This window comes from Tripterygium wilfordii, chromosome 2 (assembly GCF_013401445.1).
Source record: "Tripterygium wilfordii isolate XIE 37 chromosome 2, ASM1340144v1, whole genome shotgun sequence".
Classification (NCBI taxonomy): domain Eukaryota; kingdom Viridiplantae; phylum Streptophyta; class Magnoliopsida; order Celastrales; family Celastraceae; genus Tripterygium; species Tripterygium wilfordii.
The window spans coordinates 1,736,566-1,880,744 of record NC_052233.1 but is presented as its reverse complement, the minus strand read 5'-3'; the positions used below and the strand labels follow the sequence as shown (position 1 = coordinate 1,880,744).

The 144,179-nt window shown below is 36.8% G+C and overlaps 10 protein-coding genes across 13 annotated transcripts; 3 read left to right on the top strand and 7 right to left on the bottom strand.

Annotated features, from left to right (window-relative positions):
- Positions 1–5,556: 5,556 nt before the first annotated feature.
- On the bottom strand, positions 5,557–6,747 carry LOC120008946 (ethylene-responsive transcription factor ERF109-like). The gene has a single exon (XM_038859346.1). It carries the CDS (start codon positions 6,646–6,648, stop codon positions 5,932–5,934), a length of 717 nt encoding a protein of 238 aa, XP_038715274.1. The 5' UTR covers positions 6,649–6,747; the 3' UTR covers positions 5,557–5,931.
- A 3,378-nt stretch (positions 6,748–10,125) lies between these two features.
- Positions 10,126–17,957, bottom strand: LOC120005779 (LAG1 longevity assurance homolog 2-like). 2 transcript variants are annotated; one of them, XM_038855601.1, is made up of 6 exons: positions 17,577–17,957; positions 15,301–15,506; positions 14,196–14,351; positions 13,130–13,315; positions 12,854–13,032; positions 10,126–10,738 (listed from the first exon to the last, which is right to left on the bottom strand). In XM_038855601.1, exons 1-6 carry the CDS (start codon positions 17,691–17,693, stop codon positions 10,719–10,721), a joined length of 864 nt encoding a protein of 287 aa, XP_038711529.1. In that variant the 5' UTR covers positions 17,694–17,957; the 3' UTR covers positions 10,126–10,718. The 2 variants fall into 2 exon arrangements, with proteins under 2 accessions (XP_038711529.1, XP_038711535.1); XM_038855607.1 differs by having other exon boundaries at positions 17,572–17,709.
- A 926-nt stretch (positions 17,958–18,883) lies between these two features.
- On the bottom strand, positions 18,884–21,818 carry LOC120005772 (abscisic acid 8'-hydroxylase 4-like). The gene is made up of 9 exons (XM_038855589.1): positions 21,562–21,818; positions 21,141–21,465; positions 20,735–20,884; positions 20,380–20,631; positions 20,198–20,287; positions 20,020–20,098; positions 19,812–19,918; positions 19,368–19,486; positions 18,884–19,269 (listed from the first exon to the last, which is right to left on the bottom strand). Exons 1-9 carry the CDS (start codon positions 21,762–21,764, stop codon positions 19,146–19,148), a joined length of 1,449 nt encoding a protein of 482 aa, XP_038711517.1. The 5' UTR covers positions 21,765–21,818; the 3' UTR covers positions 18,884–19,145.
- Positions 21,819–38,927: 17,109 nt separating this feature from the next.
- LOC120014583 (ferredoxin--nitrite reductase, chloroplastic) lies at positions 38,928–42,667 on the bottom strand. Its single transcript, XM_038866574.1, has 4 exons — positions 42,174–42,667; positions 41,238–41,592; positions 40,394–40,682; positions 38,928–40,034 (listed from the first exon to the last, which is right to left on the bottom strand). The coding sequence occupies exons 1-4, from the start codon at positions 42,544–42,546 to the stop codon at positions 39,294–39,296; spliced, it is 1,758 nt and encodes a 585-aa protein (XP_038722502.1). The 5' UTR covers positions 42,547–42,667; the 3' UTR covers positions 38,928–39,293.
- Positions 42,668–44,032: 1,365 nt separating this feature from the next.
- LOC119982721 (glycoprotein 3-alpha-L-fucosyltransferase A) lies at positions 44,033–49,126 on the bottom strand. Its single transcript, XM_038826242.1, has 7 exons — positions 48,385–49,126; positions 47,334–47,494; positions 46,479–46,720; positions 45,572–45,676; positions 45,100–45,256; positions 44,727–44,954; positions 44,033–44,515 (listed from the first exon to the last, which is right to left on the bottom strand). Exons 1-7 carry the CDS (start codon positions 48,775–48,777, stop codon positions 44,260–44,262), a joined length of 1,542 nt encoding a protein of 513 aa, XP_038682170.1. The 5' UTR covers positions 48,778–49,126; the 3' UTR covers positions 44,033–44,259.
- A 13,251-nt stretch (positions 49,127–62,377) lies between these two features.
- Positions 62,378–63,977, bottom strand: LOC120011503 (protein DJ-1 homolog C-like). The gene is made up of 2 exons (XM_038862631.1): positions 62,757–63,977; positions 62,378–62,661 (listed from the first exon to the last, which is right to left on the bottom strand). Exons 1-2 carry the CDS (start codon positions 62,925–62,927, stop codon positions 62,539–62,541), a joined length of 294 nt encoding a protein of 97 aa, XP_038718559.1. The 5' UTR covers positions 62,928–63,977; the 3' UTR covers positions 62,378–62,538.
- A 26,476-nt stretch (positions 63,978–90,453) lies between these two features.
- Positions 90,454–98,694, top strand: LOC120017260 (putative protease Do-like 14). 3 transcript variants are annotated; one of them, XM_038870446.1, is made up of 11 exons: positions 90,454–90,930; positions 91,477–91,554; positions 91,710–91,822; positions 91,906–92,033; positions 92,123–92,421; positions 92,644–92,704; positions 93,159–93,289; positions 93,845–94,007; positions 95,953–96,045; positions 97,295–97,419; positions 98,322–98,694. In XM_038870446.1, the coding sequence occupies exons 2-11, from the start codon at positions 91,517–91,519 to the stop codon at positions 98,335–98,337; spliced, it is 1,167 nt and encodes a 388-aa protein (XP_038726374.1). In that variant the 5' UTR covers positions 90,454–90,930; positions 91,477–91,516; the 3' UTR covers positions 98,338–98,694. The 3 variants fall into 3 exon arrangements, with proteins under 3 accessions (XP_038726374.1, XP_038726364.1, XP_038726357.1); XM_038870436.1 differs by having other exon boundaries at positions 91,676–91,822; positions 93,887–94,007; XM_038870429.1 differs by having other exon boundaries at positions 91,676–91,822.
- A 13,475-nt stretch (positions 98,695–112,169) lies between these two features.
- Positions 112,170–113,637, top strand: LOC120007433. Its single transcript, XM_038857662.1, has 2 exons — positions 112,170–113,252; positions 113,343–113,637. Exons 1-2 carry the CDS (start codon positions 112,965–112,967, stop codon positions 113,466–113,468), a joined length of 414 nt encoding a protein of 137 aa, XP_038713590.1. The 5' UTR covers positions 112,170–112,964; the 3' UTR covers positions 113,469–113,637.
- A 2-nt stretch (positions 113,638–113,639) lies between these two features.
- LOC120007443 (uncharacterized protein At2g29880-like) lies at positions 113,640–115,828 on the top strand. Its single transcript, XM_038857673.1, has 2 exons — positions 113,640–114,608; positions 115,053–115,828. The coding sequence occupies exons 1-2, from the start codon at positions 114,432–114,434 to the stop codon at positions 115,230–115,232; spliced, it is 357 nt and encodes a 118-aa protein (XP_038713601.1). The 5' UTR covers positions 113,640–114,431; the 3' UTR covers positions 115,233–115,828.
- Positions 115,829–128,934: 13,106 nt separating this feature from the next.
- On the bottom strand, positions 128,935–129,844 carry LOC120016928. Its single transcript, XM_038869920.1, has 2 exons — positions 129,364–129,844; positions 128,935–129,276 (listed from the first exon to the last, which is right to left on the bottom strand). Exons 1-2 carry the CDS (start codon positions 129,710–129,712, stop codon positions 129,185–129,187), a joined length of 441 nt encoding a protein of 146 aa, XP_038725848.1. The 5' UTR covers positions 129,713–129,844; the 3' UTR covers positions 128,935–129,184.
- Between the last annotated feature and the right edge of the window lie 14,335 nt (positions 129,845–144,179).

Sequence of the window (144,179 nt, the reverse complement as noted above, 5' to 3'; positions counted from 1 at the left end):
TTACAACTTGATCAATTGTTTCCCAATTGATCGAAAATGGATCTCGATCGATCAAGAAAGTCTCTGAAAGGACAAATGTCCATTTTTGGATCCCTTCTTTCCGATTCGTGCCTTCATACCTGAAATGTGCAAATCTCGAATACTTAGACATTATCAATCCTCAATTTACTCAAAGAGGCAAGAAAACGCAAGTAAAAGAGTGCTCATTTTTATGTGTATAATGAGCACAACAATAAGCATTACATAGAAAATCAAATTGTCCAAAAGAGGTGCGTTGAGGCAACAACATATTGTCCAAAATAAAGCATAATACTAGCAAAGTACAATAACATTCATCCAAGCAATTTGGATGCATCAAAATAGAGGAAAATACTTCATATGCAACAAAACAAGGCAAGTTGCATTCAACATTCTAGTGTACCCAAAGCTAGATGTTGCTCCCTACATTGTTGAAATTGTGTTTGGCATCCTGATGGCACTAGATTTGGTCCTTCTACCAGGGGTTACACTTGTTCCAACTTTCACGTCTAATGGAATACCACTTCTAGCAACATATGGATGTGAGGTAGACGATGTAACTCCTCTGAGAGTGGCTCCTGATCCATAGAAAGCCACTCCATGCGGACCATTCCCACTTCAAAACTGTCTTCAATTACATTCCCACCACCCTTGAGGCATAGTGAGTCTTTTGATAGGCATCTTGCTTGCACCACCTCTACCTGCAACACTTGTCCCAACAAATCTTGTATCAGTAGCATAAACCCCTCTCCTAGCACCCCCTCTACCAACAATCCCTATCTTAGCAACACCTCTTTTAACCCGTGTCCTAGCACCATCTCTTCCAACAACCCCTCTCCCACCACCTGTTATTGAGGTTTCACCATGCTCATTAACAATATCACCAATATCGTTGGGTTGCTCCATTTACAAAATAGACAAATTAGATCGAAATTATGATAGTTTTATAGTTAATAATAAAACAACGAGTTTTGGATATTGGTGGATTCTTGCAACTTCTTTTATTGTGCCATTTTCCTCCACATTTGATTTGTTTGACCTTGAGATACCTTATTCTCAATCTACTACTGGTTTTAGGCTTATCATGTTATCTTATTCTCTTCTCCATTAGTAGGCTCCACATTGTGCTAGTATATTCGCAGGTAAGTTCTCTTATATAAGCTTCATGCACGAAATTTGTTGAATGCTTATGAAGCTAATCAATTGTAGTCACAACATGTGTGCAAGGTATCCTTGATAGGTCTCATACTCTACAAGTACATAAGGCTTCATCATACTGTTAGCTTCATACAATAACATGTTTTCGTTATCGGATTCATAAATCAATTTGAACTTTGTATCAACATCAACGTCCCCATAAGCACCCTCCCTAGTAACATCATTTCCTTCTCCCTCTCCATCATCAATGTCGCCAGTAGCACCCTCCATCTCCCCCATCACTATTGTCACATCCAGCACCCTACCAGCCATTAGCATCTTGCCTACAACACCATGTCCATCAATTTTTTCAACAACCTCTCCACTATTTTTTTCACCACTCTATCCACCATTTTGCTCCAAACTTCTCATGTATGAATACAAAACCTAATCATCAATACTCATTACACCACAATAACCATTATTGTGAACTGGTTTCTATAGTTTATACGTGTCCAAGTGAATGGTCTTCTTGGTGTAGGCTTCATTGTTTCTAGATTACTAAAAGTAAACAAGACTTCAAATATACGAACATCGTAAACCTTTAAGACAAAATACAAGGATAAGGCACTCAAGTACAATCAAACCTATATTAAAGAAGTGAAATTAAAAGGACCAACATGATAGGACAATGGAACAATATAGGAACCACAATAGAAAAAAATTAGGGTTTGACGAAGACATGTTAAAACAACTACAGTCATAAAGGACCGAAGAATTGAAACAATCACAAACATTAAATCAACGAATCGAAGATTTGAATTAATCATCAACAATAAATTAAAGAGAATCAAAATGAATAGAACTAAGATTTTTAAGTCATCTATAATGGACATTCAACAAAAGATTCGAAAAAATGAAACATTCACAAGCAAAAAATCAAACAATTGAAGAATCCAATAATCAAATAGAAATTGAATCAAATAAAAATGAAACAAACTTCGCAAAAAAACGAAACTTAACAAATTGGTCGCGAAGAGTCAACAATCACGATCGTGAAACTGATGAATAACGTGGGGTTTGTGAACTAGTGATGGATGAATCCAGTAGTTGGGTTAACGATCTAGGGTATGAGATGAGAACTAAAGTGATGGGGAAACATGAAAGAATTTGGTGTTTCAAAGAAATGAAAGGGATTTTTGGGGATACTTGGAACATGTATACACGTGAGTTATGCCATGTCGACACCGCTTGCCACTTCATCAATGCTGCTTGCCTCGTTGTCAAATTGGGATAGCTTCTTAACAGTCAATATGCCACATGAGTGACTGAAATTGAGAAAATATCTCTAAATTATCAAAATGAAATAATTTTTAACTTCAAGTTACTGAACTGGAAATTTTGAACATTTGATGATGAAAATGAAACCGGAAGCACTACACATCCATCAAATAAGCATCCATAAACTTATATAAACATGTGACATGCCTATGTGGCTTCTTTAATAAACTTTGTTTGTTTTTTTAATCTGTGTGACATGTCTATTTGGCTTGAAACCTAAATTATGTAAGTTTATTGATAAAAAAATTATGGACATATATCATTTTGGAAATGAAACATGATCTATCTTTTCTTTGATGACATGTTATATTAACCTTGATATATTTTAACTAAAATTTTTCGTGCCTCATTTAAAGAACTTGGGTATGCAACTATGCTTATGCTTTGACCTTTGTCCATCCAGAGATATATTGATTAATGGGGTAATACAATTTTTGGCCACCGAAATATGTGTCAAATTCCAACTCAGTAACCCAATTTGCAAACATTTCAACTTAGACATCCAAAAATTAAAATTGTTTCAATCTAGTCACACGGTCACATTTTCAAATTTTTGATCAATCAAATTGATGATGTGACATTAACAAATCAAACAATTATTTTTATGTTACATGACAATGACGTGGAATTTTATAAAAAAAAATTAAATATACTTAAAGAATCATCTTTTTGAAAGAAAGTTAAACATAAATTCCTAATCCCTTCTTCCCCACCTCTCTTCTCCTCTCCACCTCCGCCTCCGTCTGTAACCCCTCTCCCAATCTCAGGGTGGAGTACTAAAGAAGCCTTTAGTGGATTGCTGCCACAAGATCAATGGGCCATTCGCCCATTTGTGTTGCTTACCATACTTCATGCTTAACTTAGTGGTGGAACACTCGGAGATGGTTTCCTCCGTTCGCGATTACAGTTGGAAATATGGGGGTTTTCTCTCGCCAAGATATACAAACCATATCCGCATCTCCCGATGAAATCCCTCACCAGGTACCCCAAAAATTTCTGTTGTGAGGCTGCTTGCGACGAAAGCGGGTGATTCAATTGTGTTTTTGAGAGTTGAAAATGGTGATCTTTGTGTTGGAATTAGAAGGGCTAAAAGGGATATTGGCGGGTTCGTTTGGGTGGAAGAGGAACTCTGTTGTATTGACAACAACCCTTTAGCTGTCTGTTTGACAGGGCGGCTCCGCATTACCAAATAGGTCAAAAAGGGCCAACGGATCCGCTGGCCGGAAAGAAGCAGAGCTTCTTTCACAGCCGAAGTTGCCTCCTTATTTTTTTTTTCATTTTTTTATGTGGGACCCACGGTGATCATTGTGTTTTTGATTTTTTACATAAATTAATGTGGGTCCCATAACTTTAATAATATATATATTTAATAAGTTATTTAGTTTTATAAATATTTTGCCAATAAATTTAATATTTATAATTAATATTATAAAAATTAATATAATATTTATAAAATAAGGAAAATACACATTAATAAGCTTCATATAAAAATTATTATTTTATTTATTTGACTAATTAAAATTTTCAGTTTTGATATAAAAAAATTCTAATATACTTAAATTAATTTTAATAATAAATTATATTTATTAAATTAACTTTAATAACAACATGAAAAAAATGATTAAAAATTTATTATTAAATTCAAGATAATACTTTTAGTCAACAGTTTTTCCGCTAGCGTCAGCTTTTAATTCATCAAACACCTCACAGCATATTTCGCAGCTTCAAGCTTAGCTTTTTTTCTACAGCATTTCTGTTGGCATTGAAAATCAAACTTTCCCCTCTACTAAACGGATCCCTAGGTTTTTATTCTTTTGGTGGGCGGCGGTACAAGGAAGATTTAGGGTTTGGATTTGGATTTCTTAGGTTTTGTTTTTTTTTTGGGTTTATTTTTATATGTTTTTTAAAATATAAAAATATATCCAAATCACCACTTGTCAGGCTACATCTCTTAAAAAAATAAATATATTAATTTCAATGCACATCAGTTGCCCCAACAGTAAGAGATTTACCCATATGACTAGACTGAAACAATTTTAATTTTTGGATATTTACATTGAAACGTTTGCAAATTCAGTGATTGAGTTGGAATTTCTCACAAATTTTAGTGACTAAAAATTGCATTACCCCATTGACTAATTGATATATTTTTCAGAACATTGCACATCCATAAAATAAATATCCATAAATTTACATAAACATGTGGCATGCCTACAACCCTGTTACTCATCCCAGCAACTGAGATTCCAATTGCTGGGACAAATAGCTTTTTTGGACATGTCTATGTGACTTCTTTAATAAAGTTTTTTTTTTGTGTAATCTATGTGGCATGTTTATTTGGTTTGCTACCTAGATTATGTAAGTTTATGAATGAAAAAATTATGGACATATAATCTTTTGGTATATTTTTTAGGTTGCCGTATTTGGTGGGCCATGAGCTAATTCCTAATTATTAGCAATGACTATTTGATTGACAAAGCAAAGTACACACACTTGGTTAACTATGATTTCCAGTGGCGTACCCGAGTTTACAGGGGTCCCGGGAGAACTCTAGAAAAGGGTCCCTTGTTTTCTTTTTTATTTATTTTAAAATCAAAAAATATTCTTTTATTGGTTTTTTAGTTGAAATATGTGGAAAATTGTTAGTTTTTAATTATTTTTTATGTTTAGATTAATATAAAATCAATATTTTTTCAAAAATTTGGGGTCCTAGGAATTTAGAGGCCCGGGGGACTGCCCATGTCGCCCCACCCCATAGCCGCCACTGATGATTTCCTTCCTTCTCTCTAAATATTAAAGGCAAACAAACAAATCATAACGTAATAACTGTAGTTGTCATTGGAGATGCGCACTCCAGATATCACGTGATCAACACCTTATTATACCAATATTCAAGTTGCACTAATTAATTATTCTTCAACAGCCTGATCACGTGTTAACCGAGTAAATTAAGCACCCAATAAGCTATCCCAAAACCAAAAGGGGGACCCCACCCAGCACTCCTTTTAAAACACACAAAACACGCTCCATCCACACCTCACCAGATGATTATAATATATATGCGCACATGTTAAATATGATTCAACAAACTAATCACGCACATGCTGTTTTATAGCACAACTTGACTTCAGGCTATTTTGAATGGGTCAAACACGGTCCTACAGAAATTGATGGGAAGGGCCCCACTGAGTTCTTTTTTTTGTCCATTAGTGGGTCCCATGCTTTCCCCGTACTTTCTTGGCAACCCAAAAACAGAGTCCTGCGTACAAATCCAACAACGGTGACAGAGACACGGAGAAGAGATTAAGAGAAGCTGCTACTGCTGCTGCTATTGCTTTTGATGTCACAATTTACATATATCTTGTGTAATTGAGAAATGCAGAGTTGCACAAACAACTTGAAATTTTTTAAAAATTTGATGAATTTTATACAAATTCATTGACTGTAGTAATCAGCAACTGTAGTGGCAGAATCTGATGAGTCTCCACCAAAATCCATCATTGTCATCCACTCTTGAATTTCATCTTCTCCAATTTTCTCCCAGAATTCCATTTCTGGTCCAATATCTCCATTTGTGGCATTTTCTTCTACTCTCTGTTGTTGACTCTGTTCCACGCTATCAGGGAATGGAAAATTGAGCTTAGCTCTTGGGCCTCGGAATTCAATGGCGGCTCTATCGTAAGCCCGAGCCGCCTCCTCCGCAGTATTGAATGTCCCGAGCCACACCCGCTGGGCCTTTCTTGGGTCCCTTATTTCTGCCGCCCATTTCCCCCACGGCCTCTGCCTTACTCCTCTGTAGTTCTTCTTCACACGTTTTCGCGAACTCGATTTCTTGTTTTCTTCCTTATTTGGCGCGAAAAAGTTGCAGCCCAGGCAGCCGTCGATTCTACATACTTGACACGTGTCGAGAGCAGAGGGGGGAAGTACCGGCCCTGTATTTGCTTTGGTCGTGGGGTATTGTAACTGGGATTGAGGAAAGAAACCGGAATTGAGGGAGCCGTTGGAGTTGGCGCCGGAGATTACGTTAGTGAGAGTTGCGACCATGACGGCGAGCTCTTGCTCGTTAGTGAGACGCGGAAGTTTTGTTGACTGGTGGCTGGCCGGAGAAGAAGGGCCGGTGAGTTTGGGTCGCTTATTACTTGACTTCTGCATGCTGCTTAATTTCGAGGTTTGATGTTCGTCAGAGTGAACTGGGAGAGCGAGAGACGAGTTTCGAATATATATACGGTTTGAATGGCTGACGTGGCGGGCCAGCCGTTACGCCATTCACACACGTAGTTTGAATAAAAAATGTTGGCACGTGAGGTATTCTGGAAATTTATTATATTATGCGGACAGGGTGATGACATGGCGTATATATATGCACATCAGAATTAAACACACGCGGCTAGTGCAGTGGTGGGACCCTTGTTTGATAACTACTACGTAGCTCTAGCATTAAATGAGAGAGTGGACTCCACTCTGCCCTTTCGATCGGATTCAGGGCCAAGAAAGAACTTTCGCAGAAAATTTTAATTTTATGACAAATAAGATTTCATAACGGTGCTTAAGAAAATGGAAATATTAATGATTGTCTTAGAGCATCTACAGTGGTGTTGATAATATCCAGTACCTCAAAAATTTTCTCTCTTCTCCTCTCTTTTATGTGACACAATTTAATTGGGTGAATGAGTCCCACAATAAATATTATTCATCAACACTCCATATATTTAAACACTCTATACTCATTGTCTCTCTATTCCTTTTCATCACAACTCTCTTCTTTTTCATCATCTCTTTCTTCACTATTAATCAACTATATATATACTCCAACTCTCAAGTATCATTTTTCTACAAAGATGTAGGGATTTGTTAACATATATAGATGATTTCAGTTCCTAATCATCAACAACTCGTTTTTCTGGATGATAACATCTCCTAATAACTCCGTAGTTAAGCATGCTTTGCTAGAGCACTATTAGGATGTGTGACCTTCTAGGAATGCAAAACCTTACGGGCCCAATATATCCACTAGAACTGGACTATCCAAAGCAGATAATATTGTTGATGTGTATAGGATTGGAAATTCTAATATATTTATTCTTTCTAAGGACAAGCTCACTCATTTACAATCACTTAAGTCTTTTCATATGCTTAAGTGACTTGGGTCAAGGCTCAGTTGCTAGGCCCATGAGGAACAAACCCGTGAGAGTAATTTGATGTATCCACGGGAATCAAAACGCCAAAGCGGATAATATAGTTGACATGCATGGGGTGTAGACTTGAGTCAAGGCTTAATTGCTGGGCCCATGAGGGTAGTTCGATATATTTACGGGAATCAGAATCTCAAAACGGACAATATAATTGAGATATAGGGTGTGAATTTCTGATATAAGAAAATTATAATTTCTGATAGATAAAAAATGTTGCTGTCGGATAAGGTTTTAATGTTTCAGTTGGTCGGAGGGACTTTTGAAAGAGTCCAATTGACTGTAAGGAAGAATACAGCTAGCTTCCTACGTCACTGAATTCATGTGCTATGTCATGGACTTGAAAGTGGGTTACATCGATACGGCAGGAAGAAAAGGGCCAAGAAACAAAGGCCCCCACCAAGAATGGGTTTGAATAGTAGATGCATCATGCATGATAAGACTAAAATGGACGGTGGAGCTAGAATGGGCTTAACGGTGATGAGTCTAAGGTGGGCAAATCCGGCCCAATAGAGGAGCAAACCATAATACCAATGGTTATAATAAAACAAAACAAAAGTGGGGACCGTAAATTTTCTATGGGACCCATCACATCTATGGTTGAAAAGTAGGTTCACAAAGTTGGTTCACATAGAAGAATTATTCTATATATATATATGAGATATTCTTAAATGTGGACGTCGCAACTTAATAACTTATGCACTTCACTTTTTAAAGTGTTTTTAAAAGTGAAATGATAAGTGAGACACATTGCTTTGGTCCCATATATTTCAAATCAATGATAGGATTAAGTTGCTTAATTTAATATAACTTGAGGGTATCCGCATATGAGAATTTTGGATTTCGAGGGCTTAAAGTTAGTGTGCATGTGAGAATTTTTATATAAATATGTATGAGTTGATCATGTTTTGTGTATGCACAGGGACGGAACCAGGAAATGACATTGGAGTGGGCTGTTGCATTTTGATACGTCGAAAAATTTTGGTGGGGGTTCGAAGGTAGCGCCCCTGAAATTTTTTTTAAGACTAGACAACTTGTTTAAATGATATTATATTTATCAACATAAACAAATTTAAAAATACATATTATACACATGTATATATATACTGCAAGGCCATAGAGATAAAGTGTGAGTTACGAAAAATTTTTGGATAATAATAAATGGACAAAGAAAAGGTGAAAAGTCGAGAGGATAAGAAAACCAAAAAAAAAAAAAAAAACAAAAGAAAAGAAAAGCAAAATTATGATATGTCACCAATCACTACTTTTATTTTCACTGGGACGCGTGGCAATATTAAATGTCATCAACACCTCTGCTTGACTGCTTGAATTGTAATGGAGTTTTTTAATGTTAAACTGGATTTAGTTTCTTAATGTCTGCAATGAATTTGGTTTATTGTTTATGTGAATTGCTGTTTTTATGAATTGAATTGCAAAGGTAACGTGTTTATTTCATATAATTTCAGGGATTAAAAAGTATCAAACTTAAAAATTTTAGGGATATATTGTTCAAATTATAGATAATTTATCACGTTTGTAAACTTCGACATGTCACATAGGTGTCACATTACACATCAGATTTTTCCGACCTCAATCTCACTTGAAAAACAAAAAGGGTACATTCCAATAGTTGAGACACGAAAATGGAAAGAAAAGAAAAGAAGAATAGGGACGAAAATGAAACCACGCGTCCATAATTGAGGGATGAAAAATACATTTTTGTCATTTTTAAAATAAATTTAGGGAAAATACTAAGTATATATGTATTTTTTAAAAAAAGTTAGTGTAGCTCGCCCCCCTTGGGTACGCCCGTGTAGGCACAAGCTGCCTGTGACAAAAACATTGTTCTTCCACGCGATTGTTGTGCGATACTTACATGAGTAACTTGATTCAAGGTCATGTCATCAAGTCACTTGAATGAAACGTCGGAATTTGACAAACTAATGGCTTCAATAATGATTTTGGCATTACAAGCTAATGCCTGATTCTGCTACCCTACTCTTCCTCATGAGTACGAGCCATCATATTCAATCTATAACACTCGATACCCGACTCGAATAGAAGAGACCATGAGCCTCTACAGTGTCAAACTTTGTGGTGCTGGGTGAGTTACTGAGTGATGATGAAATTAGTCTCTTGTCCCTCATTGCTCAGGGAAAGATGCGAAGTACAAAATATAATAGATTAAATTTCCAAACTAATAACAAACACATTTTCTAGACTCAAATTAGTATGGACAAGTGCTAAACCTAAGAAAATGTTGTACGAGCCAGTATGAATGGACCAAAAAACGAACAAAGTGTTAGTAATATAGATGGATAGGTTGTTACACAATCACTATTGTGGGTAGCAATGGACTGAACTTGCTCAAAACCTACTCATTTTTTCTTTTCTATAGGAATCGTGGTGGGTCGTGGGTCCAAAAGTGGGAAATATATAGTTCAAAATATTTTCAAGTCATTTTGTGACAAATCAATGAAATGACAGGAAGATGGATGTAAAAATATTACAAATAAAACATAAAACTAAAGTGGGGTTTTCTAGTGCTTTTCGACCAATAAAACAACAGAGGTGACCGAATTGAGACGTGATTGCTTCCCCTCTCTCCATCTTTTCTCAAAACATTTGCTCTTAAACAATGAAATCAAGCCCCCTTCCTCTCAAAGTAGGAAAGAATATACCTAGCGCCACCACATAAGTGAAGCTATACTTTCCCTTCTTGGTTTCCTCACATAAAAATTATTATCCAATTGAGGGTACACCCAATGGGAAAATATATACAGGAATTGTGTACTATTTATACATGATTCGTTTTGTCAACAGCAAAAAAAAATTATGCTTAGAGGTTGTACCTCTGCATATCTGGCTCTCTGCTCCCATGAAATACTGATCAAAATTGAATTGGAAGAATAAATTAGCAGCACAGGCAGTAACCAAATTAACTGCAGCAACAAATCTTCAAAGAAAGCCAAGCTGGCCATCCAGGGCTAAAATGCCTGTGGGAGAACAAACAAGTCGAACAAAATTATCTGCCTAGTCATCATCCTCTGAATCTGCAATCCAACAAAATGGTTAATTATCTCTCTTTTGATCTATAAGATACTAAGAAAGAAGCACAATGATCGGAGAAAAGAAGAACTACAAATAGCGACTGTATACTGCTAAGTATGCCATTTTCCTTAACTGTAACATTCACTCCAAAAAAAGACACTAGCTAACAAAACTCGCCTAATTCATAAAATGTCAAATAAGTTTATCAAAATGGAAAATAACCAATGCTACATGCTGAACACAAATGAGCCAGGAGATTCAACTTCTCCCCATAATCTAAGGTTGAGTTTGGCATTGTTTTCCTTAACCTACTTCTACTTATTTTCCTTAGACAAATATGCAGCAATGAAGAAAAAATAACCTGAACTAGAAGCAAACCAACATAATGCCAAACTCAACCAAAATCTCTGCTCTTTGCGCGGAAAACCACCACATGAGCAGCAAGTATTGCACAACTAGGAGCATGGATTGTACCTAAGGAAGCTACTCATAGTGATGATCCTGATGGACTCATAATTCAGTCCCTCACAACTCATAGTATTTATGATTTATGATGATTGCATAACACGACGAGGGCAGAAAAACTGGAAGCAATTTTCACTATCAGCTTTATATTGCTGAATTTATCTGCGAAAATTGTGGAACGGATGTTCAAGTCTTAAGAAATTTCAATAAATCCGACAGCCTTAATGAATGAAATTTACAAAACATATGCTTTTTAACTGACGAATAAACACTCTGTGATTTAGAATCAATTCCACATAAACTCACAAATACACCAGTGATGAAGTGCGGTAGTATTTTGGGTGTTTCATGTCTTGTAATTTTTCACTTTATTGCACTAAATACTGCAATGAGTACATTGCAGCATAACTCTTACATTATCATTCGTGCTACTGTAGCAGTGAACATTAAGTGACATTTTCTTTGTCTTTTGTTTTCTTGAATCCTTAGTCCTTACAAGTTTTCATTGAAACACATTTTCTAGCGTTTCTCTAGTTTCTCTTCATTTCCTTGTTTATTTTATACCTACTTTTCTCACTAGTGCATTCTTTTATTTGTAAGTAAGTTCAATTTTGTGCAACTTGAATAAAACATGAAATCCTCATAACAGAAAAGAATCCTTACCCTATTTCTATTTTCTTCACGGGTAATCCTCCTTAAGTTAACCTAATTCCTTCTACACCAAAGCCCACGCATAGAGCCAGATATGCAGCGGAAATCAAGGCTTTTAGGGGATGATCGGCATCAGTTTCGCACATAATTCAACCGACCCAATGGTCCCAACCAAAATCCTTAATTTGTCGAAACTTCTATTAACGTCCATATCCTAAAAGCTTAATGGTCTTGCACAGGACCAAAACAAATTGAACCCAGCTTTGAATGAAAGGAGATTACAAAGATCTACATTGAGGATCTTCTTACTAAGAAATTCACTCAATCCATATCAGTCCTACTTTTTTATAACAGTGGCTTTATGATATATTTAGATAGGTCTTCAACCTTTAACATACAAAAGTGGCTTTATGATATCTTACACCTCGGTTGTCTACAATCACTAACTGCATTTCAAAGTCAAAATCTTCACACAGAACCAGCTTGTAACTTGAAAAAGTTTTGAAAGATGAAAATTGAAAGGGCACAAGTATTTGTTTCACTCAAGTCGGATGCAAAGAGAAATTATACCAAAGAGATCATCGATTCTAGAAATTGTATCACCACCATGTGAATACTGAGAAGAAGCTTGCTTTCAAGGTGAAATCTCATCCGCATAAGGAAGTAACTTGGTTGAACAGCAGCAGTCTCAAAATTCAGGATGGAACCCCATTCTTTAATCCCAGCGTATTTTAACCTTTCTTTGCAAGAAATAACAATTTCCAAAGATGCAATCGGCACTATTATTGATTAAGCGACCCCCCCCCCTCCCAACCAACTTTTATCACAATTTCCCCTTCAAGTAATCCCTCTGTATCAAACCTAAACCTCATTTCAAAAATCTAGAACTCAGGTTTTCTGAGGAATGTCCAGTAGAGAGTGTTTTTCAAATGTTGCATAAATAATTGACGATAGTAAATGAATTCACTGCATTGAAAAACAAGTCTAAAGTAAAGGCATACCAGATCTTATGTCTTCACCCACTTTTCCTCTATTCTTTAGCTGCCTCATTATCATTGAACATATAAGAACCCACCAATACATGTGGAACACAAGCAACATCAGCAGCATTGTATTAAAGACATAATACAATGACATGCCATACACTTGTGATATATCCACATACTCATGAAGATTGCAACTGAGGAATGCCAAGTTGCCAACCATAAGAACAGGTTAGAAAAGAGCAGTAGGCAGCTAGCCAAAAAAAAATCAATTAATCTACCATGAAGACAAACCTCGTAGTTTTGATGACCCAGAGGGGGAAGCATATAAGCCTTAGTATGAGCCATGAAAGAGCAAAGAACCCAAAGCACAAGCTTGCTCCGAGCTCCTTCTCCGAGTATTTAAAAACTTTAGCAGCTTCAAGAAAGACATCACTTGAATCATGCAAAGCAAGGATAATTGAGCCAACGCAAAAGAACCTGTGTATGGACAGTAAAGATCCTCTGATCAATGTGCCAGTAAAAAATCAACAAAAGTTATCGTCAAGAGAATAAAACTGTTAAGAATCCCATTCTTTCCATGTACGGCTTCTCTTACACTTTGCACTTGCTAATTGTAAGTATCTAAAATGACCACAACCACAGAGTTTTCTGGATGATACAGTTATCTAATTGCAGGAAATTACAAAATTAGGATGCATAGTTTAGCTGAGATAATATATCTTGCCATGATGCACTAAAATTTTGGTTGGGTCATTTCATTATCGGTGGCCTGATCATGTTGTCTACTGAAAAAAGTTTCTGAAATCTCCTTGCATGAAAAGAGCAACCAACCCAACTCAAAGGACTGGTAGGCTTATACATAACCCAAGGAGAGGGTAACAAAATTGGTTTTTATTAGTCTAGTCCAAACCTTACAAAAGTAAATAGTAATATGATCGCAAAACATGAATCAAGAAGATAGTTTTGATGATGAACAATATCGAATCCAGAGTGAAACTCTGATAATTTCATAAAACATCGATGATGTCTGCTTAGGGATGATATCACATAACAGGAGAAATATATATTGATTCAATGTCTGCTTAGCACCACCATGATGCTCTTACAATAAAATCTAAATTTTCCAGTTAAAAAAGTTGCAGTCAACATAGCTAACATTCAGAGCCACAACAAGACTTTTATCATATTGAAGAGATGAATTCAGTTGCATACCAGTAAATGACGACATTCCGAAAAGACTACCAAATTTAATTTGAAATAAGTATCAATGATGAAAACAATAATGTTTGATTCTACAGTATGTACAAGTTGTACCGGGTCACAGTTCACTGTACTTGCACAAAAACTGATGTATTACCTTGATATATATGAGTATCCAATTAGGATAACGGTAATTATATGATGAGACATCATCACAGCAAAGTCTTTTCTTCTAGTCTCCCATAAAAGGAGGGCAGCAATGCTGTAGGTATAAAATCCACATTGACACATGTAGAAAAGCTTGAGGGGTAGCCTGCAATGAAAGGATGAAATAAGGCATTGCAGAAGTCATCAAAAAGGTTTTGAGTACAAAAGATAACCTCAGGAACCACCAACAAGAGAATTTCCATCGATTCACGTCACTAGATGCATATGTGTTATTGTGTTGTCTACCTCTAGCCTACTCCTTAGGACTTAAACCAGGGCAAGGTATGAGTCATATCTCACACTAATAATAATATTAAGCATGACTTATCCAAAAAAAAAAAAAAAAAAAAAACCAATACAAGGAAGATAAGATTCCCAAAAGAATACTACACAATTGTCTTTTTTCTTCTTCTTTTTATGGAAACAGCTTAACATAGTATTTCCACACATATCCAACATTATATCATCAAGACGATAAAAAAAAAGGGAGTTAGTTTTGAAATAAATGACCTTTTAAGAGAAATAGAGCGTATAAGCATATGTTAAGTATGAAAAGTGATATGCAGACATACATCTATAAGAGCTAGCATATAAATGCATATATACCAATTTCAGAAACAAGAATTTAAATTCCTTAAACCTTCCAACACATACAAAAAATATGCAAGGAAAATGCAAAAAGGGAATTACTATAGCCAATATTCCTCAGCATCTATGATTTAAAAAAAATATATTAAACAAATAACTATTCTCATCCACTTAAGAAAAGTTAGTTTTGTCAAACTTCTTCCCCATCTAAAAAGCTGTAACCATGTCATTACATACTATTTATCAGAAAGTACTATTTCAATGATGTCGCCACTCCTGTCAGACTAACAAATTTGACAGACAGAAGCTGCTAATGCAAGATTCAAATAGAGAATAGCAAAACTGCATTTATTGTAGGTCACCATGCACAACTATATAAGCAACTACATAAATTAAATGCAGATTTGCCACACATCGGAAGTAAATTTCCAGCAGTTCGTTAAGAAGTGCAAACATATATTACTCACTTCAACTCTTGATTTGGCCAGCCCTTGAAGTACTCCTTTGTGTCTCTAAACCATGGTTCATGGTAGGCAATTTTGAGAATGCATGCTTCAACACTGGCATAATAAGTGAGCTTCCACATCGACTCAGAGCGTTTTGCAATTTTTGCATACATACTCTCGTTAATCTTCATCAGAGCAGCTCCATTAGTCAGCCGCAAGGCCAGCCTCTGAGAAATGTGAAGAATTCATCAGAAGTATACTACAAATGAGATGTTTACGTATCTTCTCTATGTATAAGAAGAAACAAACATGAGGAATTGGTAGATCAGTGTTCTGCTTTATAGTATAAAGATAAACAACACACATGTACAAGGCTCCCGAAGTGGGCGTGGTCGGTGATAAGCAAGTGTTCTGCTTTATGAAACATCAAAAATAAATAACCAGAAGCTAAATGCAGCATTTTCATCAGTTCAACTGAGATCCAAATGTCACACAACATTCTGGGCAGAATTACTGAAAAACCTTTTTTTAGTTAAAGACAAGTATCGACATCGTCAAAATTAGGGATACTGCTAAACCTCACGTCCAATTTCCCAAAAAAGTTTCGCTCTAGATGCGTCTCCACTGGCTCCATTACAGTGGAACACCTCAAGAAAAGATGATGCATACATGATCCATTTGAAATTACCCAAGGGACAAAAGGTTCACTGATCTAGCTGAAGAAGTAATCAAAATAATGACAAAAAGAAATATAAAGAAAGGAAAAATATGTAATACAATACTGGAGGGAGGTCAAAACGGATAACAGTCCATTAAAAGTCCTCTGAGAAGTCAGATTCAGTCCCTATCTAAAGGCATTTAAATAAATCCTTCTGCACAGGAAACTATATCTCTGGATGCCCTTTCAACATCACCTCCTAGAAAATATATCCATCCATGCTATTAAAAGCTCCATGGATCCTTCCAACATAGAATCAAGGTTTTTGATGTTTGAAAAGAAATGGAGAACTCAATAAACAGTCTTTCAGCCCATGCTAAAAGGCTAGTTGCATTGTTTGCAGTATTTAATCTAGAGTTTCAGCTACTGCCAGTTGGTCCATGTCAACGTCAAAGAGTTTCTTATTAGTTTGCAATCTTGATTTAGGAGCTAGAATTCACGTGATAATTTAACAGTTGATATTTTTTCTTCATGTTTGATTATAATTTTTAATTAATGTAGCATATTGACACCCTTTTTTTATGAACAAAACTTCAACACTTACTCCCATATGCATGTGTGTATTCTTTTCTTAGATAGTTATTAATTTGTTTCAGGCGTAAAAGATTGAATATTCTCCACAGGAGCTTCTCATTTGCCTATGAAATTCAATAGAATTTTCTTTTGTGCCCGACCACGGTATAAATTCTCTATAAGGTCAACTACAAAACTTATGTCACCATTTACTTTTCTCTGAATACAAAGTCAGCGTGTTATGACTCTAAGCCTCACTCCTTGCATTAGATGATTAGATGTTACTATTACGACCTTACTCCTTGCATTAGATGGTGAATTGGTATATAAATATTCATGAACGTCAGGTTCTTCCATTTTCCCATTGTTTCTTTTCTTCATGAACGTCTGGTTCTTCCATTTTCCCTTTGTTTCTTTTCTTCATGAACATCTGGTTCTTCCATTTTCCCTTTGTTTCTTTTCTCTGTGTAACTCAATACAGAACTTTCATTCAAATCACTCAGTATATGACTTACAACACCAATGAACAAGCTGGCTCACTACTGCTAACAAAAAAGGTTCTGTCGTGCCAAAAAAAATCACTGATAATTGAATCCTTAAGGCTAAGCCATTTAACATGCAGCTATATCATCATGTTCTGAAAATTCAGCCACAAATTACCCAAAACACTCTTATTAGAATTTGAATTAAGCAGATAAACAAGAATCATTGAACCAGGCAGCTCAACTTGATATAACTTTAAATCTATTATACTTCCCAAACCGATATTCAAATTTTTTGAGGTCATATGCCTAGCAAGATGCCACTAAAATGACAAGCTACTCTTGGAAAAAGTACTAATTCTGGCATTTAACTAAGCATAAGAACATTATATGAATATTCAGCATCTCACACGAACGTCGTGAATCAATTTGAAGTTTACTTTCCATTGATTTTCCAGTGAAAAGGAAAACTTCAATTCGATGTAGGTGTTCCATCTACACACAAATTCATAACGAAGATTCAATGGAAAACACGAATATACGCGAGAATGCCTCGAGTATTAAAAAACAGCAATAAACCTTACGCGAAAGACGAATCTGTCGAGGAAGAACCTGACAACCACGAAGCCAACTGCGAAAAACAACGCAAGGACAAAATGCCAGGCGTCTGGTTCGCCATTGCTACTCCAGACAGAGTCCATAAATGAGATTTCGGACCTCGATTCCACAAAGCAGCATCAATCAACAAAAGATCGTCGAGTATTCAGCATTCGAATTCTCGGAATCGATGTCAACCATGATAAACCGAAATACAAAACACGCAATGCGCTTCCATGGAAAGATACAAGGCACATAGAGATCTGGCGTGTGCCCTACTTCCTGGTGAGGAAAACTGAAAAAAAAAAAAATGCGTCTGACGCTGAAATTTGGAGACACAGAAGCCCTCGCAAATGGTCCAGACTCCAGAGCTTTATTTAGCACAAACTTTAAGGAAGTGCTGTCGTTGTCGAGTACAGCAACAGCTGTAATACCATCTTTGGGTGACAAATTTTTTTTAAAATTTTAATTATTAATCCTAACAAACCCAAAGATCTATTTTTGACCATGAAAACATTAAATATTATCCTATAATTGTCATTGTCTTTTTTTTTATATTGAATAAGATTTTTGTTTCGAATAAAAAATAATCGTGGAATAAGATCACAACAGGCAGGCATTCGTCGTTGGTTGTTGTCCAAGTGTAGTGTAGTGGTTTGGTTTTCCATTTAAGGATTGGTGAAGGAGCAATCCACTTTTTCCAACCAATACACCAAAAAATTTACAAAATCTTTGAAAAAAATAATATGTAGTATTTTATATAACAAATTTAATTATATTTTTTGTTTGTAATAAAAAATTAAATTTAACACAAAAGGCATGACAATTATAGTCCGATAAACTCAAACATTACATGTTTCAATTGTGAGTAATTTAATTTTTGTTTTGAACAAAATTCAAGGGATCGAGAGAGTGGCAGTGCATTATGCAAACTAGACATGTCATATAGAAATACGTGAAAACTCTATCTATTAGCTCTTTAAGAATTAAACTCATAACCTTCATTGAGCAATGCTATTTTCTAACCAAAAAGTTGATTCTGTATTTAATACGGTTTGTTAATTGGAGATATGTGATATATACATGAATCATGCAAAGATTTATTGGATCAATTTCACAATAACTATTATAAATTAGAAAAATAAATAAGCTTATAGAAAAGTATTAGAAAGTCGTCATGATCGTGGGCGTGGGCTTGAATTTGGTTGTGCGCGAGTTTATCTTTAATCTAGTCAAAGTAAAGCCCAAACTAAACCAGTCACTCTGGCTCGGTAAATCAAACCCATTCTAGAGATCAAGCCCGGCCCATACATGTAGAGCCCAAAAAAGAAGTCACATGTATATATAAATATATACCTAATAGTTACAATTATAGGCCTCCAACTAAGGAATAACAAAGAGGGGGGGGGGGATTGTAGATACATCAATGGTGGAATGAATCAACACACCCCATGAACAAAAACAGCAGGGTACGTGTTCTTGACTTCTTGGGTTAGAGGGAGTAGTAGTTGGGTATTTTATAATACTAACAACCACTACAATGGTGACATGACATATTAATAAATCTTATTTGTGACTTCTTGTAGTGTTAATTCTTTCCAAAATCTGGCTGGAAGTCCTTGCTGGGGTACTGGAAATGGGGCATATTGAATCCCATCTTTTGATCCCACCACTTCCCACCTAAAGGAAAAAACAAAAAAAAACCCCACTGTATTAGAAAAAGAAAAATTAATATATATATATATATATATATATATATAGATATGTATATAGGGTACCTGAATTTGGTGACTAAATGGTGGATGAAGATGAGGATCTCAAGCTTGGCAAGTTCATTACCAGGACACGCATGCACACCATTGCCAAAAGGCATGAAAGTATTGGGTTTTGGGCTGACCTGCCCATTACAATCAGAGCACAATCTCAATAAAGTGTGTAATGAAATGCTTATTCTCTTTTTCTTATAGACACACACGTGTCTCTAGGAATTAAAAAAGTGGTGTAAGCAACAAAATGTTGTATGTACTATATGATTGCGCTTCACAACATCATAGCGTTTTTTTGTTCTAGTCATCTCAAATGTTAAGATGGATGCACATGATTTCATATAGATTATGTGGAGTTCATGATTTGACGTAAATCATGTGTGTCCATCTCGATATTTAGAATAGTTGAGTAAAAGAAAAATACTGAGACTCTTAATATTTTTCGTCTTAACATACCTCAAATCTAGATGGATCAAAAGTTTGGGGATCAGTGAAGAATTCTGGATTGTGGTGAATATTTCTAAACAATGGCATCACCTTCCACCCTTTTGGAATAAGGTACCCTGTAAAGATATGAAGAATGTTCCAAATACTCATTTAGAAAATTAAAACAATAATAATAACCTCTTAAAATTATATATATACTAGTCATATTATTTTATACCCTTGTACTCTATATCAGTCACTGCTTCTCTGAATGTGAAAGAAATTACGCTTGCCATTCTCAAGCTCTCTAGTATAACCTGAAGATTTAATTACATCAACCATAATATTAATGATCCTAATTATTTATTATTAAGAGCATGAGAAATTCAAATAATTAATGTCATTATTTTGCCTACCCTATTGGTAAGTGTCATCTTCCTTGTCTGTGCCCATGTCAAGCACTTCTTTCCTCCATCATTTGATTCATAAATTGCCATTTGTTCCTCCTACAACAACAACAATATATATCATTGTAAAAAATAAAAAATAAAAAAAGAAGTGGGTTATTTTCATAATTAATTTAATTAATTATTATTACCTTAACAGCTTCAAAGAGCTTCTGTTCATCATGGAGATACTTGAGAATCCATGTTAGAACACTAGCTGTAGTGTCCTGTGCCGCGAAAAGGACTCCTATAATGTTATCAACAATTTGATCTTCACTGAAAGTTTCTCCCTTTCCACCATTAGAGTTCAAGAAATGACTCAATAGATCCTTCCCTAGTAGTAGTTTCTTCTCTTTCTTCTCACTAATTATCTCACTCAACATTTCTCCAAGCCTTCTCCTTGCCTTATTCCACACAATTCAATCAAAACAAAAAATCATTTAAGCAAAAAAAAAAAAGTACTTTTTTTTTTGTCAATTGACAAGATGGGATTGTGATAGACTTTACCAAGAGTGCTTTGTGATATGCAGTTCCAGGAATACTTGAAGGGAAAGAATTGTAACCCTTATCAACTATTTGGTATTTCTCCTTCAACTTCCCTCTGTAATTTCTGTCCAACTGACCAAATATTGCAAGAACTCCCACATCAAAAGCAAACTGTGGGTATATATGGTCAAGAAAATACACAAATGTATTACAAAAATGTAGATGAACCATTAAAAAAGAGAATTTTCCAAATCCTACCCAAAAAAGCCCCCCTTTTCTCAATGATATGTGTTAAAATCAACGATTGTGAAGGAGGTGGGACGGGATTGGGGTGGGACTTGGAATGGTCCCAATAAACAAGGACCATAAACCCATAATTAGAAAGAACAAAAATAAGGCTAACATTCAATCAAAATAAGTTAATGACCTTCTTCATCTCATCAAAGGTGTTGACAACTTGTCCACAACAAGCCCAAGACTCCAAGGCAGAAATGGCTTCAGCCTCAATATTGGGAATAAGTGTACGGAAGGAATCAAGTGACAAAGAAGTTTGAACCAACTTTCTTAAGTGGGTGTGGTATTGTCCTTGGTGAAAGAACAAAGCAAAAGGCCCAATTAACTTCTCTTTGCTTTTAGGGTATGTGGGCTTGAACAAGTGTGAATGAGTCACAAGCACAAACTTTGCATCTTCAGGACAAGCCAGCATCACACAAGGATGGCCTAGTATGTGTGTCTTGAATATGTCCCCATACCTAAAACAAACAAAAGAAGTAAAATTAGCTATAAATATACATTAACATGCTAATTAAGGAAGTGATTAGCTAGGGATATTTCATTAAAGAATGAACCTTTTTTGCTTGGAAGAAAAGAAGAGATTTGGGTCTTGAGAGTAGAGTTGGAGGGTTTCACCAATATAAGGCCAACCCATTGAACCAGGAGGAAGGTTAGGTCTTTGTTTTGGTTCTTTTTTTGGCTTATTTTTTGTAAAAGGGTATGAGAGAAGACTAGAGAGGAAGAGGAGTATGTGTTTTAAAAGAGAGAAAATATCCATGCAAATGTACTATTATTGTTGGTGTGTGGATGGTGTGGTAGGAAGTGAAGAAGATCAAAATTAATGAGATTGGTGAGGTGGGGTGGGGTGGGGGGTTTATATAGAGAAATGAGAAGTGGATAAAGACAAGTCTTATTATTGTGACATGGGGTTTTGAAAAAAAAATGTATAAAAGTAAGGATTGTGGACTATGAGAGATTCAAATATATCCTATGTTACAACCTCACAAATGATGACTATTGCACTTTAACATCATCTGGGATACGTGGAACCGACAAATTCACTTGAATTATGTGTGTTCAACTCATCCGTTGAGATAACTGGGATACCAAACTGTAGGAATCTTTGTCATTTTTGAAAAAAATAACCCACCGATTTACTATAGTAAATCAAGCATTCAAGATACTTTTTAATATCAATTAGAGTCACAAATATAACCATGTGTTTAAGTCGTCTAACTAGAGATACCAAATTGGATTTTTCGAAGCTAACACCCGATTTTGGTAGGAACAAATGAGTGTTTTACTCATGTTTTAAGTAGATTGGACGCTCTACAATTTCTCAATAATTCTGGAGTTTAAAATTTTACATCTAATCAAATTAAATGCCACATCACTTATCTTTAATTTATATCAAAATAATGTTACGTCTTGCTCTCTCGTCATATATGTTTATGCCTTTATTAAAAAAAGTGAGATGATTTAGGATCATATCTATGACTATGAACAATCAAATGAGAATTACATATTATAATATTCAAGGGGAATAGTAGAGCCTCCAATTTTTTTTTAAGCCAAAAAGTCTTCCCAAGGAATATTATTTTTTATGCACACGTTGTATCTTAGAGTGTGTTTGGATTGAGGGATTTGGGGGAAGGGAAGGGAAGAGAAGAGAAAGGAAAGGGAATGAAGAGAAGGGAAGAGATAATATATTTCCCTCTCTCATGTTTGGATAGATAAAAAAACAAAAAATAAAAGTGGTTTAATTTATTAATTTATCCTTATTTTTTTTGTTCAAATATTATGAACAAATGTAAAAATAAGTTTTTAACTTATAAATAACTTAATTAGTTATCTCTTCCCTCCAAATGACTCCATTTTGAGAGGAAGAATTTTGACAAAATTTTTTAATGAAATCTTCCTCCCAAATCCACTCAAATTTCTCCCCTTAATTTTTTTATGAACTATCCAAACAAGATAATTGGAAGGAAAGTCCCTTTCCATTCTCTTCTCTTCCCCCCAAATCTTTCAATCCAAACATATTAAGGGCTTGGTTGGATTGATATCTTGGAGAGTTAAGTGACGAGGGTTAAGGAGGGAGGGATAACTTCACCTTACTTGGATTGTAGGAGGGAGTGTTAAGTGGGGTGGGTGAAGGAGACGAGAAGTTCCCCATCACTTAACTCTCCAACTCAACATTTTGTTACCCCTCAATTTGGGGGTTTGTGAGGCTAGAGAAAAATTTGTTTAGTATTTCCTAAATCATTCCATGAACTCACATCTCTTACCTCTCATTAACTCTATCCTCTATCCAAGTAAGGGTGAGTAAAAGTAGTCCCCCTCCCACAACTCCCCCTCACATAATTCTCACTCCATTAACTCTACTTTACCCTTTATTTTTTAATCGAAACAAGCCCTTAGTGTTTAGGAGGAGGGAAAGAAATTACTTGAATTTTTTGGTGATAAGATTAACATATTCAAATTTGTAACGACAAACAATATGATAAATTAACTTGCCTAGGTCAAATAGCTTTTGTTACATTTTTTGAAATTATTTGTTAATCAAAATAATTAGGTGTTTTTCGTTTTGTTTAACCCTTTGGATATCATATTAGAGTTTTCAGTTCAATACACATCAACAATATTGTCCACTTTGGGTTGTCCAGTTTCCGTGGATACATCAGTCCCGTACGGCTTTGCCTTCCCACGAGGTCACCCATCCCAATAGTGCTCTTGCAGAAGCACGCTTAATTGCGGAGTTACTAACGAAATGTTTTTCTCCAGGAAAATGTGTTGTAGATGGTTAAAACTGAAATTATCTGTTGTCTATATATGTTAACAAACATCTTAATAACTCGTAGATAATTAATGCATAGAGTCAAGTTTGAGTAGCCAAAATGAAATGACTCATTTCCAATCAATTCATCCACTCTGGATGGTGTACGTACCAAGATTTCAACGGGGAAAAATTTGTAGGAATTTATTTAACTTTAGTTTTGGAAGGATTGAATTCTATTTGTTTACCATCGAATGAAGGTGCTTTATTTTTCCTATATGCTTACTTTTGCCAGAATAAGAACAATTTTTTTACAATTGGGGACGATATTGTACAAATTTTATCCTTTGAACATTTTATATGAGCTTAAACTCAGACTATCAGCCTAATGTGCACATAAGTTTCTTAGCTGATGATAATATAATTTAGACCAAAATCCAACGGATGCTCACGAGGATATTTCTCCCAGTGTGAACCTAACTCATCACCGTCCGACTATCCTTAGAAAGTTTCAACAACTAGATTATCACTTGAGTGGTTTCCAACCAAAGTTTTGAACAAAATACAAAAAAAGAGCATTTTATAAGGAATTATACAACAAAATATTTATTTAAAAACACAATATTATTTAAAACCAGTAAAAGAAGAAATTAAAGAATGTACACTATATTAAGCTTAGAAGTGGAAGCCAAGAGAAATCATGGGAGTTGGATTCTCTCATTTCGCTATCTTTAAACCATTTAAAGGAGAATCTGATTGGTGCTCTTCATGTGCCGGAGTGGGACCTTCTGGATTCACTGCTGTGGCGGTGCATTACGGCTCACACATTCAAGCCGTTCTCATCCTATGTTACCTGCGAGATCGGACGGTCTACAGAGCCAAGTCCCATCAGATGTGGGACAGCGTCGGTGGAACATTAGAGAGTGCGGGGACCCAACAAAGGGAAAAATGAAAAATCTGAAACATCAAAGTATCGTCGCAAGTCCGCAACTGACACGTGTTGAAGTACTGGTGGCGTGATGGAGAGACTTCGAGAAACGAGACCAAATTAAGCGGTGTACAGCAAGCCGTTTGATGTGTCACTTTCATTGTATGAATATAAATCTCTTAACGGGTATGTTATTTGACCTAAATATTAGGTATTAGTTCATATTTAGTGAATAGGAGAGAGTCTTCCCACTGGAGATAATATCTTTAATGTCTACGAGAGTCCGTAAAAGTATTTTTCATGTGTTTATTTGGCCTGCGTGGTTTACGAATTATTGTGTGGACACATGTGTTTATCTGGTCTTATGAAGATGTTGGCAAATAACATATTGGTGTCCACCTCATTAAAGTTGAACACATAATGAAAAAAATATTTTACCACATAAGTACCTTTTTTCCTTATAACTACAAGTTTATTTATTTAGTAATTTCATAATCCCTTTTTTTCCCTTCTTCTTAAGTATTTCTTGATTTATGTGAATTTCTATTTTGTGAAGAACTTTAACCATATTTGATTTGTGATTTGATTATGTGATTGATTTCATTCTTTTGTAACAAAATCATCTCTTCGTATGATCATCTATCAATTCGATTTACCTGGCATAATTGAATTAGAGTGATCGATTTCGTTTTCTTATTCTTATTCTTCTTATTCTTATTCTTATTCTTATCATTCTTCATATTCATCTTGTTAGATCTGATATGTAATATGAGTTCTTAGATCGTAATCTGAGTTCTGAGATATAATCTTAGTTCAGATTCGAGATCTTACAGATCTGAGATCGTACAGTTGTATGTTATTGTTACAATGCTACTGTCTGAAACAGTAACATCATCATGTTACTATCTTGCAAAAAACTAATATCAGACCAATATTTACCTACATTATAATGTTAATGTATTGACATTGCGTTTTTTAAGGTCATTTACTTCAGTATTGTGTTTTTTTAAGGTCATTTGCTTCAGTAAGAAATATGACAAGAATTTTGTTTATTATGTTATTGTTCCTTATGTCAGTGTTTGAAACAGTGACATGAACATGTCTGAATGATTTGGCAGATTGTTTTAGATCCAACACTCGTAAACTCATGAAAATCCTGAATGAAAATCATGTACCCAACATCTACACCCAGATGAAAGCAATGAAGAATAGAAACAACATATCTAAAATTTTTTAAACTTCAAATTGTGAAAAAATATCTTGAGAGAGAGGAGAAGAAATCACTTGTGCATAGATTTTTTAGATCTAACAGAGACAAAGAAGAAAGGAGGAGGAAGAAGAAGAAATTGAGAAAGAGACGAAGAAGAAAGGAAGAGACAAAGAAGGAAGGAGGAGGAAGAAAGAAAGAGATGAAAGATATTGGATGAATAAGAAAGAGGAGAGAGATTTGCGGGAGAAAAAATGATAGAGTGTAGAAAGTAATTGGACATTCAATGAGTACTTTTATATATGTTCTTGTGTTTTTTTGTTGGATCTAGAGGTCCAAAAATATTAGAGTGAGTATCGATTTGACATTTGTGGTACTCCTAAATTCAAGCACTAAACCAAAGAAGAAGAAAAAAAATTTATATTAATTAGCATACACAATATCCAAAGTACTCGAAAACCAGGATTCTATAGACAAACTCTCTTGACAGATTCAAGAGTTAGCCTAGCTGCTCTAGTCAGCCCAAAATGATCTATTCCTATGAAGGGTATAAGGTATAAGATGATCAAAGAAGAGGTGGGGTTATGGGTTTTTTGTTTTTTGTTTATTGTGGACCCCATAGCCTATTTGATATAATCTAATATAGGCTCTGTCGAAACGCACTACTACCATATACTTGGTTTGATTTTGCTATGTAAAGCAGATTGCAGTGCAATATGATTTTTCCAATTTGTTTGGCTGCTTCAGGAAACCTTATCGTCCCTCTTGTTTTAACATATATACAATCATTTGACCCCGAATGAGATTCATGAGTTAGCCCCATCATGAGACCAACTCTTGCATGGTAAATCCGGCACGTGAAACTCCAAGGGGTTGATTTGGTAGTAAGTTGTCCGAATAAACCTTTGTCAAAGATAAGGTTCGTGAATTCAACTTTCGTGTCAAACGAATTTTCTTGAAACCGCCCTCATGTGTCAAATATTCTATAATTATATGGCATTTGTAGAACGGGAGAATTCACATACACAAAGTTTATCATTTAAGACGTGATTAAATATGACCATGTCTTGGATGAGTTACTCGTTAAATCTGTGCCACATCAGTTTGTGTCGAGACGTCGTGATTCGACCACCACACATGCAAGTAAAATCCATGGACTCTATACCTAGTGGGTTACTATCTAATTATTAGCCATGTATGTGCCCTCAAAAGAGGTAAGACTGAATCTTTTATACAGATTTCCAATCGAGCATGGTTAGATAAAGGCCATATAGCTGTACGGCATTAACATATCCCATGATATTCTTTTTGATTTTTGGCTCCATGCACTTTTCCACGCACTTACACAGAGTGTGAGACCTACCATGCACTAGCCAAATACAGTGAGAGTGAATATAGTGTGCGTTTGATGATAACTTATCCACATTATACAGCTAATACATGCTTATCAATTATAAATCAGAAACCACTTCGTCCTAGCTTAACTGGTTATTTTTTTGGATTTTTAGGATGTAAAAATGTCGTCCGAGAACGAGATTGAGATCGAGATTCTAGCCAGGCACGAGTTTAAGTTTAGTGGGCTATTCAAAAGGAAAAATCTGATAAGTTATTCTCGGTTGCCAAATATACATATGGATCTTAATTATTGCGAACCTTACGAACAATAATTATTGCATGCCCCACTGATTTTTACGTGAGAAATAATGCAGATTTCTATTATTACGTGCTCCAAGAGTGAATAATTGCATATATATATATAAAGATCGATCATTGTCTAGGAATGTAGATTTTGCACGCCTCTTACATTCCTACAAAGAATTTGCTTCTTTTATAGGGACACTGACACAGACACATGGAGTTTTATTACTGGTTATGCAAGTAAAAGGTGCCTTACATTTTACTGGGGCATCCAATCCTCTTATCATGCTAAGGATACGTATATTCCTTCTTCTTCTTCTTTGTCACACACCACACCACACCACACCATTCGTTTGTTGTTTTTTACACGTAGTGTCCCATTTATGGTTCCATCTAGTCGTGGGCTCTTAACAAGCCAGACTGTGTTGTACTAATTAATAATGATCTTACGGTTATGATAGGAATCGTAATAGCTGGTACATCGATCAGTTATCTCAACTGTTAAATTGTACGCATAAAATGTCATGTATTCAATGTAGAACGTGTAGAGCTCACAAATTCACTTAAATCATGTGCATCCAACTTAACAACTGATCGAGATAACTAGGATATCGATTGCTACCATGTGTTCAAAAGCGTTTTGTTTCCCCTTCTCTCAAGTGGGTTCATCTCATAATCCATATTAACAAAGTGGGTTTATCTATAAGCAAAAGTCAACTAGTTTTTGAGACCCACATAATTATTATTGTCTGACGTGCATGTGTGTGTATACATGTGTATTACATATCTATAGAAAAAATTAAAAGCCATCAAGAGGGAGATTAAGAAGAGGGCGGCTTCATTTTGGGAGGTAGTGAGTGAGGTAATTAAGCATGGCTTGCTGACCTTTACTGCTCAAAAAAGTAAAGGTGAGAAGGAAAAAAAATTGAAAACTCAGCGCGTCAACAAAAAAGGTGTTTCATCTCCTCCTCCAACCACAAACTCGAAGATAAAAAGAGAGAAAGAAAAAAGGAAAAAAAAAAACGTATGGTTCCTTAAAACATGTCCCAAAATTCGAACTCGAGATTTTTATGAGATATCACACATACTCATGTCATCTGAACTATTCGTGTTTCTCCATACTAATAGATACTAATAGATTCATTGCACACTCCCTCCATACATTCTGTACGTCTTGTCATTAATTTGGACAAAGAGTGAAAAACCTAGCTAGTTATCTGGATTTAAAATTCGTAGTGATCTCTAATACAACAATTGACATCACATCATTTTTGACACAGAAAAGCCACATCGATCAAATCCATCAACGCAAACTCAAGCAAGCGCCACGTATATTGCATTCATTTAGATTAATACCTCAAGCAAGCGACACGTATATTGCCGTTTATATTAATACCTCTATTTTTAAGTTAGAAGTGATAGAGATCTCAATAAAAGGGATCTCAGTTATTTTAATAATAAAAGTGTTATTCTCTGATTTAATCATCAGGTTTTGTAGACCCCTACACTTACATCGATTAATGGATAAGATTCATTATTGGGATGACTGAGATTCCTAACATTTTTTAAGCCCGTATACCCTAACATATATTTGAGATTGAAGTTGATTAATCAATTCTAAACCCTAAATCTTTAATCCCAAATATTAAAATCTAAACTCTTAAACCATAAAATTTTTTTGGAACCGATGACAACACCATACAAGCTTGTCCTTTGGACATTCGACATAGACCTAAATGCTGGCAGTCAGACCCGAGAGCACAGAAGTTTTTCAGGTGATGATAGGGTAACTTGGACCAAAACCCTTTAGGTCAAAATCTGAACTTTTTTTGATAAACGGTTAAAATCTAAACCCTGAATCCTACGCACTAAACCTTAAATTAATTAGGTATTTAAATATATATACCTCACTAAGGACCTTTTATAAAAAGGAGTCCTGATCGATGATGGATATATATATATAAATGGTGGTGTATGTATCGGTTTGTCCGAAAATGAAACGGAAATTGAGGACTGGATGTCAGGCTTATAATTAACTTGGGAAAAGAAAGACAAGAAGAAAAAAGTGGAATAAATCCACAAGATATTCTTCTGGAATAATGACAGAAAACAAAATCCACCTAAAATAGAGAAACAAATTCAAGCAACTGTTTATGAGAATAGCCATAAAGCAGAGGCCTTTTTTGGAACATACGGCGGATTTATATTGGAATTATAACTATAGCTTCTGAATGGGTATCTTCACTTTCCTCATATTCAACGCACAATGATTTTTGTTCTTGATTGGGACGGGTTAATTGGTGGGAGTAATTGTTCTTTTCTTTTTTTCCCTTTTCTTTTTATATCATAGAAACTTGTTCGATCATAAGTGGTAAAGCAATCCCCCTTTCCCAATGTCATTGTTGTTAGTCCTAGTTAAGCACTAGTGGCTCGTGTAGCTTTGGTTGGAATTGTGAAGTTCACTGTAATAACTGTAATAACTGCGAATGCAGAAGGTCACAAGTTTAATTCTCACACCTAACAATTTTGATTTATTTCTTCGTATGGACCGGTTTTGGAATTAACTATCTTTTGTGGGTTTCGGCCTCATCCTCCCCTCGCGGGATTCGACGCGGTCTTAGCTATCCAATGGACATGTTTGGTTGTGCAATTCTTAGTTTAAAAAAGGCTAGTGGAGGTTTACGGATCGGATTTATATGAGTCTGTGGGTATCGTCGCAAGTTTAACTCTCACACCCAACATTTTTGACGTTATTTCTTTGTATGGACTGATTTTGTGGAATTAACTCTCTTTTGTGGGTTTCGCCTTCATCCTCCCCTCGTGGGATTCGACGCGGTCTTAACTGTCCAATGGACATGTTTGGTTGTGCAATTCTTGGTTTAAAATAAGGCTAGTGGAGATTTATGGGTCGGATTTATATGAGTCTATGGGTATCCAATCCATTTAGGATTACACATTTGTTAGATGGTTCATAATCTCTTAAACGAGTTCTAAAGAATGAATTAGGGCAATGAGACATTTTTCTTAATTATTACACTAGTTTTTGTCTAGTCTTGTTAGACAAAGACGAGAAGTCCATAGTGAGTTCTCTCTAACTGAAATAAAATATACATTTGGCTCTTTTTTTTTTTTTTGAAATACCATTGAGAATTTTGTTTCTCTTTGAAATCGAACCTTGAACACACATATGTCTAATTCAGTCCATTGCCAACCAAGCTACCTCTTGTTGGTACGATTGGTTCCTTTTCACATTAGAATACATAAAAAAAGAAATGTGTGGGATAAACCAACCTTAAACAAATTTCAAAATTTAAATTAGTTATTTAAAGTCATTAGTGTGGAAAAATAAACAATGAGAAATGAACACTTAAGAGAGTAATGCTAACTCCATGATATAGGAGCTGATTTTGAGTTGTTTTGAAGTTGATTTGGGTGAATTTGGCGCTGTTTTGAGGCAAACAGAAAATTGGAGTAAATTACCACTCTTACAAGCTAGTAGAAATCATTTTGAGGGTGTGGCCGCAGAACTGCAAAATTTACAAATGTTGTTCGTTATTGATAAAATTTGACAGGCTTAAGCGAAACGGCGTTTTGAACCGAACCAGGGATTTATCCCTGGCCCCACCCTAGTTTTGTGAAATTCCATTGTTTAGGGCCTCAAATCAAGTGTTTTCTGTTCAGGGGTGTTTTTGCAACTTTTTATATTTTGTTGTTTTACTTCATATTAGGTATGTAGCCGGCCCTAGAGGTCATTAGCTCTCATTCTATCAAATATATGAAAACCCTAGAGAGTTTCTCTCAATTTCTAATGGATTCCAGTGTGTTCTTCAATCAAACGTCGGTTTGATTTACGATTTCCTTTTCCTTTGTTGATCTGCCTGCATTAGTTGGTATCGGAGCTGAGGAGTTTGCCTTGGATCTATGGCTAACAATGAAGGAAGAGGTTAGAACCAACCTGTTGAAGAGCGCTGGATCAATGTTGTTTGGGCAGCGATTGAGGCTCAACGAAAACAAATGAAGGAGTTGCGCGATATGCTTCACAGATTCATGATTCAGGTCCAACCCGCACAGCCTGTGCAACAGGGACATGATGACCGTGACGTTCTTGCTGAGGAGGAGCCTCTAGTTGAACCAGTGGCCAAACCTGCCCGTGGTGGTAGAGGACGTGGTGGTCACGTTCCTGTTCAGCAGTACCAACAACCCTTACTAGATGATTCAGATTCGGAAGATGGTGAAGATTTTGGGGGTTATGCTGGTTACCAAGCTGTTAGACAACAAAGGCAGTTTGAGGAATATAGGCTTAAGGCAGATATTCCTACCTTCAACAGGAATCTGTAGATTGAGGAGTTTCTGGACTGGATCTCTGAAGTGGAGAGGTTCTTTGATATGATGGAGGTTTCTGAGGAGCGAATGGTGAAGTTGGTAGCCTTTCGATTGAAGGGAAGTGCAATTGTTTGGTGGGATCAATTGCATATTAATAGGAGGAGGCAAGGGAAGGCTATTGTTAGGGTTTGGAGGAAGATGAAGCAGCTGATGATGGCCAGGTTCTTACCACCAGATTATGAACAATCTTGTTTCAACTCTACCAGAATTGCTATCAAGGTGACAGACCTGTTTTTGAATATAATGCTGAATTTAATAGGTTGTCTGCGCGCAACAACTTGGCAGAATCTGAGATGCCGAGGGTAGCTAGGTATTTAAATGGGTTAAGACCATCTTTGAGAAAGAAGATTAGGCTACAAGTTATATGGACTGTTGATGAGGCTTTTAATCTAGCCTTGAAGGCTGAGTTGATGGAGAAAACCATGGGGAATATGAACCAGAGGCGCAGTATTGCAGAGTCCTCTTACCCTTCCTACAAGGGAAGAAGCTCACAAGCACCAGTGGTTAGTCCATCACCGGTGAATGAACGTAACACAATGCCTATAACATAGAGGACTCAGGCTGGAGAAGGAGGAAGTAGTAGGGTTCAGGGTGGACCAAGAAATACTAATCCTAATCCAAACCCTTATGCGAAGGCAGCCCCAATTAAGTGCTATCGGTGTAACAAACGAGGGCAGAAGTCAAATTAGTGTCCTGATAGGAGGCCAGTTAATGTAGCAAAGTATGAAGAAGATGAGGATGAGCAGGGGCTGGAGAGGATGAAGAGTATGAGGGTGTTGAGTTTGCTGAGGAGGAAGGTGCGCGAGTAAACTGTGTGGTGCAGAGGATTCTGTTATCTCCCAAACAGGAGGATACCTCACTGCGTCATAGTATTTTTAGGTCGCATTGCACCATTAACCAGAAAGTGTGTGACCTTATTATTGATAGTGGTAGTTGTGAGAATTTTGTGTCCAGAAAGCTAGTGGAGCATCTGAAATTGCCTACAAGGAAGCATCCCCATCCCTATGCTATTGGGTGGATTCAAAAAGGTCCTACAATGAAGGTAGAAGATGTGTGTCACATTCGTCTTTCTATTGGCAAGCAGTATCGCGATGAGATTTTGTGCGATGTGATAGATATGGATGCTAGTCATGTGCTTTTAGGTAGGCCTTGGCAGTTTGATGTTGATATGACTTCCAAAGGAAGGGATAATATTTGTCTGTTCAAATGGGGTGATCATAAGGTGGCGATAGTTCCATCCAAGGAGCGTTCTATTCCAATACCTAAGGCTGCTAAAGGTAGAAGGGAGTTCTTTTCTGACTATTGCTTGTTCTGAACATGACATTGTGGCAGAGTATAAAAATGTGGGAGAAATGCATGCCTTAGTGATGAAGGCATTGGTTGTGAGTCAGTCAGAGAATGAAGAGAAGTATGCAGGGTGTCCGACGTAATCCAGCCACTGTTAGCTGAGTTTGGTGTTCTGTTTTCAGATGATTTACCAGATAGCCTCCCACCAATGAGGGACATTCAACACCAAATTGATTTTATTCCTGGGGCTAATCTGCCTAATTTGCCTCACTATAGATTGAGTCATAAGGAGAATGATATTCTAAGGGAGAAGGTTGAAGATTTGCCACGGAAGGGATTTATAAGCGAGAGCATGAGTCCTTGTGCTATTCCAGCATTATTGGTGCCTAAGAAAGATGGTAGCTGGAGGATGTGTGTGCATGGTCGTGCCATTAATCGAATCACGATTAAGTACCATTTCCCTATTCCACGGTTGGATGATATGCTTGATCAATTATGGGATTCAAAGGTGTTTTCGAAAATTGATCTTCGTAATGGCTACCACCAGATTCGCATTCGTAAGGGAGATGAGTGGAAGACAGCTTTCAAAACTCGGGATGGTTTGTATGAGTGGATGGTTATGCCATTTGGTCTTTCCAATGCCCCTAGCACATTCATGCATGTTATGAATCAGGTATTGAGGACTTTTGTGACTAAGTTTGTGGTTGTTTACTTTGATGATATACCGATTTATAGCAAGATAGAGGAAGAGCACTTGCTACATTTGCGGGCTGTTTTGGCGGTATTGTATGAGAACAAACTGTTTGTGAACTTGAAGAAGTGTAGTTTCATGACAGATAGGTTGTTCTTTCTTGGATTTGTGATCAGTTCAGAAGGTGTTCATGTGGATGGAGACACGGTCAAGGCAATTAGAGAGTGGCCAGCTCCTAAAAATGTTAGTGAGGTCCTCAGTTTTCATGGACTTGCTACATTTTATAGGACGTTTATCCGCAATTTCAACACTATTACTAGCCCTATTACGGAGTGCATGAAGAAAGGCAGGTTTAATTGGGGAAATGAGGCTGAAAAGGCTTTTGCGTTGATCAAGGAGAAATTGTGCACTACACCAGTGCTAGCCTTGCCTAACTTTAAGAGGCCATTTGAGATGGAGTGTGATGCTAGTGGTACAGGAATTGGCGTTGTTCTTTCTCAGTGTGGTAGACCAATGGCTTTCTTTAGTGAGAAGTTGAGTGAAGGCAGGATGAAATGGAGCACTTATGACCAGGAGTTCTATTATGTGGTGTGGGCATTGAAGCATTGGGAGCCTTATTTGATGCGGGCTGAGTTTGTTTAGTATACGGACCATCAAGCTTTGAAGTTCATTAATAGTCAGAAGCAGGTGGAGAGTAGACATGCAAGATGGACTACATTTTTGCAGAAATTCCCATTTGTTATCAAGCACAAATCTAGAGCTCTTAATCATGTAACTGATGCATTGAGTAGACGAGCAGCATTGTTGGTTTCAGTTAGCCATGAGGTGGTTGGGTTTGAGCTGCTAAAGGAGTTATATGTAGAGGACGATGATTTTAAGGAGATTTGGGAGCGATGTCAAATGCGGCAGAATTCCATAGGGGATTTTTACATTCATGATAGTTATCTATTCTTTGTCAATAGACTTTGTGTTCCCCCCACATCTTTGCATGAGAAGCTAATCAAGGACTTACATGGAGGTGGTCTTAGTGGGCATTTGGGTACAGAGAAGACCATGGCTAGTGGGGAGGAGAGGTATTATTGGCCACAGTTGAGGCGTGATGTGAGGAAATTTATGTAGAAGTGTTTTATTTGCCAGACTGCCAAAGGACAAGCTCAGAATACTGGATTGTATATGCCGCTGCCTGTTCCTAATGGTATTTGGGAGGATCTTTCTATGGATTTTGTGTTGGGGTTACCACGAACTCAGCTTGGTGTCTATTCTGTTTTTGTAGTGGTTGACAGGTTTTCAAAGATGGTCCATTTTCTGCCATGTCGGAAGACTTCTGATGCTTCTCATATTGCACGGTTGTTTTTCAGGGAGATTGTGCGCCTACATGGAGTTCCTTTGACTATTACATATGATCGTGACTCAAAGTTCCTTAGCCATTTTTGGCTCACTTTGTGGAAGCGATTTGATACATCTTTAAATTTCAGTAGCACTACGCATCCTCAGACTGATGGGCAAACTAAGGTGGTGAATAGGACACTTGGCAATCTGATTCGTAGTATTTGTGGTGATAGACCAAAGCAGTGGGATCATGCACTTGCTCAGGCGAGTTTGCTTATAACAGTGATGTCCATAGTGCTACTGGTAAGTCTCCTTTTGCACTGGTTTACACGCAGGTTCCTAGGCATGTTGTGGACTTGGTGAGGCTGCCAGTTACCCCTGGGTTAGTGCTGCTACAGGTAGTTTTGTTGAAGAATCTCAGTCGATCCAAACTGAAGTCAAGAAGAAGCTTGAGGCTACTAATGCAAAATACAAAGCTGCTACAGATAAGCATAGGCGTGTGAAGCTTTTTAAGGAGGGTGATATGGTTATGGTTTTCTTGCGTAAGGAACGTTTCCAGGTTGGTACCTACAACAAATTGAAGCCTAAGAAGTATGGTCCTTTCAAGGTTTTGAAGAAGACCAATGACAATACTTATGTGGTGGATCTTTCAGCTCATATGGGGATGTCCAACACTTTTAATGTGGCTGATTTATATGCATTTCATTCCGATGAGGGAGCTTTGCCTTGAAGTTCGCTCGCGTCGAGCTCTTTTGAGGTGGAAGGGACTGATATAGGAGCTGATTTTGAGTTGTTTTGAAGTTGATTTCGGTGAATTTGGAGCTGTTTTGAGGCAAAAAAGTTGGAGTTAATTACCACTTTTACCAGCTAGTAGAAATCATTTTGAGGGTATGGCTGCAGAACTGGAAAATTTGCAAACTTTGTTCATTTTAATTGAAATTTGACCGGCTGAAACGAAATTCCATTGTTTAGGGCCTCAAATCAAGTGTTTTCTGTTGCAGGGGTGTTTTTGTAACTTTTTATATTTTGTTGTTTTACTTCATATTAGGTATGTAGCTGGCCCTAGAGGTTATTAGCTCTCATTCTATCAAATATATGAAAACCCTACAGAGTTTCTCTCAATTTCTAGTGGATTCCAGTGTGTTCTTCAATCAAACGTTGGTTTGATTTACGATTTCTTTTTCCTTTGTTGATTTGCTTGCATTACTCCAACCATATAGAATGCACCAAATAGTGAAGAAAAAAAAGGAAAAAATTTAGTAGATATAAAATTCAAGTACGAAAATGACATGTAGCCCATAGGAGATCAACAAGTTTATTCCACTCTTTTATCCCATAATTCATTGTCCAAAATTTATTGTTTTAATATAGATTCAATTAATTGTTTTTTAAAGCACAATCTAGAATTCATTGTTTTAATTATGAATACGTTGTGTTTGAAATTCTATTGAAAAAACAAGGAATTAAGATCTACTCGATAAAATTCATCGACAATGGATTTTCTTAGAAAGAGTTCTAAGTGTTGATTCCGAATATATAATTTTTTTTTAAATCTAACATGTATTTTGAGAGTTAAAACGTTTTAAAATTTCATTTAAGAGACTTTGACTCTGATTTGTTACTGCTATATGGGCTATTTAGCATTACTGATTCAAGTAATTTCGGCAATTGGGTTGTAACTTTTAAGTTATTTCTTAGATATAGAAGGATAACAAAAAAAAGGACTCAGTTGCACAATTCTCATCCGATGGCTCATATATGTCATGATTTTAATTTTTTTTAGTGTTACTATAAAAGTCTCATATCGATTTGTTAAGCATCAATCATCAAGTTTATAAAATTGAGTCCAATTTCAAGTACTTTAGGCGCCTTCTAATAAGAACAAAATCTTGCAGGCTTTTGACCTAGAGCGAACAATACCTCAAATTAGATTTAATTGGACTAAATTATAACATGATATTGGAAGAGGTTGATCCTATTTTTTCGTTCCTCCACCCGGCCACTTGGATAGTTTTATTGTACAATACACAGTCGCACACATATGTCCACATTGGCATGAGGCGAGCGTGTCAACTACTATGATGGGCAGGAGCCAACTACTCAACTAGGATAGGTAAAGATCCTGGTATTGGCTACTCCTTAAAATTTTGAATAGGTTGAAGCATAATTTTTAAAATTGTACCATGTAGACGGAATGGTCAATCGGATGGAATGAAATGTTGGGGTTTAAACCCGTTTATCAAAAAAGAAACACATAAACAGGGAGATATTTTCATGAATTGTATGGCAATGGAATAATCGCGAGTTAAATAAAAATGTAAACATAAGTAGTTATCATCAATGACAATGAACGCACATTATGGATTGAATGAATGCATATAGGGCTGTCCAAATCCGATAGTTGTCGGAATGATGAGACTGAGCCTATAAGCGAGACAAATTCAATGTCTTTGTATGTCTACATATATGTATATGTTTTGGGAAACCATTCAATTCAATACGTTTAATATGCAACCTAATTTTAGTAAAGGAATTTTGTGGCTTTCCGCTCTTGGGTAGGTGACATTGCACGCATGCCATTGCCATTTGCCGCCACTCATCATTGATTTCAACTACTCATAGAAGTTGCTAGATTATGAACCCTAAACTCGAAACACTATTGCTCATGTCATACTCATCGCATTGTTAGTCTAGAAGGTGATATCTTCCGCTTTCCTACGTTCAAGTTTAAGTCCTATCCACATGGTTTCCGAAGTCTTCCACTGCTTACAACTTTAAAACGCTTCTTACTAATACTAAGTTAAGGAAATTCATAGGCTTATTACCCATCCATTATATTTTTATTTTAGATTTTGGGTCGGGTCAAAACCACTAAGTGGAACCGGTAGTCACACAGGACAAACCACATTCAAGGTTTCCTTCCCGGGCTTTGACGTTTAGCTCTTACAAGACTTTTTGGGGTTAGCGCTATGAGCCATATATAAAGGCCCAAAGTGATATGTCAGTATACATTATGAGATGGATCATAACACCATGTTACTAACACGTGGGCCGACCCACTTCAGAAGTATCACTATAAAAGCCCATCAATTACAGGCTGATTTAACTGGGTGTGAAAATGTGAAAATTGGTGAAACTAACCAAATTGCAAATGAAAGGTAATGCAGCAACTCATACATGACTTTTTTTTGTTATTTTTTTAACCAACTAAAACATGATTTGGTTCAATTGTGGAGAATAGAGTAGATAATTTAAAACATACAAAAAAATGATCTTTCATACTTTGAAGGGCAAGCCATGAATATTCAATCTTTTAAGTTTGGTAAGCTGTGAATATTCATAAATAAGATAACAGTTTGACTCATGATCTTGCAAAGTGAACCGCATCGATTCATGGACTGGTCGCATTCGAGTTAATGTATTAAAAAATTAAAAATGCAAAATGTTTGAACTTTTGTTAGGAGTAGCCTTTTTGTTTTTTGATGACAAAAGAACCCACCGAAAATATTGTCCACCGGACTCCACCTCAATGGTAAACCCACTGACCACGTACCACACCTGCAAATCACATGGATCGATCAAATCCTGGACTGAAACCCATTACGAAAATAACACCAAACCGCACCAAGATGGATATTAGAACTTGCGACCTCCACGCACATGCACTAAGAAGTTCAAACAACTAACTTAATAAAATCTTGCCCCTAGTTTCCCCTTTTTTCAGGAAAATCTTGCCTTGTGCTGCCAAAAAAAATACATTACTTACAGTGACTACCATCACATTTTTATTAATTTCAATTGACAATTTTAACATAAAAATTACTTTATATTTTGATTCAACCTCAATTGGGCCACAAATCCTACTAGTACTACACACCCACGATTGAAAACAGACATGTTAGGAAGCAACAGAACCTCATATAACTTCTTCCACCTTTCAACCAGAGTCCTCCAATTGTTCAAAGTGTGTCCTAAAAGCAGCTTATCAATTTCCTCATATTTCTTCCTCCAGATGCCTGGTAGAGGCCCTTCAGATTTACAAGGATAAGTTAAAAAAAGGACGGACTTGTATCAATCCTCCATCTCTTCCCTCACTCGAGGAACGGCACCAAAGTTTTTCACTAAAAGGTCAACAACCACAGGCACCAAGTTCTTGCAAGGAACACTCTTCTTATAAAGATTTCCCAAATGTGAGTCACTGCCAATTCTACCTCCCAGGTACACATCCACTCCCTCACTAGGCTTCCCATTCTCATCCCTTGCCATGCACCCCATGAACCCGATATCGGCCACTTGCACCTGTCCGCAGGTATTTGGGCAGCCCGTCCAGTGCATCCTTACCGGACGAGTCACTGACACTTGTCTCTCAACCTCCTCCGTTACTTTCAAGGCCCTAGCCTTTGTCTCAATAATGGCTTGTCCACAGAACTGGTTACCAGTACATGCTACTAACCCTTTCATGAGTATGGAGGGTTCAAGTGAAAACTTCTCTTTCAATAGAGGTTCATTGAGCAAGGCTTCAAGCTTCGAATTTTCAACATTGGGGATGATGATATTTTGCTCCACAGTGAGCCTGAGTTCTCCCGAGCCATATACGTCGGCTAAACGAGCTAGCTCATCCATGTCGTCTGCTTGGACTCGGCCAACTGGAATGTGAAGACCAACATAGCTAAAACCTTCCTGTTTCTGGGGATGGACACCAAGATAGTCCCTCCTCTCCCATTGTTTTTGAATCATATCTTCAGCCGATGCTCTCTCCAGCACTTGTCCAGGCATTCTTTTGACGACCTCGGCCCTGAATCCTTCGATGCCCTGCATCAGCATAGCATTTTAGAATTATTTATGGAAGTGTAATTAAAGACTACACAGACGATAATGAGTTCTGCAGCTACAAGAAAAGAAAGAACATTGGAAACCGCTTGTTCAGGAATACAACCACAATAAAAGTAAATGATTTTTGATCATGTTTGCCTGAAGAAAACGAGAGATCATTGGACATTGAAAACTGAATAACCTTGAGGAATTCTGTATGATTTCCATGATTGAAGAGTCTCGTAACTGATTGGTCTCTTGGAATTCAAAGTAGGAAAAATGCACACCCCCAAGAAAATGATGACATCGTTTTGACAAACATGGTTTGCTTATCATAAGTAAGGAGAAGGATGACTCACCAGTTCATCGATCAACCACATCATTCTAGTTTTTTGCCTGTTCCCTCTGGTGCCGAGATCTCTGTAAGCTTCTAGTACTGCCTTGCAAGAGGGAAGCACATCATCTGCTGAAACCCATGCATCAAGAGGAATTGCTTCTGCACATCGCTTTGGACTAAAGAACCCACCTACCAGCAAATTAAATCCAAAACGTCCATCCTTTTCGGCAGGCATGTAAGCAAGATCATTAATGTGAGGATGCTCATAAAGATCATGAGATCCCACCACACATACATTCCACTTCCTTGGCCTGCTCAAGCAACAGACATCATCACAAGGACAATACAGGAAACTTTGCAGTAATTATGTTGATCATATTGTGAAAATTCTGTCCTCTTCAATCATTTAGTGGCACTTTCAAAAAGGTAAACTTCATTCCATTTGCACATTTAAGAAACCAAAATCAAATTGCCGTTATAACACAAGAACATACTTGCAATTGTTTTTTTTCATCTTCTTTTTTTTGTTGCAAGCAAGAACTTACTCACCATTGTTTGCAAAGCAAGATAGTTTAGATTGAAATTTGCCCATATAATAGATAAATCATCAATTGTTTGAGATGACTACTTGATTCAGTATGCTTCTTTCACACCTTCAATCTATGCAAATTCGAATGTTTCCCTTCTCCCTCTTTCGAAAATTCCACTATTCTCATGATACCCACACTCATGCGGTGACTGCGTTTCACTTCCTATCTAAACATTGCAAATGCAATGCAAGCTAAACTAAAGAAATAGCTTTAACGCACATTTAAAACATGCAAATAAGAAGAACTGTTTCTGAATGAGCAACCAAAGCAACTTACAAGTTAGTGAAAGCTGGATTGCCACGTGAGTTGGCAGTGATGAATTGGGACAGCAAGTTGGTGTAAGGACTTGTGTCAACAATCTCTTGTGGGTCAATGCCCGCAAGAGGATTCCCAACTGGGTTTCTCACATTGTCCATCCCACTCTGCAAGCTCGTCAAGCCAACTTCAGTGAGACCCTTAAGTATTTCTGGCACATCAGGCAGCACCACACCTCGAATTTGCCAGTTTTGCCTGGTTGTGACGTCAGCACACCCATCCTTCCCATATTTCCTTATCACACTAGCAAGGTATCTAGTTTGTTCACTCGTTGTTACACCATTTGGTAGCTTCAGTCTCATCATAAATCTACCGTCTGATTAATAACAGTTAAGATCTAATAAGTAAAAGAACCAATAAAATTTATTGTCGAGTCATAAAAAACTGGTCAGTTTGATCTTTTGAATCCAATATTACAGTCATTTTCTTCACATGCTAGTAAATAGGCTTTTCAAATATTGGCCTTTCTAATGTCGATAAATCAGTGAAAAACAGATAAGCATATAATGGATGTAATCTGTTCTGTTTAGAGGGAAAAAAAAAAGAGTATTCCAAAGTCTTTCAGGGAATCCGAATCCCATTATACATCTAACAGTCAGTTTCTAAGCTGCAAAAGATTGCGAGTCTCCAACCCATAAAGTCCATGGAATAGACAGAACTTGTATTCTTCAGTTATACTAATTACAAAATTCTCGACAAAAGACAGATATCCAATTAGAATCAGGGCATCGATCATTGTCTGAAAGTCTAAGATAAGCTACTATTCTGCCCAAAACTAAAGCCAATAAAAAAGTAATCCACACCATCCATGAAAAGCTTCATTAACAGTAAAAGCATATGTAACAGAACATATCATAACAATTAATTGGGAATCCCAAGAAAAATATAGTTACTTACAGTGATGCTTCCTCCTGTGAAAGAGACCAAGCCACTTGAGCCTAACATCAATATCATCCTTAGTGGCCTTAGTCTTATCAATCTCTTCCATTGATAGCTTAGCAAGCTCCTCAATCCCATTTTCCATGAAAAGCTTCATGGGTTCCCTCTCAATCTTGACTTTCTCTTGAGGATTGATACCCTCCCTAAATTTCTCCTTCAAGATCCAATACCCATCTCTCTCCTCCACTCTTGGCTCCACCCTCGCTGAATCCACATCCACTGACACAGAAGGAGCAGTAGAAGGAACAGCAAGAAGCCTTGTTCCGGTCCATGATTGAGAGGTAGAGGGTACAGTTGGTGCTGAAAGGAAGCGCACAGAGAGTGAATTCATGGTGAATGGAGTTGTGGGTTGTGCAAGTAATGGAAATGGTGGTGGAAGAGCAGGGAATGGCCATTTTGTAAGGGAGAGATAGGGACCTTAGAAGGGAAGGAGAGGGTTTTTTTGCTCCTAATTTATTTCTGCGACTCTTGAGAGGTGTTAAGGGTCGTTTTTGAGAAGACGACAGTAGAACTATTTGTTGTCTTGTTGATCTCCTTCTTTGGTTTCTAAATTGGCTGTCTTTTCTTTTCTATATTTCGTTAATTTGCTTTAGCAGTACGTGCTTGCATTAAGGAAACCTTTGTTTAATTTCCCTTTTGTTTTCTTTTTTTTTTCTTTAAGTAGTGGTCTTTTTCATGTAATCCCCTCAGTGTTGACTCTTCTAAATTTTTAATGAGTAATAAATTATTAATTTTTTAAGAGATGACCAATTGAAACTTGTTTTTACCATTTATAAATAATTTCCTTCTATTTTTGGGTAAATTAAACATGTGAATATGTGACTTATACATAGAGTTAGAGTTATAAGCGTGCAATTTAAAAGTTAGAAATTTCATTCGCTGAGGGTTCGACCCCTAATGAAATTACGTAAAACCCATTATATGTATTTGGTAAAATTTAAGGCCCTCAAGAAAATATATCATTCCCCAATAAAAAAAATACACTAGACCTTCCAATGAAAAAGTATCCAACGTTCCAAAAAAAAAATGTATCAGGCCAACCAACATGAAAAATGTACTAAATCATGCCCCATAAAAGTGTACCATGCCACATAGGTCCATAAGAAAAATGCACTCTCAGCTCTGTCGGTGACTTGGTGTCTTTCACTCCTTATATGTCTAGAGTTTTGATCCCTAATTCCCTATAAACATTTTGAACGAGCTCAATACACATTCAAAAAAATCATAAAATTATAATTCATGATTCGTTTGTTGGTTAGTGTTTTCATTCTGCTTTTGCTTAAAATCACATAAAGTACGCTTTCCATTCTCTCCATGTTCAATTGTAAAATGATTGTCTTGTACGTTTTATATAAAAAAAAAGTTGCTCAAAATTATTACTAGTAATTATTTTCGTGTCGTATAATAACCTCAAAATTTTTCTTATGTATTGAGATGTACCGTTCTATCCTAAATTTACCATGTAGAAGTAGATCCCGAGATGGGCAACCGTGAGTGAAATTTCGTCAACAGAGCTAATGGATTTTACATGACCCTTGATGAGGGCGGAGTATCAGGGGTTTGGAGAGGATAGCCTTAACCTTCTGACAAAGCCAAGGGGCACCAAGTTCGATCCGCCGCCAAACAAACACATGTGGCTGCTCTTCTTCTCTGGTTTTGACCAACCAAAACCACATGTACACGGAAATTCACTCCATTTGTTTTCTCTGTTTTTTACTAATTTTTCTTTGTTTTACATCCACAATACAGAACCCATGTACAACGCAAGGACAAGGCTCCAATTCTGCTCCAAATTCATAATTCATGGTAAGATTAATATGCAAAAGACATAGACTTGAATATCATATCATAACAAATATAGTGTATTCTGAAGAACGTGTATACAGCGATCTCAATGTATGTATCTCAGAAGGCCAGGCATGTCCTGGTTTTTCTTCCCTACAATCTATCACTGTGTTGTGAGACTAAAACACTGAGGTTGCTTTCAATGTCTAAACACCTTGACCTCATAGTTAGCGCAAGCAAACCAGAATTGAGATTTGTCTTAAACAAATATGACTTCAAACTTAGCGCAAGGGTTGCTTTCAATGTGATGTTTGAAATCGGCATCCCCATTGAATCTAAAGTTGTACAAAGCTTGCCTCTGTGTCAGGCCGGCAGGGTGTATTCTGTAAATTTTAAGCTCATCACCACCTCTTATGCTTTCAGGTCGGTCTTGCTTCCAAATCGGTACGTGTTTCATGGACTTGAACTTCTCAAGCACAGCTGATTCCAAGGCCTTCACAGTCAGATCCCCCGACCTGCATGTCAAACTTGCATTAATCTTTGTCCAAAAGAAACAGATGAATAAATATTCACATTCAAACAATACGCATCCTAAAAATGTCTGGAAAAAAAACGTCATTTCATTTGGTGTATTCTTTCAACCCGAGTATGTCCATACGGTTGTTGAATGCTGACAACATGCAGTCATAACAAAGTAAAATGCCACTGTCAAAATTGCCAGGTTACCTCAAGAAGATGGACTCCATATTGAACCTCCCCCTTTCTCTTACGTATAAATGATACACAGTTTCTGGTCCTCTAGTACACCTACAGGGTCGCTTCTTAAACTTTGGGCTCTTTTCCTCCTCCTCTCGGATCATAGTTGCTAGGTGAATGCAAAGACGGCATGAAGAGTGCACAGTTGCCATATCTACCAACGCCTTGAAAGAATCCGATGGACCATCATACTTCCACCTAATCAATAAACGACTAAAATGTGAACCAGGGTACCAAGAGGAGCAAAGGATCTCTCTTTAACTTATCTTCAGGAAAAAATGAATTTTAACACTAGTTCTACTACTAGCGGTATTAGTCATCCAGAATTCAGTAAAAAGGCTACCTTAATGACTGATTGTAGGCATCAGGTGTTTCTGCAAGATATCTCATGGTCTTAGCAACTGGCTTGACATCTCCTATCTGTTTTATATGTAGATAGGAACCGGGATATGGAGAAAAATCTTGAATATTTGGAGCACCAACAACAACAGGGATCGTTCCTGCAAATATTTTATTTGAATGAGATAGCATAATTGTTATTCTAACCCTTCTTCATTATCTCCATGAATCAGAAGAACAACCATGATATGCATACCTATTAGGTCAATTAGGAATAAATAGCATACTATATTTCCAAATTCAATGCTGTGATTATGATAATCAAACGTATAGAAAAGGCATAAATGGAATCGAGAACTATTCTAACACATTAATGCAGGAACAGGTGATAACTTTGAAAATGGGTAAAAATAGGACAACTAACATATAAAAAAAAAAGAGCAATGGAATAGAGAAAAAGAGGTGTAATTTCATACCAGCAACAAGAGACTGAAAAAACTTTTCTGTGACGTAGTCCTCCTCATTGGAATTCTCAAAAGCCAAGCTGAATTTATAGTGCTTCAGGGTTTGTACTTTATCAACTGCAAAACAATAGACATTAAAAGAGTATCAAAATGATTTTCAACTGCAGAGAGAAATCTAACATGAAATCCTATACATTTAAAGGTTCTATACAGTAAATCCTACATTAAAGAGCAAAAAATACAGAAGCAAGCAATGTCTGTTGTGTTGCAACCAACTGCACCGCACACTTCTTTTTTATCAGTTGTACGTCAAAAGAAAAAAATAATAGAAGCAAGCAATTTGTTGTGTCGCAACCAACTGTAAGTCTCTATGACACACTTCTTATTTATCACTAGTATGTCAAGCTAGGAAGTCCAAACGAGTTTGTTGAAAGTAATTTTAACAAAAACCTTTTTTGGAATTTATTCGGTTCAGCAAATTTCACAAATCTTTCTGCCGTCTGTCAATATTCGTTGTAATAAACGCAAACGCAAAGAAACCCAAGTCTTGTTTAGTCTAACATATAGAGCTGCTACTAAAACACCAACACAAGCAATAAGATTTTTGACGTACTACATTGACAACTGGATTTAATCTAGCTCGACAAATTATAAGCAACATGAGTGCCTATAGCGTAATCTAGTTTGGATTCATTGCTAAGAAGACCAACAAATAATTTTTTAGATCCTTGCATCCATCCATAGTTCAAACTTAAAAATTGGACCAAAAAAATAGCATCAAACATCAGTAAAGTAGCACAAGTATGACTACATGAATGCAAATTTGCAAGACCAGTACAATCACACTTGCATGCAAAAAGGCATCACTGTGGCCTTTTTTATCATCTTTAACATATCAGAAACTAACTAGTATGCTCACCTCTTCCATCACGGTTCCGATGGCAACCACCATAAGAATCTAGAGTGATGTTTGATTTTTCTAGTATTTCAAGAGCTTCCAAACGGAAATTTCGAGCTCCGCAATTTGAAATGAACGCAGCTGCCAGGGATTTCTGAGTCTTTGGCTGCACTGGTGCCATTATATCATACTCAGACCAGGAAAAGTATCCAACTGGAACATCTGATGACAGACTAGTTGTCATGACAATATTATATCCCATCCTAGTATACAAGAAAATTGAAATATCAGTTTTCAACAATTTTTTCAGCAGGGAAAAAGAATCCCATTTAGCAGGAAAGTCACAGAAACAGCAGGATACATGATAGAGCATAATATATGTTTTTTTTTTTTTAAAAAAAACTTTGGAGATAAATTCCCAGCAGTTTGTTATCCTATTCAGGGTTTCACCTTCATAGTGGCCCTTAAATATAGCTCTTTTTGCATTCAAGGAAAAAAAAAAAATTCCCCACTGTTATTGTGATGCAATCAACATTAGTTACGATTATTGATTTCCAAGAAAAATTCGGTCCTAGTCCTGGATCTTTTGTCCTATCCTTTTCAGTGTGCAAGGAATTAAAAGAGCAGTCACACATGACTTCTCTACCTAACAGATGATCCGTTTTCACAAGCTAAACCAAGAAACAATCAATTGGTTTTTAAATTAACAAAGACAACTGGAAAATTGATCTTGTCTCAGTACCAACAACCGCATCCCCAACCACCAAAACAAGTAAAGAAAAAAAACATCAAAACAAAATTATCGTTTAGAATACAATAAGATCATTTTAGATTGTTTGCATTCCAAAAGGATCATTTTATACTGTGCTTACCCACCGTCGTGCTTGAGCGATATTGTTCTCTGGATAGTAGTGGGATGATTCCATTGATCTGATCACAGAAGCTGTTCCAGCTTTTCCATGTGGAGCAAATATAGCATCAGGTTCCTTCCCAGACATAAATCCAAACTTGCATCCAACAGCACAATCCTTCCATTCCTAAGGAAAAAAAGTGCTCAAAAAACAGTAAGTTACATGACCAGAAAAGACAAAAAAAAGAAGCTAATATAACCATCAAAACTCCACACTGAAGTTCACGTAGGAGATTTCACTAACAGAAATTCTCAAAGCTGGAAAATATTGAAAAATGGTAAGTAAATTAGGAGTTAGGACAAGAGACAGTTACAGGGAGTGTGTATTTTGAAAATCTTAGAAAGTCGTCAAAAGGGGGACATAGTAGATGCTTACAAAATTTATAAATTTACTTCAATATCACAGTTTCGTAATTGAATGCCCAAAAGTCCCATGAGAAATTCTGCCATTCTAAAGCATTGCGTCGCACGGCATTTGTCCAAAAAGGGGATAATCAATTAAATAAAGAACCCAGATAACCAGTTTTCGAAACTTGCCGGTCAACATGAAAAATGTAACCATCAACTATAAACAAAAATGATGCACAGAAGATTTGCAAATTTATGCCAATCCATTTCTTCACAAAAAAAAAAATAAAATTAAATGAATTAGGCATCGGTGTAAGCAACCAAAGTTGCAATTCTTAAAGTCCTTGAAGTCATACCAGCAACTCTATCCTACAAACAAATTCTGGACACTCTAAGACCTTAAAGTCCATTAAATTCGGCCATCACTGCTCGACACTCTTACTTGAAAATTCTTAACAATTAATTCTGATATTTCAGTAGCACCAGAAAGGCTCTATCATCCTCCATTTCCATATCAGAACTAAAAGAATCTAAAAATTAATATATCCCCTCCCATAAAAACGAAATATTTACATTCACAAACGAGAAAGACAAAACTCTCCAAATAAACCCAGAAACCTTGCTGTTGGAAATAACCAAAAGCAAAGCATTTGGGGTAGTCAAACAAACCTGCTCGCCACCAGAAACCCAGATGGGATCCGTCTTAAAATCCCTGGAGTAGACCACAGCATCCTCTCTCTCCAGCCACTCCTCGCAACTATCCGGTTGTGTATTCCGTTCCCCACTCATCGCCACTACCCCCAAATCACCATTCTCCATGACAAATTCAGGCGAGACCGGCGACCGGTAAAACAGGTCAGCCAAGGTATCGACGAAAGCTGCTTTATTTACCATGTCAAGCCTACCCAGAAAAGCAATCTCAGCTATTACCACTAGAGCTACATATAAAGGCATGAAATTTGACCATTTCCTCTTGTTACCCTGAGACACGCCATCCGATATAGGCAATCCTTCTGGGGTCGTCCCTGCTCTCGATCCTCGCAGATTTGCAACAATACCCATCAATCAAAACCTCTCAAGTGTCTCAGGATTACCGTTTTGGATTTTTTTGGGGTTGTTGGTTTCTCACTTCCTCTGCAACTGAGAAGAACAAAACAACAAAAGAAAAGTAACAGACTTGAAATTTTCCAGCAGTTACGAAGAAGTAATTGAGCTTTTAAAGAGAGGGGTTCATCATCTCAAAAACAGAGAGAACATAGTGGTTTTGGGTGGTTTTTATTTTTAAAAATCCGTTCTGATTTGGCTTCAAAAGGAAAGATATTCAGGCAAAGATTTTCAGATACTCAAGACTTCAATAATTCCAAGTCCACGGAAAGAGCGAGAGAGCAGGAGGGAGAAAATATTGAAAAATTTTAGATTAGCGGAAGTGTAATGGTGTTTTATTTGTTGGGCAATACAAATTTTGGTCCGATCTCATTTCTATTATATAAAAAGTTAAGTCAAATATGTCTCTTAATATAGTCACATCTGTAAAACATATCTCTCAATACAGTTACATTAGTAAAGCATAAATTTCTATACGTTATCTTTTCTCACCTAACATGGAGGCTAACAACATTTCATGCCTCTATGTTATCCCCAACAAAACTACACCAAAATACGCAATCTTAATACAACCATATCAGCAAAATACGTCTCTCAATACAGTCACATCAACAAAACACATTTTCCAATACAATCACATCAACAAAAAACAACATCTCTGTTGGTCCAACAACAATTTACCATTACAATTACCCTTAGAGTACAATTCACAAGTGTGGACAAAATGGAGGTTTGGGTTAGGTGAAGGTTTGGTTTTAGGCTTTTAGCTGTTCACATAACATAAATAAAACTTGTGTTTTTCATCACCTGTTTTTGTGTGTTGTCTTTAATTTATGAGTCATAACATGGAGATGTATGATGGTTTTTTTGTTTTGTTAGAGAAATTAATGATATTAATCATGTTTTTATACGGCTATTTTTAACATAATATAATAAAATACAACAACTTGTTATTTAAATGAGAGGAAATTAACATGACATATTGGAACCAAAGCCATGGAATAATTCACAAAAAAAAATATTGATTTTATCGTCAAATTATTTTTATTAGTTTATTTATTTTGTTCCATTGGGTTTTGTTTAATCACTAATGTTTAAAAAGGGTCATTTGTGCAATGTGTTTTTTTTTTTTTGAATATAAAAGACACAAATAACAAAAAGTTGGCACTTGACTAAACAACTATAGTTCGACAAAAAAGAGAAAAAAAGAAAAGAAAAGCTGGAACATGTCAAATAACACAAGGTGCTCGCTCTGTACTGCACTTACAGATTCAGCTAATTGGGATATAAGTGTTTGAGTTATGGATGATGTATGTGTTTAGGTGTACTAGAACTTGCTATCAATCCAAAGATTTCGATCTAGGGTTGCATCAACTCTTACCTGTTCACCAAACGAGCTGTGTGCAGTCCGCGAACAAAAGACTATTGGTTAGAGCTTGCCTTTTGGGCAAATGACTTAGAATTTGATCAGTTTAAAGTAAGAAAATAAGAGATAGAAGACTAACACTGTAATGAAAGAACTCATATTGAAATGAAATGAAAAACAACACATTATTGGAATGCATCAGGAATTTCATTAAGTAGGAATACATCCTGAATTTTATTGGGTCGTGCTTTACCAGCTAAAATAAAAATATAGTCGCGAAGGCTATAGCCATGGAGGCTTGGAAATAAGGACTAAGCTAAGAACTAGTTGGCTCAATCTATGCTAATTGTAAAGATAAGTGATCGAAGTCATTGCCTAAGAAAACAGTAAAGATAAGTGATCGAAGTCATTGCCTAAGATGGACATGAGAATATTGGAAGCATGCAACTTGCTCCACTCTCCTTAATTGTTAACCTTGTGCTTGTGATTGAGAGAAAATAGCTAACAGTTGCCATGTTGGTAGTGCTCTTGTATGCTTGAATGTGACAAAATTTGGTTGGTGACTATATTATCTAATGGTAGTTGGAAGGTTACAAAGGTAGCCTTGGTTGTGGCGGTGGTGAAATATCAGGAACACTATATACGACCTTGAATTCAAAGAATTTGGTGAACACTGTTGAAAACAAAGATGATGCTAATAGTTTACATCGTAGGCTTGGGCACATTAATAAGAAGGGGTTGAAGTTCTTTCAGTCCAAGGGCAAGTTGCAGGGTGTAAAGTCAGTGAAAATCGAACTTTGTGAAGACTGTATCTTTGGGAAGCAGAAGGTTGTCAATTTCTCAAAGTCAAGCAGAGCACCCAAGACTACCAAGTTGAAGCTAGTTCATACTGATGTGTGAGAACCTTCATCGGCTCAATCTTCTGCATGATTCAAATACTATGTGACCTTTACTGATGACATCACAAGGAAAGTGTGGGTCTTTTTTTATCAAGAATAAATTGGATGTTTATGAAACTTTCAAAAAGTGGAGAGTTTTGATCAAGAATGAGACAGGCTTGAGTGTCTAAGATTGGCTAAAAGAGATGAGATTAATACTGCCATGGACCTTTGGTTCCACTAAGGAGAGCTCCTACCTAAGGAGGAATGGAATGGAAAGAAAATAGATCTATCATATTTGAGGGTGTTTTGTTGCGTGGCATATATACACATTGAGTATGATGTGAGAAGCCAGTTGAATCTCAAGTCTCGAAAGTGCATTTTCATTGGTTATGGCGGTGATGAATTTGGCTATAGATTTTGGGATGAGAAAAACAAGAAGTTTTTTTTTGGAGCAAGAATGTCATATTCAACAAGGAGGTGATGCACAAGAATAGGGAAGCAACAATCCCTGATGAGACATGTCTGAAAGAAGAAGATAAACAGTTTGCTAGTCTAGATGATCTTGGCAATAGTGATGTGATCAATGAGAATCAAGAACGGTCAAAAGTTGATGCGTCACTAGATACTCATGACGACACCACCTTTTAAGAAACAATTTCTATTCCCAAAGTTAAGCCAAGAATAGCTACTTTGAGAAGGTCCACTAGAGAAAGAAAAGCAACGACAAGGTACTATTCATTATTGAATTATATTTTGCTGATCGATTGTGGTGAACCCGAGTGTTATAAGAAAGTAGTGAATCATGAAGAGTCTGTCAAGTGGAAGTTTGTAATGCAAGATGAGATAGATTTTCTCATATCCAATTAGACATAGAGATTTGTGAGTTTACCTAAAGATAAAAGGGCATTCCATAACAAATGAGTTTACAGGATCAAGGAAGAAACGGATGGGAGTAAGAGGTACAAGGAGAGACTGGTGGTCACAAGCTTTCAATAAAAGGAGGGCATAGACTACACAGAGATATTTTCATCGGTTGTGAAACTCACCACAATCCCGCTAGTGATAAGTATGGTAGTAGAAAAAAATTTTATTTGGAGCAGTTAGACGTCAAGACTACTTTTCTCCATAGGGATTTGGATGAGAACATCTTTAAGACAGTCACACGGTTTTGTGATAGGTATGATAATACCTATTGTTTTTGGTAGAAATATCCCCCTCTTAAGCTTTCTTTTGATAAATAATGAGTGTATTTATGTGTTGATTTGTATTTTGATAGGTTGATTGCGGTTTGGATGAAAAGCGACGGAAAAAGGGCTGAATTGAAGAAAATGTCCACCGACCTTCGTGTGTTCAAATAGTCATAACTTTCTGTCACGTTATTGGAATCGGGCGCAACAAAAGGCATTGGAAACTAGACATCTCAAGCTTTCCGTAGAATCTACAATCATGCAAATCGAAGGTCATATGGAAAAGTTATGGTCATTTGAATCATGTGCCTAGGGGTAACGCGCCTAGGCGTGGCACGCCTAGGCGCACAAATTGTGCACGCCCAGGATCACTCCTGCACGCCCAGTCCAGAGAGTTGGACTTGAATTTGAAGTTGTGCACGCCTAGGCGTGAAAACAACGCGCCTAGGCGCAAAAAGCAATTTTCTTGGGTGTTTTAAGTCGCGATTTGTCCGAGCTGCGGGAGTTTTTAGACCTAGAACTGATTTTCTGGAGAGCGAAACCAGAGGGGGAAGGTGATTCTTGGAGCTAGGAGGAGAGATTCTTCAGCTCAACTTGGATCTACTCAACTAATTGGGTTTATTCATGATTTTCTCATCTCTCCTTTTGTGTTTTTCTCTCATTATGTGTAACTAAATCACTTGTGCCAAGGCTAGGTTGAAGCCTTGGGTTTGATGATTTTGCTTATGACTTGATTTACATATATATGAGTTGATTTGGGTATAAATCTTGTGTTTCTATGTTTGATTGCAATTTCTTCATGCTTGTGGTGTTTGGCCAACACTTTAGGTTTTTGGATGAAATTGTTTGGAGAATTTGCTTAGACAATAATATGTCAAGTAGATTATGCTTCTTGAAACACTTGATTATGAATGTGTCTCCCTTTAATTAGGTGACAATTTGTATGAATTCTAATCTCCATAGAACTTCATGAATTCCTATGCATGTTTAGACCAATAAGATGGCTAGAATGTATTTAGGAATATCCGACCTAGACCAATAAGATGGCTAGTAATCGATTTTAGGGAGATTTGGCTTAAGTGCGCTAAAACCAACTTAGGTACGGATTCGTTATGCCCGAATTAGCAAATATGTGTGTGAATTGTGTCATTGCAAGTCATTTCCAAAGGGGGATTCCAAAGCCTTGGTGTTCATCTCATATTCGTTAACTAATCTCATTTGCATTAGTTGCATCCTTATTCTAAGAAAATACCAAAAACACTTTGCTATTTGCTTGTTTTAGTTTAATTACCAAACCAAACAATCTTGAGTTGAACTTTACTTTTGATTGCATTGTCCATATATACATACAAATATACATTTGGATTAGACATAACACCGTCCCTGTGGATTCGACCCTTGCTTATCATTGTGCTGTAGTCGCCGACTAGTACACTTGCTAGTAAGGTTAATTTAGACCCAACAAGTTTATGGCGCCGTTGCCGGGGACGGTTGCTTAAACAGGGAGGAGGTTAAACTCTCAACAAAGATAAGTTGATTAAGGAATGTCAAACGCCCACAATCAATCGACCAAACACATGTCTAAATGTAGAAGGAAATCAAAATTTTTAATTATTATTGCACTATATATATATATATATATATATATATATATAATATTATATAATGTATTTTATTTGACTAGATCACTTTCATTTTGTGATTCTGGAAGTCCCCTTGACATAAAACCCAATGCCCTTTTTGCAAATTCCACAAAATATCTTTCCAAATCAATTTCCAATGAAACCCATCAAAATGGGAGTTTCAAAATAAAGCTTTGGTCTAACATTAATGGAACGATTCCACCCCATTTGATAATACATGATTTTTTGGGCATATGAAAAATTCATTAAAACAAATTGGGACAAACAAATTTTCAGGAAAAGCACATAGATCAATCTAGGTAACCTTTTAGGGAGTTGTGGCGTGCCTAACGCGTTCCCCTACATAAATTCAATTTCAAGATTAGAATTTCCTCAAACACTTATAACTAATTATGGTATCACCAGAGAATCACGAGTAGCTCAGATGATACTCATGTGTGTAGTATCTCATTAGAGTCTCGAGTTCAAGCCTTCCTCATCCCCTTCCCTTGTGTCTAAAAAAAAATCATGGCACCATCCTACGAACAAGGGAAAACATCCTAGGATAGGTGAATGTTAGGTGTCAAAAGGCAATTAATTGTATTTTTCCATCTCTACTTTGTTTTACTATTCTGTTTCTCAGTTACTATTCCTAGCTAACTAGCTAGATAACATGCTTCCTAAAGATTTATGCCATAAATATAAATCTTGTTTATTAAACTAAGCATGCTAGCTTTTGTAGAAAAGATTCACAAGGAAATAACTCGATTTTGTTGAACAAACACACAATTTATTATTATTGATTTGAAGGTGATTTAGTTTTGACAATCATCATGATGATAATGTGTTGAATTCAAGTTACTCATGCTTTTCTATTAGGGTTCAATCCTCTCCGGAGGCATAAGTTTATACATGAATTTGTCATTAATTTCCATAACATGAAAAAGGAGAGATAATATACAATCTGTAGCTCAAGAACATCTGCACACTAATGCATATATCCAAAAAACCTGATTTCCTTATATTTCTCTATCAAATAATCCCAATGTACAGAATCACATAACATATCACAAAAAATAAGATACTTTACAGAGTTGATATATACCTAAAGATCAACTTCAACACATCTATAGATATTGTGTAACAAACATATGGCGTCTGCAGCGAAACCGCTTCGCTGGTTCCGCTATAAGGAGCTTCTTTGTAGCATTTAGTTTTTTTTTAATAATTTGTTTTTCTATTATTAATAACAATTAAATATCACTCAACCACCTCATTTTCTCTCTCCTTAATTTGCAAACTATTACTGCAGTAACCCTAAAACCTCCATCAATTTTAGTAACTTCCAATTTCTCTCGATCCAGCGATCGTTCTTCATCTCCTCACTGCGTTCATCATCATCCGCAACTCCAATTTGTCGGCTGAACTCGCTTTAAGGTCATTTCTAAGATTTCGTTGCTTCTCTCTTTCTATTTTTATTTGGATTTCGTTACTTGTTGGTATTCTCCTGCACAATTTGAGTGTGTTATGTACCATTACATTTGATCTGAAGTGTCCTATGACTTTGATTTCTTCGTTTATGGGTTTTTCAGTGTTGCACTTGATGATGGTATAACAGAGGTGTATTGCTTGCATTTCTTTGTATAAGTGAGATTGGTACCTGCATAACAGATGATGTCTTCATCTTTAAGAGCTTAATTAGGATGCTAGTTTATCAAACCAAAAATGTATGCATTTAAAATAATCTATTAGACATATTGCAGACTTTTTCATGGTAAACACTTATTCAATGTTTAGTGTTTAAATTGACATATCGTCAAGCCTTAACATTTCTCATTCTGATTGTATATGGTTCAATGTTTAAACTTTATGAAGCTTTCATTCAATGTTTAAATTGTATGATTTTGATGCTCAATATGTCATCTACACATCATTCATAATATTTTAATAAATTTTAATAACTCGTAATATTTCAATAAATTTAAATAACAAATTATATTTTTGTCATTAAAGTTGCATGATAAATTTAATGACAATATGTTATTAAAAAATCATTATGTATATTTGTTAAATTAATTTGCATAATAAATGTATTACAAAAGGCATAAAATTTAATATTAACTGTTTAATTCAACATATTTTCCACTAACGTCAGTTTTTAATTCACCAAACACCTCACAACATATTTCACAGTTTTAAGCTCAGTTTTTTTCCTACAGCATTTCCGCTAGCACGAAAATCAATCCAACCGCTCTACCAAACGGATTTCATACCTCCACAAATCACCACAAATTGATACCGCTAGAAGTTTCTCAATCGCATTACGAAATTAATCTTATTATATTTCGTGTATTGCGGAAGTATGTTAGATCAAAGAAGGGAAGGAAGAAGAAGAAAATGAGAGGAGAAGAAGAAGTTCAGAAGAAATGTATATCTCATTCATATGAAAAGTGAAGTCTTACAAAATGTTTTACTCTGTTAAGTAGACAAAGCAATAATAGCCAAACGGCTACAATGATGTAGACATAAAATAATATAATATACAATTGATTCAAATATATAACAGACCTTAGTAAGGCTTGGGCTAAGAAGTAGCAACCAAGCTTATGTAGAGACCAAGAACAGGAGCCCAATGTGAACCCATAATGAAAAGATGTCTTCAAGGAGAAGACTCGAGGTTTGGGGCACAGAGAATAAACTGCCATGAAAAACCTGCACGATCATAAGATCCTTTCACCCCCCCCCCCCGCAAGTTGAAGGTGCTGGTCAAGTAGATTCAACTTGGAGATAAGATATTGAAGAAGATTTGCAGACAAAGCCTTTGTCAGAAGATCTCCTGGTTGATCCTCAGTTCTGAGGTGAGTTAATTTGATTTTTCCTTGATCAACCTTCTCTCGAATGAAATGAAGATCTATTTCAATGTGTTTTGTACGTTCATGAAAAACTGGATTAGTTGCTATATAGATTGCTGCTTGGTTGTCGCAATGCAGAATCATAGGGTATTTGTGAACAATCTTGATTTCTCTGAGTAGATTTGAAATCCAGGTTAATTCGCTGGTTGCAGAGACAATAGCCCTGTACTCAGCTTCTTCTGCTGAAGATCTTGAGACAGTCACTTGTTTCTTAGACTTCCAAGATATCAAAGAATCAACCATCTTTACACAGAAACCAGTCACTGATCTTCTTGAGTCCATGCAAGAAGCCCAATCAGCATTACAGTATGCTTTTATCTGCAAGGGATTAGTACTAGGATAGAAAAGCCCCTTATCAATGGAGCCTTTCAAATATTTTAGAACACTATATGCTGCATGTAAATGATGGTCTGTGGGTGTTTTCATAATTTGACTAAGAGAATTAACAGCATAACTTATGCCAAGCCTAGTTAAGGTGAGGTACATTAGTCTACCTATTAATCTTCTGTATTGTAAAGGATCCTCTAAAGGTGTTCCTTTATCTTTGGACAATTTAGTATTAGTATCAGTGGGGGTATTGAGTTTTAGCACTAAGAAATCCTGTGTCCTTAATTAGATCTGTAGTGTATTTCTTTTGACTTAGGATTAAACTAGATTGAGTATGATCTATTTCAAGGCCAAGAAAGTATTTAAGGGGACCTAAGTATTTGATTTTGAAACAGCTGCCTAGGTAGTTCTTAACTTCTTCTATGAGATTTAAATCATTACTACCTAAAGCCATATCATCTATATAGAGAAGTAAGATGACTAAATCAGTGCCTGGATAGTAATAAAACAGAGAATAGTCTGCTTTACTTTGTTTGAAACCAAATTTTAAGAGTGCATCTCTACACTTAGCATTCCATTGCCTAGAAGCCTGGTTAAGGCCATATATAGACTTATGTAGCTTACAAACCATATTAGTCTTATTTGGATGGTAGCCCTTGGGTATTTTCATGTAGACATCCTCCTCTAAATCACCATTTAGAAAGGCATTATGTACATCTAGATGTCGAGTGAACCAATTATGCATACTTGCAAGAGCTAAGAAAATTCTAACTTTTGTGATTTTTACTACAGGAGCAAATGTCTCCTTGTAGTCAAAACCTTCATGTTGGCTGAACCCTTGGGCAACCAGCCTTGCTTTGTACCTTTCTAAACTCCCATCAGAATTATATTTGATTTTAAAAATCCACTTTGAGCCTATAGCTTTTCTACCAGGAGGAAGAGGGACTAATTCCCATGTTTTGTTAGCTTTTAAAGCTTCTAGTTCCAATTTCATGGCATCAGACCACTCTTTATGTTTAATAGCTTCATTATAGGTTTTGGGTTCAGTATGCATGGAAATGAATGCAATGAAATGATTATGTGTAATGTTAGGATGTAATGCTTTGGCATTGCATTCATAATTTGCTAAATGTGCAGGAGCTTTTCAGTATGCATGGAAATGGATGGAAATGGCATTGTAATGTTCAGTATGCATGGAAATGGATGCAATGAAATGATTATGTGTAATGTTAGGATGTAATGCTATGGCATTGCATTCATAATTTGCTAAATATGCAGGAGCTTTTCTAACTCTAGTAGATTTTGGAGTGTGTGTATGGGAGGGAATGTTTGGGGAGATTTCTTCTATAAGGTAATTTGGAGATGAAATTTTGTGGGTGCCAGTGTTCTGAGTTTCACATAGGAAAGGAAATTCATTTTCAAAGAATTTCACATCTCTTGACACAAAGATTTCCTGACTCTGTAGATTGAACAGTTTGTATCCCTTAGTTCCTAAAGGATAACCTAAGAAGATACAAGTTTTTGCCTTAGGTTGAAATTTTGAATTTGAAGGCTTATTGTCTTTAGCTAGACAATAGCATCCAAACACTCTAAGATCCTGGTAATCAATAGGTTTATTGTAGAGAATTTCATATGGGGATTTTTTGTCTAGAACTCTACTAGGCAATCTATTTATAAGATAAACAGCTGTGTGAATGCAAAAGGACCAAAGACTATCTGGTAGACCACTGTGCAATTTCAGTGTTCTGGCAGTGTTAAGTATGTGTTGATGTTTCCTCTCCACAACTCCATTTTGTTGTGGAGTGTAGGGACAACTTGTTTGATGTTGAATTCCTTCATTGATGAAGAATTCTGTCATGTTAAACTCAAGGCCATTATCTGATCTTATAGTTTTAATGCCTTTGTGAAAATGTGTTTTGACATATTGGAAAAATGCTTTAATATAGTCTATTGTTTGTCCCTTATTATTCATTAAATAAACTCATGTCATCCTAGAATAATCATCAACAATTGTTAAAAAATATTTAAATCCGTCTAGAGAAATTGAGGCATTAGGACCCCATATGTCAACATGGATAAGATCAAAAGCATGTTCTGAAACTGTGTCACTAGTATTAAAAGCTTTTCTTTTCATTTTTCCCAAAATGCAATCCTTACAATCATCAGTTTTGATATTTGGCACATTACATATCATACTATGGACATTCCTAGAAGGATGTCCTAGTCTTTTGTGCCAAACATCTGAATTTACAGAATTTATACTAGATTGTTGTCCTAGTTGAACAAAATGACCTTTGTTGAGTAGATATAAGTCCCTAAGCCTCAATCCCATGTCAATCTTCTCCAAAGTGGCTATGTCCTGCATTTCACAATGTTCTTTTGTGAAAATCACAGAATATTGTTTATCCTCAGTTAGTCTACAAACTAAAATGAGATTAAAACTAAATTTTGGTACACACAAAACATTTTTTAGAGTAATCTGATCTATTATTTGGATTGTGCCTATGTGTATAACTTCTAGCTTCTGCCCATTTGGTAAGTGAACATATGTATGCTTGACATTATGACATGATGAGTATAGTGATGCATGAAAAATTATGTGATCTATGGCACCACTATCAATTAACCATTTATGTAAAAATTTATGAGCAGAATAATAATTGTTACCTGAAACAGAAGCTGCTTGAGTTTGTTTGCCATTAGTCTCATCAGAATGTGAGACTTTTCCTTGGAAGAAATTGATTATCTGGTTGTACTGGTCCTCTGAAAACTCAATGGCAGCTTTGTGTTCAGTGTCACTGATGACCTTCCATTGTTGTAATTGTTGTTTCTAGGCTTCTTGGAAGGCTGATTAGGAAATCCATTGAGCTTAAAACGCTTGTCTATTGTATGATTTGTAAGCTTGCAATAGTTGCAGATTAAGGATTCCTTGTTTCTCTATGGAAACTTGTTGTTGCCATTGGTATCCCTTTTGTTCTGATTACCCTTGTAAAAATTCTTTGCCCCTCCATTGTTGTTTTGCTAAGTTGTTTTTGACTCTCCATTGTTGCTGGTGTTTGAATTGACAAATTTATTGACTACCATGATCATGGCTTCTTGAGAAATAGAAGGCCCTTTTTCAGTCAGTTTCTGCTTTCTTTCTTCTTATGAAACAATATTGAATGCCTCCTTGATGTCTGGAAAAGGTTCCTTGAGGAGAATCTGACTCATAATGCCATTGTAGTTTCATTGAGACTCATTAAAAATTGCATCACTCTCGCTTGATTTATTTTGATTGAAAAAGGCTTGAACACATCACATTTACAAGTGTCACACTTGCATTTAGGTATTTCCTCATAATCTTGTAGCTCATCCCATAAGCCTTTTAACTTTGTATAGTATTCATTGACTGTGCGTGTCAGCTGCTTCATCATTGAAATTTCTCTTGATACTTCAAAAACTCTGATTTTGTTTACAACAGAATATCTATGCTTGAGATCCGTCCAGATTTCTTCCGCTGTCTACCAAGTAGATATGCTTTTTAGAACTTCAGTACCAACTGAATTGTTGATCCATGTTTTGACTAGGTCATTGCACTGCTTCCAAAGCTGTAAATTAGGGTCACCTTCAGCTGGCATTGGGAAGGTTCCATCCACAAAACCTACCTTATTTCTTGCCTCTAAGGCACTCAAAAAATTCGAACTCCAAAGATGATAGTTTGCTTCAGTCAACTCCAGTGATATAAGTTGTTGAGCAGAAAAATCATTTGGCAAGACATGAAAAGGGTTTTGAAAAGGATTATATTGGTTCACTGACATTGATGAAAGTAAGCTATGCAAATTTGGGTGTGATACAGGGGTACGTAGGATAGGTTGTGATCTAGTGAAAGAATGAAGAGTTGATGTAGTGTAGTTAATTCCTGAACTCAAGCCTGAAACAAGATTACCTTGAATCCCTGCATATGTTGAAGATGACCTGATTGTCTCTGTTTGGTTTAATACAGGTGGCTGAGTTGTAGGAAATGAACCCGTACCAGTCCCTGAAAGTGAATTTGCAGCACCAGTAACTTCTGTGGATGATAAGATGCTAGATGAGAGTAACTGAGCCATCTTCAAAAATTCTAACAACTGGGCCAGAGTTTCTGCAGTAAGTCCTGTAGAAGTTCCTTCTGTGATTGTGGAACCAGATGGTCCATAATTTGCTTGATGCAATGAAGGTGGATTCTGAGCCCCCTTATAAAATCTGCTACCTCAGTTATAACAGCAGCTGAAATCATCGTGGTGATTGGTGGATCAACACCCATGGTGTCCTGCTCCGATACCATATTATATTTCGTGTATTGCGGAAGTATGTTAGATCAAAGAAGGGAAGGAAGAAGAAGAAGATGAGAGGAGAAGAAGAAGTTCAGAAGAAATGTATATCTCATTCACATGAAAAGTGAAGTCTTACAAAACGTTTTACTCTGTTAAGTAGACAAAGCAATAATAGCCAAAACGGCTACAATGATGTAGACATAAAATAATATAATATACAATTGATTCAAATATATAACACAATTGGGCCTTAATAAGGCTTGGGCTAAGAAGCAGCAACCAAACTTATGTAGAGACCAAGAACAGAAGCCCAATGTGAGCCCATAATGAAAAGATGTCTTCCAGGAGAAGACTCGAGGTCCTCTTGTTCTATCATTCAATGACCAAGCCCCAACCCATCCACAGGCCATTGGGCCTGGCCCATACCATGCAGTCCAAGGCCCAAGGGGGTTGTGGCCAAGCCCTTCTATGGGAAAAACTTGGTTACTAAGGAGAGGGAATACCTCTCACCTATATACAGCACTTCCTTCCCTCTCCTAATCGATGTGGGACTCTATCATTGTACAAAGCTTGCCTCTGTGTTAGGCCGGCAGGATATATATTCTGTAAATTTTAAGCTCATCATCACCTCTTATGCTTTCGGGCCGGCCTTCCTTCCATATCGGTACGTGTTTCATGGACTTGAACTTTTCAAGCACAGCTGATTCCAAAGCCTTCAGAGTCAGATCCCCCGACCTTGGTGTCAAACTTGCATTAACCTTTTGTCCTAAAGAATCAGATGAATGATAAACATTCACATTCAAACAATGTTATGATTGGAAATTAACAGGCACATTCCCCCATGCAGCTATACATGCATCCTAAAAATGTCGGAAAAATAAGAAGGAAGAAAACATTTTAATGTGTTAAAAAGATACGTCATTTCAATTAAAAGGGAAAGAGACCATACGTTCTGCTTGGACAAGACTTCTAACAGCAAAGAACTTTTATTGACATACAAGACATCTATATAGCAACTTAGCTAAAGTATGCTGGGCAAATGTATCGGAAAAGGAAAATATTAGAAGATCATACTAGCAATTCTCCAATCTTGCTGGCAACACTCTCGCCAAAAAGCTGCTCTACTAAAAGATCAAGCAAATTCAAAAGAAGTTCCAGGTCCACGGCTTGTTGTGAGCTCCCCTGAAACTTGAATATTTGATTTCACAGCCCAGAAAGTTGGCAGTTTGTCCATGAATGCAGGGTGACATGTTATCTAGCATCACATAGTAGAGAAAAATTAGCAAACCAAACCCTATTTGTATGAATCTATTCATCAAAAAATTTTCACATTCAAATGAAGTAGCGTACCTGCTTTTTTCTTGAGAGGCCCCATGGCAGAAGCGTGACAGCTGGAGCAGCACATATTGCTCCATATAGTCTCTTCTCCTCAGCCTGTCTGCTAGTAATTTGTTTGAGGATTTCACATTCTCTTAATTGCACTGAGCCAGGTATTCCACCCTTAAACAATGAAAATGACATTAAGCAGTAGATGAAATAGACAGGCAAACCAATTCACCGGATATATTATAGTGACATCTGAAGTCCCAGAACCAACATAGATCTCATTGTTCATTGTTCTCTATGCTTAAGGCATTTCAATTGCTAATAACAGTCAATGATTTCCTTGTCCGGATTGCTTATTTCTTCAACAGTAAACCTCATACCCAGTGCCTATCTTCATTACTCTTGGCCACTAATTATTGATCACAGAGTTTGTAACTTCGAGTTAAAAATATTCATTTATACCAACATAAATTATTGCTTCAAGTCATTAAATTGGAATAACTACTTGAAACTCTCACCGATTAAGTGCTGGGTGAACTATATATATATATATATATACCAAAAGAGAAACTTGAGGTCGTTAAAGTACTAACCGGCAATGCCACGAGATCGAAAACCTGATCAGAGCAGGTGGAGATGGAGGTATCAGCAACAAGTCTAGTGCCACCTGAAGCTTCAACCTCAAGCTGTGGCTCCACTGATGCCACAGTCACTTGTGCACCAGCACGCCGCAGAACATCAACCATAATAACAGCTTCCATTTCTTCTGTGCCAAACCCAATTGGAACAAGAACCTGCCAAAGAAAACGATTCACACATAACAGGGCATTAAACATTAGGCTGTGGAAGCACACAAAAAATCCAGGAAATCCAACCCATTGATTTTTAAACTACTTGTCTTCCTTTTGTTTCGAATAACTATCTATAATTATCCACTTTTTCACTACCCAACTACACAAAAAGGTATCTTTTTTTCATTTTTCCTCTTCTAGAACAGCACAAAAAAAGGGTATTGACGGAGGTGTAGCACAAAAGAGAAAATACCTTCTTTGAGGGAATGGAGGCGGAGGAGGAGGTGGCTGCATCTGAAGTGGTTGTTGTTGTTGTTGTTGGAGACTCGGTTTTGACAACTTCGGGAGAGCGTTTTCGTGGTTTGGGTGATTTTCTCTGCGGGGACGAGACAGAAGCAAATGATGCAAAGAACGCAACCGTACAGAGCTTAGGAGAAGAGAACCTGAGAGAAGCAGAAGCAGAAAGAGGTGGTGCTGATAACAAACTCGACACCGACTCCATTAACACTTGCTTACTAACTCTTCTGCGGTAGCCGCTGCCGCTCAAATTGATAAAAAAAAATCGACACTGAACCCCAAACCCAACAAATTACTGAAATTAGTCTTATTTCGGTTTAACAAAAAATGAAAAATAAATATTTACCTTAAACTACTTTTATTATTAAATCCTATATATTTTTTTTTATACCAAGGAGGGGATACCCACAAGAACAAACAAACTAATTACTCAGCATTCCTGACTACACGCCTAGGCCAAGATACTCCAATAACATCTTCTCTTAACATCTCTATAATATCCACAGGAGGTTGATGAAGGACCAAAACTCCACGATCATGCTGAAGAGCCAAATTTGCTAACAGATCTGCACATCTGTTTCCTTCCCGAAACACATGACAAATATTGACCTCCCAATCTTTCTTCAGAAGATCACAACACTTGTAAATCAAATTAGAAATAGGAATATTTGGAACACAACCATCCTACAGCCAGGAGGCCACAACAAGCGAATCTGTCTCAAGAAAAACTTTTCGAAACCCATTTTGTCATGCCAAAGAAAGACCCTCTAATACTGCCCAAAGCTCAGCCTCAACAGCACTACAAATCCCGATATTAATAGAGAACCCAATCAACCATCTCCCTCTAACATCTCGCACAAGGCCCCCTCCTGCAGCTAAGTGATGCGTGCCGAGCGCAAGCAAAAATAATTACCTTACTCTGAAACCTTAACTGGTAAAAGTGATGAATAAGGGTCGATCCTCAGGGACCAAGTGATTAATTCACAGTTCTTAACGCACTAATTGAAATAGGGGAAGATTTGATTTTAATTCAACTAAACTAGAATGTAAACACAACAATACTTACGGGAAATAAGAATTAACAAACTTCGGATCAAAGGATATTGAGCAACCAATTCATGGATTTATCATAGACTTCTAAGGTACACAATCTTTATCGAACACTTAGCTAAATCTATCTGTACGACAGATAAATCCTTACCTTCCTTCTGTTATTAACATGAGCTCAGCACTCAAGTTAATTCTTGTTATCAACTGAAGCGGTATTAAGCAATCCTCTTCCTATCAATAACAGCATTGGATTTTTGGAAGAAACTAAGACTGAACAATAGTTTGACAAGCGGAAACTATTTAATTCATCCTGTAATTCCCTTGTACAAACGATGAAAACTTGGATCATAATCACGTCGCCCAATCGCTACTTTTAATCAAGCAACACAACAATTACGTATCATGTACTCAATATAGCATTTAATCACACGAAATATCAATCAATATGCATCTCAATCAATTAATTCATGTAATCATTCACGAATATAATAAAGAACTACAGATGTTCGAATCCAGAATGAATTTAAATATAACAAACCAAGTCTCAAAATCTCATGAATTGGAGTCAAAACCCTTGAACCAAAGAAATAAACTAGCCGCTCATAGTGTGGAGAGAAACCTACGTTCTATGGATTGCGTATGGCTCTCTCTCCCTGTGTGTCCCTCTTAGTTCTGCCGTCCCATTATATAGAATTAGTTACCTCTCACGTCTCCCAAGAAACCCTAGTTTAAGACTCCTAAAATCACTATGTTTCCTTAATTACTTTAGGAAACAGAAATCTGTCACGATCTTGTAACTGGATTCTGGGAGATTCTGATCATATTCAGACGTGAACTTCTTCATCAAAGTCGTAGCTCTGAATGTGTACTTATTTATGGGCTTTTGAATCACTCGATTTGGACCTCATATGCTCCAGTTCTGAGCTTCTAAAGATCCGGTCCGCAGCATAAAATCCTGCTTCTCATAAGATTTCCAGCCCTGCCTTTGGGTAATGTTCAGAGTTCCATCGTACTCCAATTAATGTGAACCAGCACTTCCCGAACAGCTTGAAATGTCCTCTAAAAGTCCGTTGAAGACTGCAATTTATTCTGTCAGCTCCTTCTGCCGAATGTCCTGCAAAATATACAAGAAGGTCTTAAGTACCAAAATTCTGTAATTTCCAATTTAAAGCACAGTTTCTTAACATCATCCCCTTGAAGTTATCTTCATAAAATCTCATCACAAATCAACCTCATCAACCAAGAAAATGATTAAAGTGACAGAATATCACTGATATAAACATGCACAAATATGCTCACATCACTAAGCCAGTCATTCCTTTACAGCAACCATCTGTATTAAGTTTGACCCACCCATCAGGAGGAGGAGACCACCCAACAAGCTCCAACATCACCCTTTTATTAACACCTATACCATTCAGTTGCAATTTATTAGCAAAAGCTCTTTCAATTTCAGTCATATGAAGTTGAAACCACTCCACTTTCATTGCCAAAGACGAAACTTTATGATTGAACACATACTCATTTCACCACTTCCAAAGACACCAAAGAATTACAGCAAACATCGCGGCCCAATTAGAGGATAAATTGCGAGCATCTCTCCCACATATATTATAATGAAGCCAATCATTAAAGCCCAAATCAGTTGGAAAACTCAACTCCTGATCTGGAAGAATGGCTTGCCAAAATTGTTTAGCTCTTGGGCATCTCCTGAAAATATGATTCACGTCCTCATCAACACCACTACAAAGCTGACAGCTAGGATCACCTGTAAATCTTCCCTTAAAAGTTAAAACGCTCCGAGTTACACATTATACGTTGATGAGTAAGCTGCCAAAGAAACACTCTAACTCGTTGGGAACATTAAGTCTCCAAATTTTCGGCCAAAGAGGATCTACATTCAATCCTATATATTAACGTCTTATCCTGAACACGTATTTATATCATAGAAAACTCTACCGTGATCGGGTTGTGAAAAAGTTATGTCTTGCTCTCTCTTTAAGAGCGATTGCTGTCTACCATTACTTCTTCTCTTCTTTCTTCGCTGTCCTGTTTTTGTTCTTTCAATTTGATTTCTCTCTTTCTTTGGAGTGGGTGTCTGGATCTTTGTTTCGGGGGAGCAAGATCATAACTTCAAAGCAGCCGGTATGGTCTTCAATAGGAGGTACTTTCTACGACTCTTTCTCCTGTACCAGTTTCTGTTAATTGATGATTGAAGTTCTCAGCTTTTCGAATTTTTTGGGTCTCCGCAAAAGACTTGTTGAAGAGAATAAAATTGTGTTTTTGAATTTTGGGGTTTTGATTCTTGGGAAGCTTATCTACTGGAAGATTTCACTTATTAAATAACTTCAACAGTGAAGTAAAAGCAATAGGACCAACAAACCATAGTAGTAAAGCCAAAAGCTAAGGGCTTGATGTAATAACTTATTCCTAACACTTGCTGGAACAATTGAAAGAAGAACACTAAAAAGTATTGTTGGTGCTTGGTGACACCTTTGAGTTATACATTGTAGATGCTATAATTATGGGACAATTTCTGATGGAATTGTTATGAGGGCTTTACTATATTTATCTTTCGCGTGAGACTCAAAAGAAATTGAATTGTTCACATGGTGAGCAACTGAGCATAGAAGGACTCAAGATACTAACTTTGACTCTCAGATGATTCTATTTAAATGATTTAGTTTTTCCCCCCATTTGTGAAGGTTAGAAGTCATTACCAGCTAACTCCTCTTCCTAACTTTTACCATTTTAAAAGGTAAAGGAACGCTGAAGGAAGGAGTTTGTTTGGGAATGATATGAGGTGTGGTGTGGTGTGGTGTGGTGCTGTGAGTCATAAAATTGTGGTGCTGTGAGGTGAGTTGGAATGCAAAAAGTTGTTTGGCGCATCACTTTTAAAACTGTGGTGCGGTGCTGTGAGGTGCATTTGGCGTATCTAAATTACGGTTATATTAGATGACTAATAATATTAATATAAAATCACTTAAGATTTACATTGTACATTAATCTAAAATAAAATAATTGACCTAATTTGATTATGTAGGACAATTAAACATATATTGTAAGCGTTTGGGAGTGCTGTGAGGTGTGGTGAGGTGCTGTGAGGTAAAAAGCTGTGGTGCTGTGAGGTGAGTTGGAACGCAAAACCTGTTTGACGTGTCACAAAAAACTGGGGTGCTGTGAGGTGTGTTGCAACTGAACACAGTTGCAATACACTGCCAAACTCATACCTTTTCTTTCTTTGGGTAAGTTATGAATTTAACTCTCCTTCATAACTTTGTTAAGCATATAAGTAGACAGTCAAAAGGACCAACCTTGACCAAGATAAACTATCCTTGTGCTCCCATTCCCTCATGTTTAGAGTCATCATATGTAGACATGTAGTCCTGGTTGACTAGTACAAGATTGACGAAACTTTGAGGACCCCTACCCTCTAGGCATTTTGTTCCAACTGTACACTCTAATGTATGCATATATATATATATATACAAGTACACATAATACATTCACATGCATATATGTGTGCATACAATAAATAAATGTAAATATGTAACTATACTTGAGCATACATAACTTTTTATATTTTAATTCGTACCATATATCATGAAAAGTGATAAATATTATATATAACTAAAACAGACCGTTCCCCTGTCTTCTCTCATGGAGTAGCAAACGTGGATTCCGCTCAATCTTAGTAGAGGGAGCTATCAAGAGCCAAATGTGTTAGCTTGGTAAAGTCAAATATTCTAAGTCGAAAAATGATAAGGAATTTAGCAAAGAGAGGAGTATCTGGTTCTGCTTCTTCTTACTTGAATTCGAACTCATGGACTATAGCAAACCCAAACCAGATTCAACTTCTTCAGAAATGTAACTTCAGCTCAGGAGTCCTCCCAGACAACATGGACCGCAACTCCGAGGCCTTTGCTCGTTACTCGATGGCCATGGAAGGCCTCATCTGCCAACTCCAATCCACATCCAGAAAGTACAAATTTCTTTATGTATTATATACATACTTCTTGTCGGTGTATATTTAAGAGAATCTTGTGGTTATATTTGGTGTTAGGTTTTGGCTGGAGGAGGAGAGGAGGCTGTAAAGAGGAACCGGAGCAGGAATAAGCTTATGCCTAGAGAGCAAGTTGATCGCCTTCTCGACCCTGGTTCTTCTTTCCTTGAGTTTTCTCAGGTTTTGCTTGATTGGACCTCTATTTTGAGGTTCTAATGTCCTTTAATTAGGATGTTCTAGCACTTAGTTAATGTATTTGATTGCATTTTAGCTTAATTTTACACTTACAAATGTTTCCCCTTGGTTTTGTAGGAATCGGACATTGTTCGGACAAGTTGGAGCACTTTTTGGGCACTTTTTGCTGTGAGGTGTCGGGACACTTCCCAAGGTGTCCGGACACTTACCGTCCGGCCACCCACAGTACCCGTCCGGACAAAGTTGGAGGCGTGAAGCGTCCGGACACCCGTCCGGACACCTACGGCGAATATGCAATTTTCTGCACCGAAATTTCAAGGGCATTTGGGGTAAATCATGTATGTAACCAATGGGAAACGATTTTATAAGGGTAGTTAGGTATTTTCTATTGTAAAAAGAGAAGAAAACCCTAATATTTGGTTGGCTTCCTCATTATTCATTGACTTCTCCAAGAGGAAGCCACCATAGGAATAGTGTAGATCTAGTTTCTCTCTCTAAGTTTTCTTTGTTGTTTTTGGTGCTTTCTCTTGATTTTGTATAAACTCTGATTTAGATGACAATAGATTGGATGTTTATTGCAACAATCATGAGTGGGTAGTTCTCTTCTCTAGTTTCTAATCCCGAAAGGTGGATGCAAGGTTTCGATTACTCAAGGTATGTTCAAAGAATCGTAGCTTCGATTCTTCTCTTTTAATTTCGTGATAGTTGTGTGAGTGGATATATGAGAATGACATATTTGATTGTATTCTTGGATTGTCTAGTCTAGGGATTGCATCTAATGTGTTTGATTGAGAATTGTTAAATCCATTGCATGATTTCCTTAATTAATTGAGTTTTCCATTGCATAGCTATTAATTATGTGTATTGATGATGGGGTTTTGGGTTAATTTAGGAATGTGCATGGGAGAGTTATGGTTAATTGATCTTTGAGTGTGAAACTAGGGTGTTAGCCAAGCCGAGCCCCAAGGGGGAACATTAATCCATAATATTAGGTGCTTATCCCTTTGTGTTCATCGTAGATTAAGAGACCCGATGGCCTACATGTATGAATTGAAGTCTTATATCCTAATTCTCTTTGCATATGCATGATTGATAGTATCACACAATGCATTGTGTATGGTTGTGTGTGTTTGCAATGATACCTTGAGTATGAGAACCGAGCAGCCACCGGGACGGATTAGAGACTAGGTTTTTAATTAATTGTTTTAAATCCAATTTGTGCTTACTTTGATTACAAAATCGCTCATGCTACCGAGTCATTCGGCCCATTTCTTTTACTTGCTTTTATTTGATATTCATTGTGTTTATTAGTGTTAGCTAGTCATTTGCATATCATTCACTTCAAATTTGCATTGCTTCCTCGTGGATCGATACCGGACTCACCGGTTTATTACTTGACGATACCTTACACTTGGGGTAAGTACACACACACACTTTGGTGTCGGTCAAGTTTTTGGCGCCGTTGCCGGGGATGCGAGTGTCAAAGAAGGAGCTGGGTGACTTGTAGATGCTAGCTTTATGCTATTAAACACCATCAAATAAGGAAGGAGCACGGTCACGCTTCAAGGGTAACTTCGTTCCTACCTTTTACTTGCTTTGTAGTGTAGTCGATTTAGTGTAGTTGCTGAAAAAAAAAAAAAAAAATTTTGTGAGGAGAACTTGGCGGATGGGGCTAACTTAGATTCCTGTGGGCGATGGATGCCACCTTGTTTGCTGCTTGGTAGTGATACGTTGTTTGAGAGAGCTTTGTGCATTTTTATTTTTATCACTACTTGCTACATCTTGGTGTGTTATTGTTCCTAAGGTTGATTGTTGCTCTATTCCTATCCTTGCTCTTGTTCTTGCTTAATATTGTTCTTGGTTGTTCATTAATTGAAAAAAAAAAAAAATCTTGTGTTACTTGACGTGGTTGATTGCTACTTTTGTGTGTTACTTGTTATTGTTCCTTGCCATCATGTCTCAACCTAGAGATAATGTTAGTGGGCATGGGTCTAATAGAGATGGGATAGGTGGTGATATAAATGTGAGTGATGCGGGGAGTGTACGTGGGGGTGATATGAATCTTGATGCATTGCATCGTCTTTTGCAACATGTGAATATTGATGAGTTGATGAATCCGGTGCAAGGGCAAGATGTCCAAATTGGCAATGCCCAAAATTTGCAAAATGTTCAAGTTGAGCATGCTTTGCAAAATGCACCTCAACCACTTCAACAAGACAATGCGGCGCAATTTGCCCCACAAAATGTCTACCCACCTATGTATTATCAAATGCCACAAGTGCCACAATATGCTCCCTTCGGACAAAATTTACATGCACCTCCTCCTTTTGACTACATTCATGCACATGAGTACCAACCCTTTAGGCAAGCACAATCTTCACACCAATGTATAGCTCCACCATCTTACCAACCATGCACCCCACCCCAAGAGAGATCACTTGAGGATACGCTTCAAATATTCATGGAAGCTCAATTGGAGGTTAGTCAAAGGAGATTTGAATTTCGTGAGCAAACCAATAGAGCATTGGAAGATTTAAGAAGCCAATTGACAAAGATCACTCAAACATTAGAATCTCAATTCGACACTTCAAGTGGGGGGTTGAATGTGCAAGAACAAGAACAACCCATCATTACCTCAAGGAGTGGGATAGTAATTGACAATACCATGACTCCTAAGGTAAGTGAGGATGAGAAATTAGTGGAAGAAGTGGGTGGTGAGGTGAAAAATGTTGTAGTTGGAGATAGATCATGTCGAGACAAGGACAATTATCAAGTTGAAAAGGTTGAGGAAAAGAGCGAAGAGAAGAGAAATGAAGAGAAAGAGGAGAACAAAGTGAGACCAAAAGGGAATGAGTTACACCTTGGGAGGGCAATTGAGTACATCCCTAAGCTTTATATTCAGTCTTATGTTGAGGATAAATTAGAGATGACACTTGCAAAGAATTCATTTGAGGGTGTGCTAGTTTTGATTAAGAAAGGTAGTCGACTTTTGATTGAGGGAGATATTATGAAAAAAGTTTTGAAGTTCTTGACTATTTATAGTGTAGAACATTTGCCCCTTCATTTAGGAGCATTAGAGGCCTTCCCAATCAAAGTCGGTGCATACCAAGTGCATCCTCAAGAATTGACAACGTTACCTTTTGCAAGTGGATTTAAAGAATCCTCTAAACATCATGTCACACATAAAATATTTATCAAAATTAGAAAAGTGTGGCATCCCAAACCACGATTAAAATTCTTTTTAGGTGAGTTTGGAGAAAAGGGCACCGAATCATGTGTGGTTCGTCATGTTCCTCAAAGTGGGAGTAGTGATTTTGAGGATGTTCTTGGGATCTCAAGGATCCCATCCCTCTCTTGTGTTATGGTTGATCCACTTTTGTACATATATGTTTAGGATTGGTTTATAGATCACTTTTATTTTTGTGTATCTCGTATGCTCAAAATCCATTTCACAATTTTTGCTCCTTGTGCACTTATTCAAGTTGGGGGGTGAGAATTGTGACATGGTTGTGTGTTATGTTTTGATTTTTTTTTACCCTTTAATTTTGGTGTGTTTTTGTATGTTCACAATGCATTTCACAATTTGTTCTTGCCTTGTTTTCCATTCTTGACATTGGGGACAATATCTCATTTAAGTTGGGGGGTGAGGGAATTGTGAATTCATTGTGAAACTTGCTTTATTTTGGTGTGCTTTTGTGAATATCAAAAATTTAAAAAAAAAAAAAAAATTTCTTGTTGTGTCATGCTTGGATAGTGTGGTTGGTATTAACTTTTTCAGGATACGCTTCGTTTCTCATGATTCCGATCACTTTTGAAGAGTATGGTATGATTTCCTACCCTCTATCCTACTGTGTTGTGCTTTGTTGTTCATACATGCTAGATGGACTTTAGGAAGGGAAGGGTAGATGCTTTTGAGATTCACTACCAATTTCAACATTAATTTATTATTCTTGTTCGAACATGCAAGTGTAGAGTAGGTTTCTTGATTTCTTTTGTGAAGTCGATGCATGTGATTGAGTAGGATGACTATGATCAATCTTTCTTGGGATGATTGGGACCTAGTTTGATATCAAAACTGTGATTAAGTGGGCATCTTGGCATTGAAGCATTCGTATGACTACGTTTTTGGATCCTTTTGTCTGGAAAACTACCTTTTATCCCTTCTCATTCTTTTGAGCCATTCTTCCTTGATATACATTGGGTTCTGGGTGATGCTATTCATTGATATTCATTTGACATCTTATGCGCGTGTTCTTCAATAGCTTTGCATCCATTACATTTGATTACTGAGAAGTGTGATTTTTGTATTTTGCCACTTGCCTATGAACTTAGGATTGAATGATTCATTAGGTTGAGAGATTTGAGCTTAGCCTATTCATTTGTGAGTGATTATAAGCCTAAATTTCTTTAAGCCCTTTTATTTCACTTACAAGCCTTGTGTGCACCACTTCCTTAAATACTTCCCACCTTTGGTTGCAAGGTTGAGTAGGAGCTTGAAAAAAAAATAAGTTGGTAGTGATATTACCCTTTCTTATGTTGAAAAAAAATTGAGGGTTGTTGTTCAAATGTTGTTCATTTTCGAGAAGAAAAGAGAAGAAAAAAAAGAAAAAAAAAGTGCATAGAAAAAAAATCAAAAAGAGGTGTATGCAATAAAGTTAATCATTTGTGTGTAAAGGATGAGAAGTGTTTGGATTTGTGGTGCAATGGAAGGGGTGACAAAATGAGAATTTAGCTCACATGTTTGAACTTAACCTTGCAACTTGTTACCTAGTTCCAAATTCTTCCTACCTTGTCCCTTAGCCACATTACAAACCATTTAACCTTTTGATGAATTTGATTCAAGGTAAACAAGTGAGTTGGCGGATGCATTAATTGTTCTTATAGGTGATTTCTTTCTCAAAGCTATGCCCATCCAAATTATCTTTTATAAACACATACATTTAATTCAATTGTGTAAGTCATTCACTTACCACAATGCTTTTATGTTTTTGTGTACATTTGGGATTGCGGATTTATGAACACCAAAAGGGTCCATAACAAGGTTTTACTTGTGTGAATGTGTTGAGTTGTCTTGCTTGATTGCACATATATTTTACATATTATAAAATGTTCTTAGTCATCTTTGAGGGGATTGAGATTGGTTGTCTAAAGATTTTGCATGTTTTCGACTAGCGGGGGAATTGGGGGATTAGCTCTATTTCTTGCATGTGAGAACTTAAGAATAATTTATGGTGCTTTCAAAGTAATAGTGGATCCCTTGGTAAGTGTTTGTGGGTATCGCTCTGATAAGCCCTCACGAGACTACAACTCGTTCACTAGGGTGACCTAGGGGTTTAAAGGCTTGTTGCATGCGCTAAATGCAACCGTGATGCCTACGTCAGTGAGTTAGGATTTTATTTAGCAAATTTTAGTTTTAGGTAGTGGTTGCATTGCTAGGGACTAGCAACGTCTAAGTTGGGGGGTGTGATTGGACCTCTATTTTGAGGTTCTAATGTCCTTTAATTAGGATGTTCTAGCACTTAGTTAATGTATTTGATTGCATTTTAGCTTAATTTTACACTTACAAATGTTTCCCCTTGGTTTTGTAGGAATCGGACCTTGTTCGGGCAACTTGGAGCACTTTTTGGGCACTTTTTGCTATGAGGTGTCGGGACACTTCCCAAGGTGTCCGGACACTTACCGTCGGCCACCCACAGTACCCGTCCGGACACTTGCTTCACAAATTGAGACAGAGGCTCACAAAGTTGGAGGCATGAAGCGTCCGGACACCCGTCCGGACACCTACGGCGAATCTGCAATTTTCTGCACCGAAATTTCAAGGGCATTTGGGGTAAATCATGTATGTAATCAATGGGAAACGATTTTATAAGGGTAGTTAGGTATTTTCTATTGTAAAAAGAGAAGAAAACCCTAAGATTTGGTTGGCTTCCTCATTATTCATTGACTTCTCCAAGAGGAAGCCACCGTAGGAGTAGTGTAGATCTAGTTTCTCTCTCTAAGTTTTCTTTGTTGTTTTTGGTGCTTTCTCTTGATTTTGTATAAACTCTGATTTAGATGACAATAGATTGGATGTTTATTGCAACAATCATGAGTGGGTAGTTCTCTTCTCTAATTTCTAATCCCGAAAGGTGGATGCAAGGTTTCGATTACTCAAGGTATGTTCAAAGAATCGTAGCTTCGATTCTTCTCTTTTAATTTCGTGATAGTTGTGTGAGTGGATATATGAGAATGACATATTTGATTGTATTCTTGGATTGTCTAGTCTAGGGATTGCATCTAATGTGTTTGATTGAGAATTGTTAAATCCATTGCATGATTTCCTTAATTAATTGAGTTTTCCATTGCATAGCTATTAATTATGTGTATTGATGATGGGGTTTTGGGTTAATTTAGGAATGTGCATAGGAGAGTTATGGTTAATTGATCTTTGAGTGTGAAACTAGGGTGTTAGCCAAGCCGAGCCCCAAGGGGGAACATTAATCCATAATATTAGGTGCTTATCCCTTTGTGTTCATCGTAGATTAAGAGACCCGATGGCCTACATGTATGAATTGAAGTCTTATATCCTAATTCTCTTTGCATATGCATGATTGATAGTATCACACAATGCATTGTGTATGGTTGTGTGTGTTTGCAATGATACCTTGAGTATGAGAATCGAGCAGCCACCGGGACGGATTAGAGACTAGGTTTTTAATTAATTGTTTTAAATCCAATTTGTGCTTACTTTGATTACAAAATCGTTCATGCTACCGAGTCATTCGGCCCATTTCTTTTACTTGCTTTTATTTGATATTCATTGTGTTTATTAGTGTTAGCTAGTCATTTGCATATCATTCACTTCAAATTTGCATTGCTTCCTCGTGGATCGATACCGGACTCACCGGTTTATTACTTGACGATACCCTACACTTGGGGTAAGTACACACACACACTTTGGTGTCGGTCAGCTTTCTCCTAATTCATGTTTCGAATGCTCATATTTCGATGAATCTAAAATAACATCAATATAGTTGTGCATAATTCATTTCAAATGGTTGATGAAAAGGTAGGAAGCAGGAAGGATTATTATTATTATTTTTTAGTTTGTGTGGCCTAGTGGTAGAGTTGCTGTTAGAAAAAGAGATGAGAAGAACAATGAAAGAATGACTGGAACCTTTAGAACAGTAAGGCAATTTGAGAATCTGTCTCTCAAACAAATATTGCTCCCTTATAATAGCAATGGGAATCACAGCAATTTTGTTCTTAGGATACAATACTGTCTAGATGTTATGTGCAGTTTGCTATACCTGAACACAACCAAGAAAAGAAGAAAAAAAAATTCTTATATCTTTTGTATTGATAGATGGTCCCTTTATAAGAAGAATATGAACAGATGTAACTGTTCAAATATAACTACTTATTTGAAATTATTCCTCTACATGACCACAAAATGAACAGGTGTAATAGTTCAAATATAACCGCTTATTTGAAATTATTCCAACAATCCCCCACTAATTTCAAATAAAATACTTGGATATAATATACACATATATCAATACATAAGCAAAAGTACCTGTAAGGCTTGAACTTTTACATAGTATTATATTCTCAAGGAATTATCGGTAAAATAGTAGATATAAAATCTTTGAACTATCTAACTCGTTTGATAAAACCGGAGAACATATACATATTGACATAATAGAAGCTCTTCTTTCTTTCCAGCCGCGCATTTTAGGCCGTACGCGTAAATCCCAACTTCATGAGTGCTCTAGGTAGCTTACCAAAACCCCGACAAAAGCGGCCTGACTTTACACTCACATAGGTTAAGTTCTTCTAGGTGTCCCTGTAGTATAAAACACCTTTTATGTGAACTTATTAAGAGTTGAACTCAACCTTAACCATATCATTACAGGACTAGTACTTTCAAACCATGGTTTGATGGATTTAGTTTAGTACTATAACATTCACCTTCAAGACTCGTTTTTCCCTTTGAACCTATAAACTTGTTGAACAAGTATAGGTAGAGTTGCTATCTATTAGTGAATTATTTTGATTGGTTTTAAACCCATCTCAACCGTTGTTTTTCTTATCAGATCTCTACTTAGGCCTTTAGTAAAAGGATCTGCCAAATTTTTACATGACTTTACATAGTCAACTGTGATAATATCTTCTTCCAACATTTGTCTCATAGTATTATGTCGAAGACTAATATGTCTTGACTTTCCATTATAAGACTTGCTATACACTCTTGACAAAGTAGCTTGACTATCACAGTGTATAGAAATAGGAGGCAATGGATCTTTCCACAATGGCAAATCAATTATAAGATTTCTTATCCATTCAGCCTCTTTTCCTGCAGCACCTAGGGCCACTAACTCCGACTCCATGGTTGAGTGAGTTATGCAAGTTTGTTTCTTTGAAACCCATGAAATAGCACCACCACCAAGGGTAAAAACCCATCCAGTAGTAGACTTTGAACCATCACCCACACAATTCCAATTTGCATCGCTAAAACCTTCTATCACAGATGGTTTCCCTTCATAATGAAGAGCATAGGTTTTAGTTCCTTTCAAATATCCCAATACATTAGAAATTGCTTTCCAATGCTCCAAACTTGGACAACTTGTATATCTACTTAACTTGCCCACGGCAAAAGCAATGTCTGGACGTGTGCAATACATTGCATACATCAGACTACCAATAACTTGAGAATATTCAAGTTGTGATACACAACGACCTTTATTTATTTCAAGTTTCAAAATAGGATTATAAGAAATGGCAGAAACTTTCTCAGATAAATGACTAAATTTCTTCAAAACCATTTCAACATAATGACTTTGAGAAATAACGTAAGCATCATTTAATTTGTGTATCTTTATACCAAGAATAGTATTAGCTACACCCAAATCTTTCATATCAAAATGTAATGACAAAAAATCTTTTGTCGGTTGAATGCAAATGTCACTACCACTAAATATTAACATATCATCAACATATAAACATATAATAACAATATTATTATTCATCATTTTGGTGTAAATACATTTATCACTTCATTTAATTTAAAACCATTAGATAATAAAACATTATCAAACCTTTCATGCCATTGTTTCGGAGACTGTTTTAAACCATACAATGATCTAATTAATTTACACACTTTATGTTCTTGTCCTTGTACTACAAAACCTGTTGGTTGTTCCATATATACCTCTTCATCCAAATAACCATTCAAGAATGTTGTTTTCACATCCATTTGATGAATTTTTAGACTAAATATAGAAGCTAAGGATATTAAAATTCTAATGGATGAAATCCTAGCAACAGGGGCATAAGTATCAAAATAATCAACCCCTTTGGATTGTTTAAATCCTTTGGCTACTAATCTAGCCTTATACTTGTCTATGGTTCCATCGGGTTTCATTTTTCGTTTGAACACCCATTTACATCCAATAGGTTTAGAACCTGGAGGTAAATCAACAAGAACCCAAGTATTGTTCATCATTATTGAAGCCATTTCATCATCAACAGCTTCTCGCCAAAAAGTGGCATCTCTAGATTTCATAGCTTCTTCAAACGTAGAAGGCTCATCATTTATATTATAACAAAATTCGAACTCATGAAAAATGTTATCTTTAGAACTACCTTCTACTAAATATGTAACAAAATCAGGATCAAAATCTTTTATTTTTCTAACTCTTTTTGGCTTTCTAACCTCCATATCAACCTCTTTTAAAGGATTATTTTCTTCCAAAATAATTTGTTGTTTAGAAGAACTAGGTTCAAGAGTTTTGGAATCTTTAAAGAAAATATCTTCAAAAAATTTTACATCCCTAGACTCAATAATAGTATTAGATTCTAAATCTAAAAATCTGTATGCTTTACTATTTGTAGCATATCCAAGAAATGCACATTTAGTTGTTCTAGGTCCTAACTTAGACCTTTTAAGATCCGATAACCTTACATATGCCACACACCCCCACAACTTAAAATAATTTAAACTAGGCTTACGTTTAAACCATAATTCATAAGGTGACAATTTATTACGTTTGGAGGGTACTCTATTCAAAATATGTGTAGCAGTAAATATTGCTTCTCCCCAGAGATTAGAAGGCAAACCAGAATATTCTAACATAGCATTTACCATATCCATAAGTGTTCGATTTTTACGTTCGGCCACACCATTCTGTTGTGGTGTGTATGGTGCAGTACTTTGGTGAATAATCCCATTAATTTCACAAAAATTATCAAAATCTGTACTAAAATATTCACCACCTCTATCACTACGTAAAGATTTAATTTTACACCCAAGATGATTTTCCACTTCAGCTTTATACAACTTAAATTTTTCCAATGCTTCATCTTTAGTTTTAAGCAAATAAACATATGCATACTTAGACATATCATCTATAAAAGTAATAAAATATCTTTTTCCTCCTCTTGTTAATTTGCTATGCAAATCACATATATCAGAATACACTAATTCTAATAATTCAATAGACAACCTATTCGAATTAAGAAAAGGTTTTCTTGTCAATTTCGTTTTGACACATGTTTCACACTTATGCCTATCATTTTTTAAAGTAGAAGGAAGAATTCCTACATTAATCATTCTTTGAATAGAATCATAATTCACATGTCCTAACCTAGCATGCCATAGAGAAAAAGAATCAACAATATACACAAAAACAGATTCATTCATTAGATTCAACTTGAACATTCCATTGGCTGCGTAGCCTTTTCCTACAAAGTTACCATTCTTTGACAAGATAAACTTGTCAGACTCAAATACTAACTTATAGCCATGTTTGGACAAAAGACCACCAGATACCAAATTCTTTCGAATTTCTGGTGCATGATATACATCAAGAAGTGTGACAATCTTCCCAGAAGTAAACTTCAATTCCACATTGCCTTTTCCAACAACTTTTGTAGTTGAAGAATTTCCCATATATAACTCTATGTCGTCACCAACTTCCTCATATTTCTTGAATAAACTCTTATTGCCACATACATGACGGGTTGCTCCTGTATCAACCCACCACCCATCATCATTTGCAATCAAATTAACTTCAGACAAAACAGCAACTAGATTCTCTTCAACATTGTTGGCTTGGTCTTTCTTCTTCTTAAGTCTACAATCTCTGATGTAGTGACCTTTCTTTTTACAGAAATGGCAAACACCTTTTTTATATTTCTGTTTTCCTTTCCCTTTGGAAACATTATCAAAACGAGATTTTTTGCTCTCTTTGTTGTCTATTTCAACAACATGTGCGGCCTTTGTCATTTCAGTTGTTTCATCTTGCTTATCACGTACACGTGATTCTTTTTCAATTCGTATCTGTCTTTGAAGTGCATCAAGGTTGAGAGTTTCACTCTTCCTTTTGAGACTTTTACGATAGTCTTTCCATGATGGAGATAGTTTGGCAATGATAGCACCAACTTGGAATCTTTCATCAAGGGAAATGCCCTCATACAATAATTGATGAACAATTAATTGTAGATCATGAACCTGTGGCAAAATAGGTTTGTTATCAATCATCTTAAATTCGAAATAGTTACTCACAAGATAGCTTTTATTGCCAGAATCTTCAGTTTTGTATTTGCTGTCCAAAGCCTCCCAAATTTGACGTGCCATCTTCAACGGAACATACATGTCGAACAAGGAATCAGATAGAGTGTTGAGGATATTTCCACGACAAGTGTAGTTATCATCATCCCAAGTCCGCTTTGCAGTAATCTGTTGAGGAGTAGGATTTTCGACAGGAACTGTTGGACATTCAGTATCCAAAACATATCGCACTTTCAAAGTGTTCAGCAAAAACTCCACTTTTTCTTTCCAGCGCTTGAAATTGTTACCATCAAACTTCTCTAGTTTGGACAAATCTTGAGGCATTACATTCAAAGATGTAATGGCAGAACCCAAGGATTGAGTAGTTGCATTGGCAGATATTGTAGGACCCATGGATGTAGTAGCAACAGAAACATTTGTTCCTTCCATAATTTCGAACGAATAATATTTGTTTGAGAATTGTTAGAAAAAGAGATGAGAAGAACAATGAAGGAATGACTGGAACCTTTAGAACAGTAAGGCGATTTGAGAATCTGTCTCTCAAACAAATATTGCTCCCTTATAATAGCAATGGGAATCACAACAATTTTGTTCTTAGGATACAATACTGTCTAGATGTTATGTGCAGTTTGCTATACCTGAACACAACCAAGAAAAGAAGAAAAAAAAAATTCTTATATCTTTTGTATTGATAGATGGTCCCTTTATAAGAAGAATATGAACAGATGTAACTGTTCAAGTAACTGTTCAAATATAACTACTTATTTGAAATTATTCCTCTACATGACCACAAAATGAACAGGTGTAACTGTTCAAATATAACCGCTTATTTGAAATTATTCCAACAGTTGCAAGGTGCAAACTATATGTTACATGTTCAATTCCTGGAAGTAGCCTCTCCACATATTATGTGGGGTAAGATCTGCGTACATTTTGTTTGTCCCCGACCCCGCTTGATGCGGGAGCCTTATGCACGGGAGTTGTTTACCTTTTTAACCTAGTTCATGGTATGTGGATGTTAGTCTAGTACCATCGTAATGCATGCTAGTAACCTGCAATTCAAATAATGCACAACAAGTTGCAACCTTTGGGTCCAATCTCATTGAGGAGGTCTTCGATTGTCATTTCATTTATTTGTTGTGCTAGTCAGTGTTGTTTCTTAAGATTAGAATTGCATGCTGGTTCAAACTTGGGGATTTTAGTTGGTTGAGTTAAATTTTATACAATAGATCAAGAACTTTGGTGGACTAGTTGGTTTCGACTTGGGGATAATGAACGAAATAAGCTAAAAGCTCAGTAACTAGTGGCAAGATCAGTGCCATTATCAAAATAACAAGGTAAACAACTCTCGTGCACAAGGTTCTCACTGTGGGCGGATTCAGGGACAGACAAAATGTACGCACCTTCCCCCGCATAATAGGCGGAGAGGTTGTTTTTGGGGTTTGAACCTGTCAAAGCAGGAACTTATTATCCCATAACTATTAAGAAATATCTCAGAGCACAAGAAATTGCTGCTCAGTGCAAATTACCATGCATATACCTTGTTGATAGTGGAGGGACCTTTCTTCCAAAGCAAGCTGAGGTCTTCCCGGGATAATTTTGGTAGAATTTTTTATAACCAAGTTGCAATGTCTGCTGATGGAATTCCTCAAATTGCAATGGTACTAGGCTCTTGCACTGCTGGAGGGGCCTACATCCCTACCATGGCTGATGAAAGTGTGATGGTCAACATCAAACCCTAAAAATATAACACTCGCAAAGATAAAAACCAAGAAGAGTAAATATACGTGTGATTCTAAGGTTTCCCTTTTTATGTTTCTCCCCTTTTTTCCCTTTTCTTAATTGGGATATTATGCTTGAAGAATTTGAGAGTGATTGAAATACAAATAAGGAAGAGGGGAGAGTCCACATAGGCAGTAGCTGAGAGTCTCAACAAACCAAATGTCAAAATAATAACTACACTTTTGTAAGCCTCTGCTTTATACATATGTATAGATGCATAGATAGATGATGAACCCTTTTTAATTCTTTAATTTTCATACTATTTTATTCAAAATTTTATAATTTTTTTTAATATCAAAACAACCAAGGAGTTCAAATTAAATTCTTGGTATTTGGATTCATCCACTTTCTTGAATCTTGAATGCTGGTTGGATTGTAGAGCTGAGTTTCCAATTTATTTGCCATTAAAAATAAAATCAAAATCTCAAAGAACCAATTAGATTCGGTGTATCAACGAGGCTTGGTTGGCAATAGATCGGATTCAGTGTCTGTGTGGCTAAAATTCGGTTCCATCTATAAACAGATTTATTTGTGATATTTAAAAAAAAAAGATTTGGTGTTTATTAAAAAAATTAATTAGATTAGAAAATAAATACTTTTAATATATATGATATTGTCTGTTATGGGCCAAACTAAGGCCACAAAAATCTGAACACAATTCCAACCTCTGAAAACTGCAATGGCAGATCATATTTTACTATAATTTGTTTCACACTATAGAGAGATAGAGCAACTCTCGAGTACTCATAGATCATATGTTCTATTGAAATGCTCCAAGCTTTTGTCTGAGAATCCCCGCCTCCCATTAACGGAAGTAAAAGAAGAGTATCGATAAAAACATTCATTCCTTCTTTCGAGGTCTCCTAATTTTGTTCTCTTTAATTCAAATTTCCGATTTGATTTTGATTTTGATTTCTCGGTTTATAATTGGTTTTTTGTTCAATTGTTATTCGATCTTTCTTTTTTGATCTTTTTATCAGGTCGCTTTGTACTGAGTTTCTGGATAATAGGAGCGTTACTTGCAACCTCTCTGGTCTCCGATCAGATTTTTTTGTATGTCTATAATCTTCTGTGCTAGTTTCTGTTTGTCGATTCATTGATACTTTTACGATTGTAATTCTTTTATCTTTTTTGAAGTTTTGGGCTCTTGCAAAATCATAGTTAAGGAGATTACAATTGTTGTGTTCGATTTTTGGGGTTTTGAGACCATACTTTACGGTTGCGAGTAGAATCGTTAAACTCGGTGGAATCACGATTCCACCAGCGAGTTTAACATTCTTATTTGACTTCTGAAAATGTCTAATTTTGAATGGGCCTATTTTTTTGCCCCATTTTTATTCTTCTGGCCCATTTTCCCAATAAAGCCCAAGGTAGAACAAGCCGAAAACGCTCTTTTGGTTGGCGTTTTCAGTTGCGCAGCCCTGAAAGTCGTATGTTCTATATTATTCATCCAATGCTGCGACCGAATGCTTGGGGAGGTAGAAATCGACGCTCGTTCTAGTCTCTGCTGGACTTTCGATTCTCTGCTGGAGCTGTTTGATATTTCGATTTTCTGCTGCTTATCGAGTAAGGTTTTGTATCCTCTCTTCTATTCTCTGCTATTCTTGTGCCCTCTTGTGTTCTGTACTCTCTGCTGTTGTGTTCTTTGATTCTTCTGCTAGTCACTGCTGTTGTCCTCTGTCTGCTATAGTCTCTGATGTTGTGTTCTTCTATTCGGTTCAAGGCTTTCCTGGATTCTCTTTGATTCTTGTGCTCTCTTGTGTTCTTGTACCCTGTGATATTCTCTGCTGTCTGGTTTGTGCTTATTGGCCCTGTAATGTGGTTTTGACTCTTTAATGTGATTTTGGTTCTCTAATGTTATATGGTTGTGTAATCTGTACTCTCTGGTCTTGCAATTTGTTTTGTTTTGTTCTTGTAAGTTGTAGGCAGGTATTTCTTTTATTTTCTATGTTTAGTTGTTAGAACTTTGAACAGGCATGACATTATCTAATTATTTATAATGTTATTGTTGTGACATGTCTTGGTATTCAAAATTATGCTTATTTTTACATAATATGGAAAATCGTAAATTTTGATTTTACACACCTTCTCCGATTCCCATTGTTGTCAAAAGCGAGCAAGGCGCGCGCCTAGGCGCACGGGCACAGTGAGGCGCAACCTCTGCGCCTTGACCTGTAGCAGGGTGGGTGGCTGCCTTGCCTTAGGCAATCCCCCATTCCTCCCCATCTAGTGCTCTGCGTATTGCACACCATTGTCTTTTCTGAAGCTCATTGTCCTCCCTATTGTATATAAAATTTTGTGTTCTCCTCTCTTGGAAATCTGTCAAAGCAGCAAATGTATGTCTTAGATAGAATCTAGCTAATAGATTTGACTGGTAGGAAGCTTTAGAGTGTGTTTGGATTGAGGGATTTGGAGGGAAGGGAAAGGAAGAGAAATAGAGTTTCCTTCCAATTCCCTTGTTTGGATAGTTTATTAAAAATTAAGGGGAGGGATTTGAGGGGATTTGGAAGGAAGATTTCATTAAATTTTTGTTAAAATTCTTTCTCTCCAAAATGGAGTCATTTGGAGGGAAGGGATTACTAATTAAGTCATTTGTAAGTTAAATATCTATTTTACCATTGTACATAATATTTTAACATAAAAATAAGGATAAATTAGTAAATTAAACAAATTTTCCTTCCTTCTTTTTTTTATCTATCCAAACATGGGAGAGGGAAAAATAATCTCCCTTCCCCTCCCTTCCCTTCTCTCCCCCTCCCCTCCCTTCTCTTCCCTTCCCCCCAAATCCCTCAATCCAAACACACTCTTAGGGTTTGGTTATATTACTTATTATTGATGGAGTTGGGGTGCTAATGTAACTATTTTTTGTGTTGGTGCAAAGCAAATTTTGGAATTAGTGCTAGTTTCCTGGAGGTTTGTTCTATAGTGTTGGTTAATTGGTTCTTTTCTATCTGAGTTATGTAAGAAATCAAGGGGAAATGGTCAATCATATAATTACAACACTAAGAAAAAGGTATTTGGTTAGATGTTGACAGTTGACATGGCCCTAGCCCGCAGTCATGTCGCACCCTTGGTTTATGTTGAACTACATTAGTCTTTTAAAAGAAAACACACCCTTGGTTTATGTTGAAATACATTGCAGCCGTGCCTTTATTTACTGTCAGGCTGCATAGTTTTACCATTTGGTCTCTTTACCTCTCCATGGGCTGTCCAAATGTCAATCTGCAACAAACATCCCGGATATGGTTCTTGAAAATTTTCATATATGCACATTGTCAACTATCAACCAAAGGCTTAAGTATATAGAAAGTTGTAAGTGATTGTTTTTAGTGAGAGTACAATCAGGGAATCTTTTAGTTGCATTACCTTCTTTGTTGATGTCTTCTTGGTTATATTAAATGCACACTAAATCGAAGAACTGTACAAGAAGTGATATTGAGCCTAAAATGCAAGTAGTTGCCACCTTTCGTGTATTTGCCTATCATGCATGTCTATATGAATTTTTGGCCAACATGTCCTCACAAATCCTTACATCACATGTGATAAGCATGGCCATAACGTAATTTCATTTTCATTCCAAATATGCCTACTTTACAAACTTCTTTTTTTTTTTGAGATAGCAACTAAAGTACATGTAAGCAATACTACAACACACTACCCAGAGTATTTCATCCAGGCAAAAAAGTGTGTTGTAATGAGAACTTATATACTACTTCAGAAGGCCTAAGCTAACCGATGTGGGAGTACACAGGAGGTAGACAACAGTACTTCAACCACAATCGACCACACACACACACTCCACCCTCAAGGGGCTACATCCGATTTTTTTTGAGATAGCAACTAAAGTACATGTAAGCAATACTACAACACACTACCCAGAGTATTTCATCCAGGCAAAAAAGTGTGTTGTAATGAGAACTTATATACTACTTCAGAAGGCCTAAGCTAACCGATGTGGGAGTACACAGGAGGTAGACAACAGTACTTCAACCACAATCGACCACACACACACACTCCACCCTCAAGGGGCTACATCCGATTTTTTTGAGATAGCAACTAAAGTACATGTAAGCAATACTACAACACACTACCCAGAGTATTTCATCCAGGCAAAAAAGTGTGTTGTAATGAGAACTTATATACTACTTCAGAAGGCCTAAGCTAACCGATGTGGGAGTACACAGGAGGTAGACAACAGTACTTCAACCACAATCGACCACACACACACACTCCACCCTCAAGGGGCTACATCCGATTTTTTTTTTGAGATAGCAACTAAAGTACATGTAAGCAATACTACAACACACTACCCAGAGTATTTCATCCAGGCAAAAAAGTGTGTTGTAATGAGAACTTATATACTACTTCAGAAGGCCTAAGCTAACCGATGTGGGAGTACACAGGAGGTAGACAACAGTACTGCAACCACAATCGACCACACACACACACTCCACCCTCAAGGGGCTACATCCGATTTTTTTTTTGAGATAGCAACTAAAGTACATGTAAGCAATACTACAACACACTACCCAGAGTATTTCATCCAGGCAAAAAAGTGTGTTGTAATGAGAACTTATATACTACTTCAGAAGGCCTAAGCTAACCGATGTGGGAGTACACAGGAGGTAGACAACAGTACTTCAACCACAATCGACCACACACACACACTCCACCCTCAAGGGGCTACATCCGATTTTTTTTGAGATAGCAACTAAAGTACATGTAAGCAATACTACAACACACTACCCAGAGTATTTCATCCAGGCAAAAAAGTGTGTTGTAATGAGAACTTATATACTACTTCAGAAGGCCTAAGCTAACCGATGTGGGAGTACACAGGAGGTAGACAACAGTACTTCAACCACAATCGACCACACACACACACTCCACCCTCAAGGGGCTACATCCGATTTTTTTTGAGATAGCAACTAAAGTACATGTAAGCAATACTACAACACACTACCCAGAGTATTTCATCCAGGCAAAAAAGTGTGTTGTAATGAGAACTTATATACTACTTCAGAAGGCCTAAGCTAACCGATGTGGGAGTACACAGGAGGTAGACAACAGTACTTCAACCACAATCGACCACACACACACACTCCACCCTCAAGGGGCTACATCCGATTTTTTTTGAGATAGCAACTAAAGTACATGTAAGCAATACTACAACACACTACCCAGAGTATTTCATCCAGGCAAAAAAGTGTGTTGTAATGAGAACTTATATACTACTTCAGAAGGCCTAAGCTAACCGATGTGGGAGTACACAGGAGGTAGACAAAGGTAGGAGTAAGCAACTTATATAGTTGGGGTTCTATAATTATTGTTTTTTCAAGGGGTAAAGTAGAAAATCATGATGACAAAAAACTTAATTTAACTCTCGATGATGAAGAATTGGAAATTAAGCATAACAAGTTTTATATTAGAGTACCTGGGATTCAGGGTAGACTTAGTAAATATAGGATTATGTCAACCATTAAATAAAGAACTAGAGTTAAATTATATACATTTTTAAGAGGTAAGGGTTGAGGGCAAAATTTAATGACTCAAATGATAATCAATAATGATTTACATATTTTTCATATTTTTTAATTATTTTTTGTGCACCCAAATGAATGCACTTCCTTGCGAGGTTTTTGCACTTCTCCTACCCTAAATCCCTATTCAATGGGGGAAATAACAAATTTATAAAAACATATGAAAGATATTAAATGCTAAAAATATGCAATTTTTCCCATGGGATTTTGTTTTCATAAATTGAATCGATGTAAAAGTTATAATTTGATTAAAACAGTTATCTATTTCACATTCAATGGTCAATACTTAACATACAATTTGTTTGGTAGATTTAAAAACCATAACCTTTCAAATTACAATTTTTTCATAATTTTCCTAAAATTGCTAGTGCCCCCCATGGGGGAAAAGATATTGGACATACCGCAATCCAAATCTAACCAGTTTTTTTTTTTTTTTTTTTTTTTTCACACGTCCTCTATAAAATATACAAAAGTTGTTTTTTACAAAGTAAAAAAAAACAAAAGAAAAAAGCATGGGATGCCTTCACGAGAAGACTGAGGTATCCCGAATTCAAATACAAATATTGTTATTAATTTACTTTTTATGACTTTAATTTATAAAAATTGTGTAAAATTTTGTATTAAATGTGTCAGTTAGTGTTCAGATCCCACCCAAAAATGGATGGTCAAACCATATTAAGCTTGCTTTTCGTTCTGTTTTTCTTTTTGCCAGTTATGAAGGTTCAAACATCTCATGCTATCAAGATATGGAGATAAAACATACAACATGAAAGTAAATTGATTAAATTAAATGCATGCAAGGACTGCCAAACTTAAGCACCAATTTGAGCCACGAATGGCAAATAAAATACTAGATCCAGAATTTCAGGGGTAAATACAGTTTCAGAATTTCCAGAAATAGGCCAAGACACAGTTCACAACCCAAAACCATAAACATCAAAGTTTACAACTTCCTTATAAGAAGAAACAACGTCTGGTCGAGCTCAAACTTTGCCACATTAGAAGGATCACCCCTCAGCAACATTAGAAGTCCACCATATGAACACATATACTACCTCCCTGAAGCAGTGGAAACCAAAAGAAAAATGGTTACAAATTTGTGCATCAAGTCAGACAGAAACATGACATGCTTTATTGACCAACAATAGAGGTGTAAATGCCTAAAATATGATACATACGCTCGAATTGCTTTGCCAGAACCTTCCTCGGAGATCTTGTATAGTTTCCCATGCATCACATATTCATACTTGTCAGCAAGTGTTTTTCTCCCTCCCTGTCATAGGGGTATAGCTGGATATAGTTAATAAGCAGAAAAATATTAAAGATATCATGACCAATATTTGCATGACTCGACAATTTTGAAGAGGAACAAATTGTGAGAAAAAAAGAAAACAATTTATAAACAGGATTACCTGAGTATAATAGCCCGTGTTTGGTGTTCCATCCAAATTCAATGTGTGAGCCAATGCCACTGTGAATTTATCTCCTTCCCTCATTGGATATATCTCTGAGTTGATGTCTAAGTGCAAGTTCTGGCTCCTTGCTTCAATGCGAGTAACTAAATATATGAGATTGAGACACACAAACACAATCAGTTGAGAACAGTTCAAAAGATTCATTGGTAACGCTGCCTCTATCAAAAAATTGACAACCAAATCACCCATAAGATCAACCACCAGAGAAAACAGTTCTTAATTAACATGAAAAGTTGACAACCAAAAGGACCTTATACAACGAAAATGGAAAACTTTGGAAATGACTTTGTGATTGCAAACAAACTCTAACCATTCCCCTCACTTCAACCCCAAAACAAAAGGAATAATATGTACTCATGGCATTACAAAATCTAACAATCTCCTCACTTCAACCCCAGAACAAAAAGAATCATAAGTACTCATGGTACGTCCACCAAGCTAATAATAGCTAACAGTAGAGGATTTCAGGTCAATGTTCCTAACAGAACAATAATGGGCAGCTGCAATACTACTAAAACAGAATAAGGAAATTCCTATAATACACTGAAACAGAATAAGGAAAAAGGGAAAATGTTATTTCAAGTCTTTTTCTGCATCATGAGAAATTTAATGCGAACAAGAATGTTACTTGAGAAGTAAAAATATTTCCCTAAACCAGAATATATAACCTTGCATATTATTCCTGTTGGTACACATCTACAGATGATGTTAATTTCAACAAGAATTACAGTTTGAGGCTGTTAGAGATATATTATGTGTGTTATTATACTAGAGGGTAGTTTAGTTATTTTCTTCTTATGCTCTCTTGTATAAATTGCCTTGTAACATTAACTTCATTTATTTTGGAAATTACTAAGGTCCACTCTTATGAAAAGAGTGGACCATCCACCTGCTCTAAATAACTCTTTAAAGGTTATTACAGTCTTTACTCAGGTGAGCATCTCGAGGATATTTTTTAGATCCAATGGTGTTTGATGAAGGTGGACAAAAGTGGATGAAAATAGGGTGGACCTAAGAAGGTCCCATTTATTTTTCAATTACACAAATTATTCTCTTCTAACGTGGTATCGAGGAGGCTAGGTTAATATTTTTTCCTCCCACAATTTTTTTTTCTCGGCGCTCCTCCTCTTTCCGGCAACCTTCTCTCCTGCTGCACTGCAGCCTTCTCTCGTGGCAGCCTTTTCTCCTGCAAACAGCAGCCACCATAACCGGCTGCCCTCCTCCACGGCAATCACTGTCGCCGGCTATCCCCTCGTGCCTACTGCCACCACAAGGACCCGCCTGCTCCCACGAGCACAGATCGACTGTCCTCCTCTCTCTCCGGCCACTGCATCAGCCGGAATCCCTTCCTGCAGCCACGGTTATCAGTTTTCTTCTCCGCCTCGATTTGGCCTTCTCCGGCATTGTCTCGACAAACGGAAACCACCGCGGTACTCAGCCGAGCTAGGCGCCCCTATCTCCTCCAAGTGCCGGTCAATACAGTCGCCGGAAATCTATGACCCGCGCCTGCCCAGGTTTGCCTCCCCGTGAACCCAGCCAATCTGATTATTTTTTGTGGATGCTAATTTTTGCTTGGCTGTTGGTATTTCTATTCACACAAACAAGTGCTGAATGAATTTGAATCTGAAATTTTCATCTGTATAAGATTTTGATGTGGCAAGATAATTTTTTGGGTGTTTAAGTCACTGTTATGCAAGGTAATTATCGGGGTGGTTAAGATATATTTATGAAAGGAAGGTAGAGGGCAGATTAAGCGGCAATTCTGCGCTCTCTCAAGATTGTTGGTCCTTGATGAACATGTATCATCTGGACTCGGCTGTTATTGAATGTCATTAAAGATGATCTATATGATATATGTGAGGAGCTGTGACCATGTGAGTCTCGTTTCAACCATGCTCCTATGATGTAATTTTGGGTTCAGCTCTAAGGGTGTTGAATGCTAATATATGGCACATGTTTCATGAAAGTTCTGAATGAATTACAGTTTGTCCATTTCACATCCAGTAGGTATTCAAGTATTGATGTAATTATTTGTTGAGTTATATTGTTATATTTTGTAGGTGAAATCATGCACACCCAAGCTATTGAGAGGTTCAACCCATGGGAACGGGAGCGGGATCCAAATCGCACCTATTACTGTGGGTTTTGTATATTTTGATTATTTCTTTTCTATACTTTTATTTTATACTGTTTATGCAGCAGCATATTTATGTGTTTACTTGGGATTCGTTTTGCTTGGTTAATTGAATGCATATACAGCTCCTGACGAGTACTACTATATGTCAAACTTTAGTCGGAAGCGCCCAAAGTTTAGATCCAACCCCGAGAATTTGTACCTGGATATTGAGACCAAGAGAGTTGCTTTGAAAGTTTCTCCATCAGTCGTTAGTCTTGTATCTTACTCAGGTATTTATTCCTTCAGTGATTTGTTTATTACCTTGATAGTTATTAACTATTACTATCGCTTATATAACTTGGGTTGTTCCTAGGTGAGGAGGAGATATTTCAAGGTTCTGGGACTATCATTGAAAGTGATGATAACAGTGGTGTCATATTAACTTCTGCCAATCTCATTAGGAGTACTACGGATCAACATGCCATAGCAGACGATATCAAGGTTCGTATTTGGGGTACCTAGTATTCATCTTCATTTGTTATATTGTCTTATGAGAAAAAGAAATGAAAATTAATTTACTATTTTTGCAGGTGGTTGTCTACCTATTAGATGGCAAATTATATCGAGGTCAAGTTGTCGCTCATGATCTTCATTTCAATATTGCTGCTATAAAGATTCAATCAGATTCTCTGCTACCAACTGCAAACTTGAGACATTTGGATGATTCTGTCACGATTAGTCCAAGCCAGCTTCACATCCCTGAGGAGAAGTCATTTCAGCTTCATGCACATTCAAGTTCATTTAATCTTATTCCTGGGGACACTGTAATTGCATTGGGCCGCTATTCTATTAGTCCACATGACCTTATGGCTGCTCCTGGTAAATTCAGGTAAAATATTCCATTATTACGTGGATTAATCCTATTATAAATTTGTTCCTTCATTCAAACGTTAAAGACTGCACATAAAGGTTATATTATGTTTTGAGCTGCATTATGTTAATGATATTGCTAAATGTATGATAGTTGTCTGAATATATATAAATTTTAGCATAGTCCTACATTTAGGTGCCTTGCTGATCACTAATTCTTGTTTCTGTTGTTTCTTTTCAGTCTTGACGTTTGTGGATATGATTGCAGAGAGCTTTTCAGGGTCACTTGCAGGATCACAAGGGTAATACTCTCTCTCCCTCCCTCTTTCCCCTCCCTCTCTCTTATACACATCCATACAAAAAGAAAAGGAAAAAAAGGAGTTAGGTAGATCAATGTTCGATGGTCATAATAACTTCTTCCCTGCTTGTGATGTAATTGGTAAAGATACTTTTGAATTATAATTATATAGGATGTTGTTCATACATTTTTGAACATGATGAGCCCTTGTACAAGCCTTGGTTCGAATTAGTTGGGTTTAGAAACGTTTATTGCTATCCTTTTAATATCAAATTATTATGCGGCTAGTGTTTTTAAAATGGTATATATATATATATATATATATATATATATACACATACTTGAGTTATATATACATGTATGTATGTATGTATGTTTGTTTGTCTTTTGTAGTTAGATTCTTAAAATTCGATATTCTATATGCAATAATCTCCTGACTAATGATTTTTTTGTTGTAGAGTGGTGATGGGGGGCCACTTGTCAATCGGCATGGAGAAGTCATTGGATTCAATTTTTACGATCTGTTTTTGACTCCTTTTATGCCAATTAACATAGCTTTCAAGTGGTGGGAGCATTACAAGAAATATGGGTGTGTTCCGAATTTTTATAACTGCCATTTTTCAACTTGTTGAAATTATTGTTTCCAGTTTCCTGAATTTGTTTGTTTGTTCATTATGTTCTGCCTACTTTCTAAATTTATAGGATCCTTTTGGTGTGGATGCTGTTTTTCTTGTAATTTCTGCTTGTAGTTATATTTGATCTATGCATTTGCCGAACTTAAATAAAAGGGACAGTTATAAAAAAATTGTGCCAATTTTTTGGAGCTCTTATTTTGTCTTTGTTCATAAGAATCCTTTGTGAACCTGCTATAACTGCTACATAAATCACTTGAGGCAGGAATGTATTTGAAATGCTTAGGGAACCTGTTGCTTTGAAGAATATAGCACGGCAGTATAGGACTTAACCTTAATCTGAAGTTCTAAATAAACACTGCCAGTGGAATTTTGTTATGGAATTGCGCAATGGCTATATCCGCTGCCTTTGATGTTTAAACATTGAATTTGTTTTTAAGTGATGAATAAAGTTTAATGTAAAAACATTTCCTAGTGTTGTAAATACTAATTATTTTCTTTTTTAAGGTAAGGTATTCAACAAGTAATGATGTAATGGATGTGTTTTGGAATAGGGAACTTCGTCGACCTTGGATTGGAATGGAAATGACTAACCTTTATGCTGCTAGTCTTCATATTCTGGATAAGGTTATCCAAAAGTTCCCTAGGATTGGCAAAGGCGTAATTGTCGAGGAGGTGAGTTATATCTTCCACCTTGTTCTTGAAGGAACGTAGATCTTGGGGTAATGCCATGTTCTTTGATAAGTGGTTTCTACTGGGACTTTGTCTAACATCAAAGTCTAGTAGACTTTGCCTTTCTAACCATTAGACTAGAAGAAACTTTATTAAAATGAATTTATGCACTTAAACTTGTTACTTGAAAATCCAGTTGTTTTCAATAATCTTCTCCATTAGTTATTTTTTTTCGTTTCCTCCTTTTTGCCTCTCAATTTTTCTGGAATTTTAAACTTCTCTCTTCCTCCTTTTTCTTTCTTTTTCTCATTTCTTTTTTGAGTTTTTTTACCAGAAATTGAATGACCTTTACCAATGGCACCATCATGCACCATGAATCACCACCATCACCATCACCATCTTCCTTATCCTCTCATCTTCATTTTTTTATTTATGAAGGTAGTTTATTAACCGAGCCAAAAGATCACCAAGTACAGAGATAGAGACCTGGAAATAAGAAGGCAGCATTTTTTCAGGACAAGCACTTCTTTCTGATTTAGATTTTCCGTCAAGTTCTTTCTTATTGTTTTTGATAGAGATTCAAGTGCGTAAAACACCTCTTCAAGACCCTAAGTAGCTGGATTCTGAACTCATCTAGTTTGTAGATCCCCTTTGAACGACCCATTTTCACAACTCTGAAGAATACAGGGCAGTGTACCGATCAATTCGCCACTAGAGTCAGTAACCTCCAATGGTAATTGATCCCAACCATAAACTAATCCCTTATTTTGAATTGAAGACAAAGTGGGTCCACTACCACATCAGCAGCAATAGCACGGCATGAGATAGACTTCCTGCTGCCCAAGTACGAACCAAATTTTTTTTCATTATCTGCTAGGACGACCTACTCCTTAGTTGAACCAGACTTTGCAATTCACCTTCTTCTGAATTAGGAAGAGACAGGTAAATAGAAGGATAAACTGGGACCCTTAAAATAACTGTTTACCAACTGAAGACCAATAAGCACAAGAAGGCAAGTCAATCCTACCACCAATACTAGACTATTCACTGCTTCCCCTTTACCGCATTTGCTCTCCATTCCCAAGCCGGAGAGCACGCCATCTCTTCTAAGACGACTGCCCTCTTCCGTTTGCCCATTCGTATTGATTTGAATTTCTTCACAAATATCACTTTAGTTTCTCGAACTGAAGTTTTACAATTGTGATTTCCGAAATGACAAAGAGACCATAATTGGTTAACAAACCTCTAGATTTTAATATGAAACCTGTTGATAAGGTTTTCCGGTTGCATTGAGGACACATGGTGTTTTCTAGGAAAAAAATGAACATCACTTTAGAAAATATCTTTTTGATGTTCACCATATAAAAGGCTATTGTAAGAAAAAAATTTCAAAATTTTGATTGCATTTTTTTGGAACTTAACAATGAGCTTTCACTTTTAAGAATTTTGCCTTGACTAGGGATATACTTTCTCTCTCTTTAGTCTGCTCAAGTTTTGTTTACATGTATTATACTTCTTGTTAAACTTTAATCATTGTGCCTTCAGGCGTCATCCAATTTTTTGGTCATAAAAAAAGAACCTATCCAAGTTTCATGCAATTCCTGGCAACTGTAGTGTTCCACATATATAATTTATTTCAGTCATAAGTTTGAACTGACTATCTCAACATTTCAATGTTTTCTGGGTACGTTCTCCATATGCTTGTTTTACACTTGAATTCCATGCCAATTAGCTGCATTAGCATCAATTGGTATCTCTATCTCTATCTGGGTGTTTTTTTGGGCGCTCTTCATACTTTTCATGTGATTCTTGGCAAAAAGAACTGATTCAAACTTGTTGAATATGGTTACAATCAAGAAGATTTGTTTCCTGTATAATGTCCTTTGCAAATTTGAACCGCTTTTACTGACTTCGTACTGCCTTTCATCTTTTGGTGGACTGTAACTAGGTTATACCAGGGTCATCTGCGGAGACGGCTGGGATATGCCCCAACGATGTTATCATTGAGTGTGATGGAAAATCTGTTCAGAGTTTTCTGGAGGTATTTCTCGTTGATTATATCACAGTGATTGCTTGATGTTGTGATATTCCTCTGATTCTTGAATAGATTTGTAGTGGGTTGGAGGGATCTGAACTTGAAATGTAGTTTCTTTATTTCTTTCATATGCTTTCACAGAACTAAAAATACAAAACATATATGGTATCCAAAACTTGAAGAAAAAGTTTTAGATATGCCAGTTGTTTCATTGAACTACACAAATCCGATTAAAGAAGTGTTGGGAGTTGAAGAACTATGCTTGAGGGGAAAAGCAAAAGAACCATATCTGTTATGGTGATCAATATTTTGTGATTGCTATAGTTGCTAACAAACTCTCTGGAAAAACTCTTCCAACTCTTTTGGAAGATAAGACTTTGCATAATTGGGTTCAAATCATTGTTGCCATGTTACATCTATTTTAAGTACCGTGTGATTTTGCACTGATTTGAATATTCCTCAATGCATGAATTTTGTACCTGAAAATTCGAAAGTATATTAACCGGATATGTGTTGTTATATGCGTCTATAAATTATTGTTAACGATGTAGTCTACTAATGCTGCTGCATGCCAGACTTATAAGTTTGTCAGGAACATCTGATCAGGTATTGTGATTGGTTTACTAGCTCGAACTGATATTAATGGATTAGAAGCAAAAAAAAAATACTTTTTTTAATCTATAGATTTACCATGAAATTGTCTGCGTGATTCTTGGGATATTGTCCTGAATTCTCCTTTTTCTGCATTTGGCATATGTATTTCCTGTGCTAGATGGCATTTTATATGTAGGATAAGAATCTTAGTGATAAAGAAATATTTGTCCATATAAATGTTCAGAAAACAAGATCATGATACTTTATTGGTGCATGTGCTTCCATTTAAAGCTTTATGGCGATTTGTTTACCTTTATCTTTTCAAAGTGCTACTAGTGCACTTGAATGTCCTTAGACGGTTAGTGCATTTTATTGGTGCGGGAATAAACCGTTCAACCTACTCGTGGTGCAACTGGTGCTTGACAGGCTTATTTGTTGCTTAGTGCCATTTACTCTGCAACTACATTATAGGCGGCATCTGACTTTTATTCTGCCAGTCATATACAACTTGCATGTTACTATTTACTATTTTATATGCATAAATGAATATATGCAGACAAAAACTTCATTGCCCTCACATTCACACATGTTTATGCATACACAATACCCATGATTCTTTGAATTTTTTGTTTGTTTGTAATCTTTTTCAAATTGGTATTAGTTGTTTGAGATGATGTGGGACAAGGTTGGGGGTTCTGTTGAGTTGGTCGTGATACGAGGGATTGAGGGTGATCCTTTACATCTAACTATGGTGGTTGTTGAGGCTACACCTGATGAATTCTACAGGTAAAGTAAATCTTTTATTCCTTTATTCTATCTAATACGGTTGTTCATATGTGTGCTTGCATATGTTGTGTATATATTTTTGTATTTTAGACACCAAATCAACTTTATGTTTTGGTTATAGTTAGCATATTACGTATGCTGATAATTGTGTTCATTCATTCTGATTTTGTTTTATATCATTTGCCTTATCAGTTGGTCTCAATGGTTATGGGGTTAATATCTATGTCAAAACTAGCTTTATATCTACCTTTAGCCCACATGAATTCTACTTTATTGGTGCTTGAGCAACGTTGTCTATTGTCTGTAGAGAACGTAGAGAGATGTATATTGTCAATGAACTAGTTTAGGTCTAATATATATTAAAAAAAAATCATTTAGGTCTAATGTTTAGTTAAATTGATTAGAGTAGATTTTTCATGAGCCATGTCAACCTTTTTATTTCTCTGAAGCATTATATTTCATAGGATGACATTAATGCATTGAGAGATATCTCTTTTTGGATAGAGGATGCCATTAAGTACAAGGATTTAGGTTCTGAAATATGGATATGTTTTTCACTCTACAAAAGAGCTTCTTGAGCTTACTGGTTTCAGTTCCCTTTTTTCAGTTTACGATTTATGGCTCTTAAAAAAAAAGGGGTTTTCAATGTTTTTCACAACGACACTGCTGAATCTTGTTCCACTTCTCTGTTGGCATGGATGATACACGTGTGACTAATTGTAAAATGATGTTTTGATTTTTAATTTATTTTTGCTCATTAGACGATTGATATGACTCACATCGCTTTGCTTTTACATGAGAAGTAAAACCAGCTTATGATTGATCTGAAGTGGCTAGTTGTTCTGCAAATATCTATTTACCACAAGTTACTCGTTAATTATGACCTTTTGTGCTAATATCAGGTGGCCACGATGGTAGTGGGGATGGTTGATAAAGTTGGAGCAGTGGATGCTGAGTAAATATTTAATTGTTTAATCTCTTTTAAGTGGCTATAGGAGGGAGGATACTAACATATATATGTTTTTAAGAGTTGAACATATTTGAATGCTTGTTATATCAAGGATTTTGTTTTAAGTTTCAGTAGGACACTCGTTAAGGTTTTATTTATACCGACTGACTGACCTTGTTATTTGCCAAAAAAATGTCGATTAATATCATACTTGGCAACACAGTGTCCGGAAACAATTTGTACTTGTGAATGATTCATTCTTAATGAGTGCCTATTGCTCCTAGTATTATAACATTGTCAGCAGCAAACGTATTAATGAAATGAAATTTTTTCTAATGCTTTGCCATCACGAATGATTCATATAGAGATGTTCTGCCCATCTCATTGATCCTGAATGAGGCGTGCTCAATGGTTTATATATATTCTACACAGGTATCAATGTGAACTGGGAATTTGGACAAATTAGGATTTTGTCTCACATTAAAGGAAGAGTGAAATTTAACATTTTCATCCAAACCCAGGCCTAACTATCAACCCACCATTACATTACTCGTAGCTTAATTTTAAACTATGTAATTTTACACAATTGGCCAAGGTTTAGAAAATTGTTATTCTGCAACAAAAATTCCTTTAAAATTTTTTGCTCTTATTTTTGGATGAAATATTTGACTTGTTATTGTTTGGATTGTGGTTTTTGGTAGGGAGAAAATTAACAAGTGATTTATTTTGGGAGTTTCTGCTTTTGTCATCATAGAAAGAGAGTAATGATAAAAATATTGATAGTGAAATAGACTCTAGATCCACTAAGCTACAAAATTCCAAAATAAAGACATAGATAATGTGTATGTTAATATGTTTTCCACTTAAGATTCTCAGATACTTCTTAAATGGGGATGTTTCCTGTGCTCAACAATTGAAATTAGCAAAAAATACACGATCACACAGCCTGCAAAACGTAATTCTTCTCCCACATCTTCGTCTTCATTTTCTCACTTTGACTATCAATATTTCTCCAATGAAGAACACAACCACTGCAAAACAAACCATGAAAGCAGCAAGAACATTGGATATAAAAAGAACTCAAGAAATTGACAGTTGAAAAGACACGATATTGAGAGTTAATTACAGTTCAAAGGCAAAAATATTGAAAACTCATTGTTAGAATAGATGATGTTGTTTATGTCAATACACCACTCAAAATTTGACCTGGATTCGGGTCTTTATATAGCACAATCTTTAAGGAAATAATAGCGACCATGAAATTTGTTGTTATTATGTTTTAAGCAGTATTATCATGGGCAATCAGTTAAATATAAAGGATCATTATTTTAGACAGCAAATTGCTAACCCTGAACAAACCAATCTGCATATCAAAAAGGACAAACATTCTTCCCAAGTCACTCCAGCAAGAATTTAAAAAAACTCTGATATGCATTTTTTTCATATCCAATGAAAAAAATGGTGGACATTAAGATACAAATAAAAGTATACAGATACATTATAAACCACGAACATTCTTTGACTTGCCCTATCCTCACCTTTCCCCTACCCCTAAGGTGAAGTATAAACTAAAGTCATTCAGTAATTATTCTCTAACACAGATAAAAGAAAGAACGCTCTTAACAACTGCAATGAGCTTCTAAAGATAAAACAACAAAGAAGAGCACTTTACATAATGAGTAATATTAGCTAAAGTTGACGCACCCCCAGCACCACCCTACAGTTTGACAAACACGACGTGCATTTGTAGGATTATCTTGTACCAATTTCAAAAAACAGTAAGAGTTTTTTTTTTTTGTTGCCTTATTTCGGGAAAATTAACTTTGCAATCTCAATTAATATTCAGCAAGAGTTTAGTTCCTGTATAATCAGCAAAGAGAATAACAGAGGAGAGAAAGAACAAACACTGATTAAGAGTAGAACCAATAAGAAAACAAATCTAAGGATTATAAAACAAACATAAGTAAATGTTATGTCTAAAGGAAATAAATCTAAGAATTAAATAAGAAACATATTGTGCTTACAACTCTAAAAGAAGAGATATTCCTTTGCTTGCCCAATTCACTTTTCTCTCTTCCCTCTCTTGGTAGAACTTTGTATTGAAACAAAAGAGTTAAATCTAATTTAATTAAATCATTTTTACAACCTTCTAAAAAATTGTGTGACAGTAATGAATACCTTGTCGGAACAACTGTTCTTCCCAAGTCTTTTGCATCACCATGGAGACGTTCTTCTCTTTCTTATAATACAATCTTCATAAATTCCCTCAACAGTGTCACATGGACGGCAATATCATAGCCTTCAGACACTAATACCATCATCCCCACAACTTCACCATTAAATACTGAACCACTCGGCCCAGAAACAAAACTACTGCATTGTATCACAGGAACTAAGGGGTGAAGGTTTTTTGCATGTTCCAACTTTACTTGAGCTGCAAGTAATCTACGAAACACATTAACATTCCAAATATCTCCCATCACTCGATAATTCAGTGTTCTTGTTAATGCAGTAGAATCATATTGTGAACAAGTTTGATGATCAGTCGGAATAAACACGTCTTCCACACATCGATAGGAAACATGACCCATTAAACATGATCCTACAAATTCATGAGGGTGACCTATATGAAACAAACATTGTCCAGCATATAAGACCCATTAGATGCAAGTATACCAGTAGGTCTAGTACAACCAATCACTCCTTGGGCTTCCAATAGAGCTAAATCCCAAATTGGACGCACATACACAAATGTAGCCTCACTAACGAAATCATTTTCAAGTAACCTACAGACAAAAATATTTACAATGTTAATTTTGACAAAAATATGATGACATGTCATGATTAACCCATTCGTGCTTACGAAAAAATCGATCTCATGTCTCAACACTTTTTCACCCTTGAAGTAACCAACGATTTTGATCACCCGAACAACAGGATTCAACGCATTAAATATAACAATTGATGAGAAATGTTAATGAATTTAATTTAATTTGTATTGTCATTGATATTAGGTAAGTGATCATCATGGATTCCACGATAACTGCTATATTTAATGCATTGAATCCTGTTGCTTGGGTGATTAAGATCGTTGGTTCAAGGGTGAAAAAGTTTTCAGACATGGGATCGATTTTTCCGTAAACACGGATAAGTAAATCATGACATGTCATCATATTTTTGCCAACATTAACACTGTAAATATTTATGTATGTAGGTTATCTGAAAATGATTTCATTAGTGAGACTATATTTGTATATATACGTCCAATTTGGGATTTAGCTCTATTACAAGCCCAAAGAGTGACTGGTTGCACTGAACCTACTGATATACTTACATCTAATGAGTCGTTTTATGCTGGACAATGTTTGTTTCATATAGGTCACCATCAAGAATTTGTAGGATCATGTTTAATGGGTCATGTTTTCTATCCATGTGTAGAAGATGTGCTTATTCCGACTGATTATCAAACTTGTTCGCAATATGATTCAATTGCATCAACAAGAATAGGACTCACCATTTGGCCCGCGGGCCTAGGCCCGACCCGAAAGTAGACCGGGCCTGGGCTCCATTATTAGGGCTGGGCCAGGCCCGAAGCCCGACACCTTGGGCCAATTTTGGCCCGACCCGAGCCCGACATTATTTATTTTTATATGTATATATATATATATATACACACACATATACATATATATATACATACACACACATACACAGACAGTGCACACCTTCTGTGTATTTGTATATATATATACATATGCAGACAGTGCATGCACTGTCTGAACATTTATATGGACAAATATTTCTTTATCACTAAGATTCTTATCCTACATATAAAATGCCATCTGGCACAGGAACACATATGCCAAATGCAGAAAAAGGAGAATTCAGGACAATATCCCAACAGTCACGCACACAATTTCGTGGTAAACCTATAGATTAAAAAAAGTAAATTTTTTTTTTTGCTCCTAATCCATTAATATCTGTTTGAGCTAGTAAACCAATCACAACACCTGATCAGATGTTCCTGAGAAACTTATACGTCTGGCATGCAGCAGCATTAGTAGACTACATCGTTAACAATAATTTATAGACACATATAACACCACATATCTGGTTAATATACTTCCGAATTTCCAGGCACAAAGTTCATGCATTGAGGAATATTCAAATCAGTGCAAAATCACATAGTACTTAAAATAGATGTAACATGGCAACAATGATTTGAACCCAATTATGCAAATCCTTATCTTCCAAAAGAGTTTTTCCAGAGAGTTTGTTAGCAACTACAACAATCACAAAATATTGATCACCAAAACGGATATGGTTCTTTTGCTTTTCCCCTCGAGCATAGTTCTTCAACTCCCAACACTTCTTTAATCGGATTTGTGTAGTTTAATGAAACAACTGGAATATCTAAAACTTTTTCTTCAAGTTTTGGATACCATATATGTTTTGTATTTTTAGTTCTGTGAAAGCATATGAAAAGCGATAAAGAAACCACATTTCAAGTTCAGATCCCTCCAACCCACTACAAATCTATTCAAGAATCAGAGGAATATCACAACATCAAGCAATCACTGTGATATAATCAACGAGAAATACCTCAAGAAAACTCTGAACAGATTTTCCATCACACTCAATGATGACATCGTTGGGGCATATCCCAGCTGTCTCCGCAGATGATGACCCTGGTATAACCTAGTTACAGTCCACCAAAAGATGGAAGGCAGTACGAAATCAGTAAAAAGGGTTCAAATTTGCAATGGACATTATACAGGAAAACAAAGAAACAAATCTTCTTGATTGTAACCATATTCAACAAGTTTGAATCAGTTCTTTTTGCCAAGAATCACATGAAAAGTATGAAGAGCGCCCAAAAAAACACCCAGATAAAGATAGAGATACCAAATGATGCTAATGCAGCTAATTGGCATGGAATTCAAGTGTAAAACAAGCATATGGAGAAATGTACCCAGAAAACATTGAAATGTTGAGATAGTCAGTTCAAACTTATGACTGAAATAAATTATATATGTGGACCACTACAGTTGCCAGGAATTGCATGAAATTTGGATAGGTTCTTTTTTTTTGCCCAAAAAATTGGATGACTCCTAAAGGCTCAATGATTAAAGTTTACCAAGAAATATAATACATGTAAACAAAACTTGAGCAGACTAAAGAGAGAGTATATCCCTAGTCAAGGCAAAATTCTTAAAAGTGAAAGCTCATTGTTAAGTTCCCAAAAAATGCAATCAAAATTTTGAATTTTTTTTCTTACAATAGCCTTTTATATGGTGAACATCAAAACAATATTTTCTAAAGTGATGTTCATTTTTTTCTTAGAAAACACCATGTGTCCTCAATGCAAAGGGAAAACCTTATCAACAGGTTTCATATTAAAATCTAGAGGTTTGTTAACCACCAATTAAGGTCTCTTTGTCATTTCGGAAATCACATTTGTAAAACTTCAGTTTGAGAAACTAAAGTGATATTTATGAAGAAATTCAAATCAATATGAATGGGCAAAAGGAAGAGGGCAGTCGTCTTAGAAGGGATGGCGTGCTCTCCGGCTTGGGTATGGAGAGCAAATGCAGTAAAGGGGTTAGCAGTGAATAGCCTAGTATTGGTGGTAGGGTTGACTTGCGTTCTTGTGCTTATTGGTCTTCAGTTGGTAAACAGTTATTTTAAGGGTCCCAGTTTATCCTTCTATTTACCTGTCTCTTCCTAATTCAGAAGAAGATGAATGGCAAAGTATGGTTCAACTAAGGAGTAGGTCGTTCTAGCAGATAATGAATTTTTTTTTGGTTCGTACTTGGGCTGCAGGAAGTCTCTCTCATGCCGTGCTGCTGATGTGGTAGTGGACCAACTTTGTCTTCAATTCAAAATAAGGGATTAGTTTATGGTTGGGATCAATTACCATTGGAGGTTACTGACTCTAGTGACGAATTGATCTGTACACTGCCCTGTATTCTTCAGAGTTGTGAAAATGGGTCGTTCAAAGGGGATCTACAAACTAGATGAGTTCAGAATCCAGCTACTTAGGGTCTTGATGTTTTACGCACTTGAATCTCTATCAATAACAATAAGAAAGAACTTGACGGAAAATCTAAATCAGAAAGAACTGCTTGTCCTGAGAACATGCTGCTTTCTTATTTCCAGGCCTCTATCTCTGTACTTGGTGATCTTTTGGCTCGGTTAATAAATTACCTTCATTAATAAAAAAATGAAGATGAGGGGATAAGGAAGATGGTGATGGTGGTGATTCATGGTGGATGATGGTGCCATTGGTAAAGCCATAAAGGTCATTCAATTTCTGGTAAAAAAACTCAAAAGAAAAGTGAAAAAAAAAAAAAAGAAAAAGGAGGAAGAGAGAAGTTTAAAATTCCAGAAAAATTGAGAGCCAAAAAGGAGGAAACGAAAAAAAACTAATGGAGAAGATTATTGAAAACATAAAGTTTCTTCTAGTCTAATGGTTAGAAAGGCAAAATCTACTGGACTTTGATGTTAGACAAAGTCCCAGTAGAAATCACTTATCAAAGAACATGGCATTACCCCAAGATCTACGTTCCTTCAAGAACAAGGTGGAAGATATAACTCACCTCCTCGACAATTACGCCTTTGCCAATCCTAGGGAACTTTTGGATAACCTTATCCAGAATATGAAGACTAGCAGCATAAAGGTTAGTCATTTCCATTCCAATCCAAGGTCGACAAAGTTCCCTATGCCAAAACACATCCATTAGATCATTACTTGTTGAATACCTTACCTTAAAAGAAAATAATTAGTATTTACAACACTAGGAAATGTTTTACATTAAATTTTATTCATCACTTAAAAACAAATTCAATGTTTCAATATACATCAAGCAACATCAATCATGTGCAAAACAGATGGGGAAAATCATATAACTCTGCAAGCAAACATAAGCTTCCAGATATGTCTCATTGACTAGACAATTTTTTTTTGGGTGGGTGGGTGTGTGTGTGTGTGTGTGTGTGTGTGTGTTGGGGGGGGGGGGGGAGCACAGTCTACATGAGACTCAGATAAGAAGTTTGTAAAGTAGGCATATTTGGAATGAAAATGAAATTACGTTATGGCCATGCTTATCACATGTGATGTAAGGATTTGTGAGGACATGTTGGCCAAAAATTCATATAGACATGTATGATAGGCAAATACACGAAAGGTGGCAACTACTTGCATTTTAGGCTCAACATCATATCAATCCAAAAACCTGATTAATCTGAAGACTCTGCAAGAGTGATAATTTTGATTGTGGATCCATCCACGGCTGCAATGTAGTTCCATATAAACCAAGGGTGTGTTTTCTTTTAAAAGACTAATGTAGTTCAACATAAACCAAGGGTGCGACATGACTACGCGCTAGGGCCATGTCAACTGTCAACATCTAACCAAATACTTTTTTCTTAGTGTTGTAATTACATGATTGACCATTTCCCCTTGATTTCTTACGTAACTCAGATAGCAAAGAAAGAAGCAAACCAATTAACCAACACTATAGAACAAACATCCAGGAAACTAGCACTAATTCCAAAATTTGCTTTGCACCAACACAAAAAATAGTTACATTACCACCCCAACTCCATCAGCAATAAGTAATATAACCAAACCCTAAAGCTTCCTACCAGTCAAATCTATTAGCTAGATTCTATCTAAGACATACATTTGCTGCTTTGACAGAATTCCAAGAGAGGAGAACACAAAATTTTATATACAATAGGGAGGACAATGAGCTTCAGAAAAGACGATGGTGTGCAATACGCAGAGCACTAGATGGGGAGGAATGGGGGATTGTCATAAGATTTGAAAGTACAAAGAATTTCATGGGCTTCTTGTGCAACTAGGGACGACGACATCATTCAGGAGAACAAAATTTTAAACATCAAAGGCAGCGGATATAGCCATTGCACAATTCCATAACAAAATTCCACTGGCAGTATTTATTTAGAACTTCAGAATAAGCCAATAAGGTTAAGTCCTACACTGCTGTGCTATAATCTTCTAAGCAACAGGTTCCCTAACCATTTCAAATACATTCCTGTCTCAAGTGATTTACGTAGCAGTTATAGCTGGTTCACAAAGGATTCTTATGAACAAAGACAAAATAAGAGCTCCAAAAACTATAAATAAAAGACTGACATCAAAAATAGCCATAGGCAAAATTGGCACAATTTTTTTTGTAACTTTCCCTTTTATTTAAGTTCGGCAAATGCATATAGATCAAATGTAAATACAAGCAGAAATTACAAGAAAAACAACATCCACACCAAAAGGATCCTATAAATTTAGAAAGTAGGCAGAACATAATGAACAAACAAACAAATTCAGGAAACTGGAAACAATAATTTCAACGAGTTGTAGAATGGGAGTTATAAAAATTCAGAACATACCCATATTTCTTGTAATGCTCCCATCACTTGAAAGCCATGTTAATTGGCATAAAAGGAGTCAAAAACAGATCGTAAAAATTGAATCCAATAACTTCTCCATGCCGATTGACAAACTACAATTCATTCAGAACTTTCATCGAACATTTGGCATATATTAGCATTCAACACCCCTAGAGCTGAACCCAAAATTACATCATAGGAGCATGGCTGAAACAAGACTCACATGGTCATAGCTCCTCATTACAAGACAACTAATACTACTTGCAACTACACCAAAGACACACAAATATAACTACATCACAAAAACAAGTCCTCTAAACAACATAATAAGCCAACCAAGAAGAGGCTCCAACATTATCCTTCAATCAATGGTTGTAACAAATCCACAATAACAGAACCATAGCCATGGAGTTTATGATAAAAACAAATATCATCACCTGAAACTATAGTTGTCAATCGCCCAAGGCACACCCAAGGTGCAATGGGGTACTATCGCCCGAGGCCCACATAAGGCACGTGCCCGAGAGACAAGGGGCAAAAAATTAAAATAATTAAAAATTAACATGAAAATCATACATAATGTCACAACCAGGGTCACGACGCGGACCAGCGATGGTGGATGAAAAACGTTTAGAGTCGCCACCAATTGTTTTAAGGTGCAACTGGACACCGTGAAGACCTGCGAACCAGAGAAAAGGGGTACGGGGATCGATTGAGTGTGGGAAAGGTGTTAGGCACCCAACAACTCCCGTTTGAAAACGATTACCCTAATTAATTTAATGGTTATCTCATGGAAACTTGCTCTTTGAAAGATAGAAAAAGTTTGTATGAAAAATACAATCAACTTATGATAGTTTTGGAAAAAAATTTGGAATAACGCTTTCAACTTATGATAGTTTTTTGGAGGAAAGCTTGGAATATTACTATCAACTTATGATAGTTTTTTTTAGAAAGAGTTTAGAATAATACTATCAACTTTTGATAGCTTTTTAGCAAATGGTTTTAAGATACTAACCGACTATTTATCGAAATGAAAATAAATGGTGGATTTAATAAAATGCACTACCAACTTTTGGTAGGTTTAATTTTAAATACCAACTTATGGTATAAATGATCTATTGATAAAATGTCACTTATCAATTTAACTTATTATTGCCAACTTATGACAAATTCATAAATGAAATTAGACAAGGTCCATAATTCAAATAAAGAAAACCAACTTATGAATTTGTTAATTGAAATGACCTACATTCAATTTCGAACTTACACATTCATACTCATACAACAATCCAAATAACAAATGTCCAAATTATACATGTCAATATGAATGAAATAATTACCCAACATGAGGGCCAAATATAAACACATTACAAATCGCAATAATCCGGACAAAATCCAAAAATTACTCAAGCTCTCATTAATTCCGGCCCAAATAGAGTCTAACCCGGTCCTCGTCCAACAAATCAAACAAAAGAAAGGTCAAAAACGGATATCCAAATGTTAATCAAGATTCAATCAATTCAAGCCTACATTAAGAGTTTCACACATATGAGCATCATTTTTATGTACACAGAATCTCAATAATTTACCATTAGTTGTTCAATCACTCATCGTCATCAGAATCTCAAAAATCAAAGCCAAGCAAGCCGGTTACTACAGATCCTTACACCAAATTTCAGAACAGGACAAATACTTGATGTTTCCTTTAAATGGCACAAGAGTTTTGGCTGTATACAGTTTATTATTGCAATCCCAAATTGTTAGAATAACAACAAACGCATGATAATCTTTGCCATACTAACCAGAGATTTGCATACAAACGCATGATAATAATAAGAGTTTTGTTGCCTTTTGTCTCCACTATACTAACCAGGACATTACTTGATCAGAAAATAACATGTAAATAGGTTACCTGACAGCAAAAGCTTCCCTGCTTTGGCAATTAGATGGCTGGAGCGAAAGAACTTGTTAAGCTCTTCCTGCTTTGGAGCAAAAATGGGTCCGTTTCCCTTTTCCTTACCAAAAAGCCTCCTTTCTTTTGATTTCTTTTTCTTTTGCTAATGTCGGCTCCTTTCTTCCCTCTCTCTCGGCTCTCTTTTTCTCTTACACTTCTTTTCCTCCCCCTTTCTACTGTGCGGCCATCTCTCTCTCAAAACCTTTTCTATTTTTTTGTTTTCCCTCTTATGCGGCTCCTCCTCTCTTTTACCCAAAGCCACCCTCTGTATATATTTTGTGCTTTGCTTCTTTTACCTTTTATCCCTTAAACCCTATTTTTTCTCTCTTTAAAAACCCCAAAAAACTACCCTTTTATATTTTTCATTCTTTTAAGATTTAGTTTTATTGGGTTTGGATTTGAATTTTCATGAGTTTATGATCCAAGAAACGAGCTTTTGAATATTTATAAACTTGTGGACTCGAGAAACGAGTTCTGAGAATTTTTATTTTTTATATTTTTGTATATTTTTTTTATTTTTTACTCATTTTTATTTTTATTAATTATTCTTTAGTCCGACGAAATCCGATCACTACACATAATAAGTAACATCCTAAGCATGTGAGCACATTTTTTTACTTGCAAACTATTTAAACCGGTAATAACTCCCGAAATGCATAAGTTTAAGAGACAAATCTTCTCTACAGAAATCCAAGAACATCATCATCCTAAGCATCATATTCTTCATCATTTAAAAATCAAAGAATCATTGTCAAAAAATGAAAAAAAATCAAGAATACTCTGTTTCCCCGAACCTGAATCTACAAAAATCATTTATTAAAGAACACTCTGCTTCATTTTTTTTAAGAATACTCTGTTTCATTTAAGCATACTCTGCAAAAACTCAATTAATAAACTCACAGTTTTATATCAGCCCAACATCACAAAATTCCAGCTCCCATGGTTAAAAAAATCGAGCTATGTATTGAATACTCTGTTTCATTTTTTATCTTAACGGTCACTCAAAAGAATGAAAAGGATTGAAAGAGAAACAGAGAATTCCACGCCAATTAAAGAGAAAAGAGATTGAAAAAAAAGTTCAGAGAGAGAGAATGAGAAGTTACATACCGTTCAAGTCAACACTTCAAAGAAGCAGCTTTGACGAATACCCAAGCACCCATTGACGAAGAGCCGTTGACACCAGTTTTGACGAAGCAATAAGAGTTTGTCGCGCGCCTCGTGACAATTATGCCTAAAACCTAGAGTTAATACAATTTTTTATCATTAAAAAATGAGGCATTTTCTAACTTGGTCACATAAAGTTGAAATGTTTCAAGTTTGTCATCTAAAATTTTTATTTGTTTTCATATGAGAAGTCGGCCAGATTTCACTATTTTCGGGCAATAAAACGGTTTATGTGGCATATATAATTAATAAAATCCTTTTTTCCTACTGATGTGGAATAACTTGTATAGAATTAATTTAAAATAAATAAATAAATAAGCTCCAACTAATTCTTCCCTAAAACCAGATTCATCCCAACATCCAATACCCACCTAAACCTTCCCAGAATCCCCAGAGCAATAATATTCTTCAATTGATGAGAATTGATGAGCGGTTCTCTTTTGCATCGGTAAAGCAAACCTCTGTGAGTTTCTTGGTCTGTCGTCTCTAAACCCAAACCAGTTCGACGAAGATCTTGCTTGGTTTGCTCTGCCCTTCGTGCTAAAGCTTTCTTTGTCTCCGGTGCGCTAGAAGCATCAGTCTATAGTGCGCGTAGAGCTTTCTTCCTGCCCACCGCCTATAGTTCACTTTCTTATGCCTTTGTTAGTCACTCTGAACTCTTGAGGGGCTCTCTCTTGCATCGGTCACCGCGACCAACTCTTAATCAGGATGTGACTTAATTGATTGGAGAGGCTTCTCTTTCTAGAGGGTTTCGTAACAAAGGGCTCCTGTCTCCTGAGGTGCTACACTTATACAGCCAGGCCAAACATATTGTGATTCGCCTAGCTGGGGAGATACAAGAGAGGAAGAGGTGAAGAAGAAACACAATTTTCCATCTGTCAAATTTTTTTAGAATTTTTTATTTTACACGTCATCAAATTTTAGTACACACAAGCAAGTTCATATCTTTCTATGCCACATAAGCTAAGTTGACTGCCCAAAATTATAAAAATCTGATCGAGTTACCATATTGAAACAAATAAAAAATTTAGATGATCAATTTGAAACATTTGAACTTTGAGTGACTAAATTGAAAAATGCATCATTTTTCCATCATCAAAAATAGTATTAACCCCTAAAAGCTACCACCCAAACCAACTTTGATGAGGAACCAACATTTGGTCAAGACATGATCAATCTAAAATTGTGCTCTGACCTACATAAAGTCCTCCATTAATCATTTCAAAGTGAAGCCCCAATATTTCATCTTATAATGATTTTAACAGGTATTGTTAATATGATACAACTACAAACTAAATTTCACTTTACTTCTAAATCAGAGTTGATCTTGTGCTTACCAGAAAAGAGCACCAAAAGAAGAAGAATAGCACCATCGACACTAGAAAAGTGGAAGGAAAGCTGGGCAATCTCGGAAGGAAAGAAGATCACCACCGAAACTAGAGGTGCATCACAAGCATCCTCTTATGTATTAAGTTTTGGATTATGTTTAGGGCTTAGGGTTTATCAAAGGTCCAAAGCCCTAAAGCCCTAAACCTTAAATTATAATTTAAGCTACACAACTAAGCACAAATAATTTAAGCCCTAACCCAAATAAAAGGAGGAACAAAGCAAAAGACCCACCACGATTCCAAATGAAGCCTCAACTCCTCTTTGGATTCCTTTTTGTAACCTGATGGGTTGTGAGTACCCTAAGCCAAAGAAAAATTGAATCAAAAAACATGAAAAGAAATCGCCCCACAGAAAACAAACGGGAGACGGAAACTAAAATCGAAGCTGAGAGTCGGGGATTCGGGAAAACCGCATTGAGTTCATCACTAAGGGTGTTGAATGCCAATATGTAGCACATGTTCGATGAAAGTTGTGAATGAATTGCAGTTTGTCCATTTCACATCCAGTAGGTATTCTAGTATTGATGTAATTATTCGTTGAGTTATATTGCTATATTTTGTAGGTGAAATCATACACACCCGAGCTATTAACAGTGTGTTTGGTTGCATGGTTCCGGCGGGAATGGAACCATGTATTCCGTTCCTAATGATAATTCCAGTGTTTGGTTGTTAGCTTTCATGAGAATGAAATTGTAAAGTTCCTTTGTACACAGGAACTTCACATTCTCAGCTCTCCCCTAGGAACTTCAAGTTCCGTTCCTGCCCATAATTAAATTAACAAATGAATTTACAAAATTACCCTTGATAAGAGATCTTGACCATTCATATGAATGAATCTCAGCCATTCATTTCTTTTAACCTAAAAACCCACATATTCGATTCTGTCTGTGCCGAAAGTGGTAGGAAGAAGACGACGCACTGCTGCTTCTCATCTCCAATACAGGTTCGTCTTCTTAATCATTCAACCTTGCAGTTCTCTTGATCGAACAGGGTATGGGTTTAGGGAATGATTCTCTATTTGTTTATGTATTTTACTTTCTTGATCGAACAGGGTCTTCCCCTCTTGCTTTTAGAAGCCTCCATCCTCGTTCTAGGTCCTCCCTCCATACCTTCTTATATGCGCAGATTTCTTTTACTTTATCGTTTCGTTTTCATTAGTTGACAATTGTTGCTTTCACTTCAATGTTGAATTAATTTTTATCAATAAAGCATGCATTTTGATGGTCTTTCTGTGATTATTTGACTAACAAAAGGTCTCTGTTGGATTGGATAATTTGCAATTAGGGATTGAAAAATCTATGCACCCAAGTTGCTTTCAATGTGACCCTAACCAATGCTCTTTGTTTAATTGTTTGCTTCTCTTTAGACTTTCTTTAAGCTCCTCTGAACTTCCTTTATTTGTGCTATCTTTGTCCTATGGGGCGGTCTTCCTTTATGCACTATTATAATGCAGTGATGGCTCGAACGATGCGAAAGAAGAAATTGGTTGCTGCATTGTCTCTGTGGAACGAAATTGTTTCCTCGATTGTTCAAATTTTTTTATCTATTATGTATTGCAACATCACTCCAAACGTTAAGACCAAGAGGTTGGTCTTATATATTAGATTTTGCAGTTCAAAGATCACACCTTAGAAATCTAGTGTACTCAAGTGACAATACATGCATTGCACAATTAAGAATGAATAGGGTGACTTTTGGAAATCTATGGTCTATGTTAAAGAATTTAGGAGGTCTAAAACCAACAAAAAACATATTGGTGGATGAACAAGTTGCAATATTCTTGCATATTTTGGCTCACCATGTCAAGAATAGGGTTATCGAGTTTAGATTTAAGCGATCTAGTGAGACTATTAGTCAATACTTTAGGAGGGTTTTGAACGTTGTCATTTGTCTACACGGGGAGCTATTGAAACAACCTATACCTGTGCCATCAAACTCAACAGATCAGAAATGGAGATGGTTTAAGGTAATTTAAAAACAGTAGCTATTCTTTTTTCTGGTTTCAATAATTTTAATACTTTTAATTAGAATTTTTATTTTATGCTTTCCTTTGTAGAATTGTTTGGGTGCTTTAGATGGAACACATATCAAAGTAAGAGTACCAGTAGCGGAGAAAGCTAGGTACCTAATCGTAAAGGTGAAATTTCAATCAATGTGCTTGGTGTGTGCGGACCCGACATGAATTTTATCTATGTGCTTCCTGGTTGGGAGGGTTCTACATCTGATGGGAGGGTACTACGTGATGCCATTAGTAGGCGCAATGGTCTAAAAGTCCCACAAGGTGAGAATGCATGATCATACATTGTAAATTAGTTCAATAAATCACAGAATGCATAATAGTAACCGTCCTATTATCTTGTGGATGCTAGCTATACCAATTGTAAGGGCTTTTTAGCTCCATTTAGAGGGTAAAGGTATCATCTCAATGATTGGAGACATGGCCATCAACCAGTCACTCCTGTGGAGCTTTTCAATATGAAACATGCATCAGCCAGAAATGTTATTGAGAGATGCTTTGGGTTGCTGAAAATGAGTTGGGTAATTCTTCGTAGTCCATCTTTCTACCCAATTAAGATACAAAATCGGGATAATCATTGCATGTTGTTTGTTGCATAACCTAATTAGGAGACAAATGGATAGTGATCCAATGGAACCATTACTAGATCAATTGCATAGTACATTAAACTTTTCTTCTCCACCAATTTCTTCAATTGAACCAAGTGATCAGTGGAGCAATTGGAGGAGGGAGTTGGCAGTTCAAATGTTCAATGAATGGAGGGCAACTAGGCATGCGACATGAAGTAAAACTAAATATTATGTACTAGCTACTGCTTGTTACTTTTGGTGTATATGTGGAAAATCCATAGTTGAAACTGTATGTACTTTTTGGTATATATGAATGGAGAAAACTTGGTACTGTTAATGTGTGCAAAATAACTATATGTATGCTTGTTTAATTTTTTCTTTCTTCCTTGGATATGAAGCCATGTCTAAAAAAACAAAACAACAACATATGTGGACCGATGATGAGACTAGTGTGCTTGTTGATGCTTTATTGGACTTGTACAATGTTGGAACGTAAAATGCCGATAATGGGTTCAAAACTGGTTACTTGGCTGTGTTGGAGAAAGTGATAAAAGATAAGATGCCTGAGATAGAAATCAAGGCGAAGCCTCACATAGAGTCGAAGCTAAAACTATTGAAGAAGGACTTCTCGGTGGTATATGACATGGTCTATGGTCCGAGCACTAGTGGATTTGGTTGGGATCCAATTACAAAATGTGTTGTAGCTGAAGCTCCTATTTGGGAGGAGTACATAAAGGTTAGTATGAAATTGATCTTTTTTGTTCAGATGTGGGCATGATTTCTTGATTAATAGTCATATCATATAAATAAATAAAATATCCAAGTGTATTTGGTTCAATTAAATATGTCAGCATTATACACATGGAGCATTTTCTGAATGACCATTGATAAGCATGGTAAAGCAGTATTACCCTCTCAAATCTCTTTTATATTATCTTTTCATATTTAGAATATTTCTCTTTTTATTTGTCAACTACTTTGATAGCTTATCAATGGTCATTGTTTGTGCAGCTTTGCATTTGTCTATTATTACATTGGTTTGGAAAATATTCTATAGTAGTAGGCCTGCACTATCATGCATTTGCTTCTTTGATTTTCATGCATATTATATTGCCTGCTATGTGTATATATGATATGAATGAATTGATGACAAGTCAATATATTTCTTATTCTTTTGTAGAGTCATAAACGGGCAGCTAATTTCAGGCACAAAGAGATCCCGCATTTTGAGGCATTATACACCATTTATGGTAAGGATCAAGCTAATGGAAGTAATGCCCAAGATCCCACAGATGTCATCGAGGAAATGAAAAATGAAGAAGTCATAAACCAAAGTGATGATAGCGGATATGTTACCTGATGTAGACTGGTTGAATGATATGCATGAAATGAACATCCCACTGTTTGGGGTAAGGCCTGAAGATTCTCATTCCCTTCCCAAGAGCCAATGTCAGCTACTGAAGGAGATACAAATCCTTCTGCAACTAATTTTGCATCTCAAGGTGATGGTGAGTCAAGCAAGCAAAAAAAAAAAAAGGAAGTGCAGTCACAATACAGAGGTTATTGAGGCGATTCGAGAGGTTGCTACAACATTGGGAAAAAAGATTGAGAAGGCCACCCACGAGCTTAGTGAAGCAATTGGCACTGAAAAGAGATCTGAGGATAGGAGGGACAAGTTCTTTGATGAACTACGTACTTTAGAGGAGCTATCCATCAATGAGCGCTTCGCTACTGGAGTTAAGATGAGGGGTGATAAGACATTGATTTCAATGTTTTTTAGTTTGTCGGTTGAAGAAATGGAAACATTGTCAAGACTTGCGTTGAAATGTTGTGAGAGTTATGGATTTTATTGCATCTTATGAAAATGAATTTTCCTTTGTTGAACATATTTAAATTTATGTTTTAACAGTTCTTGTATTTATGGATTTTATATTATAGACTTGATGCCTTTTACTCTTGTATTTGTAGATTTTATATTATGGCCTTGATGCCTTTTAACTACGTTGAATATATGTCAGTTGATGTTATGTAAATTTGTCAAAATGTTTCTTTTGTTAAAGGGGTAATATAGTCATTTGTCAATTATTCTCATTCCATTTCTCCATGAATTCCTACATACCAAACATTGGAACATAGAGTTCCTGTTACAATTCCTTGAACAACCAAACGTAGGAATTGATTGAATTCTTGTTCCCGCTCCCGCTCCCGCTCCATTTCCATTTCACATCCAATAGGTATTCTAGTATTGATGTAATTATTCGTTGAGTTATATTGTTATATTTTGTAGGTGAAATCATACACACCCGAGCTATTGTTCATCCCATGGGAACGGGAGCGGGATCCAAATCGCACCTATTATTGTGGGTTTTGTATATTTTGATTATTTCTTTTCTACTTTTATTTTATACTGTTTATGCAGCAACATATTTATGTGTCAACTTGAGATTCGTTTTGCTTGGTTAATTGAATGCATATACACTTATACAGCTCCTGACGAGTACTACTACATGTCAAACTTTAGTTAGACGCGCCCAAAGTTTAGATCCAACCCCGAGAATTTGTACCTGGATATTGAGACCAAGAGAGCTGCTTTGAAAGTTTCTCCATCAGTCGTTAGTCTTGTATCTTACTCAGGTATTTATTCCTTCAGTGATTTGTTTATTACCTTGATAGTTATTAACTATTATTATTCCTTATTTAACTTGGGTTGTTCCTAGGTGAGGAGGAAATATTACAAGGTTCCGGAACTATCATAGAAAGTGATGATAATAGTGATGTCATATTAACTTTTGTCAATCTCATTAGGAGTACTACGGATCAAAATGCCATAGCAGATGATGTCAATGTTCGTATTTGGGGTACATAGTATTCATCTTCATTTGTTATATTGTCTCATGGGAAAAAAGAAATGAAAATTAATATACTATTTTTACAGGTGGTTGCATACCTATCATATGGTAAATTATATCAAGGTCAAGTTGTCGCTCATGATCTTCATTTCAATATTGCTGCTATAAAGATTCAATCAGATTCCCTACTACCAACTACAAGCTTGAGACATTTGGATGATTCTGCCACGATTAATCCAAGCCAGCTTCACATCCCTGAGGAGAAGTCGTTTCAGCTTCATGCACATTCAAGTTCACTCATGTAAAATATTCCATTAACACATGAATTAACCCTATTATGAATTTATTCCTTCATTCAAACATTAAAGACTGCACATAAAGGTTATATATTATTGTCTGTTTGGCTGAGCGGAAGAGGAAGCGGATCCGCTTCCCACTTTCGCTGTGTCAAATTTTTTAATGTTTTTAAAGTGTGGGTCCCACACTTTATAAAAATTTTTATTATTTAATGATTTAAATATAATTATATTTTAATAAAAAATATAAATTAATTATAATTATGCATTTATAATTATTATAACAATAAATTTAATATTGAAATAAAATAATTAAAATTTAAAAATACAAATAAAATATTTATACTTTAAGACTTTTAATTTTAATACATAATGATATATTAAAAAATACAATAAATGTAACAAAATTTATTTGATTAATTAAATATAAATTAAAAAATACAATAAATGTAATTTTAATTAATTTGATTAAGTAAAAAAATACTTAAAATTAATTTTAAATATAAATTATATTTGATTAGGTAAATTAATACTCAAAATTAATTTTAATAAGAATTATATTTATTAGATTAATTTTAATATAAAAATAAAAATAATATTATAATACTTTATTTCAATAGTTTTTCCGCTAGCGTCAGTTTTTAGTTCACCAAATACCTCACAGCATATTTCACAGCTTTAAGCTCAGCATATTTTTCACAGCATTTCCGCTAGCATTGAAAATCCAGTTTTCCACTCTGCCAAACAGAGCCTAATGATATTGCTAAATGTATGATAGTTGTCTGAATATTTATAAATTTTAGCATAGTCCTACATTTAGATGCCTTGCTGATCACTAATTCTCGTTTCTTTTCAGTCTTGACGTTTGTGGATATGATTGCAGAGAGCTTTTCAGGGTCACTTGCAGGTAATACTCTCTCTCTCTCTCCCTCTTTCCCCTCTATCTCTCTTATACACATCCATACAAAAAGAAGAGGAAAAAAAGGAGTTAGGTAGATCAATGTTCGATGGTCATAATAACTTCTTCCCTGCTTGTGATGTAATTGGTAAAGATACTTTTGAATTATAATTATATAGGATGTTGTTCATACTTCATACATTTTTGAACATGATGAGCCCTTGTACAAGCCTTGGTTCGAATTAGTTGGGTTTAGAAACGTTTATTGCTATCCTTTTAATATCAAATTATTATGCGGCTAGTGTTTTTAAAATTCTCCACATATATTACTAAACTTATCCGCAAATACATATATGAGACTTGACAATTAAGTTAAATAAAATTACCGGCCCAGCGGGTGCATTACGGTGCAAGAAAACATCGGAGCTATCAACGGTGACGGAGGAAGAGGCCGAAATAGTCATAGTCGACGAATCAGCACAATCTGTCAGTTCTCCACAATCCGGCGAAGATAATGAAAAATCGAGCCTGAGATTCTCTCCCATTTTTGGCTCCGTTTCTTCTGCTTTCTCTTCGTAATCAAGAGGAAGGTTAAAAAAAACGTGCAAAACTTGAAAATTGATTTGTGGAAAAACCCTTACAGGGTGAGAGAGAAGCGGTCGTCTTCGTTTTCGTTGAGTTGAGGGCAATGAAGACTCCACATGGCGTCGCTTTACACGTGTCAGTCAAATAAGATGAGTGCCACGTCAGCATGGTGATAATATCTTCCACCAATGCCAACCAGATATTTTCCTGTCTGTAGTAGCGTGTTCAGATATGAAAATGACATGTAACTCATCAATTTGGTAGCCCAAGAGAGCCTAATAGGTTTATTTCATTAATTTAATCAATTAAATAGTTTTATTTTCACTCTTTTATCTCAGAATTCATTATCCAAAAATTTATTGTTTTAATATAACTTCTATTGTTTTTTAAAATATAGTCTAAAATTCATTATTTTATCCGAAATGGATATTGTTAGAAAGAGATTGTAATTTTTTTTAAAATCTAATATGTATTTTAAGAGTTAAAACGTTTTAAAATCTCATTTAAGATATTTGAGCTATCATTATATAGGCTACTTATAAAAACCAATGGTCAAAGCAAACCTAACTCAGACAATGACAAGTCCAAGCTCTCATGACACGTATCTCTATCTACTTAGTCTATCTTTGATGTACAACCATTGCTCTATAATTATTACAATGTTACCGTTAGTTCAATGGTCAAAGCAAACCTTTCTCTATAATTGTTACAATGTTACCGTTAGTTCAACGGTCATATAGCTTGTGTATATATATATAAATGTCTCTGTAAAGTTTCTAACATGTCAATAAAAAGACAAAATACAAACAATCTCAACAAGTCTTTTTATGGTATCGGAGCTGGTTCGAGAACTACTCCAAACAACTGAATCATCTTCTACCTCCATGGCTACAGTCACATCTGGGCTTAATGGGGATGGTGCATCTACAGCTCAGGTAGCTACAGAGAAACCAATCATCGCCATTAATGCGAGCTCACAACTAGCGGTGAAGCTCAAGACTACTAACTTCACAGCCTGGCGATTGCAGCTTGTAAGTGTTCTGAGAGGATACAAGCTCTTGGGATATGTGGATGGAAGTCTTACCTGTCCACCCGACACTGAAGATGAACAAAAGGAACACTGGAAATGCCAAGACAGCATGTTGGTGAATGCAATAGTTGCTTCACTACATGAAACTACTCTTCCACTATTGGGGGATGTTACGTCCAGTCATCAAGCATGGACAAAACTTCATAGTCTTTTTGCTAACAAGTCAAGATCTAGAATCATTCAACTCAAACAAAATCTGGTCAATATGCACAGAGGTAGCAAGAAGATTGAAGAATACTTAAGTGAGGTAAAACAAATAGCTGATGAGCTTGCCTTAACTGGAAATCCAATCGAGGAGGAAGATCTCGTCATTTTCATACTCAATGGCCTAGGAGCTGAATACAAAGGAACAGTTGAATCTGTAAATGGGAGAGAAAATCCCATTTCCTATGAGGCCCTCAGATCGTTGCTCCTAAGTCAAGAAGCTTATCAGCAGCGACTTGAACAACAGCAATCACAACTGCTAGCCACTGCTAACCTTGCTCAAAACCAAACTCCTCGACAGTATAGGAACTATGGAAACAATCAAAGAGGGCCCAACTCCAGGTCTCAAGGTCACTACAGATTCAGTAATAGAGGAAATCGTCCACCTTCTTCCTCATATCAGAACAACCATTACTCAACCAATGGACCATCTGGATACTCCAACTATGCTGGCAACAATCCAAGGCCAAGGATTTTCTGTCAAATCTGTGAAAAGCCAGGACACTCAGCCCGTACATGCAGGAAGCTCAAGGCTTATGCATATGAAAATCCACCCCAAGCCAACTATGCTTCCAGTCACCACGGATCCAACAACACCAATGTTCAACCTTGGCTTGTTGACTCAGGAGCCAGTCATCATATGACCTCAGATCTTGGCAATCTCTCCCTCAACTCTGAATATGGAGGCACAGATGAAGTCAAGATAGGAGATGGCTCAGGTTTGCAAGTCACACATCACGGCACTTGTCACTTACACACACCCACCAAGACATTCACTCTTGAAAATACATTATGTGTTCCTCATATTCAACGTAATCTGCTCTCTGTTCGTCAGTTTACTAAAACTAACAATGTGTTAATTGAATTTCATCCTAACTGTTTTGTCATTAAGGATTTGAAATCGGGAAATGTTCTGGCTCGGGGTCCATGCGTTGAGGGCACCTATCAGTTTGGTTCAGTGCAGCACAAGTCAGCCATGGTGGCTCACAAGTCCAGTCTTGATACTTGGCATCAACGATTGGGCCATCCCAACTCAGTACTACTATCTTATTTGTTAAAATCTGCAAACTTATGTCCTCTTGTTTCTACTTCTACTCCTGCTTTATGCAACTCTTGTGACATTAATAAAGTTCACAAATTTCCATTTGGTATGTCTTCAGTTCATACCACTCATCCACTACAAGTTATATATTCAGATGTATGGGGGCCTAGTTCTCCAACATCCATATTAGGACACAAATATTATGTGATATTTATAGACCACTTTACACGTTACACCTGGTTCTATCCTTTGTTCCATAAGTCTGATGTTCTGAATATATTTTTACAGTTCCAAAGACTAGTTGAAAGACAATTTGATGCAAAGATCAAAACATTATATACAGGCAATGGAGGAGAATACGTCAAACTTCAAACAACTTTGAACCAGCTAGGCATCTCCTGGAAACAATCACCACCCTATACTCCGCAACATGTAAGCCTGGCAGAGAGGAAGCACCGACATATTGTGGAGACTGGGAAGACCTTACTTGCACATGCCCACCTTCCTCCCCAATTTTGGTCTTTTGCCTTTGAGACAGCTGTGTATCTCTTAAACCGTCTTCCTTTAACTACTACCAAACCATACTCTCCTTTTCAGTTACTTTTTCAAACCCCACCTAACTATTTAAAACTTAGGCCTTTTGGTTGCCTATGCTATCCTTGGTTAAAACCTTATACCAATAGTAAACTTGATCCCAAATCCTCCCCTTGCATCTTTCTCGGATACACAACCTCCCAAAGTTCCTTTAAATGTTATGACCCTAGTACTGACAAACTCTATCTTTCTAGACATGTGCTTTTTAGAGAACATCTTTTTCCTGGATTGTCTTATCCTACTTTTGACCAGCCCATCCCTACAGCCACCAATTCTGACCCAGTGCAAGGTCCTTTACCTACTCCTCCCAATGTCTCTTTTTCTACTTCTAACGTCTCTATTTCACCTACCCTTGACTTACCTGTTGCGTCTCACCCATCTCATTCCACCAATCCTTCACCTCAACATGACATGTGTCCAACTCCCATATCTCCCAATTCCAACATATTAGATTCCTCACAACTCCCTTCACTTACACCCTCTCTTTCCTCGGACACTCCTCCTCGCACACACAAAATGGTCACAAGGTCTATGAACAATATTTACAAGCCTAAAACCCTTAATCACACTACTTTACATCCGCTACTTGCTTCCCCTGCACCTCACACAGTTTATGAAGCCCTTAAGTCTCCTCATTGGCATCAAGCCATGGTCGAAGAACTCAATGCTCTTCACCATCACTCCACCTGGACACTCGTACCACCCTCTCCATCTCACAAACCCATTGGTTCTAAATGGATCTTTCGAATCAAACGCAATCCTGATGGCACTATCCACCGCTACAAAGCCCGTCTTGTCGCTCAAGGTTATCTTCAAAAGCCTGGCTTAGACTACCAACAAACATTTAGTCCGGTAGTAAAACCTACCACCATTAGGCTTGTTCTCTCCTTGGCTGTCATGCATTACTGGCCGCTAAAGCAACTCGACGTTAACAATGCCTTTCTACATGGTTCTCTCACTGAAACAGTTCTTATGAAACAGCCCCCTGGCTTCATTGATCAACAACATCCTAAAAACTTGTGTCTGCTTCACAAATCTATATATGGGCTCAAGCAAGCCCCTCGGGCATGGTTCACCGCCCTTCGCGCTGCTCTTCTTCACCTTGGGTTTATTAACTCTAGAGCTGACACTTCTTTGTTTATTTACAAATCCCCTACTGTAATTGCTTATGTTCTTGTATATGTTGATGATCTTATATTAACTGGCTCTGATCTCTCCTTTATACACAGGATCACCGCTGCCTTGGGGTCCAAGTTTTCACTTAAAGACTTAGGTGACCTCTCCTATTTCCTTGGTATAGAAGCTATCCGCACCAAAGACACCTTATTTCTCTGTCAACATAAGTATATTCGGGAACTTCTAGAACGTGCGACTATGGCTGCCTCTAAACCTGTTGATACTCCTCTTCCATCCTCGTTCAATCTGTCTCAGCACAGTGGCTCTAAGCTCTCTGACATCACTCTCTACCGTCAACTTGTGGGCAGTCTCCAGTATCTGTCTTTTACACGTCCAGACCTTAGTTTCGCTGTCAATCGTTTAGCTCAGTATCTTCAGCATCCCACAACAAGCCATTGGCACAATCTCAAGCGTCTACTTCGCTATCTCAAAGGAACCATTCATCACGGCATTCTTCTTCGTGCCAATACTTCCCACAGTCTACGTGGCTACTCCGACTCTGATTGGGCGGGAACCCTGACGATCGATCATCTGTCACTTCCTACATTATCTTTCTAGGTTGCAATCCCATTTCTTGGAGATCTCGAAAACAAAAAGCCATAGCCCGGTCTTCCACTGAGGCTGAATATTGCTCACTTGCCGCCACTGCTTCTGAGGTTGTATGGATCACTCATCTTCTGCGTGAATTGCATATCTCTCTTATTCACAGACCGCTGCTGCTTTGTGATAATTTGGGTGCAACTCATTTAAGTCACAATCCTGTTCTTCACTCCAAAATGAAGCATATTGCCATTGATATACACTTTATTAGAGACCTTGTTCAAAAAGGTATCCTTGCAGTTCGTCACCTCTCCACTGTGCATCAACTTGCTGATATTCTCACCAAATCATTACCTCGTCAACGCTTTCTTGATTTACGTGCCAAGATCAATCTCCACGATGGGACCCTGATCTTGCAGGGGCGTATAAAAACCAATGGTCAAAGCAAACCTAACTCAGACAATGACAAGTCCAAGCTCTCATGACACGTATCTCTATCTACTTAGTCTATCTCTGATGTACAACCATTGCTCTATAATTATTACAATGTTACCGTTAGTTCAATGGTCAAAGCAAACCTTTCTCTATAATTGTTACAATGTTACCGTTAGTTCAACGGTCATATAACTTGTGTATATATATATAAATGTCTCTGTAAAGTTTCTAACATGTCAATAAAAAGACAAAATACAAACAATCTCAACAAGTCTTTTTACTAGTAACACTACTCCTTCATATATTTATTAAACGTGTCATTCACAGTTTCACATCAGCTGATTGCCACGTCGGCATGGCTATAATATCTTCCGTCAACGTCAACCAGATATTTTTCCTGGTTGTAGAATTTTCAGATCTTTTGTTTGGTCAACGCTACCAAGATCTAGCGGGTATATTTGTTGGAGTAAGAATCACGCGCTGCAATTAGGCGGTGGGATTTAATTGTACAATTTTTTAAGTATTAAACAGACATTTCATTTGGGTTCCTTTCTGGTTTTGAATTTTTTTTTTAAAAAAATGAGATGATTATCTGGTTTGTTTTTTGAAAAAAAAAATAAAGAAAGATATCTAGATCATAATAAGGACAACTTCTAGAAGACTACAACTATTTAGATTTGGTTGGCTTTCTTTGTACTATTTTGTCTCTTTTAAAGTTGATAGTGAAGAATGGTGCTTAACAAAAGAGAGGGTGAGTTGTATCCTCAAATCTCACTTTGAACCTCTTTTGACAATTTTAAACAATAATCACTAATAATTCACTTAGCAAATAAATTTGGGCTCTAATGATTATCCTCATCAAATTTTAATCAAGTGCAATATGTAATAAAATATGTAGTGAATGCCAAGTCACCAAACAATCAAGAATCACAAATACAGTATCATGAATAAAAATTTGCGCACCAAATGGATACAAAGAATTTGACCTAGTAAATGAAGTCGGAATGCAACGAAATTTAATATACAATATCACAAGATCCTAATAAATTTAAGGCCTTTAATTTTTTTTTTTAAAATAAGATAAAATCATGAATGTATTTTGATCGTGTTTACAAATCCTACAATACTTTTTTTTGTCTCAAACAAAAATCAATTTCATAATAAAATTGACATGAGACATTTCGGATTCATATACAATGGTTCACAATTTTTGTGTCTTTTAAATTTGATTTTTGTTTGGGACAAAAAACAAGCTTGCCGAGAAAGCAGTCTTAGCTATTACCACTAGAGCTACATATTAATAGGCATGAAATTTGACCATTTCCCCTTGTTACCCTGAGACACGCCATCCCATACATGCAAACCTTCTTGGGTCGTGACAGCTCTCGATCCTTGCATATTTGCAACAATACCCATCTATCAAAACCTCTCAAGTGTCTCAGGATTACCGTCTTGGGATTTTTTGGGGTTGTTGGTTTCTCTCTTTGTCTGCAACTGCAACTGACAAGGGGAAGAAAACAACAAAACAAAAGCAAGAGACTTTGAATTTTCAAGCAGTTACGACGAGTAATTTGAGCTTTAAAGAGACGGGTTCATCATCATTCTCAAAAACAGAGGGAACGTAGTGGTTTTGGGTGTTTTTTATTTTAAAAATTATTATAAATTCACACCCCCATCTACACCAACAATATTGTTCGCTTTGGATTATCCGATTCCCGTGGAGACATCGGGCTCGCACGGCTTTGTTTCTCCTTAGACCCAAGCAAATAGGCTAGACCAAACTCACTCAAGCCTTGTTGCATGTTGAGGGTGAGCTTTGTCTATATAAACCGGTCACTTGATTGGCATAAGGCCAACCGATGTGGGACAACACTCCCCCAGACCCAACAAATTGTCCAACTGGATCGAATTGCTCTGATATCGTATTGTAAATTCACACCCCCATACAAATCAATAATATTATCCGTTTTGGGTTGTCCGGTTCCCATTGATACATCGTGCCCGCATAACTTTGTTTCTTCTTATGCCCAAGCAAGTGGACTAGGTTCAACTCATTCAACCTTAGAAAAAGATCTTGTTGCATGTTAAAGGTGAACTTTATCCATATAAACCACTTGATTGGCACAAGACCAACTGATGTGAGACAACAAAAATCCAAAAGGAAAGATATTAGGGAGGGAAAATAATCTTTAGATTAGACGACAATTCACAAGTGGGCAAAACCCATGGAAAAATTCACACAAAAAAATGTTTGATTTTATCGTCAAATTATTTTTATTAATTTATTTATTTTATTCAATTCGATTTTGTTTAATCATTAATATTTTTAAAACGGTCATTTTTGCCACGTGTTTTTTCCTTCTTTTGAATATAAAGATACCAATAACAAGAAGTCCACAACTTTGACTCCACGACAATAATTTGCCCAAAAAGAAGGTAAAATAGCTGGAACAAGTTAAATAACACAAGAAAAAGTTATAAAATAAAATTGTTGTTTAATATTATGCAATGTTTATCATGCCATAAAATTGTTGTGGTCTTCTTCTATAAAATTGTTGGTCTTCTTCTGAGCCGGACAGGAGAAGTTCCATTTATGTCTCGCGGGAGCAATAGTGAGTGATCCTAAAATGTGATGTGTGTTGCAAGCATGTTAGAATTTGCTGTCAGTTTAAAGATATTATTAATATGAAAATTTGCACACCAACATAACCTATTCCCGAACGAGTTGGGTGTAGTTCAAGAAGACAAAACTGATGGTTCGTGGGAATTTACCCAGTATCAAATGAGAAAGCTAGAGATAGAAGACTAACAATAGAATGAGAGTGCTTCTAATGAACAAAATGAAAATAACACATTGTTGTAATGCAATGAGATTTTCATTGGGAATACACACCCTGAGATGTATAGAAAAACATGGTTTACAAGCTAAAATAAACACAGTCGTGGATGCTACAGTTAAGGAGGCTTGATAAGTAAATAAATGTGCTAAAGATAATTGACTAAAATCATGTTAAGAAATCAGTAAAGTTGTAGATGTAGAGTCTGTGTTTGACGTGAGGTATTTGTGAATCTGGCTTCTTCTTCGTATAGTCTTCATGGTGCTCTGTATCTCGTGTTTTCTTGGCATGATATTGACATGTTATGTCATGACAGATCATGGGAAACTGCTCGGTTGCTTGTTGCCTGAGTTGCTAGGTCAAATCTCTTTATAATCGCAACATCGTCAAAGTGATGGGGATGATGGTGGAGGTCCCAAGTCGTGATCTCTTCATGGAGGTTGTTGGAGCACTAAACAAACGCAGCTCGTTCCACTCCCCTATAATGTTGGCATCATGCTGGTTGTTGAGAGAAATAGGCTGACGATTATTCTTGATTTCTATTAATGAATTGAACATGAGAAGGTGGCTTGATCTTCAAAGTGCAAGACGAAAATAGTTATGGTCTCCTGTTATCGTGCAATTGTTGAAGAAAGTCTGAGACAAATTAGGAATGTATAGGCTACAAACTCCCAAATCTTTTGAGCTTCTTCTATGCTTATCCAATTAAAATCTCGGTCTTCAGCAACAAACTATTTTAAAATAGAATAAAATAATTTTACCAATAAATCCCTAGATTTTAATCTTTCGAACATAGCCCCTTTAGACAATCCTGATTTCTAGCTATTGATTCCTAGATTTCAGATTAAATATACTCAGATTTTCTGCAAAATGAACAAATCAATAGTGTAAAATCTCCTTGCCTTTACCACATGCTCACTAGTGATTGGATGAGAATGGCAATTGGTGGATCCCATGCTGCTTCGTGTCATCAGGTGACTGGAGGTCACTTTCGGTATAAACAATACCCCTCTCAAATCTTTTTATTATTTAAGGAGAAAGATTTTAATTTTGACTTTTGAAATTGGCACTTATCTCTCACCCTTTTGAATTCCAAGACTAAGGCTCCGTTTGGAACACATTTTCTACCAGCATTTATACTACTTGCTAGTATAAATGTTGATTGCCATCCAAACAACAATTTTTGGGCACATATTCCAATAGATTTTTGAGTAGCATTTATACTACTTCTCAAATGCTACAAATTTGTACAATTTTACAATATTTCACCAGCTTTTCTCTATTTTGTCCCTATCAATTTATGCTTATTCCATTTATACCCTCATATGTCGTTATTGGATGAAACTGGCTATTGATCATTTCTTTGGCCCCGCTATTGGATCAAACTGTTGGTGAGAAATTCTATATAATAAATAAATGGAGAAATTCCAATTTGATCTGTAGTGATATTAATAGTTGTATCATATTAATTTATTATTATATTAATTTTATGTTAATTTATTATTAATTTTATAAATTAATTTTTATATTTGGATACAACTATATTTCGCTATTACAAATAATACCCTTGCACGTAATTTATCACAATATGCTACACAGAATAAATGTTACCAGTAAAAGTTCAACCAAACACTATCAAAGCATTCAAGCAACATATCTGCTATTAAAATTGTCTAACATTTCTACTACCACCATTTCTACTGGTATATCTGCTACATTGAAAATGCTTTACCAAACTAGGCCTAACTTAATCTTCACTCAACCAAAATAGAGTCTCCAATTCTTAGCTCCAGTTCTTTCCCAAAAATCATGTTAAATCATAATGTTTTTGGAAATGCAATATTGGAGTTTAGAAGTTAGAAATGTATAACGATGGTGATCAAAAAGTCAAGAGGTTTCCTATTACAATTCTTCAAAATTAGAGGTAGAGTTTTCTTCAACAAATTGGATAATGATGCAAATTGAAAAAAAAAATTTGGTATCTTAGAAAATGTATTATTTATGAATCAATTAGTTTTATTTTTTAAGAGTCAAGTATATTTTTTTATTAGGAGTAATTTTATTTATTTACTTTTAATTATTTGTTTCCTGTTAAGAATGATTTAGGATTTGATTTATATTTACTATTTAACATTGTAACTCTCATTAAGGTAAATAATTTTTGTTATTGAAGTTTGATCTTAAATAAAAGCCACTTGAGAGCGAGAGTTGATTTCCCCATATTCTTAATTTGTTGATCAATTTAAGTTTGTGAAAAAGTTATATTTGACCCTTGTATATTTGATTTTATACGTTCAATAATCTCATGCTACATCAATACCCACCTATTTTTGTTGTTGTTGTTCTGGCTGGGGTGAATATACCTTCTTGTTTTTGCATATTCCTTTAGAAGGAGCTCACCACTTTCATTATGCGTGTGGAAGTTGTGTAGATATTGTTCTCAAGTTTTACCATCTCTCCAATGGCGGCTTGGTCACATGGTTATCTCCAATAACAGTGAAATTCACCATCAATTCTTTTCTTTCAAATTGTGTGTTCGCAATTCATTTATATTCAAAGATCAGAAAATCATCACCCCATTTTTTAAAATTTTCTTTTTCATCCCCCAATATAAAAAACAAATTAAGAAAAAAAAGAAGATCCAAGAAGGTAATAAATAAAAGAAAGCATGAACTAATAACCAATCTATATATCTCTAGTCGGGGACGAAGAAACTGTACACCAATTTTGCTTAAACGGCGGCGTTTGGATGCTTAATGAACATATTCAACTTGGTTCCCCTGAAAACTGCTTCACAGAGCAAGCCACCGCCTGGGCCCACTGCCTCAACCGCGTCTTCACCATCTCCGGATCATCGTCTACAAACAAACAAACAAACAACAACACTCAGATCTCAATTTTCACGATCAAGCAACGAAAAATCGTGCATGAGTTTCAAAATCTACCTGGATCAATTATGCTACCATCAGAGCTCGTCGACGACAGCGACGACGATCTCGTTAAATTTAATACGTTGTTGTACTGCTTGTTAACGGCACAGTAAAGGCTCAAAGCAGGGAGAGCATCAGACAATCTCGGATCTAAATCGGGAGAATCATGTCCGAATCCGAAACCTAGCTCGATACAGCCTTTGAGCTCCTGCAAATCCTCATCTGTCAAGCTCTTGCTGCGACTGACGGGCGTGATTGGGCGATTTCCCTTGCGCCGTAACCAAGCCTCTTCTCGTTCGGTGTCAGGCGTCCAGGATCGCTGCTTGTAAAGAGGACACGGCGACGGGGTTGGCTGTTTCGACATTGAAGAGATAGAGGCGGCTTGGACGCTTTGCTAGGCGGGAGGGGGTTTGTTGTTTTTAAAGCGTGTTTTTGGTTACGGGGGATCGCGTAAGAATGACATGTGAGCGGGTCCAGTTATATGATTGCACCCAATCTGTCTTTCGTTTTTTTCTTCTGATTGCGTACCTCTCCCTCGTACCTTAATTGAGATATTTGTAATTATAATTATACAAAAAATTATTATTATTATTATTTATTGGACAAGAAAATTCTAGACTCTCGAGTACAAAAGACTCATGGGATCTCTCTGTTATGTGAACGCTGAGACAAAAGCATGGAAAGTCAATGCGATGTTATTGATTATGCCTTGCTTCGATGTCAACTTGACGGGTGGAAAAGAGCAATCATTGGCGGCTGCTAATGATACCCTTTGTCCAGATAAGCACTTGGACCCCACCTTACTTTTGCCAAGCGGGCATTTATGACAGACAAAAAGTCCCGATATAACTGATTCTGGTGTCGATTTGGCAACCCGACACCACTAATAGACTCCTCTATTTAAAAAGCATTTAGTCCAACCTTTCGTCAACCGAAACAACCATCAGCTAATGGAGACCCATTGATGACCCGACTTTGATGGGTATTTGAAATTTCGGTTTGGGTTTTGTTTGAGTTTTCATGGAAATTTGAGATTTCAGTTTTAGTTTTGTATGGATTTTCATGGGTATTTGAGATTTTGGTTTAAGTTTTCATAGATATTTGAGATCTTGGTTTGAGTTTTCATGGATGTTTTAATAATGTCATTGTGAACCCACTGGTATTGATTGAAATTAATTTTAAATGAATTTTTTTATGGAATCTTATGCATTGCCTTCTTATTACACTTTGAATGTAATTAATTACGTTATCAATGTAATAAGCCACTGATGAGTAAACTTGACAATGCTGGCTTATTTAGTTTGACAAGGATTTATTATAATTTATATGTAAATGTTACATTGTCAATGTAATAAGACACTTGCGATTAAACTTGACATTGGTGACTTATTAAGCTTGGCAGGGGCTTATTACACTTTGCTATTTAAGATTGTAACCCTCATTGAGGAATTTCAGCTTTGAGTTGAATAAAAATTAAGAGACGAGTGTCATTTTCCAATTCTTTGGTATTCGCCAAAATCAACAAAGTATTAAAGTCTTAAATTTGGTATTCGTGTGTCGAAAACATATTTAAGTAGACTTGTTTCTGGTATTCGTGTGTCGAATCAACAGGTCCAAGAAACGTTCTTTCCACCACGTTGCACTCCGCCACCGAAGTCGTTAAAACCCCCACACTTCCTCAAAGTCTTCAGATCCATCCCCATCTCTCTCCCACGTGGCTATCACCACCACACCGATCTCCATCACTAGTCTAGATCTAGAACGCCTCCAACGCTAGTTCCACCTGCAATCCACCAACGCGAAATCGTAAACGAACCTCACAAAACTTAAAACGAAATCACTACTCCATTTTTGGTCGTGGATTTTGCAGCAAAGAGAAAATAGAGAAGAGAGAGAGAGAAGATAGAGAAGAAAGAGAAATGAAAATGACAAAAAAGAAAACCATGAGAAGAGAGATATGAGAAAAAATAGAGAAAAATTGATTGTCATTTTTTATTTATTCCTTTTAATTTAGGTGGCACGCTGAGTTGGCATGCCACCTAAATTATGTACATTGATGGATGCGAAAATTATGACTACAAAGCATTTTCGATCCATAAATCTCTGACAACATTTTCTCGCAGAATGGGCTGCAATGGTATGGACTTTGAAGGCTAGCTAAGGCCCATTATAGGTTGATAATCCGGGTCTATTAGGTTTGGGCCAGGCCTTGCAATAGAAAAGGCTACAGAATTGATGATATATATGGACTCTGAGAACACGTTATTGTCAGGCAATATGATATAAAATGAAAGTATATTTCTAGTCCATAAATGCCATGACATAGCAGGCAGGCAGGGGCAGCCACGACTGAGCCTAAGAAACACAGGTGTCTCAATGATTGGCAAAAATCAGACAGACATGGATGGATATACAGGTGCTACTACCACTACTTATGTATTGATGAATAATATTGGTGATTGACCACCACGTGGCGCATGACACCCCACCATCTCTATCAGTGCTAGAATATGTTACTCTCTCCTTATCTTCTTCATTGGTATGCTGTCCCTGCAGCCTACAACCTTATTTGTTCTAAGGCTATCCGCATCAGACACTGGTAAATGACACGAAACTCTAAGAGTGTGTTTGGATTGAGGGATTTGGGGGGAAGGGAAGAAAAGGGAGGGGAGGGGGAGGGAAGGGAAGAGAGGGGAAGGGAGACTATTCTTCCCTCTCCCATGTTTGGATAGATAAAAAAAAGAAGGAAAAAAAATTTGTTTAATTTACTAATTTATCCTTATTTTTATGTTAAAATATTATGTACAAGGGTAAAATAGATATTTAACTTACAAATGACTTAATTAGTAATCCCTTCCCTCCAAATGACTCCATTTTGGAGAGAGAGAATTTTAACAAAAATTTAATGAAATCTTCCTCCCAAATCCCCTCAAATCCCTCCCCTTCATTTTTAATAAACTATCCAAACAAGGGAATTGGAAGGAAACTCTATTTCCCTTCCTTTCCCTTCCCTCCAAATCCCTCAATCCAAACACACTCTAAATGTAGAGTTTCAATTTTGTCTTTTAATGGAAATCAGGTTCACAGCAGTCACTGGTTATTGAACTGTACCAAAAACCAATCTAGCTACAGCGAAGCGCCACATGTTTGGGCTCACTATAGAGGGGCTTTATGCCACGTTGATAAGGACCATCCGATTGAAGCCACGTTGATAAATACCATCATATTGTAGGCATTGTTCATGAAGGCCTATTAATTATGGGCCATTGATACAATGGATCAATGGCCCAGATTAATCCACTACTTTTATATTTTTAATCCGCTAATTTTGTATTTCTACATTAATTATTTAATAATATTATTAATTATTTCAACTATCATATTATTATAATCATATTATTAATTATTTAATTATTTATTAATATTAATATCAATTTATTATTATTTAATATTGTAATATTTTATGTTATAATATGTTGTAAAATATATTAACTTTAAATTATTTAAAGTGATTGTAGAAATGAATATTTAAATGATTTAGAATGTAGTTTAGAGTGTCTGATGAGTGAATGCACTTTTTGATAAACTATAAATTTGTGAAAAGTGTATAAAAACTGTATAGTTATAGTTTTTGTAAAGAGTGTCTGCTGTGGATAGTCTAATATTTCCTGTAGATTCCGTTATATAATATCTTTTACTTGATCTGAGGCGTTGGATACTGATACGCTCACATGATGTCTGACTTTATGTGTTGGGAAAAGAGGAATATATATATCACAATAATTCTCTTATGCATATACCGTAAGTTATATTAATTTACACACTTCAATCTCACCATTATTTAAAACATGTGGGACCCAAAATAGTTGACCTTATTTGTCATTTTACTTTTGAAAACACTTATAAAGTGGAGTGTGTAAGTTATTAAGTTGAGAATTTTTATGTATATATATATATATATTAAAAATTAATATGGGTGGTTGGTAGGCATACATATCTATCTAGAAATGATGTTCAACACAAATTAACCACCACAAATTTCCATGGTTATATGTACTATATATGTTTGGGTAGTCGAGTTAGATTGAAATAAGTCAATTTATTTTAGTTGTAAGAACTACCCAACAGGAATGGATTCATTAGTTCAGTTGGGTATGAATTATTATTTTCGTTTTATATTATTATTCAATGGCAATTCTCATTACCTAAAATTGCCTTGGAATATATATGAACCAAAAATGTGAAAATTGTAAGAATTCTTTTGAGCTCTTATGAATTGAATGTACAATCCTTTATTTTGGTCGTTGGATTGTAGGAATTGTTGGAATTATTTCAAATTAAATATTAGAATCATTTATATATAATATTCAATCTTAATTCTAGCTCATGCGTTGCACTAGTTGTTGGCAATTGTTCATTCAATTATCCGGGTGTGATCGAGTTAGCTGAGACGATTCAAATATTCGAGATTTACATGAGTCAAAGACTTATGATGATTTCTCGTGATAAAAAAAGAAAAAAAAAAAAAACTTCATTCTCTTTTCTTTTGTTGAGAGCTTGATCTTGCAATATGCACGATATCAAGTTCATGGACATTATTGTCTCACAAAAGAATTGCATGAGTATCCTTATTGTAAGTAAAAGATGGCAATAATAGTTTCAGAGAGAGATTAATCTGTGTCTTATTGTCTAGACACAGTCGTATCTTAATTCATCTCTTAAAACTCGTTATTTTTCTAACATGAATCTGTGATTATTCACTATTTAGCTCACCAAACATTCAAACAGTTGAACCAGAGGAGAGGAGTATCTCTCAAAGTTTAACAAGAGGAGAATGTTTGAGTCTTTCTCTCTGATTTTCCTCTCAAAGTTTAACTAGAGCAGAATGTTTGAGTCTTTCTCTGTCTTGTTCTTGCAAAATGGTGGAACTGTATGGAGCAGACCACTCTCTCCGTTCAAGGATTTCGGTCATCTCACGACTATCACCACCTTCGACACCCATGTCGTCGGCTTCTCCGGTACCTAACAAGCTTCTTGTTGAATTGGTGGTTACCACAATAGTTACTAACACTTCAATTGCCCTTCTTTCTCGTGATGAGGGGTTGCCAGAAAAAAAAAAAATTTTGTTGTAGTTACGGGTGAAATTAGTCGCAAGGAATCAACCGTTATGATTGGTAACCATTCTCATGTGGAAGTTGGTGTTTCTTGGCGTAGCGTATAATCTTGGTTATAATTTGTATATGTCTCTTGCGTTAGATTATGGACCATTATGGTTGATGACGTCTGAAACAGGTCTACCCTATTAGACGGATCAGCCAAGTCAGACTGAGCAGGAATAACTAGCTTCTCCTTTGCGGGTACGTGATCTCTTCCTTCCTTCCTGCACAAGAAGCGAACGTAAGCTTCGGTAGGGCCCCGAGGGTGTACTCGGGGGGACCTCTCCGACGCTCAAGTCAGTACAGTACTAAACTTAGGAGGATGGCTCGTTGCTTCGAGCGTTGCCTCTTGCTCAGTAAGTATTTTAGAGTGCAGGAGTTAGATAGCTTACCTGAGGGCAGAGGTTCCCCTTTTATATGAGTTTGAAGTGTTTGAGTTGTAGTAGGAGTCAGACTCTCTCTCATTGGTTTTCCAGAGGGTTTCTCGGATGGTAAATTCCATCTGTATCCCTTTCCAAAGGGGAGTAGGACTCTTCTATAACTGAACCTTGTTTACCGAAGTAGCCCCTTTCGTCATCCACTGAGATGGACACTTCGGTTGAACCGAAGCATCTCATTGCTTGTAGTACCGAAGTGTATACTTCGGCTAAGAACCGAAGTACACCCTTCGGTTCACCTTCAGCCACAGCTTTTCTGGCGTTCTTTCCGCCACGTGGCCTTCATTAATTCATGAGGGTTATTTTAGGAATATCAGTTGCCCCTACACTTGTACCGAGGCATCTTAAATGATGAACTGGGTATGAGTGTAATAATGTCTAGACGTCGGTTCATCTTTGCGGATGAGATCGAAGGATATGAAGCGTCACCAACTTCTGTCCATTAGATCAGATCTTTTACCTTGTATAAATACGAGATTTGTTGTTCTCTTCGACTTTTACTAGTCCTTTTTACTGTTTCAAGAGTCATCCATCAGACCGACCGACCGAAGCCTCTTTCATTCGACCGAACATACTTCTTTCCAGTCCCTTCAGTCTTCATCAGGTCAGTCCCCTCTTCCTTCTCATTTTAAAGTGATGTCTTTAAGTTCCTCCTCCACCTCGTCCTCCTCTTCGGGGGATACATCTTCCTCTTCCTCTTCGAGTGAGCGGACTGCATCCGGCTCTGAGGTGAACATTGTTGATTCACCTCAGACTGGTCTTACTGAAGCTTCGGTACTTCAGTCGGCTCACCTAGAAGTTGCTGCTTCAAACGAGGTTCCTCCCAATCAACAGGAGGGGGGAGACGAGGCTGATTCTGAACCGACCTGTTTATCAGGTTCAGGATTGGATGATCATGGGGTGTCCAACATTAGGAGAGAGTACGGTATCCCCTGGCCATGCCGTCGCATCCTTCCAGACGAACACCCCCTTCATCCAAAGGAAGGGGAGTTCGCCGTCTCATTACACTCTTTGAAATACGGTACTAGGATTCCGTATCCACCTGCGTTGACCAGCTTCTTCCGTTTCTTCGGTATTTGTCCAACCCTCCTGACCCCAAATTCTTGGTTCTTCCTCAATACCATTATCAACCTTTGTGCCAAGTATAAGGTACCCTTCAATTCTTTTATCATTTAACACATCCTTAGACTAAGTAGACATGGTAGGGAGGCCGGGCTGTACTACGTTCAGTTTCGGCCTCCCATTGAAGCCCCTCACTACCAAGCTTCCATTAAGGATTGGAAGAAGGGTTACTTCTTCGTGAAGGCCCCTCTTCATCCCGGAGAGAACCTTCCATTCCGAACAACCTTCGGTATTCCACACGTTCTTCAGTTCAATAACCCCCTTGAACTCAGACTTGAAACTGATAGAGAACTATTAGATCGACTGAAGTCTTACCTTCCTCCCAATCCTTCGGTCCCTCTATCATTCAGTAGAATTGATTCGACGTATGCATATTCTTCGGTTATTCTCCAGAGAGGTGTGCTACAGTTGGTGTTTTTAGACTTAGAAAAATTCGCTCATCTATATTGTCTTTACTAATAAGTTCGGTCATCCTTTTTTGCAGATATGGCGAGCATGGAAGACTATGTGAACATGTTCAGTGCTGGGGCTTCAAAAGGCAAGAAGCACGGCATTGGTAAGGGAAACCGAAGGAAGCCGAACCCAAAACGTTTAAGGAAGAATACCACGGGAGAGACTTCAGCTGCAGCTAACGCTCTCAACGCCCTAACTACAGTCCGTTCTTCGGTAAGGGTAACACAGCTGGGCCAAAACCCTTCCCGAACCCCAGATTTCACCAACATCCCTCTTCCAGTGACCCAACCACCCCGAAGGATGGATATTGAGGATCTCACCATTCATACACCGAACTGGGATGTTCTGGTGAGTGACTCGGCCAATAACCCGACTATCGCGGGTAGGATGGTAGCGAAGGCACAACTCCTGCTGACTTCAGCAGATATGAAGCACTTGCCTTATCAGACAAAGTGTCAGAGCTAAACGTTGCTGCCATGAAGGTACAATAACTTTACTTAACTTCGGTTTTGATTTTTTAACTTGAGTTATTTTTTACTGTTGAAATTGGCCCCGAAGTACTGAAGTCTATCATGCCTATGTAGGTTGTCTCTGTTCTTGCTACACTTCCTAGAGGTATAGCGAACATGGCTCACAACGAAACAACTGCAATTGAAAGGGCCGAAGCAGCTGCCTTGGCGAAGGCGAAGGCTGAAGCTGAGCTAGAGACATTTCGGGTCGAACTAACGGAGAGGACCGAAGCTCTAAATGCTGCCAATGCCAAGGAGCTGAAATACCGTAAGGAGAAATCCAGGCTGGAGACTGAGGTCGCTAGGCTTTCGCAAACTGCTGAAGTTGAAAGAGTGAAGGCCATTGCGGAAGGCAAAGCCCTGGGGGTTCAAGAATACAAAGCTTCAGAAGAGTTCAAATTGACTCTTCGTCAAGAAGGCTACTTTGGTGGTTGAGGTGCCTTCAAGATGGCTAGGAAAGCTCTAATTGAGGCTGGACAGGATCCAAGTGTTCTGGACAAGCTTTGTCCGGTTTTGGTTGGAAAGGACGGATTGGAGGAGTCCAAAGAGGAAATATACGCTGAACTTGCCAGGGCTGAGGATGAAGTTCGTCGCCAAGCTGAAGATGAGGAGAATTCTGAAGAAGATTTCGAGGATGGGGATGAACTTCCTTCAACTGTTGACCTTACCGCAGTCACTTCAGATGAAGATCCTCTTCATATCATCCCTACTGAAGGTGATTCTCCAATTCAATCAACTGAGCAAGGTGATGTTCGTCCTTTTACTCCAGAAGATGTTCCTCCTCCAGAACCTTCTGAACTTGTCCAGCCAGAAGCTAACCAACAAGAGATGCCAGACACTTAGCTGAACCCTCCGTCCAAACTTGTTTATTTTAGTTTTTTCTTTTTTGTTTTTGTTTTTGTTTTTTTTTTTGAACATTGTATGAACAAATTTGCATTATTTCAGAATGATATTTCCATATTTTGTTGATCTTTTAATTCTGGATTAATTTGTGATTAAAGTGGGGACTTCTACCCCAAGTTCGGTCTTTTGCTGAAGCGCTTTTCTTTTTGACTGAAGTTGGCTTCCTTCATTCTCTGAACAATTTTGAAACCTCTTCGGCTGAAGGGTCCGCTTTGGCCGAAGTGGCCATATTGGACCGAAGAGTCTAATGGACGAAGGGGCATATTTTTGAGGCCGAAGTGGCCATATTGGACCGATGGGTCTAATTGGGCCAAAGTGGCCTATTTTTGAGACTTAGAAAATTTTTCTAAGCTTTGGGGCCGAAGTGGCCTATTTGGACCGAAGGGTCTAATTGGGCCGAAGGGCCTATTTTGAGACTTAGAAAATTTTTCTAAGTTTTGGGCCGAAGAGCCTAATTGGATTGAAAGGGCCTTATTTTGAGACTTAGAAAATTTTTCTAAGTTTTGGGCCAAAGGGCCTGATTGGACCGAAGGGTCTTAGTGAACCGAAGGGTCTATATTTTAGACTTAGAATATTTTTCTAAATTTTGGGCCGAAGGGCCTTATTGGAGGATTGATTGCGACAACTTCTGAACTGTTGTTTTATTGAACTAATGAAAAAATTACAACTCTTTAAAAAATTATTATTCAACTAAATAAAATATCTACGTAGATTGTCAGCATTCCAAGGACGCATCTTCTTCCCAGGGTTTTCTGGGTCTTCAATTCGGTATGTTCCTTCCTTGAATGCTTCAATTACTTTGTAAGGTCCATCCCACGTCTCCCCTAACTTTCCGGGGTTCTTTCCTGCGGCCTCCTTCTTTCTTAAGACCAGGTCCCCCGGGGTGAATTTTCTTTCTTTGACCCTACGGTTGTAATATCGGGCAGTCCTCTGCTTATACGCAGCAGTTCTGATTCGAGCTTCCTCTCTAACTTCCTCCACCAGGTCTAAATTATTCAGAAGTGCTTCATTATTTTCCTGGATGTTGAAGTTAATGATCCTTGTAGTTGGGATTCCAATTTCTACAGGTATCACGGCTTCGGAGCCAAATGCCAGGGAGAAGGGTGTTTCTCCAGTAGAAGTCCGTGCTGTGGTTCGGTAGGACCATAGCACACTCGGTAGTTCTTCCACCCATCTTCCTTTGGCACTATCTAGTCTTGTCTTCAAACCTTGGAGGATCACTCGGTTTGTCACTTCGGCTTGCCCATTAGCTTGTGGGTGACTGACCAAAGTGACTCTGAGATCAACCCCCAACTCTTCACATAGCTTCTTCATCTTTCCTCCGACAAATTGTCTGCCGTTATCAACAATAAGGGCCCTTGGTATCCCATATGTACAGACAATGGTTCTCCAGATGAAGTCTATTACCTTATTCTCAGAAATAGTTGCAAGTGGCTCCACTTCTACCCACTTAGTGAAGTAGTCCACGGCTACTTTCAGATATGTCCTCTGACCCGATACTGGTGGGAATGGTCCAAGAAGATCCATACCCCACTGAGCAAATGGACAAGGACTCTGAATTGGCACCATCTGACTAGGAGGAAGGTGGGGTACGTTGGAATGCCTTTGACACTTATCACATTTTTGAACAAGCTTTTTGGCGTCTGACACCATTGTAGGCCAGTAGTATCCACAATGTAGCACCTGATAACTTAATGTTCTTCCCCCTATGTAACTTCCACAAATTCCTTCATGCACTTCCCTTAGGGCATAATCAGCCTCTCTGGGCGCCAAACATCGCAGGTATGGAAGTGTGAAGGACCTTCTGTATAATTCTCCATCAATCAGAGTATATCTTGCTGCCCTTTTCCGGAGACTCCTTGCTTCATTCCTATCTTCAGGAAGTTTCCCTTCAAGTAAGAATTCTCTGATCGGGTCCTTCCAGCTTGGTTCAGCTTCAACCGGAACAACTTCTAGTTCAGTTGAAATACTTGGTTGAGGAAGTACTTCAATTCTGACCGAAGTAGGCCCTTTGGCTGAACAGGCTGAAGCTAATCGTGCAAGGACATCTGCTTTTGCATTTTCCTCCCTAGGTATTCGATTGATCTCTACCTTGGGAATCTTGGCCAATAATTTCTTGACCGCAGCTAAGTACTTGACCATGTTTGAGCCTCTCGCCTCATAGTCTCCCTTCATTTGTTCAGTCACTAGCTGAGAGTCGCTGTTGATCAACAAATTTTTAATTTCAAGTTCGGCAGCAAGTCTCAATCCAGCTAGTACTGCTTCATATTCTGCTTCATTATTTGACGCTTTGAAGTGAAAATGAAGTGCACGTTCAATACATATGCCCCCCGGACCGAAGAGAAGTACTCCAGCTCCGCTACCCTTTTGATTAGAAGAACCATCAACGAAAAGGTTCCATTTTGGGTAGTCCTCTTCGGTCAGTGTTATCATGGTTGGTCGAAGACATTCTACAACAAAATCGGCTAAGGCTTGAGCCTTAATCGCCTGTCTTGGTTTGTATTGAATGTCAAACTCACTCAACTCAATGGACCACTTTATCAATCTGCCTGATGTATCCGGCTTCTGAAGTATGTTCTTCAATGGTTGATCAGTCAGAACTACTACAATATGAGCTTGAAAGTAAGGCCTTAATTTTCGAGCAGCAGTGACCAAGGCTAAAGCAAACTTCTCTGCTTCAGTATAACGAGTCTCAGCATCTATTAAGACCTTACTGACATAATATACTGGCTTCTGTATTTTATCGTCTTCCTGTATAAGGACTGCACTTACTGCATGATCAGTCGTAGCAAGGTACTGTTGGGTCTAAATTAACCTTACTAGCAAGTGTACTAGTCGGCGACTACAGCACAATGATGAGCAAGGGTCGAATCCACAGGGACGGTGTTATATCTAATCCAAATGTATATTTGTATGTACGTATGGACAATGCAAACAAAAGTAAAGTTCAACTCAAGATTGTTTGGTTGGGTAATCAAACTAAAACAAGCAAATAGCAAAGTGTTTTTGGTATTTTCTTAGAATAAGGATGCAACTAATGCAAATGAGATTAGTTAACGAATATGAGATGAACACCAAGGCTTTGGAATCCCCCTTGGGAAATGACTTGCAATGACATAAATTCACACACATATTTGCTAATTCGGGCATAACGAATCCGTACCTAAGTCGGTTTTAGCGCACTTAAGCCAAATCTCCCTAAAATCGATTACTAGCCATCTTATTGGTCTAGGTCGGATATTCCTAAATACATTCTAGCCATCTTATTGGTCTAAACATGCATAGGAATTCATGGAGTTCTATGGAAATTAGAATTCATACAAATTGTCACCTAATTAAAGGGAGACACATTCATATTCAAGTGTTTCAAGAAGCATAATCTACTTGACATATTATTGTCTAAGCAAATTCTCCAAACAATTTCATCCAAAAACCTAAAGTGTTGGCCAAACACCACAAGCATGAAGAAATTGCAATCAAATATATAAACACAAGATTTATACCCAAATCAACTCATATATATGTAAATCAAGTCATAAACAAAGTCATCAAACCCAAGGCTTCAACCTAGCCTTGGCAAAGAGGTTTAGTTACACATAATGAGAGAAAAACACAAGAGGAGAGATGAGAAAATCATGAATAAACCCAATTAGTTGAGTAAATCCAAGTTGAGCTGAAGAATCTCTCCTCCTAGCTCCAAGAGTCGCCTTCCCCCTCTGGTTTCGCTCTCCAGAAAATCAGTTTTAGGTTAAAAAGTTCCCGCAGCTCGGACAAATCGCGACTTAAAACACCCCAGAAAATTGCTTTTTGCGCCTAGGCGCGTTGTTTTCACGCCTAGGCGCACCACGCCTAGGCACACGCCTAGGCGCAATCCTAGGCGTGCACAACTTCAAATTCAAGACCAACTCTCTGGACTGGGCGTGCAGGAGTGATCCTGGGCGTGCACAATTTGTGCGCCTAGGCGCGCCACGCCTAGGCGCGTTACCCCTAGGCACATGATTCAAATGACCATAACTTCTCCATATGACCTCCGATTTGCATGATTTTAGATTCTACGGAAAGATTGAGATGTCTAGTTTCCAATGCCTTTTGTTGCGCTCAATTCAAATAACGTGACAGAAAGTTATGACTATTTGAACACACGAAGGTCGGTGGACATTTTCTTCAATTCAACCCTTTTTCCGTCGCTTTTCATCCAAACCGCAATCAACCTATCAAAATACAAATCAACACATAAATACACTCATTATTTATCAAAAGAAAGCTTAAGAGGGGGATATTTCTACCAAAAACAATAGGTATTATCATACCTATCAGGTACAAGTACAATACCTCTCCTTCTTTTGGACATGTTAGTAGAGGAGGATGTCCGAGGTATTCCTTCAAACCTTCAAATGCCTTCTGACACTCTTCAGTCCATTGAAATTCCTTGGCCTTTTTTAAGGCCTGGAAGAAGGGTCTACACTTATCACCCGACCTAGCAAGGAATCTCCCAAGTGCTGCTGCTCTTCCCGTTAATCTCTGAACCTCTTTCGGAGACTTCGGAGGCTCCATCTGAAGAATGGCTTCTACCTTCTCTGGGTTCGCTTCGATTCATCTACTAGTGCCAAGGAAGCCAAGGAATTTTCCTGAGCTTACTCCAAAGGCGCATTTATCTGGGTTTAGTTTCATTTGAAACTTATCTAAAGTGTTAAACACTTTTTGAAGATCTGAAGGGTGATCTTCCGCCCTTCTACTCTTCACGACCATGTCATTCACATATGCTTCTACTGATTTTCCTTTCTGCTCAGCAAAGACATGGTTTATTAACCTTTGATAAGTGGCACCAGCATTCTTAAGTCCGAAGGGCATAACTTTATAGCAATATGTCCCTTCTGGAGTTATGAATGAGGTGCTCTCCTCATCTCTTGGGTTCATCTTGATTTGGTGGTACCCCGAATAAGCATCCAAGAAGCTAAGGAGTTCATGGCCCGAAGTTTCATCCACCAATTGATCAATCTTGGGAAGAGGATAGCAGTCCTTAGGACAGGCTTTGTTTAGATTTGTGAAGTCAACGCACATACGCCACTTTCTATTCGCCTTCTTTACCATGACCACATTGGCCAACCAATCTGGATATTGCACCTCTCGGATGAAGCCTGCTTCAAGTAACTTCCCTACTTCTTCCTTGATAGCAGCTTGTCTTTCTAGGGCGAAGTTACACTTCTTCTGTTTGACCGGTTTAGTCCCCGGTATGATGCTCAAACTGTGGGAGATGACTTCCCTACTAATTCCTGGCATCTCGTGCGCACTCCATGCGAAGTTCTTTATGTTAGAGAGGAGGAGCTTGGTTACCTCCTCAGCTAACTTTTTATTTAACAGAGACCCTAGAAATAACTTCTTTTCAGTTCCTTTCTCCACAATTATTGGAAGAAGTGCTTCAACCGGTGTTGGCTTCAGTATATTCTCTTCTTCCCGAACATCTAAGCTTCCAACTGATATGGAGGTCTTCTTCTTGTCCTTCAAGTCCGTATAGTACATCATTCGAGCTAACTTCTGATCTCGTCTCACTTCTCCTATCCCATTAGAAGTTGGAAACTTCATTTTGAGGTGGTAAGTATAGACCACCGCCCGAACCTTGTGCAGCAATGGTCTGCCACTGATGGCATTGTAGGGGGATTGAACATCTACTACAAGAAGATCGATCATATGCATAACTGTCCTTGGATAGGTTTCCAGAGTAACAGGTAGGGATATGACTCCCTTGGGAATTATGGATTCCCCTGCGAACCCATATAAAGGAACCGAAAAGTTCTTCAATTTTTCTTCTAAGATCTTCATCTCTTTGAAGGCGTGATAGAATAAGATATCTACAGCACTTCCATTATCCACCAGAACCTTTTTCACCGTGAAGTTGGCGATGACTGCTTCTACGACTAGGGCATCATCATATGGATCCTGGATATCTTCAGCATCTTTTTCTGAAAAAGTAATTTTTTCTTCATCCCTTCTTGGCTTCTTTCTTTCCTTACTTACTTCATTTATTCGAGCATAAGCCCTTCTTACTGAGGAGCTTTCTCCTCCTGCGGCCAGACCTCCTACAATAACTCCAACTGTCCCAGCAGTCCCCCTTTGGTGACGAGGAGACCTATCCCTTCTTCTTTGTCTCCTTCGGTTGTTATCCTTATCATCACTATCGGTTCTTCTCCTCTTTTCTTCTCTATCTGAAGTGAACTGCTTCAGGTAGCCTCTCCTAATGAGGCCTTCAATCT

Bases quoted from the DNA above. Each gene is read 5' to 3' on its own strand.
- LOC120008946 (XM_038859346.1), bottom strand. From the start codon at position 6,648: ATGCAGAAGTCAAGTAATAAGCGACCCAAACTCACCGGCCCTTCTTCT.
- LOC120005779 (XM_038855601.1), bottom strand. From the start codon at position 17,693: ATGGACTCTGTCTGGAGTAGCAATGGCGAACCAGACGCCTGGCATTTT. The intron at 15,507-17,576 runs GTAAGGTTTATT...CACATTTCTCAG, and splicing joins TCGACAGATTCGTCTTTCGC to AGGCTGGCCTTGCGGCTGAC. The intron at 13,033-13,129 runs GTTTGTCTTCAT...GGCATTCCTCAG, and splicing joins TGGGTCATCAAAACTACGAG to TTGCAATCTTCATGAGTATG.
- LOC120005772 (XM_038855589.1), bottom strand. From the start codon at position 21,764: ATGGATATTTTCTCTCTTTTAAAACACATACTCCTCTTCCTCTCTAGT. The intron at 19,487-19,811 runs GTATGTTAAGAC...TGTAATGGGCAG, and splicing joins TTGATCCATCTAGATTTGAG to GTCAGCCCAAAACCCAATAC. The intron at 19,270-19,367 runs GTACCCTATATA...TTTTTCCTTTAG, and splicing joins CATTTAGTCACCAAATTCAG to GTGGGAAGTGGTGGGATCAA.
- LOC120014583 (XM_038866574.1), bottom strand. From the start codon at position 42,546: ATGAATTCACTCTCTGTGCGCTTCCTTTCAGCACCAACTGTACCCTCT. The intron at 40,683-41,237 runs GTAAGTTGCTTT...TTGCTTGAGCAG, and splicing joins AATCCAGCTTTCACTAACTT to GCCAAGGAAGTGGAATGTAT. The intron at 40,035-40,393 runs GTGAGTCATCCT...ATGCTGATGCAG, and splicing joins TGTGGTTGATCGATGAACTG to GGCATCGAAGGATTCAGGGC.
- LOC119982721 (XM_038826242.1), bottom strand. From the start codon at position 48,777: ATGGGTATTGTTGCAAATCTGCGAGGATCGAGAGCAGGGACGACCCCA. The intron at 45,677-46,478 runs GTGAGCATACTA...ATTGTTTTGCAG, and splicing joins TCGGAACCGTGATGGAAGAG to TTGATAAAGTACAAACCCTG. The intron at 44,516-44,726 runs GTAACCTGGCAA...TTTGACATGCAG, and splicing joins ATGGAGTCCATCTTCTTGAG to GTCGGGGGATCTGACTGTGA.
- LOC120011503 (XM_038862631.1), bottom strand. From the start codon at position 62,927: ATGTCATTTTCATTGTTTAAGGGTGGAATACCTGGCTCAGTGCAATTA. The intron at 62,662-62,756 runs GTACGCTACTTC...ATGTGATGCTAG, and splicing joins GCCTCTCAAGAAAAAAGCAG to ATAACATGTCACCCTGCATT.
- LOC120017260 (XM_038870429.1), top strand. The intron at 92,034-92,122 runs GTTCGTATTTGG...CTATTTTTGCAG, and splicing joins CCATAGCAGACGATATCAAG to GTGGTTGTCTACCTATTAGA. The intron at 92,422-92,643 runs GTAAAATATTCC...GTTTCTTTTCAG, and splicing joins GCTGCTCCTGGTAAATTCAG to TCTTGACGTTTGTGGATATG.
- LOC120007433 (XM_038857662.1), top strand. From the start codon at position 112,965: ATGAATAGGGTGACTTTTGGAAATCTATGGTCTATGTTAAAGAATTTA. The intron at 113,253-113,342 runs GTAATTTAAAAA...TTTCCTTTGTAG, and splicing joins AGAAATGGAGATGGTTTAAG to AATTGTTTGGGTGCTTTAGA.
- LOC120007443 (XM_038857673.1), top strand. From the start codon at position 114,432: ATGCCTGAGATAGAAATCAAGGCGAAGCCTCACATAGAGTCGAAGCTA. The intron at 114,609-115,052 runs GTTAGTATGAAA...ATTCTTTTGTAG, and splicing joins TTTGGGAGGAGTACATAAAG to AGTCATAAACGGGCAGCTAA.
- LOC120016928 (XM_038869920.1), bottom strand. From the start codon at position 129,712: ATGTCGAAACAGCCAACCCCGTCGCCGTGTCCTCTTTACAAGCAGCGA. The intron at 129,277-129,363 runs GTAGATTTTGAA...GTTTGTTTGTAG, and splicing joins TGGTAGCATAATTGATCCAG to ACGATGATCCGGAGATGGTG.